General features: G+C 43.2%; 1 protein-coding gene across 2 annotated transcripts; it reads right to left on the minus strand.

The window, feature by feature from the left end:
• Positions 1 to 21,980: 21,980 nt before the first annotated feature.
• Positions 21,981 to 100,965, minus strand: LOC109907000 (multiple epidermal growth factor-like domains protein 6). 2 transcript variants are annotated; one of them, XM_031794135.1, is made up of 34 exons: positions 100,571 to 100,921; positions 74,893 to 75,015; positions 72,039 to 72,164; positions 68,729 to 68,851; positions 68,486 to 68,608; positions 67,873 to 68,010; positions 67,605 to 67,727; positions 66,785 to 66,907; positions 66,354 to 66,527; positions 65,234 to 65,365; positions 64,649 to 64,777; positions 64,328 to 64,456; positions 62,484 to 62,618; positions 61,973 to 62,107; positions 55,158 to 55,283; positions 53,701 to 53,832; positions 53,477 to 53,605; positions 52,815 to 52,946; positions 52,503 to 52,631; positions 52,141 to 52,269; positions 50,373 to 50,501; positions 49,131 to 49,259; positions 40,273 to 40,401; positions 30,583 to 30,711; positions 30,201 to 30,329; positions 28,020 to 28,151; positions 27,629 to 27,757; positions 27,254 to 27,382; positions 27,001 to 27,129; positions 26,518 to 26,646; positions 26,285 to 26,413; positions 25,972 to 26,100; positions 25,647 to 25,775; positions 21,981 to 23,224 (listed from the first exon to the last, which is right to left on the minus strand). In XM_031794135.1, the coding sequence occupies exons 1-34, from the start codon at positions 100,737 to 100,739 to the stop codon at positions 23,148 to 23,150; spliced, it is 4,416 nt and encodes a 1,471-aa protein (XP_031649995.1). In that variant the 5' UTR covers positions 100,740 to 100,921; the 3' UTR covers positions 21,981 to 23,147. The 2 variants fall into 2 exon arrangements, with proteins under 2 accessions (XP_031649995.1, XP_031649996.1); XM_031794136.1 differs by lacking the exons at positions 30,201 to 30,329; positions 30,583 to 30,711 and having other exon boundaries at positions 100,571 to 100,965.
• Positions 100,966 to 144,179: the final 43,214 nt, after the last annotated feature.

Raw genomic sequence — 144,179 nt, forward strand, 5'->3', positions numbered from 1 at the left:
ATGTTTCTGTAAGTGATAATGAACTGTCAAACTCAGTAAGTTGGAATGTCTGCAAACTGCAGCAATCATTCATGTCTCTATGATAGGATTGGCCTAGCCTACTCTATACATTCATTTAAAATCACTTACTACAAGGTGTACATTAAATGTTCATAGAGATTTTACATATTTGTGTACATTAATTTTACAAGGTGTACATTAATTGCTAGCTAGCTAAATAACCCTAACCCCTTTCTGTCAATTTAGTATTTTCTTCATATTTAGATCTATCCCAATTAAATTGGTGTGCAGTGATATTATCGGGAGCTTATTTTGATACCTATCACACACAGACCCAATTAGGACCATGCCTGAACCAGCACCTTTTCATCTACTGAGTCTCCTGCTCCTCCACTGATAGCCACTGTGTGCTTCAGCTGGTCTGCTGCTATTTGAATCTCACATTCTAACCTTTTCCCAATTAGAACCATCTTCCACTTGGGGTTTACCTACTCAAAAGACAGGGAGAAAACAGACCCCCTTTTAACAAGTGTGCTCCATTCTCTAGTTCGCTGGAAGTTTACCCACATCTGCCACAGCCCCTAACCCCTGGAAGAGAATGGGTCGCTGCAAAGGTCAGGGGTCAGTACTTGTACTATTGTGGCCTAGAGCCAACTCCAATCCAAGGCTACTGTCAGCATGGGAGAGCGCTCAGGTAGTTTCAGGTCCACTGGGATGAAAACTGAACAGGGATTGTTGCTTTGACATGGTCTGCTGCATGGAAGAGGTTAAAAGGGACTGTTCAGATTTTCTAATTAAGATAGGGACTGAGAATTTGCAGTTGCATAGATGCGTGTGAAGCAGCTTGGTGAGAAAGTGCTGGGGGGGGGGGGGTGCTGCTGTGTGAGAACGGCTCTTGTTAGGAGCGTCACAACAGGCAGGACAAAACCAGGCAGCCAAGTCAAGCTCCACTCTGTCTGTAAGGTGACCTGGTGCTATTCTAAAGGTTTATTATAAAACAGCAGACCCCCTCTCTTTCCCTCACTGTCTTTCTCTCTCTCAATTTCTTTCTCTTATCAGCAAGACATCGTCTATAATTGACCTGATTCCCAGATTCTAGCTCCCTCTGTGACCACCCTTGCTGTAGCATAAAAATGGGCAGCGTAGGTGACAGAGACTGCCTGACCAAAAAGAAAGGAACGTACAAGAATGTATTCTTCTAATGGCATTGAAAAGAAAACAGGAAAATCAGCATAATGACCAGCTCCTCTCCTCCCACACATCCACTCACTCCCTCTCTCTCTTAGACACACACACACACACACACACACACACACACACACACACACACACACACACACACACACACACACACACACACACACACACACACACACACACACACACACACACACACACACACACACACACACACATACACACTCCTTCACCTCCCCCTTCTCTCTTCCTCATCCAAATCTTGATTAACCTCCTCTCACACACCCCCTTTCCCTCCCACACACATTCACATACACACAATGTGCCTTGGGGGCCCCCTGACAGATGGGGAGAGAGGGGTTTCTTGGGGGTTTGCTTGGGACAAATGGCAGCCTGGTTTAGTGTGTTGTTGTCAGTATTTGAATTGATCCCTTTGGACCACAGAGGCTTCTCCCTGCCAGTGTGTCACAATGGCAACAAGTGTGTGGAGCTGGGAGCAAGCTTGTGGAGGCATGGGACCCTCACTCATGAATGATAGCTTAGCAAATGTCCCTCCTTTCATTGCGGGCCATCACTCGTTTTCTTTCACACTCTCAAAACGTAGCAAAGCTTTTTATAAAAAAAATTCTTTTTGGGGGGGGGGTTTGATTGGTTTGAGATTCTGAAATGTAACTTTTTGTCAGATTTTTGGGGTATTTTATGTATGGTAAATGTCTATGTGTTAAGTGGGTGAGCTCAGTCTCACGGTACTGTCTGAGGGATGATGTAAAGCTATCTGTCATCAGCTAAAGGGACTGAATGTGATTGGGTTCCATCTGAAAGGGCATTTCTGGGAGGTCTTGATGTTTTTCATCCCAGTTAGATAAACACCATGTGTTACATTCCATAAATTCAACTAGATAACCGCAATAACAGCCTCACAGAGAATAAATCACAGTTCTATTTATGTTGATTCATTTTATTCCTTGCCATTCTGTAGAAATATCTATGGATAAGATCATGAGGGAATTTCCTGAGCACATTGTCACAGAGAACCATAAACTCCACTATCAAATGTGTTTGGTTTGATGTGGCTGCTATGTTCATGAAAAAATATCAGACCTGGTTTCATAGCGTTTTTTTATTTTTATATTTAAGCTGCACTTACCTGGCGGAATCGAACCAATGGAACAGTCCCAAACCCCACCCATCTGGCACTGCAGGAAGGTTCAATCAAATGCTCAAAGTATATGGAAGAAAACCTCAATTATTTTATCCCAGATCTGGGCCTGTATTCACAGTGTCTCAGAGTAGGAGTGCTGATCTAGGTTCAGGTCCTCCCTGTCCATATAATTTTATTCATTATGACTGAAAGGACAAAACTCATCCTTGATCAGCTCTCCTATACTTTGAGACACTTTGTGGATACAGGCCCTTACGTGGTCCTATACATGTGAGTAATGAGATCCCCCCCACCCCCGGGATTAGAGCTCAGCTGAACGCCCACTCTGACCCCCTCAATCACCCGGTGGAGGAGGAGAGGCTTGGTTAAGGACGGAAAAAAAAGAAAATGGAAGGTGATCGATTGATTTGTAAACAAACAGGATGGACAGTGTGGCAGAGCAGAAGGGACTGGAGGGAAGAGTTGGGGTGTCAAATCAATTAACATCTCATTTTATTGGTCACATACACATGGTTAGCAGATGTTTATGCGAGTGTAGTGAAATGCTTATGCTTCTAGTTCCGACAATGCAGTAATAAATAACAAGTAATCTAACAAATTAACAACAACTACCTTATACACTCAAATGTAAAGGGATGAAAAATAATATGTACATACAAATATATGGATGAGTGATGGCCGTTAAAGTGTCGTTATTTAAAGTGAATATTGATACCTTTATTAAGTCCATTTATTTAAGTGGCCAGAGATTTGAGTCTGTATGTTGGCAGCAGCCTCTCTATGTTAGTGATGGCTGTTTAACAGTCTGATGGCCTTGAGATAGAAGCTGTTTTTCAATCTCTCGGTCCCAGCTTTGATGCACCTGTACTGACCTCGCCTTCTGGATGATAACGGGGTGAACAGACAGTGGCTCGGGTGGTTGTTATCCTTGATGATCTTTTTGGCCTTCCTGTGACATCGGGTGGTGTAGGTGACCTGGAGGAAAGGTAGTTTGCCCTCGGTGATGTGTTGTGCAGACCTCACTACCCTCTGGAGAGCCTTGAGGTTGAGGGCGGTGCAGTTGACGTACCAGGCGGTGATACAGCCCGACAGGATGCTCTTGATTGTGCATCTGTAAAAGTGTTTTAGGTGACAAGCCACATTTCTTCAGCCTCCTGAGGTTGAAGAGGGTGTACTCCTGCTCTGGTGCCTGTTACACCACAATTGATCAGAGCTCATTACGCTAATCGCACAGAACAGTTAACCCTCCTTTTAATAGATTTCACTCTAGCACCATATTCAAACCACAATATTGGTATAATGCAAATGCGACCAATGATGAAGCAGTGAGCAGGTTGTAATGGCAACAGGTTACAAGTGTACTGTACTCTATTACTTTTCATTCCCTGCTGAGGATGTTTTTGTAACACCATGTATGGCTTGTAAAGGGGTGATTGCATGCATTACAGTTTAGTGAATGGACAACATGTGGGCTAGATTCGTATTACTCTTTGCAATAACTTCATTAGTCATTATGATTGTGAAATTTGGTCCAAAATGATCTATACATATAATGATGTTCCTGAGATGTGCATCGTCTGAGGTCTACACTGGTTACAGGTCAAATAGCGAATGTACAGTACATACAATTCATACATACCTAGGTTTCATGTTACGTTCTCTCGCTCGCCTCATTCGGCCTGCCTAGCAATGGCAAGTACATTACCATGTGTTTGAGTTGGGTAGGTGCACGTATTGTTCAACAGGCAAGGTCCGCATATTAAGAAAACACAGGGCAGAGAACAGCAACCTGACAAGGAGCCTGAATGAGAATCAATTCATTTTCATTTACCGCCATTTTCACTGGGCTTCAGATTAGCATCTGTGTACCTCAGGCCAAACAGGCTGAGGCCTTTTAGTGGGGAGCGAGGGAGACACATTAAGATAATGACACAGGGAGAGAGGGAGACAAAAGAGAGGGAAAGGCCGTCCTCTGCTCTCATTAGCACCATAGTGCCCTCCCTTCGCTGACTATCGTCACACAGACCCCACTGACTGATGGTTAACCACCACTACCAGTGGTGTGCCAAAATCTGAGACAGGCCACTAATGGTTGCTAATGGGCAACTGGGTACCAGTGAGCTCAGACCCAATCAGGACTGTAGAGAGCACCTTTTTTTACACTACTGAGCCAAACTAAACCGAGCCGAGCTGATCTGTACTGGACTGGAGTGGTTGTGCATTCATCACAATAACTGGAACCATGCTGGAAAGGACAATGTGAAAATAAATTATCTGAGCCGGCAGATTACGGTTGGGTTCGGTGAAAAGAAATGATCTGAGCCGGCAGATTACGTTTGGGTTCGGTGAAAAGAAATGATCTGAGCCAGCAGATTACAGTTGTGGTTGGTGAAAAGAAATGACCTGAGCCAGCAGATTACGGTTGGGATCGGCACAATAGTGTGATGAATAGACGGTCATTCATAGCACATCACCGCCATCTACAGCCAGATCATATAGTATTTATAACTTGTTCTCTTGTGGGCTTTGGAGAATGGTGATCCACCTCCAACCTTTAAAAAAAATTGACAGTATGCATTGATAGACTGTAGGACAACTTTATACCATAATAATGCGTATTAGTTGTTCAAAGGAAGCATTGTGAGAATTATATACATGCAGTTGAAGTCTGAAGTTTTCATACACCTTAGCCAAATTCATTTCAACTCAGTTTTTCACAATTCCTGACATTTAATCAGAGTAAAAATTCCTCTGAAGTTTACAAAGTTTACATTGCCTTTAAAATATTTAACTTGGGTCAAACGTGTCGGGTAGCCTTTCACAAGCTTCCCATAATAAGTTGGGTGAATTTTGGCCAATTCCTCCTGACAGAGCTGGTGTAACTGAGTCAGGTTTGCAGGCCTTGCTCGCCAATGCTTTTTCAGTTCTGTCCACAAATTTTCTATAGGATTGAGGTCAGGGCTTTGTGATGGCCACTCGAATACCTTGACTTTGTTGTCCTCCATTTTGTCACAACTTTGGAAGTATGCTTGGCGTCATTGTCCATTTGGAAGACCCATTTGCGACCAAGCTTTAACTTCCCGACTGATGTCTTGAGATGCTTCAATATATCCACATAATTGTTCTTGAGGAGTGGTTGAAAAATGAGTTTTAATGACTCCAACCTAAGTGCATGTAACCTTCCGACTTCAACTGTATACATAATTTTTTGGGCACTAGTGAACAATGCTCTATAGATAGCAAGTAAGCAAACAACGAACACAACCATGTAACTAGTGTACTACTCATTGCTGTACGTTAGGGAACGATGTTTCCTCAGAGCTGATGTATCCTTGTGAAAAGCGGAAGACTACTGTATGATTTAAAAAAGATGGCAGCATCTTCAGAACAGTGTGGGACTCATCAAGATGCCTAAACCCTCCTTCTTTCTCTCTCTCTCTCTCTCTCTCTCTCTCTCTCTCTCTCTCTCTCTCTCTCTCTCTCTTTTGCTCTCTCTCTCTCTCTCTTTGACATCTCTCATGTTAGAAGTGGCAGATTGTGGAAAAGAAGCCAAATTAAAATGGGATTAGATGTGAGAAGGGGGGGGGGGGGGGTTGGAGCTAGGAGCAGGATGCTGTTACTAGGGTCCACGTGTAGGGCAGGATCCAGACAGTATGAAATGGGGCGGAAGGTATGGGCGAAGAAAAGAGGATGAAAGCCCAAATGAGGGAAGGTTGCAGACAGGGTCACAGCTGTGACATTACAGAGACAATAGGGGAGACTGGATAAAAGTGTGTAGACATCCCATCTTGGCCAAAGCTGTCTCTCAGCTGGTTTGATCGCTTGTCTATTAAATGGGAACATATTTCTCAGCACACACAAAAGGAGAGACCGCTGACAAGGGAGAGGGGCCTTTAAGTGGTTGGATTATAACACTGGGGGTAGTAAATCCCATTTCCTCTCGATTTGGGTTGACTGGACTGGACAAGCTTGTTAGACACGCATATGTGGATGGATATCTACAATATTGAGTGGAGGATTTTGTTCACGGGAGGCATACAGGTCAGGTGTTACATATACAGTATGACGTCTGCACACTATATAGGACAGACAGGTTCCATTCAAAAAGTGTTAGTAAGGGACTGGTGTTTCACTGTGTCAGGGCAGCAGGCCTCTAAGTAAACAAGTAATATCAATCAATTGACCTTCCCTAAAGGTTCCTGCATGCACATTGTGCACACACATTGACATACTTATACTCACCTACACATACAAAATGTAAGCAAGTCACTAAGACAGAGGATTCCAGCCGGCCTCTTTAAGCTGACCACAAGCTGTTCACCCCATGAGCTCTGCATGATTTAAGGCCCGTGTTGGGGGGGATTTTCATTGACACCCAGACAGATATTGGACTGACCTCAAGTCCTTTTCCACTCAAGAGACACCACCCTAAAACAAAAGCAGACACGACAGCGAAGAGGGGGAGAAAATAAGATGGCTTAATTGTTCTCTCACAATTAGCCCATCACTCAAGAGGAACATTAAGCAATCTAGCAAAAAAAGTAGCAAAGGGAGGTGGCAGGAGAAGAAAGGGATGAAAGAGGAGGGGGCACTAAAACACCTACTGAGCGAGAGTGAGTGAGAGGCCCTGCTATTGAAGGCGAAAAAGACAAGGAACAGTTGACAATACTGTACAATGCTGTTCTGCACCATTAAGTGGCACGGAGGGCAGGGACAATGAGGCTTATGTCCCCAGAGAGAAGGGGACAGCAGCTCCAGAAGATTTGTCCCTTTCAGCCCATATGCTTTCCGGCCGCCTCACAGGACGCTCCTGCCGCCACGGCCGCATGCTCGGCATCTGGACACACGAGGTCCTCGGTCACCTCGTGACCAGGGAGCGAGTAGGGGGAGGGAGGCAGGCAGGGGGGGGGGGGGGGGGGGGGGGGGGTCACTTTAGGAACACTAAAGGCTAATCTAGTTGAGTTTTTTTTGTAATTGTGGTTTCCCTGAAGAATGAGTAAAGTGGCTGCACAAGGTTATAATGTTTGCCCCCTTGTCAGTGTTAGAGAATATTCTGTTTTGGAGACAGTATTTTACATGCATTAAAGTCAAGTGATTATAGCATGACATGTCGCTTTCATGAAATCCTTGCAGTTTTGATCCATAACTCTGCCTAGAGTGCTGAAATAAATTCTACTTGGAACCTACCTCTAGCTTTTGTATGGAACATGCACCACATACATACAGGCTTTTCAGAGATGCTAGTGTCTGTTTTCTTGTAAGATAATGCATTTGAGTCTGCATGTGGGCAATATCTGTCCTGAAAGTATGTTGCTACAAACGTTCCCTTTACTTTTTGCTATATTGATATGTTTCTCCCAGAAGTTTCTCCCCTTTTTTTGTGCAGATGTGAATATCTGAATAATTTATACTATTCTGTGTTTGTTCCTGAGTAACACAGGGTTCTATCTTGTCCCTTCTGGACAAGTGACAAAGAACTGTCACAATGATTGACTGTGGAACTGCTGCCTGCATTTCAAACAAGAGACCTGTCCATCTTTAACACACAGCCCCTCAAAAACAAAAGGAGAAGAGAGAAAAGGAGGAGTCGGGGCGCAGCCCAGAGAAGAAGAATCACCTCTTAACAAGTGTTTACCCTCATTCTGTTGCAGAGCTGTGGTGCAATAACCTACCGTAACAAATGGCTGCCCCTGATCCAGAAAGAAAACTCAGAGGCTGGTGAGGTCAGGGGTCACTAACTCTGCCATTGTCCCTGACAGGGCAAGCACACTCCAGCTTTTCTCCAGCTTTCAAAGGCCTGTGCCGAGGGTGGAAAGATAGGCCTGAAAACACTGGGTTGGGACCAGGGGCTTTGTGGAGGCTGAGGTAGAAAGAATCAGTCCCAAAAGGTTAAATGAAGAGCGAAAGGGCCCTTCTGTCCAATTACTGAGGGAAAAATGCTCCTCGTGACCTGTCGAGGTCAGAGTTCAGTGCAGGCTTTGGCAGCGGCACACTCAGGACCTTTGTGGCCCACATGAGATGAACCTCCGCAGTGTTTATCTAAGTGACTCCCCGGCCAATAGTAAGGGTATAAATAATTTTGGGGCCTGAAGGCTGCCACTTAACAGAATTAATTTATAGACCTGGACCTTGGCGGGTCAAATTCTTTAGCAAACCTGTTTAGCGCGTGGATGCACATGAGGACGATCCATAGAGGGGATTTCTAAAGCATTTCTCTCATGTTTTCTTGTCCAAAAGAGAAGTGAACAAAACTATCCGTGGGGTTGTTCTCATCATGGTTTCTATACCAGTCCTAAACCATTAGCATCACATAGGACCCACTTAGAACAGAGACACATAAATACACTAGGGACTCTCTACATCAGATTCTGTCCCCAGCAAATGCAAGTCTTGTCAAGCCTCACCTTGAGTGCGACCTCCATCTCTCCCTGCCCCCTCCCCTCCCCTCCATCTCTCCCTGCCCCCTCCCTTCGCTCCCGCCTTTGAGTCCGGGACTTTCCCAATCTTCTGCCCACCGCTGTCTCGGGCTGCACTTGTGGTGCTAATACCTGCTCACACAAAGCCCATTGGAGTGGCATGGTGAGGCTTGGATTAGACTGCCGGAACTACTCCCCCCTGAGCCCAATGGCCACCAGGGATTAACTGACTGAATTAATCATCTAGTAGTTGTTAGGTTAACAAGCAAGGTGCAATCATATTACTGGTTCTGATCTGACGTCTCCCTCTATTTCCTACCTGTTAACACACCACAGTCAATTCTAAATCTATCCAGGAATCCCTGGACCATGATGCCGTGTGGTGTTGGCCATGGTGATTACGCCGGTGGGGTTGGGGATGGCACAGGTGGTGGTGGCTGAGCAGGCCAATGACAAATTCAAGGCTCAAAGCTATGGCTTTGCAGATACGCAGATATGTACAGATACGTGAGGGACTGAAAATGACTCAAAAGTAATCTCTATTAAACCATAAATAAAGCTTTGAAAAGTTATTTGATTCAGATTTCAGATAGGCGTTTGAACCTTCCAGTGAATCTTTGATTCCACAAGTCGATAACCCAGCTCGTTAGCCAGCATTAGCGGCCATCTTCACAAAAAGGATTTGCAGAAGCTTGTAGAGTATCCAGGTTAACAAGGTTTGCACTTGGGAGGACGTGCAAAAGGTCATGGAAGTTATTATTGGTGAGAGTTTGGAATAAAACAGCCTAGACAAGGTATTGTAGCGAAACGTTGACCACAATAAATGTGCAGAGGTAAACTCGTCTGAGCAGGAGCTTTTCTGCAAAGCAACATTTTCAACCATATTCAACCATTTCAAAGATTCATATAAGGATAATACATTCATTAGGCCCTAATCTATGGATTTCACATGACTGAGAATACAGATACGCATCTGTTCGGCACAGTTACCTTATAAAAATGTAGGGGTGTGGATCAGAAAACCTGTCAGTACCTCGTGGGACCACCATTTGCCTCATGCGGTGCGGCACATCTCCTTTGCAAAGAGTTGATCAGGCTGTTGATTGTGGCAAGTGGAATGTTGTCCCACTCCTCTTACATGGGTGTGCGAAGTTGCTGGATATTGGCAGGAACTGGAACACGCTGACATACACGTCGATCCAGAGCATCCCAAACAGCTCAATGGGTGACATGTCTGATGTGTATGCAGGCCCTGGAAGAACTGGGAAATGTTCTGCTTCCGGGAATTGTATACAGATCCTTGCGACATGGGGCCATGTATTATCATGCTGAAACATGAGGTGGTGGATGAATGGCACAACAATGAGCCTCAGGATCTCGTCACAGTATCTCTGTGCATTCAAATTGCCATTGATAAAATGCCATTTTGTTTGTTGTCCGTAGCTTATGCCTTCCCACACCATTACCCCACCGCCACTATGGGGCACTTTGTTCACAATGTTGACATCAGCAAACCTCTTGCCCACACGAGGCCATATACACTGTCTGCCATCTGTCTGATACAGTTGAAACCATGAATCATTTGTGAAGAGCACACTTCCCCAGCATGCCAGTGGCCATCGAAGGTAAGCATTTGCCCGCTGATGTCGTCTATGACGCCGAACTGCAGTCAGGTAAAGAACCTGGTGAGGAAGAGGAGCACGCAGATGAGCTTCCCTGAGATTGGTTCTGACAGTTTGTGCAGAAATTCTTTGCTTGTGCAAAACCCCAGCTGTCCGGGTGGCTGGTCTCAGACAATCCCGCAGGTGAAGAAGCCGGATATGGAGGTCCTGGGCTGGAGTCGTTACACCTGGTCTGCAGTTGTGAGGTGGTTTACGATAGAGAAATTAACATTCAGTTCTCAGGCAACAGCTCTGGTGGACATTCCTGCAGTCAGCATGCCAATTGCACACTCCTGCAAAGCTTGAGACATCTGTGGCATTGTGTTGTGTGACAAAACTGCACATTTTAGAGTGGCCTTTTATTGTCCCAAGCACAAGGTGCACCTGTGTAATGATCATGCTGTTAAATCAGCTTCTTGATATGCCACACCTGTCAGGTGGATGAATTATCTTGGCAAATGAGAAATTCTCACTAACAGGGATGTAAACACATTTGTGCACAACATTTTAGAGAAATACGTTTTTTTGTGAGTATTGAATATTTCTGGGATCTTTTATTTCAGCTCATGAAAGATGAGACCAACATGTTACGTTTATATTTTGTTCAGTATATTTGAAATGAAAGTCTTCAAAATAACTAGAGAGCAATCCATCAAAGCCTTGCTGCTCTTAAATGAAGCGGCCTGGAACAAAGTATGTGCTATGAAAGCTTTAAGTCGCTTCCGCTGTGGAATCCATTTTGTTTGTTGAGGATTTTCCTCTCCCTGGGATTCCTCTCGGCAGGCCCTCTCTCCATCCCTCAAGACTTGGACTAAGCCTGTTGGACACGCATCAGGCCTGGTGAAGGGGAGAGTCTAGGGCTCCCAGGGGCTTACAGGCCCTTAGAGGGAGCGGGGTGACCTTTAATCAAGGATCAGGAGCCAGGCCTGCAGCTGAAGGCCCCCAGGAGGCCTGATTATACCTCTGGCCTCACAGCCCACTGCCACCACATAGCATCAGCCGGGTTGAGATGAAGTGGTCAGCACAGGCACGAGGTACAGTATATGACAACACGGCTTAATCTCAATAGGTTAGCGTTATCCTCATACCCATACACTGGGCAACTCACTCCAGAAAACCCATAAGGCAGGGGTGCATGTACAGTATATACCCTACACTCCAGATCTTCACTGTCTGCAGGTTTGGTCTGCTGGTCACCACAAACACAAATGTCATTATGCCTCCCGAACACTGTAGTTGTCCCTGACTAATAGATATTCCCAAGTGAAGTTTGTGCATGGATTGAGATTCAGCTAATGTGCATGTTTCCTCTGTGTTTATCAGAGAGCCAGAGTCGTCCTCCAATGGATATACATGAAATACAAATGGTGTCAGAAGTGGAATTCTTAAAGCACATAGTGGTCCGTAAATTGTTACCGTTTAGTATAGCGGCGTGTTGACCGCTTTCCCAGTCTATCCTCAGATAAGCCAGAGTCGCAGGTCACCATATGGAGCAGCTCACATTTCTGTCTCTGGAGTTGAGATTGGGGTGGAAAAGGCAACATTAGGGCAACATTAAGGTTAACATTCTGACCACTTAACTACTGATGTTACAGAAATGAACTATTTCCAACTTTATTATGCATCTCATTCTGCTGGGTCAGACGGTGACCTGCGACTCTGGCTTATCTGAGGATAGACGGGGAAAGCGGTCAGCATGTCACAATTGGCGCCCACAATAGGAGACGTACTTACTTGTAAAAATCTGTCATCATTGTCTAGTCCAGAAAACGAAGAAAATGACTGGTAGGCTGGGGAAATGTTCTTGGTGATGTTGATTGGCAGATTCACTCGTACCGTAAGTGCTGTTCTATTTGTTTAGCAGTTTCATAACAGACAGAGGCTTAGGACAGCAGGGGTTGTGGAGTGTTGGCAATAGAACCGCTGAAAGCCTCACTGACAGGGAGGCAGCGTGACACCAGCCCTAGAATCATCACTGAACCTACCGCGCAGTTAGTCTCATGCTAGAACGCATGGATCTGCTCTTTCTTTACCCGAAGAATGAGCGGGCACTCAATTAAGGGCTGCCCATTGAGCCTGCAGAGTGAGCTTGAATGCGGGCCCCTCCAGAGGAATGAAGTCCCATGAATAGATGGCAGGCCCTCATGAAATATTAAAGAGCGGACAGATTTCCCACAATATTTGTACACCTCCCTTTGTGGGGATTTCTCCCTCCATTGAGCCCGAAACTGTTAACACATCCGCTCTGAAGCACGGCCCCGTGGTCCGGGGCATCAAACGACGGGGCCCCCTCTTCCCTCCCTTTTTCTTCTCTCTTCAGTCGCGTTCTTCATCTCTCGCGTTCTCTCTCTCTCTCTCTCTCTCTCTCTCTCTCTCTCTCTCTATGCCCATGACCATGGCTTACAGAGTGAGAGAAGTCCTGAGCTATTCATGGAAGGAATTACAGCAGTTTTAATGACCACCTGCCCTTTCTCCTGCACTGTATTGTGTAGTGTTGGGCCGAGCAGCTAGGATTTCTCTGTTTTTAAAGGGTCAGAGAGCAACTACAGACCCTTGTCTCCACCATCACAAACCTGACGGGCAGATAGGTGGTGTGGTCATAGTTAATGTTATTATTAACAGTCGTCCATCCATTTAGCCAACATGGTCTTTTCAGAGGCTACAGCTTCTCTTGTGTGACAAAAAATTATGTTCAAATGAAACCCACAGTTTGTCAATGTTTTAGTGTTTTAAAGTGGAGTGAGTAATACTGGGCTTAGCATGACTCATATTGCCTATAAGATAATGGCTGACATTTGTAGTGCTAAAGTCTTCTGCAAAGTGCCAGAAAATGACAATAAACCTCGGCATGATTTCATTCAAAATTCTTCTTCAACAACGTGAATTATGTGGAGGCAACTGTTTATGCACTGCTCAGTTTACTGAACTCCAGTTAAATAATTATGTATTGCTCAGTGTTCTGAACTCAAGTAAAATAATTACCTACTCATACCAGATATTGTTGAAGAATGTTTCAAATTAAATCGCACTGCAAGATTATAATGAGGTTTACGGTACTTTTTGCACATTGCTTTTGCACTACCAAAATGTTGCCCAATGTGTTATGTTAATAGAAATATAATATATAATATAATATGGTTATGTAACAGTTAATGGAAGTTATGATGGGCCCTTACTATTCTTTTATATCCTTCATGGGCTGCTCTTATCACAAACAGTTTTGTGCTGATGAATTTTAAGCATAAAACGTTTCATACATGTGTTCTGTATCTATAATTAGATGACATTTGCAGTTATTTGTGGATTTCACCGACCAAAAGACTGTCAAGAGTAGCTCAGCCATCAGAAGTAAACAAGTGGTTTTTGACATTCTCTTTTATATCATTGCTTTTCTCCCCTTGTCCATCTTTCCTCGCCCTCTACCCATCCCTTTCACACACACACACACACACACACACACACACACACACACACACACACACACACACACACACACACACACACACACACACACACACACACACACACACACACACACAGGGATCAGGCCTGAGTGCTGCTGCATGGAGAGCTCAGGCAGCTTGGTGAAGGAGTTGGTTCAAGCTGCCATTAGCATCAGAATGGCAACATATTCCTGCCGTGAGTCAACATTAGTTCATTTCAGAATCGAGGGGTTGAAAGGCAGGCCAAAAAACTTTAGCTTTCTCCTCTGGAAAAGTGTTCTGGGTCCTAACAGTGGCTGCACCGTGCTTGCGTGTGTGGTCCATCCTCATTGTGGAGTGAATGAACTACACCTGTTCTGTATCTCTTTGGTGGCTCACAAACAGGTCTCTTTTACAGCAAAAGTACACAGCAAATGTCACTCTCTCCTGTGTAAGATTTGCATTGTCTTCACATACAAATGGCTATCACATGTTGTGTCAATACTGTAAGGACACAATTACATCTGATGAAGATGATTAAACAGCAGACCATAAAATGGGGAGAATTGGCAACCAAGAGTAGTACGGTGTTCTTTGTACATACATGTATATTTTAATAGTCTGCTATTTAATAGTTTAACATTTTATGACAGGGTCATCACATTGGATCTGTGTGTGAGTGAGAGAGAGAGGGGTGTGTCTCTGCACTACACTGTCCAATCCACCAGACCTCCAGCTGGGCCACAGGGGAGAGGAGTCCCATGGTCTGGCCTCCATATGCTAGCGCTCTGGACCCAGTCTGTCAGTGTTAGCCCCAGCACATGGAGGGCAGTCGGGGGAAAGCGGGGGGCTGCCTCCCTACCAGTATTGTGCGGAGGGGACGGGAGCCGATCGGAGCCCAGCAGGAGAGGAGAGGCCTTTTCTAAAGAGTGAGCCAAATGAAGCTCTCTTTCTCACACCCTGCTTTCTCTCTCCCTCCACATCTCTCTCTCTCTCTTACACCCTGCTTTCTCTCTCCATCCACATTTCTCCCTCTCTCTTTCTTATTCACCCACACCACCTCCCCTCTTTCTTCTCTGGGCTGGCAGATTGATACACTCGCTAAAATGTGATTTTTGTTCCAGTGTTCTCTGTGAATTGACTTTTCTGAAACCGAACCGACCATTCCTCTTTCCCACTAACCTATTCTCGGCTAAATTCAATCGAGCCACACTGCGCTGTTTTTCAATCATTTTGCACACATTCAAGTCGCTCGCGAGAGGATGTAAGGAAGGGACCAGACAAATCTCTTTGGTCTTTCTATACACAATGCCTCTCATTTTGAATTCCCACATGTATTGCTGATCACCAGTCTGAATGGTCCTGATTAAGTGTTGTTTTTGTGGTCTCCGCACATGAATTCCAAAGCCCGAGGGAGACATTTTCCCTTTTGTCTTTGACATCAAAGTTATTTGGGATGGAGTGTTTCTCAGCGACTGAGGAATCATGAGGTCATCAAGTCTAATGTGTGTTTACCAACCGCCACCCAACCAATCTTGGACTATGAAGCTATGGAATCACCATGCGGCATAACATGCATTCTTCATGTGTTGGTACTGATTCCCATAGAGATCCGATATAATTCATAAGTCAATGGAGATTCCTGAATTTGTTTCTGTCAAAAACAGAGATATTCTCCCTTTTTTGGGTTTGGTTAAAGAGGAGGCCTTTTATCTTGATGATCACCTTAATATATTAGTCATGTCTGCTACTCAGTTCCATAACTGGTGTGGATTGGCCTGGGTTTTAAAGCTCCAATTGTCAATGGACACAGTCCAGTACAGGACAGACCACAAATAGCCTGTGGAGAGTCATTCCTTTAATGAAATAGTAGAGGGTACTGCTGAGTACAAATATACTGTGTGGATTAACAGAGCTATCACAGGGAGTTTGTTCTATGTAAGACTGCCCAGCAACTCACATGTCTTATTTCAAGTTTGTTGTACACATGGTATACACCATCGAACAAAATGCTTACTTGCAGGTCCCTTCTCGACAATGCAACAACAATAAGAAATAAGAAAATATTAGAATACAAACATAAAGTAAATGGCTCAGTAGAATAGAATAAACATTTTAGGAAGGCACAATTTATTGTACAATATTTACACAGAGACAGGGGGATTGGGAGGCAAGTGTTTAAATTGTGCAGTATTAGCAATAGTAAGTAAGAATCTGGTAGCAGCAATTGTGATGTGTGTGTGTGTGTGAGTGTGAGTGTGAGTGAGTGCATGTGTGCTAAGTTGCAGAGAATCAGAGCAGGTGGTCAGTCCAGTTCAAGTATTCAGCAGCCTGATGGCTTGTAGATAGAAACTGTCTCTGAGCCTGTTGGTATGAGACCTCATGCCCCGTCTTCCCGACGGTAAGGGAGTGAACAGCTTGTGGCTGGGGTGTGTGGTTCATGATGATGCTGCAGGTCTTCCTCAGGCACTGTACATATAACAGAGTGAATAGTTGATAAACAAAGAGAAGATTGATATATAGATTAAAAAGATGTACTACATTTACAGTATTTGTGTATTCTAATGGTAGGCAACCTAGTGTTACACATTTTTAGGTATACAATATCATATAGAATTGACTCCAGCAAGGTTATGGTGATTTTGTATATTATTATAAATTGCGTGTTAATGTTATGCTATTATTTTCTATTATAATATAGATTATTAAACTGCTAAAAATGTGACTATAAAAGTTGTCAGTATTATACAACGAGGTGTAGCTGTGCTGTACCTCAACTGTAGCTGCTAATATCATCATCGTCATAATGTAAATACAGTTTTAACAATAACTTACACTACCGTTCAAAAGTTTGGGGTCACTAAGAAATGTCCTTGTTTTAGAAAGGGATATTTTTTTGTCCATTAAAATAACTTCAATTTGATCAGAAATACATTGTAGACATTGTTAATTTTGTAAATGACTATTGTAGCTCGTACAACACGGTGTACTTCTCCCCTCACAGAACAGCACAAACGGGCTCTAACCAGAGTAGAAAAAGGAGTGGGAGGCCCCGGTGCACAACTGAGCAAGAGGGCAGTACATTAGATTGTCTATTTTGAGAAACAGACGCCTCACAAGTCTTCAACTGGCAGCTTCATTAAATAGTACCCGCGGGCCTCCCGGGTACTATTCCAGTGGCCCTAGACCACTGCGCCAGCTGTGCCACCAGAGACCCTGGGTTCGCTCCCAGGCTCTGTCGCAGCCGGCCGCGACCGGCAGGTCCTTGGGGCGACGCACAATTGGCCTAGCATCGTCGGGGCTAGGGAGGGTTTGGCCGGTAGGGATATGTCTCATCGCGCACCAGAGACTCCTGTGGCGTGACGGGTGCAGTGCATGCACCAAGGTCGACGGGTGCATGGTGTTTCCTCCGGCACATTGGTGCGGCTGGCTTCCGGGTTGGATGCGCGCAGTGTTAAGAAGCGGTGCGGCTTGGTTGGGTTGTGTTTCGGAGGACACATGGCTTTCGACCTTCGTCTCTCTCAAGCCCGTAGTAATTGATAGTAATTATAACAATTGGATACCACAAAATTAGGGAGAAAAGGGGGCAAAAATGTTTATAAAATAAAATAAAATAAAAATAACACCTGCAAAACACCAGTCTCAACGTCAACAGTGAAGAGGCAACTCTGGGATGCTGGCCTTCTAGGCAGAGTTCCTCTGTCCAGTGTGTTATTTTGCCCATCTTAATCTTTTATTTTCATTGGCCAGTCTGAGATATGGATTTTTCTTTGTAACTCTGCCTAGAAGGCCAGCATCCCGGAGTCGCCTCTTCACTGTTGACCTTGAGACTTGTGTTTTGCTCCAGATAATCAACTAGATTGACCTCAAACCTCATTGTTTGTAGACATGTTATTATTAATTGTGTGAGCCAAACTTGCACATTATGGAAATGAAACGAAGATCAAACTATGTAAAATGACTGAATGGCCAGGGGTGGAATTGGTGATGTAAAAAGTGCTGATTTAGTAGCTGAATTCCTGGTGATTTTCCAGACTGATGTTTTTCTAACTATATTGAGTACATGTTGGCTGAAATAACAACACTTTAAAATAGACATGTGTATCCGTAATTTATATTTGACTATGACAGAGATGGTATGGTACTATGGAATTATTGGTACAATTTTAAACAAGAATTTACAGTTTTTCATAAACCCAGCTGTTGAATGGAGAGTTATTATCTCAGAGGTTTTAATTGATTTTCAAGTCTGCTCTGACCATGTTCCTCTGCTGCCCTCTACTGGTGTTGTTCTGAACTACAAGTAGAGTGACACATAAAGGAATTTATCTCAATTCATTGATACCTTGCACCCTATCTCCTCTCGCCTCTTTTTCAACTGTATTGTAGGAGAGTGAAGACTACTTACCGACACAACTCAAATGCATTTTCAGCCTTTTTTTAGCACCATATCTTTTGCTTTATCCACTAGGTGGCGGAGGAGGGTCATGCATTTGTGCATTTGTCCCAGGGCATTCTTCTTTTGCGTCACAGCCGTTTAGAGGTATTTACATCCAGTGCTGGCTGGTGGGCGGAGATCTCGGCGGAAATGGACTTACTGTAATGACTGGAATAGAATAAATCAAACGGTGATGAGTTTCAATTACAATCAGCCCGCCTCCCCCCCACAAGAGTCCTCTGATTGAATCGTCATGTGTGCTGGGACTGGACGCCAAACCATCCCTTTTTTTCATTATTTTAGTCCAAATACTGCTAAATAACTCATATATAGCATGGTTTATCCAGGAGAGTATCATCCCAGTATCATACCCAAAACATTATTGCTTTCCTTTGTAAGAGCTGGTAAATTACAATCTACACAATGTGCCACTGGAGTAGTACAGGATTACGCTGTACAGAACAGAATCAGTTTAACTTCATTATTAAATCACTCGTGAATAAATACTACATAATGTCATCTGACATAGGCACAAGAGATATCAAACACAGAAAGGTTCACAGGTCCACAATTCAGATCTTTAGCCAGCTGGCAATCAACCAAATAGGGCTATCTTCTGTATACCAACCCTACCTTGTTACAACACAACTTATTGGTTCAAATGCATTAAGAAGGAAAGAAATTCCACAAATGACCTTTTAAGAAGGCACACCTGTTAATTAAAATGCATTCCAGGTGACTAACTTATGAAGCTGGTTGAGAGAATGTGCAAAGCTGTCATCAAGGCAAACGGTGGCTACTTTGAAGAATCTCACATTTTGATTTGTTTAACACTATTAAACAAATAGTGTTAAAGTTACTACATGATTCCATTTGTGTTATTTCATAGTTTTGATGTCTTCACTATTATTCTACAATGTAGAAAAGAAAAACTCTTAAATGTGTAGGTGTTCTAAAGCTTTTGGCGGGTATGGATATGTTATTTTGTATACTTCAAGGGGTCTTAAAATTCTAAATTAAATAGATAAATGATTCTTGGTAATACTTTCTTAAAACAATTCCATATAGCTTTGTAGAACCCCACCCCCTCCCCCATCTTAGACTATTAAGGATTAACACCCCCTCGCAGGACTGGACCTCTAAGTAGTGGACATGTTTAAAGCAAACTATTATATTAATATATTAAGTATTCACAATAATCATTATTATGCGCATGTAAACCATTGACAGTTGACACCATTGTTTTATGGCATCAATCTGTCTTAAAATAGATATTATTTTTGAAATGTCTTTCAAATAATTAGCATTCAAGGGAAAGATCAGGTAATCTGTCACACAGTAAAAGTATAAGAGACACATTTTAATACCATGTGTAGATGCAACAAACCATGTTAATGCAAGGTGTAAAATATGCTTAAATGGCTAACTGGGCTGCGTTTAGAAAGGCAGCCAAATCAGATCTTTTTAAATGTGTATTTTATGTAGCTCTGAAAAAGATCTGATGTGAAAAGTTATGTGTAAACACAGCCCTGGTGAGTCAAATCATCTTTCTATTCTGGTTAGGGCCAGTTTGCTCTGTTCTGTGAAGGAAGTAGTACACAGCGTTGTACGAGATCTTCAGTTTCTTGGCAATTTCTCGCATGGAAAAGCCTTCATTTCTAAGAATAAAAATAGACTGCCGAGTTTCAGAAGAAAGTACTTTGTTTCTGGCCATTTTGAGCCTGCAATCGAACCCACAAATTCTGATGCTCCAAATACTCAACCCATCTAAAGAAGGCCAGTTTTATTGCTTCTTTAATAGGAACAACAGTTTTCAGCTGTGCTAACATAATTGCAAAATGGTTTTCTAATGATCAATTAGCCTTTTAAAATTATAAACTTGGATTAGCTAACACAACTTGTCATTGGAACACAGGAGTGATAGTTGCTGTTAAAATGGGCCTCTGTACGCCTATGTAGATATTCCATTAGAAATCTTCCATTTCCAGTTACAATAGTCATTTACAACGTTAACAATGTCTACATTGTATTACTGAATAATTTGAAGTTATTTTAAAGGACAAAAAAACGTTGAACGGAAGTGTGTATGTATGTGTGTGTGTGTGTGTGTGTGTGTGTGTGTGTATGTATGTGTGTGTGTGTGTGTGTGTGTGTATGTATATATATATATATATAAAGCTAGGAATGTAGGGTAAAATATATTTTGCCCTTTCCAGTGTAGGCTGGCAATCAATTCTAAGAATTCATGTTGACTTGTTGTCACAATATGTAGTGTGGAGAGCCACCAGAAGATGGTGACAGAGGCTTCTGCAGGGATGTAGAACACCTTGACTTCATATTGCACTCGACGATACAGTTTGATCACACTGGCTGGCAACTTTTTATCCTTGTCCCATACCTGTATGTGCTTTAGCAAACTTTTGTGATTATTGCTCCCATACATACAGTCAGAGGGGTTTGCTAATGTACATACAGATCTGGGATCAGGCTAAGTAAATGTATAGCATCTGTAGAGTAGTTGTACATGACTTCCCTCTGCTATCCCTGGCTCTATATAGGGCAGATGCAGCCTAAGGGCATTTGCTCTTAGACTGCATGAGATGATGAATATGAGCTTGAAAAGCAGTGGGATTCCAATTTAAATGCAGTCTAATGCTTTACTTCTGGTTTGAGTTATATTTTGCAGCATACATACTACAATCCGAAAATTGCTTTATTGAAAACCGCTGCACTTTTCCCTCCATTTCGCAGAGGGTGTCACGCCCTGACCTTAGTATTCTTTGTTTATTTGTCTTTATTGTTTTGGTTAGGTCAGGGTGTGACATGGGTGATGTATGTGTTTTTGTACTATCTAGGGGTTTTGTAGGTTTATGGGGTCGTTTACTATCTAGGTGTTTATGTATGTCTATGGTTGTCTAGATTGGTTCTCAATTGGAGGCAGCTGTTTATCGTTGTCTCTAATTGGGAACCATATTTAGGCAGCAGTCTTCGTTGGGTATTTCGTGGGTTATTGTCTATGTCTAGTTGCATGTGTATGCACAGTTATAGTATAGTGTCACGGTTGTTAAGTGGTGTTCATTAAAGTATGTATTCATCTTACTCTGCGCCTTGGTCTCCTCTGTACAATGACCGTGACAGAGGAGCTGTAGCTTACTTGGGGTGGCAGGTAGCCTAGTGGTTAGAGTGTTGGACTAGTAACCGAAAGGTTGCAAGATTGAATCCCCTAGCTGACAAAGTAAATCTGTCTTCTAACCCCGAACAAGGCAGTTAACCCACTATATCTAGGCTGTCATTGAAAATAAGAATTTGTTCTTAACTGACTTGCCTGGTAAAATAGAGTATAAGGGGTATGGACTAAAGCCTATTGACCAGTGTGTATGACTGTGCACATCATCAATACTGGGTGCAGACATTCTAAACACTGGAGAACATTTCATTCAGATTAACTTGATCCTGAATTGTTTCTTATGGTTAAATCAACTGTGTCATAGGAGTCTGTATAGTGCAACGGTGGCAGCAAAGAGAACAAATGGATCATGTGTGTAAACTATTGTTTTTGGAGAAGCCAATGAGCAGGACTACAACTTCAATGATATTACTCCGAAGTACAACATATTTTATAAACAAAAAGCTAATCTCAATGTGAAAACCTCCTTCCATAGAGGTACTATCATATCGTGAGAGTTTAAGTACAACATTATTTTATTGTAGACGTGAACACATTTACATACATGCAATGTACAGACAAATACACACAACAGTTAAGCATGGTACATGATTTTCAACAACTGAATTTTACAGTAAATAATGCTGCAAATAAACCCCCAAACCTTTTTGGAATTTGACCCAGAAATGTCCTCTTATACAGGGCAAACTAGAAAATGTGTACCAGTGTCTGGTAACTCTTGAGTACCTTTTGAGAGTCAACCACATAACATGAAGTATAGAAGAGTCAACCCAGTCACATAAAGTGTAGCAGTGTCAACCCCGTAGCGTGAAGTGTAGCAGCGTCAACCCCGTAGCGTGAAGTGTAGCAGCGTCAACCCCGTAGCGTGAAGTGTAGCAGAGTCAACCCCGTAGCGTGAAGTGTAGCAGAGTCAACCCCGTAGTGTGAAGTGTAGCAGAGTCAACCCCGTAGTGTGAAGTGTAGCAGAGTCAACCCCGTAGTGTGAAATGTAGCAGCGTGAACCCCGTAGCGTGAAGTGTAGCAGAGTCAACCCCGTAGCGTGAAGTGTAGCAGAGTCAACCCCGTAGCGTGAAGTGTAGCAGAGTCAACCCCGTAGCGTGAAGTCTAGCAGCGTGAAGTGTAGCAGAGTCAACCCCATAGCGTGAAGTGTAGCAGCGTGAAGTGTAGCAGATTCAACCCCGTAGCGTGAAGTGTAGCAGCGTGAAGTGTAGCAGAGTCAACCCCGTAGCATGAAGTGTAGCAGAGTCAACCCCGTAGCGTGAAGTGTAGCAGAGTCAACCCTGTAACGTGAAGAGTAGGATAGTCAACCCCGTCAAGCAAAATGTAGCAGAGTCAACCCCGTAGTGTGAAATGTAGAATAATCAATCCTATGACGTCAAGTGTAGTGTGTTATGTGAACTCCATTGTTTCATCAACGTCTGCGATTAGACAACTCCATAAATGGCATCTACCAGTTCATAGGTCCCGGCGCTGACACCAATAGAATGTCTCGGTACAAATGATCTGTTGACACCTACTGGTATTTAGTTCATCAAGTCCATGCCATTGCACTCCCATCTCTGTATAAACAGTCTATTGTTTTGAGTGTGTCAGTTCAGTTTCGAACTCTTTGGCCTCTAGAGGTGACCAGTAAGCCCCAGCTGGGGGTGAGTCAGTAGGGGGTGCTATACTGGAACAGGAGTGTGTGAGTGCTTATTTTCTTGGTTTCTGTTGGGACTGCTGTGGAGACGTGAGGACCCTCCTGCAGACGAGAAGACAGAAAGAGAAGAAAGAGCGTTCTTTTCTTTAGACTGAATTCTTATGAAACAGCTTTCACTATCATTTAAAAAATGTCATCTTTTATGTTATTTTATTCATTTATAGTAGTGGAAAAAGTACCCAATTGTCATACTTGAGTAAAAGTAAAGATACCTAAGGATCATACCTTTTTTTCAAATTTTCGCCTAAAATGACATACCCAAATCTAACTCCCTGTAGCTCAGGACCTGAAGCAAGGATATTCAAATTATTGATACCATTTGAAAGGAAACACTTTAAAGTTAGTTGAAATGTGAAATTAATGTAGGAGAATATAACACATTACATCTGATAAAAGATAATACAATTAAATAAACATGCATTTTTTCATAATCTTTGATATGCAAGAGAAAGGCCATAATGTATTATTGCAGTTTAGGCACAATTTAGATTTTGGCCAATAGATGGCAGCAGTGGGTGTGCAAAGTTTTAGATTGATCCAGTGAAGCATGGCAATACTGGACAATATTTTGTATCAAGTCTGCCCAAATGTGCTGAATTGGTCAATTGATACATTTTCAAGTACATAACTATAGAGAACATACAAAAATGATATGGTAATACAACATTTAAGTTTACACACTCTCAGGAATGTCATACACATCAAATCAAATTTTATTGGTTACATACACATGGTTGCAGATGTTATTGCGAGTGTAGCGAAATGCTTGTGCTTCTAGATCTGATAGTGCAGCAAAATCTAACAATAAATAATACATCAGAAAACTAAATACTGCATAGTTTCCTAAGGACTAGAAGCGAGGTGACCCTCTCTTGCTTAGACTCCATGTTGGATCATTAGCTTATACACTAACTGTCACACATCTAGATGACCGGGCAGGGTGGAGTGTGTGTAGAGCCAGAGACAGCAGGGACTCAAACTGTAGAACCCAGTTCCTACATTTGAATACAAAAATGTATTTTATCAATCAAAGCTATGCTACATTTTATCTCTGGGACCCTCAGTGTCACGGCCATCGTTGAAGGAAGACCAAAGTGCAGCGTGGTAAGCGTACATTTTCCTTTTATTTAAAATGTCGCCAAGAAAACAACAAACGAAGAAACAACCGTGAAGGTTCCAGGGCTATAGTGCCACTAACAAAAGTCAACTACCCACACTGAAAGGAGGGAAACAAGGGCTACGTAAGTATGATTCCCAATCAGAGACAACGATAGACAGCTGTCCCTGATTGAGAACCATACCCGGCCAAAACATAGAAATAAGGACACATAGAAAACAAAACATAGAATGCCCACCCCACATAACACCCTGACCTAACCAAATAGAGAAATAAAACGGCTCTCTAAGGTCAGGGCGTGAAACTCAGGATGACAAATCAGAGCAAGATTACTGAATGCAAGTACATTATTTACCTTCAGAGGTGAATGTATCAAACCAGTTGCCGTGATAAATGTTTTTTGTTGTTGTGCACTATCCTCAAACAATAGCATGGTATTTTTTGCACAGTAATAGCTACTGTAAATTGGACAGTGCAGTTAGATTAACAAGAATTAAAAGTCTAAAACTAAACCAAAACCAAAACTATTTGGTTTTAAATAGACTTAAGTATCGAAAGTAAATGAATTTGCTAAAATATACTTAAGTATCAAAAGTAAAAGTATAAATTATTTAAAATGTCTTATATTGAGCAAACCAATTTTTTTTTGCGGATGGCCAAGGGCTCAGACATAATCTACAAACAAAGCATGTGTTTAGTGAGTCTACCAGATCAGAGGCAGTAGGGATGACCACGGATATTCTCTTGATAAGTGTGTGAATTAGACAATTTTCCTGTACTGCTAAGCATTCAAAATGTAATGAGTACTTTTGGGTGTCAGGGAAAATGTGTGGAGTAAAAAGTATATAATTTTCTTTAGGAATGTAGTGAAGTAAAAGTTGTCAAAAATACAGATACCCCCAAGAAGTACTTTCAAATATTTTTACTTAAGTACTTTACACTATCAAAATAAAGAAAGTCGCACACTCCATGTGTAATCTCCCAGCAATTTAATGGGTATTTACCAATTACATTGCTGGGAGATTACACATGGAGTGTGCAACTTTATTTTGATAGTTTATAGTTTATTTAGTGATAGTCAGCACCTCCACACAAACTATTATACTGGGTGTTCGCCAGCTCATGTTTTTTTATCTACTTAAAAGTACTTTACACCACTGTTCATATATTGTATTGACATCTGCTTGATTTTTATCTGAAATATCTCTGTGTGTTTTTGTATAGCGCCTTAATCAGTGGGATATTTATCCTAGTCATGCAGTTCTTAGTGTAGCATGTACTACAGTACCCATAATGCTCTGCCACATCCGTGCCTGCTCTGTCCTGTCACCTTATTAATACACGTACCTTCCTGACAGGTGGGTCCAATCCAGCCCTGTAGACAGGTGCAGCGGCCGTTCTGTGGATCACACCGTGCCCCGTTCCTACACTCACAGCTCTCAGAACAGTCCGGGCCGTAGTGGTTCACTGGACAATCTGGACACAACCCAGACAGGGAAACAAGAAGTGCGACAACACTTTTAGATTGTAGTGTTGTTTGGCATGTTTGAATCCTTACATTGACTTTAAGTCAGGCTGCATTGATGTTAAATGGGAGACTCCCCATAGTCATTTGAAAAATGTTGATAAATCACACTACTTCAATATTAGATCAAAAGAAACAAACAACTACTTGTGTCACAGCGTGTTCCCATCTTTCCTGTGGGGCACAGACAGTGGCCGGTCATGGGGTCACATGGGGTGTCCCCCTCGCAGTCACATGACTGGTTGCAGCCCACCCCGAAACGACGCTGCTCACACTCTGTAACCGGGAATGAGAGGGAGCATTCATGGCACACATGGATATGAGAATGAAAAGTAATCCCCATCTCAGCATTGCAGGTAAAAGACTATGACTGGGGCATGTAACAGTCCCATTTTATCAGCAATTGTATCTACTAAATCTCAGCCTAATCCTTATTTCTGACTGTTAAACTGCTTTTCACCTTTCTCACAGTGGTATCCATGGTAACCAGTAGGGCAGAGACAGTGCCCTGTGCTTGGGTCACAGGGGGCGAGGCCTCGGCACTTACACTGGCGTTGACAGCGGTGGCCATGGAAACCAGCAGGGCAGGCTAGACAGAACATTAGAACATCAGACAGAATATTAGAACTTCAGAACATCAAACAGGACACAGGAACAACAGAACATAAGACGGACTGAATGGCCCTGCCTCACCATGTTCACACAGGTGACCATAGTATCCCGGGTCACACTGGCACTCTCCCGTCACTCTGTCACACGTCCCGTTGTTATGACAATCACACTGCAGTTTGCAGTTTGCTCCGTAACTCCCTGATGGGCACTCTGAATGACCAAGCAACAGAAAACACATACAACACCTTGTCATGGGTAAACAATGGAATGGTGTCACGGGCTCATGATATCAGGGGCACTCAAATGGAGTCTTCACATCAAATTCACAAAACAACACAATGAGGAAAATGTGAAATGTGAGCTGTTGGCATGGTTGTCACGACAGGGGTTTAAATACTATTTGAAATAAATGAAACACTGTGTATGTGCTTGATTGAGCTTGTCTGATGCAATTGAAACAATATAAGTGTCTCTGCAAACATCACCTACCTGGCACTCCAGGTTGGATTAAGCAAATAAGCAAAGACATTGAAAGATTAAAAATAGTATGTATAGTCAGGTCACCTGTATCACAACTGGGTCCGGTCCAGCCTAGTCCGCAGGTACAGCCTCCAGAGACCAGTTCACACACACCACCGTTACTGCAGTTACAGTGCTGGCCACAGTCTTCCCCATACCAGCCCTGGGCACAATCTGACACACACACACACACACACACGCATACTATAGAATGTCAATAAAACTTGACGGGGTGGTTTATTACATTGATAACACTCATTGTGGAGCAAGAATAAACATAAATATGTGTGCGTGTTACCCTGTCTGCAGTCTTCTCCCCGCTGGCCCGCCTTGCACACACACCTGCCCGTCTCTGGGTCACTTCGTGCCCCCTCGCCACACAGGGCCACCCTGGCACAGTCCTGCCCATAGCGCCCTGATGGGCATGCTGGTAGAACCATAGGAAAAGATAGGGGAAAGAGAGGAGACCATACCAAATGTTATATGGTACTGCTTGTGTTATAGGATCAAAAATACATGCAATTGCCATTTTATGCAATTACCATTTTACTTTCTAATGTTGAACTAAATACTATGTAAATATCATTGTATTATATGTGAATGTCCACTCCTCCCCTCCTTCTGTCAATACCCTATGGATATGCCCATACCCCTGGCACACGTTGGCACTCACTGGTGTTGCAGTCTGCTCCGATGTACCCCGATGGGCACTGACAGGTGCCCGTGGTGGTCTGGCACACACCGGCATTCAGACACTGGCACAGGCGTTCACAGTTTGGGCCATACCGTCCCATGTCACACTCTGTCAAGGCAAACACACACAGGACCTAGTTGTGGTAGTTATTATGGTTAACACATTTCCTACTGGTAAGAGCAACGTTTTGTTCTGATCAGCTGATGTCATAACTAGGGCCAAGAGTTTTTCCTGATCAGGTCACATTGTGGAAAAACCCCTGAACCTGACTATGACTATTGTAAGCTAACAAACTTTCAACAGTGGAATTCCTTCGTGACATTGGTTAAGGAAGTGTGTGGCGGTCGGTGCATGTGTGTGGGGTGGTTGCCTTGATCACAGTTGTTGCCATGGTAACCCGGGGCGCAGAAGCAGAAGCCGGTGACAGGGTGGCACAGCTGGTTGGTGCCAGAGCACTGGCACACCTGGTTACAGTTCAGGCCATATGTGCCAGGTTGGCATGCTGGCAGAGAAACCCACAACACACACATCAAGTCCCATACAACAAAGGTACAGTGCATTCGGAAAGTATTCAGATCCCTAGACGTTTTCCACATTTTGTTACGTTACAGCCTTATTCTAAATGGATTCAATTGTTTTTTCTTCTCATCAATCTACCCCACAATGACAATACAAAATCATGATTTTAGAAATGTTAGTGATTGTATTAAAAATGAAGCACCTTCGGGAGTGATTACGACATTGAGTCTTCTTGAGTTTGACGCTACAAGTTTGGCACATCTGTATTTTGGGAGTTTCTGCAATTCTTCTCTGAAGATCCTCTCAAGCGCTGTCAGGTTGGACGGGGAGCGTTGTTCCACAGCTATTTTCAGGTCTCTCCAGAGATGTTCGATAGGGTTCAAGTCCGGGCTCTGGTGGGCCACTCAAGGACATTCAGAGACTTGTCCCCAAGCCACTCCTGCGTTGTCTTAGCTGTGTGCTTAGGGTCGTTGACCTGTTGGAAGGTGAACCTTCGCCCTAGTCTGAGGTCCTGAGCGCTCTGGAGCAGGTTATCAAGGATCTCTCTGTACTTTGCTCTATTCATGTTTGCCTCAATCCTGACTAGTCTCCCAGTCCCTGCTGCTGAAAAACATCCCCACAGCATGATGCTGCCAACACAGTGCTTTACCGTAGAGATGGTGCCAGGTTTCCTCCAGATGTGACTCTTGGCATTCAGGCCAAAGAGTTCCGTCTTGGTTTCATCAGACCAGAGAATCTTGTTTCTCATGGTCTGAGAGTCCTTTAGGTGCATTTTGGCAAATTCCAAGTGGGCTGTGCCTTTTACTGAGGAGTGGCTTCTGTATGGCCAGTCTACCATAAAGAACTGATTGTTGGAGTACTGCAGAGATGGTTGTCCTTCTGGAAGGTTCTCCCCTCTCCACAGAGGGACTCTGGAGCTCTGTCAGAGTGACCATCGGGTTCTTGGTCACCTCCCTGACCAAGGCCCTCTCCCCCGATTGCTCAGTTTGTCCGGGCGGCCAGTACTAGGAAGAGTCTTCGTGGTTCCAAACTTCTTCCATTTAAGAATGGGGACCTTCAATGCTTCAGAAATGTGTTACCCTTCCCCAGATATTTGCCTCGACACAATCCTTTCTCGGATCTCTACGGACAAGTCCTTCGATCTCATGGCTAGGTTTTTGCTCTCACATGAACTGTCAACTGTGAGACCTTATATAGACAGGTGTGTGCCTTTCCAAATCATGTCAAGTCAATTGAATTTACCACAGGTAGACTCCAATCAAGTTGTAATAACATCTCAAGGATGATCCATGGAAACAGGTTGCACCTGAGCTCAATTTCATGGCAAAAGGTCTGAATACTTATGTAAATAACGTATTTCTATTTTTCTAATTTTTAATAAATGTGCAAACGTTTCTAAAAACCTGTTTTCGCTTTGTCATTTTGGGGTATTGTGTGTAGACTGATTAAGAAAAAATTCTATTGAGTTAATTTTAGAATAATGCTGTAACGTGACAAAGTGTGGAAAAGGTCAAGGGGTCTGAGTACTTTCCAAATGTTCTTTATGCCTACTGTAGCGGTAATAAGAAAACATGTATATTTACTGTCATTTCATGCAGAACCACCATTACATACAATGCATTTCTACCTCATGGGCCCTGTTCGAATACTTCAGAAATGCGTCCTTCCTTCCTAATTTCCTTGAGGTTATCATGGATCTGCAATGGTTGGATTGTTGATAGTGAAAGCATACTAGATCTGTGCTTACCTCAAGGAACCAAGGATACATTTCTGAACTATTCAAACATGGCCATAGCATTCTGTTCTCGATTACTCTATTCTCCTATCCCTCTGGCTCTAGCTTCTGGGCTAGACCAGAGCTCCCTCTACAGGCACTTACACTATGACACACCACAATCTATCACCGAACGAATGCTAACTTGTTAGGTTGCATGTGTCATTGCAGAGTCTGTTATTTTGCTCAATGCAACACAAAACAAGTGAAACAGTACAATACATCTTCACTCTCCTTCAGCTTCCCCAAGTCACTCACTTTGCTCACAGCCATTGCCAGTGAATCCAGGGGGACAGCCACATTTGCCAGACACATGATTACAGGAAGTACCGTGGGGACAGTTACAGTCGCTCAGACAGTCATTCCCATAGGAGCCAGGTAAACAGGCTGTGGTGAACGAGGAAATCACACATGTTCAATGAAGTCAATGCATATAGTCTGTTGTGATTTACAGTATATACAGGTCCTTGTAATAAATAGTTACTATGCATTCATATTTGACTATATGTCAGGACCTGTATTCATAAAGCGCCTCTGAGTAGGTTTGCTGATGTATGATCAGGTGTCCCCTTGTCCATGTAATCTTATTCATTATGATCTAAAAGGCAAGACTGATCCTAGATCAGCACTCTGGCCTTACCTCTGTCACACTTGGGTCCCCTCCAGCCAGGAGGACACACACACACACCGCTGACCTGGTCACACATATCCCCATGGTTACATTGACACCGCTCCTCACACCCTGGGCCAAACAGGCCAGCCTCACACGCTGTTCAGGACACAAGTGCACATAAAACAAAAACACGTTGAACTGCTGTCAAAATGCTTATGCTCCTCTGCACTGCTGCTTCTCTTATTGAACTGCTGGACGTAGCTCTTACCCTTGGCTTGGAGACAAAAGCTTTCTATAGGCTACTACCACCATCACCATTATCAAAGACGATTTATTACGCTGTTGGGATTAAGCATACACAAACACATTCACTGTTTAGAAATGTGAATTGTATTGATTGAAAAAATTAAAAAGCACCAGAAAGCAATGTACAGATAGCACACATCGATCTGCACAACATAGGCACGATGTATACAGGATACTTCGGGAAGATGCAGTTTAGGCATATTGTCAAGACTATTCTGTCTATCTGATGTCTCGGCGACGTCTTCCCAATGTGCAAACGCTCTCTGAACGACATATTACCTAAAGATTTTGATACGTCGGCCAAAAGTGTGCATGTTTACTGGGGTGATAAGAAGACATTAGCATTGCAACAAAAAGTACCTTAGGCGTTAGTATAGGCTAACACTTCAAAATAATAATAGAAAATATATTTTAAAGAGCAAGGGAGTGCAAATAATTATAGCCCTAAACATTTAAAAAAATGTAGTATATTTTTTTCTACTTTGTTCTTAGAAACAAATTGTTGAATTGAAAGAGCAAAAAGAGGGCTATGGTAGGCTACTGCACTCAAAGTTTAAACTATAAAAAGGCACTAGGGCCTATTATCTCTCATAAACAAATTGTAAATAGAAAGATGTGCCATGCACTCACAAAGCTATTGTCTATTGTTAGGCTACAGTCAGTTGTAGAAGGCCTATGGCACACACTAAAGTTAGGCTAGGAGAAGTCTTCCTCCTCCTTGAGGTTCCGAGCAAGAAACTCCAGCATGTTTACTTTATCGGGGTTCAGTGAAGACTGGACAGAGATGTTCCCTGCTGTGCTGAACACTTTCTCTGGCGCGGTGCTATTTTAAAAAACATTTTTTTATTGAACCTTTATTTAACTAGGGAAGTCAGTTAAGAACAAATTCTTACTTACAATGATGATGGCCTACCCTGGCCAAACCCGTACGACGCTGGGCCAATTGTGTGCCACCATATGGAACTCCCAATCACGTCCGGATTTGGTTGCGCAAATGTACATGGACTTCTTGGGCAAACTACCTGCCCTCCAGGACACCTTCATCACCCGATGTCACAGGAAGGCCATAAAGATCATCAAGGACAACGACCACCCGAGCCACTGCCTGTTCACCTGGTCAGTACAGGTGCATCAAAGCTGGGACCGAGAGACTGAAAAACAGCTTCTATCTCAAGGCCATCAGACTGTTAAACAGCCACCACTAACATTGAGTGGCTGTTGCCAACACACTGACTCAACTCCAGCCACTTTAATAATGGGAATTGATGGAAATTGATGTAAAATATATCACTAGCCACTTTAAACAATGCTACTTAATATAATGTTTACATACCCTACATTATTCATCTCATATGTATATGTATATACTGTATCATACATCTTTATGTAATACATGTATCACTAGCCACTTTAAACTATGCCACTTTGTTTACATACCCTACATTACTCATCTCATATGTATATACTGTACTCGATACCATCTACTGCATCTTGCCTATGCCGTTCTGTACCATCACTCATTCATATATCTTTATGTACATATTCTTTATCCCTTTACACTTGTGTGTATAAGGTAGTAGTTTTGGAATTGTTAGGTTAGATTACTCGTTGGTTATTACTGCATTGTCGGAACTAGAAGCACAAGCATTTCGCTACACTCGCATTAACATCTGCTAACCATGTGTATGTGACAAATACATTTGATTTGATTTGAAGTTGAGCCAAGAAAGGAAAGCTAGAGTGGTTATCCCACCACCATGACAGAGGGTCATCTGATGCGTCCAGTACCTCCTCTTTCAAATAGCGCATTATCTCATCATTGGGGTGGCAGGGTAGCCTAGTGGTTAGAGTGTTGGACTAGTTACCGGAAGGTTGCAAGTTCAAATCCCTGAGCTGACAAGGTACAAATCTGTCGTTCTTCCCCTGAACAGGCAGTTAACCCACTGGTCCTAGGCCGTCATTGAAAATAAGAATTTGTTCTTAACTGACTTGCCTAGTTAAATAAATATATATTTTTAAATCTCGGTGTCACACCGCACTGTCAAGGGTGGCGGAGTTAAACTTAGAGGGCCCATTTCCTTCTTAAGAAAATCCTCTAGATTCCTCATTTTAGCTGGGGGAGGTGCACAGCCATCCCCATCCATCATGGCAGCGGCACTACTAGCACCGACTCTAAGTGCTGCCCCCAGTTCGAAGTAGGCCTACGGTTTCTTTCGTGTCCCCCAAGCAATCTCTCCTGCAGCTTTTGTACCGGGGATCGAGAAGGGAGGCCTTTGACAAAAGCCCCTGTAGTTCCAGTGCTCTGTACTTGTCCTGCAATACACTGCCCATCTTCATTTTTATATTTCTTGTGAGCTTGGAGTCGTGGGGGTTTGGAGAGAGAATTTTTCCCATTTAAAGTTGTAGAATGGGCTTAACTGACGATGCTGTCACATAAGTCTTCCCAGGGGGACTTGAGAAGCCAATCACTGGCGATGTAATGAGCAGTCAGGCTCATGTACGGGTTCGTGGTTGCACCAGACCACATATCTGTTGTGAGAGAGAAATTGGGTATGTCCTTGAGTGCTTGGAGAATTTCTTCCATCACTTTCTCATACAAATTGGGAACAGCTGTTTGTGAAAAGTATCTACTCGACGGTAACTGTTTGTCATGTTCCTGCAGCATTTCTTTAAATGCTGGCTTTTCAACTGTACCAAAAAGAACCATCTCCATGACCAGTGTCGCTTTTAGCATGTCAATCTTGGTGGGGAAAGCTCAACATTATTTGTGGGGATGCATGCCAGCAAAGGCACTAGTCAACACAACTCATTTACTGCCTTTATAAGAAACATAACTGATATGGCTGACTTGCTTAAACAAATGTGGTTTATACTGCCAATTGAGACGTACAAACTATGGCATAAGGGAACGATGATCGGATATGAGCCAATCTGTAATTTTGATTAAGACATTAATGAGCGAGCTAAGACGGACGTAGTCAATTTAAGTATTTGTCTGGCACTTTTTAAATATACTGCGACAGAATTCAGAACGTGGGCCGTTCTTACAGTATTTTCCCTGTTCACCAACTCAGAACCGAATAATAAATAAAGGGGGGCATATAAGCAGACAATAAAAGTTCTAACAATATTAAATTATGACATTTCTCTAAACAGGCTACAGGCTAGATTTGCACCACCAAGTCAGAACAGAAGGCTAAGTTCTGAGAAGGAAAGAGACCAAATTATTAGGGTGAGGCACATGGGCTACTAATATCTTACTACACAACATACACTTAGTATTACTTTCTTAGCTACAGTATACGTATCCCCTTGGCATCTTGCATCACTTATGCAGCAGCATACAAGACAGTTGTGGCTCGGCGGTCCTTCATGTGGGCATGTTTTGTCATCCTTGTCATCAAAGTCTGTAACTCTTTAGATTGATGGTGCTTTCAAGACAACTGGGAACTCAGAAAAAAACAAGGTTGAACTATGACATCAGTGAACTTCAGGTTGGAGCTCTAGAAAGAGGCCAGAGTTCCCGACATGGAATTCCGAGTTGGAAGACCGTTCAAAACGTATTTTCCCAGTCCGAGCTTGTTTTTTTCCATGTTCCCTGTTGTTTTGAACTCACGGAAGTCTGAGATTTCCCAGTTCCGAGTTTTCAGTTGTTTTGAACGTGACAGAAGTAATTCTGGCTTGACAGCATGGCCAATGTATTCAACCTTGTCTGACCCATGGTGTTGCATGTGAATGTTTATATTTTTAAGCTTGGAAAAGATACCATTAAACCCAGACTTGGAACACACACACTCTCCACCGAATAGCAGGCAGGGGAAGCCAAATAGGGATTGCTTTGCAACGGAGGTTCCGGACCATGGACCGTCGCTGGAGGTTCCGGACCGTGGACCGTCGCTGAAGGTTCCTGACCGTAGACCGTCGCTGGAGGTTCCGGACCGTGGACCGTCGCAGGAGGTTCCGGACCGTGGACCGTCGCTGGAGGTTCCGGACCGTGGACCGTCGCAGGAGGTTCCGGACCGTGGACCTTCGCAGGAGGTTCCGGACCGTGGACCGTCGCAGGAGATCCTGGACCGTGGACCGTCGCAGGAGGTTCCGGACCATGAACCGTCGCCGGTAGCTCTGGACTGGGGACCATCGCCGGAAGCTCTGAACTGTGATTGCACACTGGAGGCTGAGTGGGGTGGAGCCGGTACAGGTGGCAGTGGACTGGTGACACGCACTTCAGGCCTGGTGCGGGGAGCAGGCACAGGACGCACCGGACTGGTGACACGCACTTCAGGGTGAGTGCGAGGAGGAGACACAGGACGTACCAGACTGGGAAGGCGCACTGGAGGCCTGATGCGTGGGGCCGGTCCAGTTGCACCTAGAAAGGCAGGAACAAGGAAGAAACCTAGAGAGGAACCAGGCTCTGGGGGGTGGCCAATCCTCTTCTGGCTGTGCCGGGTAGAGATTATAATAGTACATGGCCAAGATGTTCAAACGTTCATAGATGACCAGCAGGGTCAAGCTCTCCCTGTAGATTTTGAGGTGACGTAGTGTCTCCATGAGTGACAGAATACTAAGCAAATCACGGGGCAACTAGAGAAGATTGCCAACCCCTACGCTCTGTATTTTCTGCTGGCTGCCCCTCCACCAAAGAAAGCACTGAGCTAGGCTGAAACACCTGCATTTTGGAGCTGCCTTTCTCAAGAAAGCAGAAAACAAAAAGAGAGACCATGTTTGTTTTTACATTGTTTGCAAACTGATATGTGACATGTATTAATTCCCCCAAAAACTTGCGAAACAGACAACCATTTTTTTTACCCCCTTTTTCTCCCAAATTTCGTGATTCCGACCTTGTCTCATCGCTGTAACACCCCAAAGGGCTCGGGAGAGGTGAAGGTCGGTTCATGTGTCCTCCGAAACATGACCCACCTGAACAAAACGCAGCGCAAACTAGCCCTAACCAGAGGCGACTCCGGGATGCTGGCCTTCTAGGCAGAGCTGCAAAGTTCTAGGCAGAGTTTCAAAGAAAAAGCCATATCTCAGACTGGCCAATAAAAATAAAAAATTAAGATGGGGAAAAGAACACAGACAATGAACAGAGGACCTCTGCCTAGAAGGCCAGCATCCCGGAGTCGCCTCTTCACTGTTGACATTGAGACCGGTGATTTGCGGGTACTATTTCATGAAACTACCAGTTGAGGACTTGTGAGTCTTCTGTTTATCAAACTAGACAGTCTAATGTACTTGTCCTCTTGCTCAGTTGTGCACCGTGGCCTCCCACTCCTCTGTCTATTCTGGTTAGAGGCAGTTTGCGCTGTTCTGTGAAGGGAATAGTACACAGCGCTGTACGAGATCTTCAGTTTCTTGGCAATTTCTCGCATGGAACAGCCTTCATCTCTCTGAACAAGAATAGACTGATAAGTTTCAAAAGAAAGTACTTTGTTTCTGGCCATTTTGAGCCTGTAATCTCAAGTTTGCTAGAGAGCATTTGGATGATCCAGAAGATTGGGAGTATGTCATATGGTCAGATGAAACCAAAATATAACTTTTTGGTAAAAACTCAACTCGTCATGTTTGGAGGACAAAGAATGCTGAGTTGCATCCAAAGAACCCCATACCTACTGTGAATCATGGGGGTGGAAACATCATGCTTTGGGGCTGTTTTTCTGCAAAGGGACCAGGATGACTGATCCGTGTAAAGGAAAGAATGAATTAGGCCATGTATCGTGAGATTTTGAGTGAAAACCTCCTTCCATCAGCAAGGGCATTGAAGATGAAACGTGGCTGGGTCTTTCAGCATGACAATGATCCCAAACACACCGCCCGGGCAACGAAGGAGTGGCTTCGTAAGAAGCATTTCAAGGTCCTGGAGTGGCCTAGCCAGTCTCCAGATCTCAACCTCATAGAAAATCTTTGGAGGGAGTTGAAAGTCCGTGTTGCCCAGCAACAGCCCCAAAACATCACTGCTCTAGAGGAGATCTGCATGGAGGAATGGGCCAAAATACCAGCAACAGTGTGTGAAAACCTTGTGACGACTTACAGAAAACGTTTGAGCTCTGTCATTGCCAACAAAGGGTATATAACAAAGTATTGAGATAAACTTTTGTTATTGACCAAATACTTATTTTCCACCATAATTTGCAAATAAATTCATTAAAAATCCTACAATGTAATTTTCTGGATTTTTTTTCTCATTTTGTCTGTCATAGTTAAATTACAGGCCTCTCTCATCTTTTTAAGTGGGAGAACCTGCACAATTGCTGGCTGACTATATACTTTTTTTGTGTTTGTCTCCAACTTCAGTGACCCAACACACCTCCAGGCTGTGTAAGAGCTATTTGACTAAGAAGGAGAATGATGGAGTCCTGCATCAGATGACCTGGCCTCCACAATCACCCGACCTCAACCCAATTGAGATGGTTTGGGATGAGTTGGAATGCAGAGTGAAGGAAAAGCACCCAACAAGTGCTCAGCATATGTGGGAACTACATCAAGACCGTCAGAAAAGCATTCCTCATGAAGCTGATTGAGAGAATGTCAAGAGTGTGCAAAGCTGTAATCAAGGCAAAGGGTGGCTCCTTTGAAGAATATAAAATATATTTTGAGTTGGTAAACACTTTTTTGGTTACTACATGATTCCATAAGTCTCCAAATTTCAGTGATTTTTGCAATTCGTTCCAGTCATTGGCAGCAGAGGGGATGACCAGTGAAATATACCTGCTGGAGCGTGTGCTACGGGTGGGTGTGGCTATGTTGACCAGTGAGCGGAGATAAGGCAGAGCTTCACCTAGCAAATACTTAGATGACCTGAGCCAGTGGGTTTGGCGATGAATATGTAGCGTGGACAAGCCAATGAGAGCATACAGGTCACAATGGTGGGTAGTATATGGGTCTTTGGTGACAAAACGGATGGCACTGTGATAGACTGCATACAATTGGCTGAGTACAGTGTTGGAGGCTACTTTGTAAATGACATCGCCAAAGTCAAGGATCGTCAGGATAGTCAGTTTTACGAGGGTATGTTTGGCAGAATGAGTGAAGGAGGCTTTGTTGCGAAACAGGAAGCCGATTAGAGATTTAATTTTGGATTGGAGATGCTTAATATGAGTCTGGAAGGAGAGTTTCCAGTCTAGCCAGACACCTAGGTATTTGTAGTTGTCCAAATATAATACGTTAGAACCGTCCAGAGTAGTGATGCTAGGCGGGCGGGTGCGGGCAGTGATCGGTTGAAGAGCATGCATTTAGTTTTTAAGATCAGTTGGAGGCCACGGAAGAAGTGTTGTATGGCATTGAAGCTCGTCTGGAGGTTTGTTAACACAGTGTCCAAAGAAGGGCCAGATGTATACAGAATGGTGTCGTCTGCGTAGAGGTGGATCAAAGAATCCTCCGCAGCAAGAGCGACGTCATTGATATATTCAGAGAAAAGAGTCAGACCGAGAACTGAACCCTGTGACACCCCCATAGAGACAGCCAGAGGTCCGGACAACAAGCCCTCCGATTTGACACACTGAACTCTATCTGAGAAGTAATTAGTGAATCAAGCGAGGCAGTCATTAGAGAAACCGAGGCTGTTAATTCTGCCGATAAGAATATGGTGAGGGCACGTTGGTCTGGATGATATCTATGAGGGTGCCCATGTTTACGGATTTGGGGTTGTACCTGGTAGATTCCTTGATAATTTGTGTGAGATTGAGGGCACCTAGCTTAGATTGTAGGACGGCTGGGGTGTTAAGTATTTCCCAGTTTAGGTTACCTTACAGTACAAACTCTGACGATAGATGGGCGTCAATCAATTTGCATATGGTGTCCAGGGCACAGCTGGGAGCTGAGTGGGGTCTGTAACAAGCTGATTATTTCTGGAGAGATGGATTTTTAAAAGTAGTAGCTTGAACTATTTGGGCATAGACCTGGATAGTAGGACATAACTCTGCAGGTTATCTCTAAAGCAGATTGCAACTCCGCCCCCTTTAGCAGTTCTATCTTGACGGAAAATGTTGTAATTGGGGATGGAAATTTCAGAATTCTTGATGGCCTTCCTAAGCCAGGATTTTGACACAGCTAGGCCATCAGGGTTGATGGAGTGTGCTAAAGCAGTGAATAAAGCAAACTTAGGGAGGAGGCTTCTGATGTTAACATGCATGAACCCAAGGCTTTTCCGGTTACAGAAGTCAACAAAAGAGAGCGCCTGGGGACACACAGGGCCTGGGTTAACCTCTACATCACCAGAGGAACAGAGGATGAGTATGATAAGGGTACGGCTAGTGCGTTCGGAACAGAGAGTAAAAGGAGCATACTTCTGGGCATAGTAGGATAAATTCAGGGCATAATGCTCAGACAAGGGCATGGTAGGATGCGAGTACAGTGGAGGTAAACCTAGGCATTGAGTGACGATGAGAGAGGCTGCATCTCTGGAGGCATCAGTTATGCTAGGTGCGGTCTCTGCATGTGTGGGGGGTGGGGCAAGGGAGCTGACCGAGTCATGTAGAGCGGGACTAGGGGTTCTGCAGTAAAACAAAACAATGAGAGCTACCCTAAACAACAGTATACAAGGCATATTGACATTAGAGGGAGGCATAAAGCAATTACAGGTGTTCATTGGGAGGGCTAAGACAACAACAACGGGTAAATAGCGATGAATGGGCAGAGAAGGTCAGTTAACTACACACAGGGCCTGAGTTCGAGGCTGGGGCCGCAGATAAACAACATGAACAGTCCAGTAGGCATCAACTGTGTAGCCGAGTGATCACAGTGTCCAATAAGCAGCAATGGACAAAACAGCGGGAGACACGACGCTCAGAGAGTTAGCAGGCCAGGGCTAGTAGCTGGGTCCTCACCGACATCAACGACGCAGAGGCCGGTTGAGAGCACATCGGCCGAAATACGTCAGCACACCAGTTGTGATGGATCGGCGGGGCTCCGTGTCGAAAAAGCATCCAGGGCAATTGGAAAGAGAGGTATTGTAGTTGGTGTACTTTGTTTGCTAGCCGGGAGAATGGGCCTAGCTCCAGGCTAACTGGTGCTTGCTTCTGGACAAGTGTGTTAGCCACGATAGCCACTCGGTAGCAGCTGGCTAGCTGCGATGATCCGGTGTAATGGTCCAGAGATTGCGGCAGGAATCCGGTGATGTAGTGGGGGGAAAAAAGCAGTCCGATATGCTCAGGGCAGATATTATCCGGGTTATCCGGGCTAAAGGGGCTGGTGTCTGTGCTAAAGGTAAAGACTGCTAGCAGTGGCTAACAATGACTAAATAGCTAGTAGCTAATTAGCTAGGTAGATTCTGAAGGCTAGCTTCTGATGGAGGTTCCAGTTAGGTCTAAAAAAAATAGATGAATATTTACACGGGACAAAAACAAACATCTTGCTGCTACGCCGCCTTGGAGAATGTCATTTTACAGTAACATGGTTAGGATTCTTATTCCTTACCTGTCTGACAGTGCTGTCCTACCCAGCCTGGGCCACAACTGCATTCTCCAATGCGACGGTCACACACACCACCATTCAAACACTCACAGGGCTGAGCACAGTCCGCCCCAAACCAGCCATGGGTACACTCTGGGGACAGAGAGAGAGACAGGAAGAGAGACAGGAATAATTTCTCATTAATAACGTTTTGTCACGAGAATGTTAATTTAGTTACCATGGAAACTTATTTCATCCCCATACTGTTTTTATTTATTTACTTTTCTGCTCTTTTGCACACCAATATCTCTACCTGTACATGACCATCTGATCATTTATCACTCCAGTGTTAATCTGCAAAATTTTAATTATTCGCCTACCTCCTCATGCCTTTTGCACACAATGTATATAGACTCTCTTTTTTTTCTACTGTGTTATTGACTTGTTAATTGTTTACTCCATGTGTAACTCTGTGTTGTCTGTTCACACTGCTATGCTTTATCTTGGCCAGGTCGCAGTTGCAAATGAGAACTTGTTCTCAACTAGCCTACCTGGTTAAATAAAGGTGAAATAAAAAAATAAAAAATTTGTGACATTGAAGCACATGGCTGCAGGAGACAGTTGTTCCAGAAGTGAAGAAAATAAAAATCTAGGTAAATATTACTTGTGTAGAGAATATTTTTATTGTCAGTCATTTCCAAACAGGCTATACATTTATTTAATTTGTGGTAGAATTTCGATTTTTTTTAAATATATTTTATGTATTTAGTGTAAACTACCTGCATATGCTAACTGTAATACTTGCCAAAGCATGCTAAGCAGTCTGTCATTTTTCTCCAAAAACAGTAGAAGCATTATTTCCATCACAAACTTAACTGTGGTGGAAATGACAAAAATCGATTATGTTATTACTTTAAAAAATTTTTTTTTAAATTCCTTTAATCTAGAAAATGCTCCAAGGTGTGGACAATTGGAAAACTTAAGTATTTTTCTTTGTTTTTAGAAGATTCCACATAAAACAGCAGAGGTTACAGACATAGAAACAAAATAAAAACCGATCCTTTACGAACATCCTGAGAAAGTATGGCCTGGTCAAAGACACAAACAGAGAATTTGGATTTTCAGCAAAAGAAATGAAGGCAAATGGAAACAGGCCAACAAGTCTTCAAAACTACAGGAAAGAGCCGTGTAACATGATTAGCACAGCCACAGAAGAGAAAATCACTAGATTCTGTGAAAGTGATGTCAACAGTAGAGCAACAACAGGGAAAAAGAACACACAAGAAAGAAAAGCCGAAGCGCTTCTTGAATGGCACAATTCAGAACCTTTTTCAGAATTTTATCTTCTTGGATATAGGGGGCGCTCTTTTAATTTATGGATTAAAAACGTGCCTGTTTTAAGCGCAATATTTTGTCACGAAAAGATGCTCGACTATGCATATAATTGACAGCTTTGGAAAGAAAACACTCTGACGTTTCCAAAACTGCAAAGATATTATCTGTGAGTGCCACAGAACTCATGCTACAGGCGAAACCAAGATTAAACTTCAAACAGGAAATGAGCAGAATTTTTGAGGCTCTGTTTTCCATTGTCTCCTTATATGGCTGTGAATGTGCCATGAACTAGCCTAAGCTTTCTGCCGTTTGCCCAAGGTGTCTGCAGCATTGTGACGTATTTGTAGGCATATCATTGGAAGATTGGCCATAAGAGACTACATTTACCAGGGGTCCGCCCGGTGTCCTTTGTCTAAATTGGTGCGTAATCTTCAGCTGCAGGAATTTTCCCATGGGATTCAGAGGAGAAAGCACACTTCCACGAACGATATATCATCAAAGAGATATGTGAAAAACACCTTGAGGATTGATTCTAAACAACGTTTACCATGTTTCAGTCGATATTATGGAGTAAATTTGGAAAAAAGTTCGGCGTTTTGATGACTGAATTTTCTGGGTTTTTTGGTAGCCGAAGGTGATGTACAAAACGGAGCATTTTCTCCTACACAAAGAATCTTTTTGGACAAACTGAACATTTGCTATCTAACTGAGAGTCTCCTCATTGAAAACGTCCGAAGTTCTTCAAAGGTAAATTATTTTATTTGAATGCTTTTCTTGTTTTTGTGAAAATGTTGCCCGCTCAATGCTAACGGTAAATGCTACGCTAGCTATCAATACTGTTACACAAATGCTTGTTTTGCTATGGTTGAAAAGCATATTTTGAAAATCTGAGATGACAGTGTTGTTAACAAAAGGCTAAGCTTGAGAGCTAGCATATTTATTTCATTTCATTTGCGATTTTCATGAATAGTTAACGTTGTGTTATGCTAATGAGCTGCGGGGATAATTACACTCCTGGATACAGGTTTTTTTCGTAGCTAAACGTGATGAACAAAACGGAGCGATTTGTCCTAAACAAATAATATTTTTGGAAAAACGGAACATTTGCTATCAAACTGAGAGTCTCCTCATTGAAAACATCTGAAGTTCTTCAAAGGTAAATGATTTTATTTGAATGCTTTTCTTGTTTTTGTGAAAATGTTGCATGCTGAATGCTACGCTAAATGCTACGCTAGCTATCAATAATCTTACACAAATGCTTGTTTTGCTATGGTTGAAAAGCATATTTTGAAAATCTGAGATGACAGTGTTGTTAACAAAAGGCTAAGCTTGAGAGCTAGCATATTTATTTCATTTCATTTGCGATTTTCATGAATAGTTAACGTTGCGTTATGGTAATGAGCTTGAGGCTGTATTCACGATCCCGGATCCGGGATGGCTACAATCAAGAGGTTAAGAGGGAATATTCAGATTAAAATGTCCTTCTATGAATTCCGCAAAAGACGTCCTCTTTTGGTTGTCAAGCCAACAGTCCGGAATAGGGACACATGCCTCTGCATCAATGTGCATATTGACTTTGCAGATAACTCAGGGGAGCAACTTTTACTGGAGACGGGGGATGGGGGACGGGGGGGACATGCCCCCCACATTCTGAAATTCCTACAGAGGGACAGAGGGAGAGGAGACCCTACAAAGGGACAGAGAGGGAGAGGAGACCCTACAGAGGGACAGAGGGAGAGGACAACCTACAGAGGGACAGAGCATTATACAATGCAGATACTGTGATGGAACCATGAGAGAAAAAAAGGAAAAAATGCCCTGCACATGGAGAAAAATGTCAATCCAAAATAACAATCACTTCTCTACAGTTAGCAAAAGTGCAGAGATCAGCAAGAGAAACAGAGTCCCGGCAATGGAAAATGCATCAGCTGACTCAGAGAGCGGCGAGGATGTTCTCTGCGTCACACTAGGGCCAACCACAGACCCCAATGCAGCTCTCTTTGCAACCATGCTGGTCAACAAAAAGTTGGTTAGATTTCAGCTAGATTGTGGTGCTAGTTGTAACATCATCCCTGCAAACCTCACAAAAGCCAGTCACCTAGAGCCCTGCAGTCAGGTATCGGTGATGTTTAACAAGAGAACACTGACACCACTGGGGAAATCTACACTTAAAGTGATCAATCCACGCAATAAGAAATCCTACCGAGTTGAGTTCATCATAGTCAACCAGAATGTGCACAGGCCCATTCTAGGCAGTAAGGCTATCCAGGCAATGGAGGCAATGGAGTTTATTACTGTGCAGCATCACAACATCCTGCCCATCGAGAAAACAACAGGATCCTGGACTAAAGAGCAAATTTAACAGGAGTACTCTGATGTATTCCAGGGAGATGGATGCTTACCCGGCAAACTGAAGCGGGAAGTGAGATATTTGTCTAAACTCTCATCTGGGCCCGTCCAGCTGCCAAAGAGAAGAGTGCCAGTAGCACTATATAAACCACTCAAAGAGGAGCTCGGTGGTCTAGAGAAAAGAAGGATGATAAAAGCAGCTGAAAAAAAGCACAGATTGGATTAGCAGCCTGATCGTAGTGAAGAAACCGTCTGGAAAACTAAGAGTGTATTGATCCAAAACCTCTCAACAAGGTGCTCAAGAGAAGCAATTACTCACTTCCCACTGTTGAAGACGTGCTGCCAGATCTGAACAGAGCACACGTGTTCTCTGTTTGCGATGTAAAACGGATTTTGGCATGTGGAACTGGAGTAGGAATCCAGCTCTCTCACCACGTTCTCTACTGCCATGGGATGCTACAGATGGCTGCGCATGCCAATGGGAATCAGTCCAGGCCCCAGAGATCTTTCAGAGGAAGTTGAACCAGGCAATGGAAGGTCTTCCAGTAGTCAAAATCATTGCAGACGACATCCTGATTGTGGGAGAAGGAGACAACGATGAAGCGGAGACTCTGGACCATGACGAAAACCTGAGAATGCTCCTGGACAGATGCAGGAGGCTCAATATCAAACTGAATCCAGAGAAGCTGCAGCTCAGGCTGAAGGACGTGCCTTACGTTGGCCACCTGCTAACATCAGAGGAGTTGAAAGTGGACCCAGGAAAAGAGACAGCCATCAGACAGATGCCTAGGCCTACAGATGTGCAGGGGGTGCAGCGCTTCCTGCGCAGGGTAAACTACCTAGCCAAGTTCTGCAGCCACGCCACGGGGCTCTGCGAGCCACTGCGCCAGCTAACACACAAGGACTCACTGTGGGAGTGGTCAGAGAGACATGAACAAGCTTTCAATAAAATCAGGGATACCAGTGCACAGACCCCTGTGCTGAAATACTACAACCCAACAGAGCAGTTTGTACTACAATGTGATGCTTCAGAGAGTGGGTTAGGAGCAGCCTTGATGCAGGGAGGACAACCAATAGCATACGCCAGCAGAGCCCTGACAGAGACAGATAAGGGGTATGCACAGATAGAGAAGGAGCTGCTAGCAGAACCCTGACAGAGATTGTTAAAGGGTATGCACAGATAGAGAAGGAGCTGCTTGCAGAGCCCTGACAGAGACTGAAAAAGGGTATGCACAGATAGAGATGGAGCTGCTTGCAGAGCCCTGACAGAGACTGAAAAAGGGTATGCACAGATAGAGAAGGAGCTGCTTGCAGAGCCCTGACAGAGACTGAAAAAGGGTATGCACAGATAGAGATGGAGCTGCTAGCAGAACCCTGACAGAGATTGATAAAGGGTATGCACAGATAGAGAAGGAGCTGCTTGCAGAGCCCTGACAGAGACTGAAAAAGGGTATGCACAGATAGAGATGGAGCTGCTTGCAGAGCCCTGACAGAGACTGAAAAAGGGTATGCACAGATAGAGATGGAGCTGCTTGCAGTGGTGTTTGGCATGGAGAGGTTTCACACATGGATAAACTGTGGAAGTGCAGTCAGATCACAAGCCTCTAGAGAGCATCATGACAAAGCCTATCCTCAGCGCACCAAAAAGACTACAATGCATGCTCATGAGACTCCAAAACTATGAGGTCAGTCTCCGATACGTTCTGGGAAAACATGTGATGCTGGCCGACTCCCTGAGCAGGGCGTACCTCACAGAACAAGACAACAGAGACCATGTGGAGGTCGAAGTGGAATCAATCAATATGATACACTACCTCCCTGTGCCAAGCGAGAGACTAAAGCACATCCAGAGAGCCACTGAGCTGGACCGGGAGATCCAGACACTGAAAAATGCGATCCTGCAGGGGTGGCCTGAAGTGAAAGAACATGTACCCTTGGAAGAAGTCATGTATTTTCACAACAGAGATGAGCTGAGTGTGCAAAGTGGAGTTATCTTCAGAGGTAAGCGAGTAGTTGTGCCTACTGCCCTCAGGTCAGAGATAATGCAGAGAATCCATTCCTCACACATAGAAATCGAGGGATGTCTGAGAAGGGCTCGCGAGCATGTCTACTGGCCGGGCATGAAGATATGCTGAGCAGCTGAGAAGATATATGGCACGATGTAGCACCTGCACTGCATGGGGTGTGAAGCAGCAGAAAGAGACGCTGAGGCCACACAAAGCACCAAAGCGTCCCTGGGAAAAAATAGGGACTCACCTGTTCCAGTTCAACGACAGAGACTACATGGTCACAGTTGATTATCTCTCCAACTTCTGGGAAGCAGACCATTTGGAGAACACATAGTCAAAAACAGTAAATCAAAAACTGAAGACACACTTTGCACGCTACAGGATACCTGACATCCTTTACTCAGACAATAGTCCCCAGTACTCTTCAGACGAGTTCCGAAGTTTCAGCAAGGCTTGGGAATTTACACACAAAACATTGTCTCCAGGGTACCCACACAGAAATAGAAAAGTGGAATTGGCAGTTAAAACCAGCCAAAAGAGTGATGGCAAAAGCAAAGAGAGCAGGTGCTGACCCGTTCCTGGCCCTGCTGGATCACAGAAATACCCTTCACAAGGAACAGACAGCAGCCTTGCAATGGTGCTCATGGGAAGACGTAAAAAGACACTACTTATAATGAGCGAACATCTTCTGGGACCTGTGATGGCAAACTGTCAACTGGAGAAGTTCAAAGAAAAACAGCAGAGACAGGCAAAGTACTACGACACCTCTGCTAAGGACCTCACAGAGCTGCAACGAGATGACAGGGTGGGAGTTCAGCCACTCACAGGACAGAAATAGTGGTTGTAGAGGGCCACAGTAGTCAGACCTGTTGAGCGAGAGTCCTACGAGGTGAAGACAGAACAGGGACAAGTCTTCAGGAGGAACAGGAGACACCTGAGGAATAGCAGAGAAATAGAGGAGGATTTCCCCACTGTTGAGGAGCCTGGCACAGAGCCAGTAAACAGAGCAGTAGTTGACGCCCAACGCAACCTAGAGGTGAACTCTGCACCTCAACAAGAAGATTCAAACATCTCAGGTCAAGCACCTCCTGATGTAATCAACACTCCCCACACAAAGCTTGGTAGGGCCATCCGAAGACCTATACACCTGAAAGACTTGCAGCAATATTGATGTTACTCATATTGATGTTACACAGGAAATGGAAACCAATTGTTACTTACCTTATTCATGTACTGGATGTGCTGGTTGACAACATGCCTAGTAAAGTTTGCTTAACTATATATCTTTGCTTGTCGTGACTACAACACAAATCGTATTGAAACGGGTGTGCTTTAGGACCATGCAGACGCCTCTGAGCAGTCGGGTAGGCTGTTTGGAGTGTTCATCCGACTGGATAAAACAAATTATAATAATTATCCCCCCCCCACACTTCTAAAACCAAAGTTGCGCCCCTGAGAGAACTACCTGTGTAAATACGCCAGTGAAATCCAGGCAGTTCAATTTGGTGATTCTCACAAGCAGGTGACCCTCCACACCTGTGTTGGGTATACCACAAATTATACAGTTTCACTTTGCTCCTTGAGCTCTTCTATGTGGATGACCCCTCTGCAATCTGGGCTCATGAAGAAGTGAACAAGTCCCCATGTAACAACAGAACTCCAGGAGGACAAGGTTGTTGATTCAGCTGCCTTGAGGAGGATGTATGTTGTTCGATGTATTACATTTTTTTATTCTGTATAACTGCATAATCTGATCTTTGTGACCAATCTGGCCATAATGTAGCTTCTCTCTCGAAAACATTGAGTTTTGAAAGAAGACGTCACACACAAGAGGCCATGATGAGAGAGCTATACTGGTACACATCCGAGCAACAGACTGTAAGCAACATCTATGGTCAAACACTGGGGTTGAATGCCAACATTAAAGACGAAGAGGAGAATGAGAGGATTAGACCCTGGTAAGAGCATGTTTTATCTGGAGCAGTTAGCTCCAGTTGTCACCCTTCAGTGTGTGAGGTGTTAGACTATTTCATGTCACAGACCTGCATGGTTTGGCATCAACATTCTCAATGCCAATACTTGTTTTATTCTGTTTAAGGCAGTCGGTAGTTGACATTTTTTTCCCCCACAGCCCGTTGGTAAGAAATGACACAACAAATGATATGGTTTCTCTCTTTTGCTTCCACCATAACCCACTTCCCTTGTCATGTAAAGCCTACTTACAGTAAATGTATTTGTATAACACACCAACTGACTTGGATGCCATTCAATACATCATAAAAAAGGTTGACATGCGGAATGCACCGAGGTGTCTGTTGTATACTACTAGCACACAGCTCGGACACCTATGCATACCATTTTTCAAATGTATTAAACATTTAAAAAAAGGAAATATCACGTAACAAATTGTGGAAAAAGGGAAGGAGTCTGAATACTTTCCGAATGCACTGTAAGTGCTCAGGTAAGAACTGTGAATTCACCTTTGATGGCTCACATCTACACCACCACAACCGTTTGTGATTGGAAGAAGCACTTATTGCAGCCATTGTTCGAAAATGTGCTGAGATACAGTACAATGGGAGGGGCACATACAGGAGGTTGAAGTCAGACTTCTATTAAGGACTTATTATATGGTGTCTGTATGGCATACATAGCTGTAACTCAGTCTAGCCAGCACATATAGTGGACAGATCAGCGAATCACCAGGAAAATAAATGATGTAAATCTTAACAACAGTGATTTTGGAATATCACATGATCCGTTTGAAGTGAATTATTCATCCAAAAAGTTGTTAATAACGTAATTTACCACAGGATAACACACCAACTTACAACAGTGGAAAAACAGATCACATTATCTGTTCGACATGTTTATTAGCCTACATTACCTGACAACTTATTACATTACCCTGTTAAAAGGTTATTGCATTATGACAAGTTATAACGTTATCTGCTACTGCATTATAGGGATACTGCGAGATTCTGGCATTTACCGTCCCTGTAGACTTTCAGTCATTGCGCAAACGCAAACCGCTAACTTCCTTCATACAGAAGGCTGAGACAATCAAATGGTATCCACGAGTTCATCTGACTTTAGGTAAGTAGAACAAAGGACTTAAATGCCAGAATCTCGCAATATCCCAGACCCCATTCTTCCCTATTTGGTCCTGGAAGTTGATCCACCACTTACCCAGTTCGCAGGCTGCCCCAGTCCACCCGTTGGAGCACGAGCAGCGCCCAGAGAACTGATCACACACCCCTCCGTTGTGACACAGGCAGTGATGATGGCAGTCTTGTCCATAAAAGCCTTCGACACATTCTGAAAGAAAGATACACATCGCTGTAAACACAAGCTAGATTCCCACCATATTTCAAACGTACACAAGTCCATTCCATTTTGATCCAGGAAGTGGAGTGAAAAAGTTAAGTGCACACATTAGGGAGAAGGGTAGAGAATCAGGGTGCAGCCACTGTATTCCATGTATAGTCTACCATTACTTAGCATCAACGACGTTCATTACTTCTTCAAGGAAATGTACAGATGTGGAGGCTTGAATAGCAGCTAAATATAGCCTGCTTTTCAAATGTACTTTCCAATTTTGTAGGCAAAATAATACATTCTCTGTTACGCAGGCACACATGCATTGATATTTTAAGTAGAAATTGTCCACCAAAATGGAATTTTAAAAGCCTGTTATATTAAATGAAGTGCCTTTTTAACAAACACCACATGGAAAATCCAATATATCAGATTTTGAATATGAATCAAGACTTGCCAAAGTGCCATAATTCTTTATTTTCACAACTTCGAGGAAGACTAACTCACTTAACCCCAAACTTTTGCCAAGTTTTCCCCATCATTGTAAAGCCATAGTTATTTTTGTTGCTTTGAAAAAGTCATTTCTGAAGAATATAATTTATTTTCATGTGATAAGTGATTCATTTCCATCTCATTTTAAGACCAACCCTTTTATAAAAACTGAACTCTCGTTTTAATATGGTGAAACTATTCCTATGTTTTTCATTTTTTTTCAAAAGAAACATTGAAAACATAACAGTAAAATCATAGTGTAAAAGCAGGTGAGCTAGTTCTGCTTTTTTGGCAATTTTCTGGGGTTTTATGGTGGAAAACAGCACATCAAGTATAACACGTCAAGCATAACACATCAACCCTGTTGCCCATAGATAGACACAGGATAGAACATACAATATAATAAAAATGTTAAGCTTGCATGTCCCTTCCTGTAGCACACAACATGTTTCCATCCCCCCTGTCACAAGGGGATTTATGGCTGATTTAAGATGCAAGGTCAACTCTGTTACTTGAATTGGGATTAACTGGCAGTTAATATTATTTTATTTTTATACCACACACACACACACACACACGCACACGCACACACACGCACACACGCACACACACTGACAGTACCTTTCTCACAGCTGGGGCCGATCCACCCTGGCGTACACTGGCACTGCCCACTCACAGGGTCACAGGTGGCATTATTACGGCATCCACAGGTGTGTTCACACCCACGGCCAAACCACCCTGCCTGGCATGCTACCACAGGAACAGGGCACAGAAAGTTAGGGGGAACGAAAACAGCCATAACATACTGTAACTGTATACAGATACAAAGGGTGTTGTGACAGTTGTGTGCCATGCTCGGCTCTCCACACAACACAACACAGGCACATGCACAAACACAGTCACACGCACACACAGGAACACAAACAGGCGCACACACAGGCGCACACACAGAGGCGCAGGCCCTCCTCTTACCATTAGACAACCAAATCTTACTAAGGGTCTCCAAAAGGCTAGAGGAGGCTCTAGGCAGGGGCCTCAGACTGGCCTATACCTGGGGCCTCCAATTCACTAAGTATGGCCCTCCTGGTGGCACCCCATTACCAGTCAGAACTGAAAAATGACTATGTTGATCCAGTGGATTATGCAATGCCACATTTATGTATTTTTATTCAACCTTTATTTAACTAGGCAAAGTCAGTTAAGAACAAATTCTTATTTTACAACGATAGCCTACCCCGGCAAAACTCTTCCCTAACCCAGATGACGCTGGGCTAATTGTGCGCCGCCCTATGGGACCCCCGATCCCAGCCGGTTGTGATAAGACCTGGGATCAAACCAGGGTCTGTAGTGTCACCTCTATCACTGAGATGCAGTGCCTTAGACCGCTGCGCTACTCGGGAGCCCACACACATGCAAGCGGGGAACATGAGGGGTATTCACCAGACACGTCATTACCACTTCCTTAAATCTACTGCCACCAGTTTTTCTGTTTCTCTTTTCTTTTATCTAGTGGCTAAAGAAATCCCACGGATATTGGTTTGATGCATGTTTGGTTCTATTCAAGTTGTTAAAGACCTGCTCTGCAACTTTGGCGACTACTAAGTATTTTTTAAACCTCCCGCTTGGGGCTGGATGTGTCAATGTGTTGTTCATACATGCATAATCTATGAAATTATTGTTTTACCTCAATTAGCCACAACATCCCTAGTCTGAAAGCGACTGTTTTTCTATAAGCTGTGCTGCGTCATTCACCCCCACGTGGGCCAGCCCCCTAGAAATTTGAGTCCTAGCCAATGAGCTTCAGCCACTTGCCATTTGAGTGACAGATATCAAGATCCACACACAGCAGAGCGAAAGAGGAGCAATGACAGTGAACATATCTGCACATATGTGACGTAGTAATACATTTTTGGGGACCACTTTTGTCTCATGAGCATTACTTTCAGAACTACTGGCTAAAAAGTATACAAAAGTACCAGAGAATCTCTTTTAAAGGGGTGTTCCATAACATTTTCTCACACAAACAACTCTTAATGTGATGTTAGTGGAACATTTCATTATTGGAGAAATGAAAACAATCTGATTACGGTGCTGAGTTGAACTGTTCATTCAGTGCTTTTGTCTAGTGTGTTAAACATTTACATTTGAGTCATTTAGCAGAAGCTCTCCTCAAGAGCAACTTACAGGAGCAATTCAGGTGAAGTGCCTTGCTCAAGGGCACCTTGTCAGCTCAGGGATTTGAACCAGTGACCTTTTGGTTACAGGCTCAACGCTCTTAACTGCTAGGCTACATGACGTGTGTTCTGTATGTGTATGGATGGATGGGTGGGTGGGTGGATGGGTAGGCAGGATGGAATTTGCATAGAGGACCAAGGCCAATGGGACTCACTGATTTTGCATTGTGGTCCGACCCAGCCATCTGGACAGTGGCAGGCACCCGTCAGGTGGTCACATCGGCCCCCGTTAGAACACTGACACTGCTGCTGACACTCCAGCCCATGGAAGCCGTCAGGACATGCTTCACACACACACACACACACACACACACACACACACACACACACACACACACACACACACACACACACACACACACACACACACACACACACACACACACATTTTTTTAAATGTCACCTTTATTTATACAGGTAAGTCAATTAATTACGACCTTACACAGCTCAACATATCATGTGAGCATGCTCAAATACTTAAATTAGTTATCCAACACACACACAAACATACACTTACATTTTTCACAGTATGTGCCGGTCCAACCACTGAGGCAGGTGCAGGCTCCACTAACATGCTCACAGGCCGCCTCATTGGCACATTGGCACATGTGTCTGCAGCCTATGCCAAACGAGCCTTCTGGGCACTCTGTGGCAGTGCCAGGGCAGAGAGAGAGAGAGCTCAGAGAGAAACTAAAACACTTTACCCTGCTAGTGACTTTGTTAAGGCATTGTCTCCAATCCAGCTAGTGTATGTACAGTTACACACAAATTGACACACACACATGAACGTGCACAAGCATACACAAGGATATATACTGTAAGTGTTTACTCTGTTGGCAGCGGGGTCCCGTGTAACCCGCCTCACAGTGACATTGCCCCGTGATGAGGTCACAGCTGCCATCGCTGCCCGGGCACTCACACATGTTAGCACAGTCCGCCCCCCAGCGCCCGGCATCACATGCTGCCATGGAGACAAAGGTCAGCGGTCAACACAAGGCAGCGTAGCCTAGTGGTTAGAGTGTTGGACTAGTAACTGGAAGGTTGCAAGTTCAAACCCTGAGCTGACAAGGTACAAATCTGTCGTTCTGCCCCTGAACAGGTAGTTAACCCACTGTTCCTAGGCTGTCATTGAAAATAAGAATTTGTTCTTAACTGATTTGCCTAGTAAAATAAGTCATATATATCATATTTTTTCCCCACCTTTTCACCTAAACAGTCATGATCAAAGAAGGAACCAACTAATGAACTACAATGTTATTATAACTATTATTACAAGCTGTGGTGAGAGCAGACCTGGGTTCAACTACTTCAGCCTGCCTGGAGCACAAGATGGGCAAGGTTTTGCAATTTTGCGACTCATCTATTGGTTCCGTTGAGCCAAGGAATTAAGCCAAGATTTCAAATAGTATTGTATTTGAACCCAGGTCTAGTACGGACCATAAGGTACTCCAGTGAGGATTGTGGGTCACACAATCAATCATCCTTACTTACCTCTGCTGCAGCTGGGTCCAGTCCATCCTACAGGACAGGCACAGTTGCCCGTCCTCGGGTGGCAGAGCCCACCGTTATCACACAAACAACGTAGCCGACAACCCAGGCCAAATCTACCCACCGGGCAGGCTACGAAAGAGAGAATGTGTGGTCAATTATACTTAGTCTGAGGAGTGGTGACTAGTGTGTGTGTGTGTGTGTGTGTGCGCGGGTGTCTCTCTCACCGCTCTGACACAAGGTGCCCATGTATCCAGGTTGACAGAAACACACTCCATTGTGTTTGTCACACACTCCCCTGTTCTGACAGTGGGGACATGAGCCTGAGCAGCCCACTCCCCAATGACCCTCCTCACACTCTAACAGACATGAGGGGAGAGAGGGACAGAGAGAAAGAAAGTTAGAGAAAAAAAGCCTCCAAAGCTGTCCTTGTGAATGAAATGTTCTATTCATCAAATGGGGCTAGTACTACTCAGCATTATTTTTCTAACCAGTGTTCCATGAATAAAGAATGAACAGAGTACTGATTCTCATATGGCTTATTTGAAAATCTAATTTCATAAAGTGTTGTGTCCCAAATAGGAAAAAACAATTTTTCAATCAAGAATTTTGCTAGGACTGTCTAGGAGTGGTTTGATTGGGGAGAAAAAAACAGTAAATTAGCTGTAATTGGCAGAGAGGTTTGGAACTCTTTCTTATTGGCCTATCAACACATTTGCCGCAGGGTGATGTCACCATGGAAAGCCAAAACTCCCTCCCACCAAAACGAGTTGAAATTGAAAGCAGTCTTTTCAAACAGCTCTTACACTAAAAGGGTATTATCATTTTCAAGATGTCACAGTGTTATTCCAACTTCATAGCGTGGAAATATATATAAAACACAGGAAAATCATGTTTCTGACTACACTGGGCCTTTAAGTACTCTCTCTTCTCTAAAACTGCCAGGCTCAATTCCATCACCTCTTCCAAGGAGCTCGTATTCCCAACAATGTCCAGGAGAATTTCAAACGGACCAGAATGGAAAAACATTAAAGATGCAATCACAACATGTTTTCTTGGTTGTTTTACTATGGTTAGCAGTTGGAGAGAGATATGTGCCATCACAATGTTGAATAGAACACACGTCCTGCTCTTTCGTGCCCAGCCCATGTTGAATTGAAAAGAGCTTTTAAAGAGGACAGACTGTGGCCGATACTGCGGCACAGGGGTTTTTCCATGCCAGTATGCCAGGAGGATATTCCTATGGGATTTGTCATTATGCCTGGCCAGCCAGAAGAGGATGGGAGGACTGGTTCTAGGAGGACTGGTTCCTCTACCTACAGTTTTCCTTGTTTTTCAAATGCCTTGGGAGGTTGAGTTTTTTATTCAGTGACAGCTTTATTTTTTGTACAGTTAATATTCTACCTACCTAGTGCCAGACAAATGTCTTTGGATAGCGTCTGTTGAAGGCCACGGCATTGACGGACGAAACGTCATGATTTGAATTTGAAGTAGATAATACTATCTTGTTTTTATGATAGAGTCCCGCCTTTTCCTTCCTGATGTTTGTGCAGTACACGTAAAGAAAAAAGAGAAAATTATTTTTGATTTATTGATTGGAACCCCTTGCGCCCTCTGCCCAAGTTCCTCTTCCCCCATGGCCCTACACGACACGCCCTATTAGCATATCGCCTCCCATCCTTACCAGTTTCACAGTGCTGTCCCTTCATCCCGGCAAGACAGTGACACTGTCCTGTCATGTTGTCACATGGGGAGCCAGAACAGTGGCACGATTGGTTACATCCAGCCCCGTAGTAACCCTCTGGACAGTCTGTGAAAGAAGACACACACATTTATGATTTATTGACAGATAGCAGGATGATATACAGACGGAAAACACACTATACTATTTTATGTTTACACAACTGTTTGGCTACCCTCAATTGAACTGAATTTGGATGAATATGTTTGATTAGATTAATATGTAGGAAATATATGTGGATGGGTGTTGGATAGCATATGCGTTTCCTTTGTCAAGTTTGTCTAATATCCCCCTTGGCATGTGAATGGTGGATCTCGAGTGGCTTGCGAAAGTATTCACCCTAGTTGGCATTTTTCCTATTTTGTTGCCTTACAACCTGAAATTAAAATAGATTTTTGGGGGGGTTGTATCATTTGATTTACACAACATGCCGACCACTTTGAAGATGCAAAATATGTTTTATTGTGAAACAAACAAGAAATATGACAAAAAACAGAAAACCTAAGCGTTCATAACTATTCACCCCCCAAAGTCAATACTTTGTAGAGCCACCTTTTGCAGCAATTACAGCTGCAAGTCACTTGGGGTATGTCTCTATACACTTGGCACATCTAGCCACTGGGATTTTTGCCCATTCTTCAAGGCAAAACTGCTCCAGCTCCTTCAAGAAGGATGGGTTCCGCTGGTGTACAGCAATCTTTAAGCCATACCACAGATTCTCAATTGGATTGAGGTCTGGGCTTTGACTAGGCCATTCCAAGACATTTAAAAGTTTCCCCTTAAACCATTTGAGCGTTGCTTTAGCAGTATGCTTACGGTCATTGCCCTGCTGGAAGACGAATCTCCGTCCCTGTCTCAAATCTCTGGAAGACTGAAACAGGTTTCCCTCAAGAATTTCCCTGTATTTAGCACCATCCATCATTTCTTCAATTCTGACCTGTTTCCCAGTCCCTACCGATGAAAAACATCCCCACAGCATGATGCTGCCACCACCATGCTTCACTGGGGATGTTGTTCTCGGGGAGATGAGGGGAGATGAGAGGTGTTGCGTTTGCGCCAGACATAACGTTTTCCTTGATGACCAAAAAGCTCAATTTGCGTCTCATCTGACCAGAGTACCTTCTTCTACATGTTTGGGCAGTCTCCCACATGCCTTGGGGCGAACACCAAACACGTTTGCTTATTTTTTTCTGGCCACTCTTCTGTAAAGCCCAGCTCTGTGGAGTGTACGGCTTAAAGTGGTCCTATGGACAGAAACTTCAATCTCCGCTGTGGAGCTTTGCAGCTCCTTCAGGGTTATCTTTGGTCTCTTTGTTGCCTCTCTGATTAATGCCCTCCTTGTCTGGTCTGTGAGTTTTGGTGGGCGGACCTCTCTTGGTAGGTTTGTTGTGGTGCCATTCTTTCCATTTTTTAATAATGGATTTAATGGTGCTCCGTGCGATGTTCAAAGATTCTGATATTTTTTTATAACCTTAAATATAACCTATAACCTAAAACTTTGTCCCTGACCTGATTGGAGAGCTCCTTGGTCTTCATAGTGTCGCTTGCTTGGTGGTGCCCCTTGCTTAGTGGTTTTGCAGATTCAGGTGTTATATACTGAGATCATGTGACAGATCATGTGACACTTAGATCCACATGTGGACTTTATTCAACTAATTATATGACTTCTGAAGGTAATTGGTTGCACTAGATCTTATTTAGTGGCTTCATAGCAAAGGGGGTGAATACACATGCAAGCACCACTTTTCCGTTTTTTTTTTTTTTACATTTATGAACGTAATTTTTTTCATTTCACTTCACCAATTTGTGTATGTCCATTACATGAAATTAAATTACAGGTTGTAATGCAACAAAATAGGAAAAACACTAAGGGGGTTGAATACTTTTGCAAGGCACTGTATCTAGCACAGAATGTGCTTATGGTTGGATGAAGAGCAGTTGCCATCCCAAGTGGTGATACATCCAATCAGGATGCTCTGGATGGTGCAGCTGTAGAACTTTTTAAGGATCTGAGTGCCCATGCCACATCTTTTCAGTCTCCTGTTGGGCAATAGGCGTTGATGTGCCCTCTTCACAACTATCTTGGTGTGTTTGGAGCATGATAGTTTGTTAGTGATGTGGTCAGCAAGGAACTTGTATCTCTCAACCTGCTCCACTACAGCTCAGTCGATTTGAATGGGGGTGTGCTCGGCCCTCCTTTTCCTGTAGTCCACGATCAGCTCCTTTGTCTTGCTCACGTTGAGGAATATGTTGTTGTCCTGGCACCACACTGCCAGGTCTCTGACCTCCTCCCTATTGGCTGTCTCATCGTTGTCAGTGATCAGTCCTACCGCCATTGTGTCACCTGCAAACTTAATGATGGTGTTGGTGTCGTGCATGGCCACGCAGTCGTGGGTGAACAGGGAGTACAGGAGGGGACAAAGCACGTACCCCTGAAAGGCCCCCGTGTTGATAATCAGCATGGCAGATGTGCTGTTACCTACCCTTACCACCTGGGGGCAGCCCGTCAGGAAGACCAAGATCAAGTTGCAGAGGGAGGTGTATAGTCTCAGGTTCCTTAGCTTAGTGATGAGCTTTAGGACACTATGGTGTTGAACGCTGAGCTGTAGTCAACGAACAGTATTCTCAAGTTGGTGTTCCTTTTGTCTAGGTGTGAAAATGCAGTGTGGAGTGCAATAAAGATTGCGTCATCTGTGGCTCTTTTGGGGCGGTATGTAATTTGATGTGGATCTAGGGTTTCTGGGATGATGGTGTAGATGTGAGCCATGACCAGCCTTTTAAAGCACTTCATGGCTACAGACATGTCGATAGAGGTCGATAGTCGATAGTCATTTTGGGAGGTTACCTTGGTGTTCTTGGGCACAGGGACTATAGTGGCCTGCTTTACACATGTAGGTATTACAGACTCAGGCAGAGGTTGAAAAGGTCAGTGAAGACAGTTGTATGCTCTGAGGACACATCCTGATAATTTGTCTGGCCTTGTGAATGTTGACCTGTTTAAAGGTCTTACATCGGCTACGGAGAGACGTGATCACAAAGTCGTACAGAACAGCTGGTGATCGCATGCATGGTTTAGTGTTGCTCGAAGCGAGCATAGAAGTCATTTAGCTCGTCTGGTAGGCTTGCGTCACTGGGCAGCTCGAGGCTGGGTTTACCTTTATAATCCCTAATAGTTTGCAAGCCCTGCCATTTCCGACAATCGTAGACACATTCAATCTTAGTCCCGTATTGACACTTTGCCTGTCTGATGGTTTGACGAAGGGCATAGCGGGATTTCTTATAACAGTGTCCCACTCTTTGAAAGCGGCAGCTGTAGACTTTAGCTCAGTGCGGATGTTGCCTGTAATCTACAGCATCTGGTTGGGATATGTACGTAGGGTCACTGTGGGGATGACGTCATCAATGCACTTATTGATTAAGCCAGTGACTGAAGTGGTATACAGTACTCCTCAATGCCATCGGATGAATCCCGGAAGATATTACAGTTTTGAATGTCCCTTTGGTAGGACAGTCTCGAACGGAGCTCATCCAGTTTATTCTCCAGTGATTGCATGTTTGCCAGTAGGACGGATGGTAAAGGTAGATTATCCACTCGCCGACAAATTCTCATCAAGCACCCGGATCTGCGAATCCTGTATCGGTGTCTCCTCTTCATGGGAATGACGGGGAATTGGGCCTGGTCCGGGAGGAGCCGTAAATCTTTCGCCTCCGAGTCATTGAATAAAAAATATTTGTCCAGCCTGAGGTGAGTAATCGCTGTTCTGATGTCCAGAAGCTCTTTTTGGTTATAAGAGACAATGGCCAAAAAAATACACAGAATAGCACAATTGGTTAGGAGCCCGTAAAACAGTAGCCATCCCCTCTGGCAACTTTCTCTGAGACCCTGTACTAATTTACAGATTGAGGGTATCCTTCCCCTCCAGAGTGCCCAGAGTATCCAAATTAAATTGGAGGGGAAAGGTTGAAAAACATACCATTAAGAGCGATGCAGAAAAACAGAGGGAAATTAGAGGAGGTAGGCCAGCACGATTCCCCTCGATCCCCGATATTTCTAATTGATTGGAGATGCAAGGGTCTGATCGCTTAATGGCTTCCAGATGACAAGAAACTCACCGCCAGCTTGGTGTTTCAATTAAACTATTCTGGTTGTTTCTGTCTGTTATTGACCCACACACATAAACGGACACACATAGACACGCAGACACAAAACACCAATATAGGAATTCACTTATGCAGTAAGTGTATCTCCACAAACACACACTTTCATGGATGCAAGCATGCATGTATGTAAACACACACACACACACACACACTCACACACACACACACACACACCATGTCACCTTATTCTCCCACAGAGTTTGAGTACATTTATTACACAATGACCATCCTATTAGCCAGACACCATTGTGGGAAAGACAGAGGGATAAGTTAAAAGATGGAAGGATGGATGGAGGAAGCAGACTCAACGGACAGCCCCGGTTCCCAGACCATTCCCCTTGGAGGTATCCGAGGTCATGTACCATAGCCCCACACATTCACACAGCTGCTTGTCAGTGCAGCCACCCACCCACAACCCAGTAGGGGAGACCGGGGTTGAGGCTCACAGGTTGGATCATAACTAGGGTGCTGTACGTCAGTTGGTGTGGGGGTGATGTGAGCTCTGCTTTTTTCCATTGTCAAAATGTCACCCCATAATGAGCACATCTGCTCAGACCTAATGACTCCAATACAGGGGTCTCCAACTCCTGTCCTTGGGGAGCTACAGGGTGTATAGGCTTTTGTTCCACTCCAGCACTAACACATGTTTCAAATAATCAAGGTTCTGACGTGCAGCTAGTACAGGTAATTCTTCAGTCTGGACCTTGATTAGGTGAATAGTACCCTATACATTTAAAGAAAAATGTTTGCCTGATTCCGTTTTGTGTTTATTCCAATTCTTTCAGGTATTCACTCTCAAAATCACACTTTAATTTATAGAAAACAAAAAAATGATGTCCACAAAAGTCCACAAAAATGTTTAACGGCCGAGTGCAGTCAAAAATGTGATATACCTGCGTTTTATATTTTATTTTATAGAGCTGTTTGAAAAGACTGCCTGAAATTTCAGCTTGTTTTAGTGGGATGGAGTTTTGGCCTTCCATGGTGACATCACCATGCAGTAAATGAGTTAAATAGACCAATAAGAAAGAGTTCCAAAACTCTACTAATAACAGCATATTTTCAGATCACTCCCAGGCAGTCTTAGCAAAAGTCTTACTTGAGAAATTGCCCTTCGCTATGAAGCTATTTGTGTTTCTTTTTGACAATGTTAATTGAAAACAATTCACAACAAGGTACTTAACTGTTACCCAAAAATGATTTGATATGGAGATAAAAACAGCTGCATTGGAGCTTTAAACCACATCAGGAGACCACTTTTGAGGTCTTAGAAAAATAGAATATATGCAAGTAAGCACCAGCAAGATACCTTTGTTTGGTTAGCAATGTCTCTGTAGAGCTCATGTGATCGCAGAGTTTGCAAAACAAATGGCCACTGGATTGATACAAATGATTATGATATACCAGGTAGGCATAGGTTACTTTGTAGTTTACATATAATGGAGAAGGTTTTTGGGAGAGCCTTTCCATCTCTACCAGAAGAAGGTTGTCATTAGCGTCATCGCTAACGGTTACACATATGCGCACCACACACACACACAAGTGCCGTTTCAGGAAGTTGCAGGATAATACAAATCACTGATGCATTTTGTTGTTCTCTTATGAATAACTTGGGCAAATCCATGCATTTTGTTGTTCTCTTATGAATAACTTGGGCAAATCCATGCATTTTGTTGTTCTCTTATGAATAACTTGGGCAAATCCATGCATTTTGTTGTTCTCTTATGAATAACTTGGGCAAATCCATGCATTTTGTTGTTCTCTTATGAATAACTTGGGCAAATCCATGCATTTTGTTGTTCTCTTATGAATAACTTGGGCAAATCCATGCATTTTGTTGTTCTCTTATGAATAACTTGGGCAAATCCATGCATTTTGTTGTTCTCTTATGAATAACTTGGGCAAATCCATGCATTTTGTTGTTCTCTTATGAATAACTTGGGCAAATCCATGCATTTTCTAATAAGTTCAATACATTTAGTTGATTTTCTACTAGTTGTTTTGAATACATTTTTTAATATTGTTGAATTTAGTTTTCTTTTCTGGATTCCGTGATTCTGTCCGGAACACAGATTTTATAGGGCCCTAGGTGAAGCAGGTCTGTTGGAATTGGGTTAGAACCAAACCCTGCACACCCAGGCCAGTAGCTCTCCAGGACCAGAGTTGGAGACACCCCATCCATCTCTTGTTGATTATTGTGTAACTGCTCAACACAAACCTCAAGAGAGGGGAAAACAGAAGACCAGTGTTGAGTACCACATCTAAAAGAAGACAAACTCATAAACAGCTTCAACTACTGGTGTATGAAAGACTGAGTCCATGAGAAACACCATGAGAAAACTAGCAAAAACAAACATGAAACCAGTCGCTTTGGAATCTAGCCATGACAGAGAATGAGTGCAATAGACTTAGATGCCATACTGTGCATGTGTGCAAGTGCGAGTGTGTGTGTCTGTGTGCATGTCTGCAAGCTTTTTATGTTGTCTCGCCTGAGGGAGTTAGAAGAAACAAGAAATACACATTTCTGTTCCCAATACATGGACAAGAAAGTACTATTCTGCATTGGTCTGCGTTGGCATGCCATGCACTGTACCCACCTAGGTCACAGTTGTCCCCATGGAAGCCAGGTGGGCACTGGCTCAGACACTCCCCTGTCACATGATCACAGGGTACCCCAGATGGACACTGACATGTCCTCTTGCAGGCCAGGCCATAGTATCCTCTATTACACTCTAGAGGAGAGGAGCAAAAGTGGGTTAAAGGTACTGGTTACACATTTAGGGCCTGTTTCCTGGACCGAGATCAAGCCAGATAGAACCATTCCATTGACGTATGCGTGTTGTGTTTGTGTGTCTGTGTGTGTGTGCGTGCATGTACATAGGTATATGTATATGTGAATGCGTGTGTGTGTTTATGTGTGCATGTGCACATACGTGTGCATGTGCATGTGTGTGTATGCTTGTGTCTGGGTACGCTCATGTGGGTGTATGCTTGTGTCTGGGTACGCTCATGTCTGTGTATGCTTGTGTCTGGGTACGCTCATGCGGGTGTATGCTTGTGTCTGGGTACGCTCATGCGTGTGTGCAGAACATCTTCTGGACCACTGACCCTCCTGGCAGTTCTTTCCCTGGTAGCCTGGTTTGCAGACACAGAGGCCATGGTTGCGGTGGCACTCTAGGGTGTTCTGTTGGACACACTGGCACTCCTCCGAGCAGCCAGGGCCGAACGCCCACTTAGGACACGCTGGGGAGAGACGGCACACCAAGCCTTAAACAGGACTGCAGGCCTGATAAGGTACACACTGCCCAACTATTTACATGGTAGTGCAGGGGAAGAGAGGTCCGAGGCCCTTATTCATAAATATGGGTTTTATCTTATCTTGATTATTGTCCAGTCATATGGACAATATGAGCACGTCTTGCTCTTCATTGTAATCAGAACGCTAATATTAATACTATGCATGCCAGTCTCTCTTGGCTAAGAGTTGAGGAAAGACTGACAAACACTTCTTGTATTCATAAGAAACATTCATGTTTGTCCAAATTGCTTGCATAGTCAACTTACACACAGCATTAACACACACACGTACCCCACCAGACATGCCACATGTCTTTTTACTGACTCCAGGTCCAGAACAAATTCAAGGAAACTAACAGTATTATACAGGTTCATGAGTGCACGGAACTCCATCTAATATAGCGCAAGTGGACAGCAAACCTGGTTTAAAAAAACAAATAAAGCAACACCTCACGGCACAACGCCTCTCCCCCATGTGACCTACTTGTTGTGTGTATGTACTGACATGTATGTGTAACTGATAGATGCACACACACACACACACACACACACACACACACACACACACACACACACACACACACACACACACACACACACACACACACGTTAAAGTTTTTACAATTATGTAAATTGTAAAGTATTTTGTCTGTAATGTATTTTCCGTTGTGTGTTGGACCCCAGTAAGATGAGCTCTCACCATTGACGTCGGATGACGGGGATCCTAATAACTCAAATCAAATAAAGCATCTTAGAGTTGGTGTTCTGATTTAGGATCAGTTTAGCCTTTTAGATCATATTGATCACAACAGAGGGGACCTGATCCAAGATCAGCAATTCTAGTGGCCGAACAGCCCCAGTTCACAGTAAGATCCAGATGTATCAGGAATGAGTCCTTCCTTGAGGTAATCACTGGTCCTGTCAATCAGAGAAATGGCTACAGGGAGTGAAAGGATTACATAAAGCAGTGGTTCCCAAACTGTGGAGCATGCTGGGTTTTTAAGGAACTCAGTCTGACTTTCAATTTACTCTTGAAAGTTGTAATAGTAGATTGCACAAGGTGCGATTTCTAAATTGGGTAGCGCATCATCAGTTGTCCTTTTGTCACGTCAGTCATTGCAGACCTTAGAGAGCTATTTATAACTTGTCAGAAATGTCCAGATCAACTAGCCGAGGTCAGATAATGTTTTTTAACTAAGGTTTTTTTGCCCATTGGTTTTGACATTCAGGGAGAAAATGTTCTAATGTTTGAGCCACTCAGATACAGTGTCACATGAACACATATAAGACATGGCAAAATGCAGAGAAATGTAGGAAATTAGCTTTAAAACCACAAAATGTTCTCTCCACCCCATATCAAAATGCATATAATTGCAGGACATTTTCTTTAAAATGGCAACAAACAAAAACTATCCACACCATGGCAAAACATATAGAATTGCAGGAAATAAGATATAAACCTGCAAAATGTTCTCTCCTCCAACAAGAGGGGTGAGAACAGTCATGGACAGTGCTTGTGCCCATAGAAATAGTGTGGGATGTTCCCCTATGACAGAAGGGGGCGAAACGTTTTGGGGAACCACTGACATAAAGGAAATAGAGCGAAATAAACTACAGGTAGAGGTGGAGAGGCAACGAGACATCATTCCACTCACTTAGATGACAGAAGCGCCCGTAGAGCCCGGGATCACACAGGCAAGCTCCATAGGTACGATGGCAGCGCCCGTTATTGGCACAGTTACACTTCTTATTGCAAAGTCTCCCATACAGGCCCTTAGGACAGCCTACAGAGCACAGAGACACAGAGGCAAGAGTAGAAAGTACAACATATTATAATGTGCACCAATATTAAGAGTTGCACTTTTAGGACAATTCCATTGGTTCAATTGTAAGCTAAATAAATTGTAAATTTTTGAGAGAAAGCAATGCCATTTTGATCCAGTGCTGTATGATAACATGAATCTGTGCCAACTCACCATCCTGGCACATGTCCCCGCTGATGCCAGGCGGGCAGCGGCAGTGCCCGTTTACAGGGTCACAGGTGGCACCATTCTTACACTTACAGCTGAAGGAGCAGTTCCTGCCAAAGGTGCCCTCTGGACAAGCTGGGCAAAGGGGAGGAGAGCGAGAGCGAGAGAGGGTGTGAGAAGCAGAGACAGAGGTAGGGCGTTATTTCTCTCAACAAAGCTATACACGGTAGATACATCATCAAAATACGGAATTTTCTGTAGGATGATCATGTCTGACAGAATGTGAATTCCATTTAAACATAAGGTAGGCCACTTTTATAGCTTCACCCAGCAATAGATAGAGAAACATTTGGTTCGAACTTAGATGACTAGTAACACAACAGGGGTGTATTCATGAGTGTACACTATAGCAAACTGTTGCAAAACTTTTTGCAAAGGAAATGTTTTGCAGTCCCCTCCATATTTACATTGGTTTCCTTTGTTTAGTTCCTAGTAAATACATTCTCAGGTGATCAGCATCACCTGTGACTTTGAGGGTTTAAACCCTGTTGATGTTTTGATGTTTTGTTTTCTCTGCATGGCTTCACTCACTCTGGTTGCAGACAACGCCTGTCCACCCATCAGGACAGTCACAGTGGCCCTCCTCCATGTCACAAACGCCACCGTTGGAACAGTCGTCACATGTCAGGCTGCAGTCGTAACCAAACGTGTTGTTTAGACACACTGGGGAGGTGGAAGAAGAGGAGAAGAAGGAAGAGGAATAAGAAGTAAAAAAATATACAGTAGCAGTCAAAAGTTTGGACACACCTACTCATTCCATGACTTTTCTTTAGATTTACATACCCAAATCTAACTGGCTGTAGCTCAGGCCCTGAAGCAAGGATATGCATATTCTTGATACCATTTGAAAGGAAACACTTTGAAGTTTGTGGAAATTGAATGTAGGAGAATATACCACAATAGATCTGGTAGAAGAAAATACTCTTGAAGCTGGCTGAAAGGCTGAAAGAGTGTGCAAAGCTGTCATAGGCAATGTCACAACTTCCGCCGAAGTTGGTTCCTCTCCTTGTTCAGGCGGCGTTCGGCGTCGCCGGTCTTCTAGCCATCATTGATCCATTTTTCATTTTCCATTTGCTTTGTCTTGTCTTCCCACACACCTGGTTTCAATTCCATCATTACATATTGTCTATTTAACCCTCTTCCCCCCCCACATTATTTCTGGTGTTGGACAGGTTTTATACACATTGTATTGATTGTTCTATTTACGGTGAATTTATTATTAAACTGCGCCGTTGTAACACAGTTTTTGCTCTCCTGCGCCTGACTTCTCTGCCGCCAGTATGCACCCCTTACAGGCAAAGCCTGGCTACTTTGAAGAATCTATAATCCAAAATATATTTTGATTTGTTTAACACTTTTTTGGTTACTACATGATTCCATATGTGTCATTTCATAGTTTTGATGTCTTCACTATTATTCTACAATGTAGGAAATAGTAAAAATAAAGAAGAACCCTTGAATGAGTAGGTGTGTCCAAACCTTTGACTGGTACTGTATACGTAGATAAATATTGGGAAAAGGACTTGGAGTAATCTTAAAAAAGAACCAAATTCTACATCGGTGCAAACAAGCTGTTAAGGAACTGCTTATAAGCTGCTTGTATAGGTGTTACGACAGCCTTATGTAGATGTTACTACAGGTGTATGTATACCAAAGGTCTGGGTGAGGGTGCTCTGGGCCCGCAGCTCTCCCAGGCTGTCCTCCTCGTAGTCGTCATAACGCTCTAGCGGCTGGAAGTAATCCCCCAGCAGGGTTATCTGGGGCAGAGGGCGCTCTACTGCGATGCGACTGCTCCTCTCCAACGCCTCTACTGCCCCCTCCAGGGCTGGAGGGAGAAAGTACAACAGTCATTGTCATTCTCCTTGCACACTTTCTCTCCAAACTAATATCCAGTTGAGCATGCCACTTATTAACATAAAGCAATTTGTTGCTTGTAAACTCTGGGCCCTAGCTATAGCCTTTAACTTGTACTGCCAGTTATAGCCTACCACTAAGGCCCAGAGTTTTTCATAGTCAGGTTACAATCAGGTCAGAAAAACTCCTGGCTACCACCAAGACAGGATTCATATCTATTCCACTTACGAATACAAGAGACACGGTTCTCATCTAGCCGGTGTCCTAGGTGACAGTAGCACTGAAAGGAGCCGGCTGTGTTCTGGCAGGTATGGTCACAGCCTCCGTTGTCTACCAGACACTCATCGACATCTGCAACATCAACAACCAGAAAATGCAGATTTCCTGAAGAAAATGTATGTGCTTGCTTCAGCAGTCTAAAATATATTTAATGGGGCGGCAGGGTAGCCTAGTGGTTAGAGCGTTGGACTAGTAACCGGAAGGTTGCAAGTTCAAACCCCCGAGCTGACAAGGTACAAATCTGTCGTTCTGCCCCTGAACAGGCAGTTAACCCACTGTTCCTAGGCCGTCATTGAAAATAAGAAAAAATAAGAATTTGTTCTTAACTGACTTGCCTGGTTAAATAAAGGTAAAATTTAAAAATTTTAAATTAAATGGTAGTGTCAGTGGTTTAAATTGTTACAGTTGAAGCAAGCACCCTTATTAAAACAGCACAGAAAATGGCATTAAAGAGCACCATAGGTTCAGCATCATCATGACATGACATCATCGTACACAGCGGGGTGTCTTCCTGCTTAGAAACATCAACAACGGAACTCAAATCTGCCAAGACTGCGATTATTGGCACCATCCAATTTGCCCCTTTGTGGTATACATACTGTGTACAGTATATTGGGAAGAGCCAACTATTACAATCTTGACAGATTTAGATTCTGTTGATGTCTTTAAGTAAGCAGTAAGTCATAACACTGTGTAGATATATAAAAAATTAAAAAACATATTTGATCCAATTTTGATCAAGGAAGTTATGTTGCTTAATAGAACGTACCATCACAGCCACACCCATCCGAATTGAGACGGTAGCCAGCCCCGCAGTAGCATTCGTAACCCCCGGGATAGTTGGTACAGTCCTGCTCGCAGCACGAGCTTCCTACCTCACACTCGTCCAAGTCTGAAACATACACAGTCGTTGTTGACAAGTCTGTCTATGGAGAGATTTTAGTGGCAATTTTTTCAATAACTTTGAATTCATGTAAAATTCTAAATTATTTGCAGATAAAAATCACTCCATATCGATCAAACTGCTCTTTGCTCACCCACACATGTCCTGAGGTCATCGTCCAGGTGGTAACCATGGTGACAGCTGCAGACAGGTCCGAGGGTGGAGTGTTGGCACTTTTGGGAACAGCCTCCGTTGGCAGTCTCACAACCATTCACGATCTCCATCTCGATTCCTTACGAGAAAGAAATATGGCCACATGCCCAGAATATAGGATTATCGTTGCATTGTGAAGTTCTGCTGATCTGCGCTTTGGAGTTGAGTGAGAGTGAATGAGAGTTGACAGAGGGAATGGGAGCTGACTGAGGGTGAATAGGAGTTGACTAAGGGAATGATAGTTGACTGAGAGAGAATGGGAGTTGACAAAGTGAATAACAGGACTGAGAGTGAATGTGAGTTGACAAAATGAATGTGAGTTGACTGAAAGAGAATAACAGTTGAATGAGAGTGAACGTGAGAAGACTGAGAAAGAATGTGAGTTGACTGAGGGTGAATGGGAGTTGACTGAGGGTGAATGGGAGTTGACTGAGGGTGAATGGGAGTTGACTGAGGGTGAATGGGAGTTGACTGAGTGAATGAGAGTTGACAGAGAGAATGGAAGTTGACTGAGTGAAAATGATAGTTGACAGAGTGAATGGGAGTTGACTTACGATAGCATTTCCTGCCATCGGCACCCAACTCGTATGCTGGGTTACAGACACAGGTGAAGGAGCCCTGGGTGTTATGGCAACCGTGGGCACAAGCAGCTTTGTCGGTCTCACACTCATCAATGTCTGGGACAAACACACACAACTTTGAACTACTTGCTTTTTAGCATTATCATCATAATCCTCATCACCACCATAACCAATAAAATCATCACCAGACTCATTTAGCAAATGATGGATATTTACCTTCACAGTTTTTGCTATCCTGTGCCAGTATGTATCCAGGAAGACAGTTGCACTGAGCTCTTCCTCCGTCATTCTTGCAGGTGTGCATACAGCCCCCATTTCTGTCTGCACAGGGGATTCTTACTGAAATACAGTTACATGGGATGAGTACACACACATGAACATTGAAAGAAACATTCACACACACACACACACACACACATTTCATAATATTCACTTGTCAGCCTTTCTCTCTCTCTGACTAATAGAGACATATGCATAATACACATAAGCAACATACACAGACACATTGTGACGCCCCTGAACGTCTCAGTGCTTCTCCTTCCAATAGGGCGCTTCCCTTTTAATTCCCAATGAAATAGCTAGCATCAGCTGCTCAAAGTGGGGTGGTGATGGAGAAGCGAATGAGGATGTGTTCAACCCTCAGTTCCGAAGCTTCTTTACTCCGTTTGTTTTGTTGTATTTAAAAGTGTGCTTTGTAGCCTAGTCGCAAGTTTAACCAGGATCGGATCCACTCATTGCTTCCTTTGGACTACACATCTGTTGTTCTCTGTTGGTTCTTCATGGCCTTTCACCTCTGGAGATCTGTTGGCGGATTGGATTGTCTGACTGACCGACTGACTAGAACTATTTTGCATACAGTATTTCATTTGTTTTAGAGTGATGTATACCGTGATGATTTAAGACTTATTGAGATGTGATATTTTTCATGGTTGTGTGGTAAAATAGTTTATATTTTGATTGTATGATTGAGACTGGGTTTACGCTACACTTTATGAGGTCACTTGAGTTCACTGAACTCATTTACCAGGCTGGACTCTTTTAGGCCCGAAGTATGGGACTTTTCTGGAGGAACCAGAGCTCATTATTTGTTATATTATTATGTGTGTGATCATTTATGTTGGTAATACAACCCACGCGAAAGAACACAGTTGTTTTGAAGTTATTTCCAATGTTTTAAGGGTTTATGAAAAGTGTATGTCCATCCTGACTTTTACATGAGTTCTTTGTATTGGTGTTGACTTGACAAACCAGACGGGACTCATTCCCTCCCAAACCAAAAGGAAAAATCCATATTTTCTCTGGTGGGCACAACCTACCTGGCACCCCTACAAACAATAACCTCAAGTCAAAACCGTTACAACATACACAGACTGACAGATACACACACACACACACACACACACACACACACACACACACACACACACACACACACACACACACACACACACACACACACACACACACACACACACACACACACACACACACACACACTTCATTTCCTCTTGCTAGCCCTTCTCCCCTGTGGATTTAAGAGAGTAAATGGGTAATGTGGTTAAATGGTGGTGTGGTTACTTTCTCTGTGCAGAACAGGCCATAATTACTTTCATGTCTGCACCCCCGAGGAGTGAATTTCCAAGGAGCTCCACTTACTAGAAATTATGCACTTTTTAAAGCTTTTTAGATTTTTTTCTTGGTAGTTAGTTGTTGATGTATGGTAGACGATGTTAGACAGTGCACATCTAGCTAAGCAAGAAATGGAGATGGCTTCATATATTGTAAAGGGACAGAAAATCAGAAAAGGTAGAAGAAGTCCACATCTGCCCATAGATAGAATTGATACAGCAGTAACAATGTTACTTTTTCACAATGCAGGTTTGTTTGAAATCCACCCTAGGTGGATAACTATTTAATGCGTTTCTATATGTCGCTTTTGGATCGGGTTCGGTAACCATAACAACAGCGGAACTCTGGTAAGCCTCCTGATGATTGCATTAACCAGTCATTCTGCTGGCACGACAGACCATTGGTCAGAGGTCGCCAAGGCGATGACGGCCTAGTTGGACTGGTCTCTCTCTCAGACCTTGGAGTCTGATAAAAGACAGGAGGAATTTCAAAGCCTGCCAAAGTGCACAGTAATTTAACATATAGGGTTATTACAGTGTTCACTCCCAAATAGCTGCATTCTCTATATTACATCCTAATATATTTATATAAAAGTATCCCCCGCTTTAGTGCTAAAATTGGGCTAATGCATGTCTGGTATCAAAACCATTTAAATATAACTTCAATCCTATTGGATCTACAATAGCATTGACATCTCTCAAAGTGCTTTTTTTTTTTTTGAAAATGTGAAATTCCAAGAATATTAAATACGTCCATATGTCTTGATATATAAAATACGACATGATATATCTGAGATCTACTTGTCGACCACAATAAGAACCGTCTGAAGTTAAAGGATCTGAGCTGCCAATGGGCTTTGGGTAAGGACTGAGGACTGCCAGGCACGATATCTGAAGCCAACCACTCCAGCACAGCTGTATCCTCTATCTACTGTATCTTTAGCAGGAGGAAATCTGGGTGCTATAGTTTGGCCTAGTAGTCATTAACACAAGCTAGTAAGTACAGTATCGATGAACATAATCAGTGCCGTCTCCAGCCTTTAAGTACGTTTCAGGAGGAAATCTGGGTGCTATAGTTTGGCCTAGTAGTCATTAACACAAGCTAGTAAGTACAGTATCGATGAACATAATCAGTGCCGTCTCCAGCCTTTAAGTACGTTTCAAAGTCATTGCAAGCCATGAAACGCCTTTATGCGGTCAAACGCCTTTATGCGGTCATACCAAATGGGCATGGGGAACAACGATGGCCACATGTGCATTTGAGTTTGTTTAAATGCGGTGTTTGTCCACGGTTTTCATGAGCCTTGTCTGAGAAAATAATGTGGAGTTGGTAAGGAAAACACCAGGCTGGAGTTAAAGTCATGGACTTGCATCAGGTTTATTCGGATCCACGACAGGACCGGACCAGACCAGACAGACAGACAGACAGGAAGTGAGCTGTTGAAGCACAGACCACAAAGCCAACACAGTCAACACAGTCCGCACAGTCAACACAGCCAACGAAGTCAACACAGCTAGCACAGCCAGCACAGTCAGCATTTTGTCATTTCACCTCATCTCTGACATGGCAAACAAAGACAAAAAAGTTTGTGCTGCATGGAGATTCAAGGACAAGATGGACTTAGAAATTGCATGCACACCCACATCCACTATAAAGTTTAGGCACAACAGTGCAGTAACATTGATTTCATTGTTTTTGACAAAACTAGCGTAATGCGACACCTCATGGTGGATCATTGCTATCAGTCAACCACAGAACACACATGTGTGAGCCATGCAACACTTGATAAACGACCACCAACCTGATCCGTGTCTGGACATGACTTTATGATTCATATTGAACATATGGAATATTACACGGACAGACATTTTTTTTATGGCAGTCTAGCGGCACTTACGTATGCAGTGTTTGCCGTCCTCTGCGAGCTGATAGTTGGGTCTGCAGCGACACTGGTAGTGAGCCGGGGACAGTTGCACACAGTTCTGCTCACAGCTTCCATTGCTGACGGCACAGGATCGGACGGCTGGAGACAAACACACAGAGAGAGCGACAACAGATCAACAATTAAAGGTGATGTATAGTACACAAATAACGTTGATTTATTATCATATGAAGAAAAAAATACATGTTTCGATGCTCTCAAAGTCTAATGCAGACAGACACTATTGTTTTTTGTTTCCGATGACCTACATTGACACAGGCCCAGAGTTTTTCATGAGAGCAGGATAAACTCCTGGCCCTAACAATGACTAGTAATTGTTATGAACATTACAAGCACAGTAGGTCTGCTTTCTCTGACAGCAGGAGCAAGTGTTCGTCTATATGTTTTCTCAGAAAGAGCGAAAGACCACGAGATCGTTTCAAACATTGGATGTATCATAACCCAAGGTGAACTGTATCTCTTTATGAGAAGTAGCTCCTCCATTTTCATTTGGATGAACTAAGAAAAGGGAGTCCCAGTTTCAAAACAAAAACTATAATGTACCCCATCTCCACTCCACCCTTGGAATGTGATGATCGCACACTCTGCTCCAATCTGTTTTCCCTTCAATTGCTACCTCGGAAGAAAAGCCCAATTATTATGGAGAGAAATGCCGGAGATAATTCATTTTTTGCTGCTCCATTAGCGAGCCATCGTGTTGTGCCAATAAGCGTACGGACAGCAGGGGGTAGTTACGTGGCTCATTGCAGTGGACCTTGTACAGAAACAACCCCTGCCGCTAACCTCTAGGCCATTGGAACCTTATGTACAGTATATCTGACAGGAATGGATAGATATAAGCAATATGGTAGTGGCTTAACCAATATTGCTTACACCTAGTCCTGTCAGATCTACTAAAGTACCTAGAGTGGTATAGGGGAAATGGGTTGTTTCTGGACAGGGCCTATGTTTATGGAGGAAAGCCATGAGATTATCAGTGGAAAGTATCAGGTCTTCCCCTGACTGGCAACGTGCCCAGGGGAAGCCAACATGAGTCAGCGGACAGTGTTGCTTGGGAAGATTGATTTACAAACAATGGAGAGCAAATGGGCAATCTATCAACACTCCACATAGCCAATATGTGAGCCAGGTAGCGATATAGCGTTGGTCCAAGTTTCACTGATTCTCAAAGAACAATGATCATTTTCCTAATGATGGATGAGTTGGCTCTTTTGACTGTGCTAAGATCCAATGAGACTGACTGTCTGCAGTTAGCTTCTATAGTACTTGCTCCTGGTTTCAGGAGGAATCACAGGAACAGAGCTCTTAGTGGAGGGAGGCTCCAGAGCACTCTAGTGTGAAGAGGGAGAGAGACTTGCTTTCCTGGCCGGTTTGGTTCATCTGGGAATGCTAAGGGGACAGTTGAGACTACTTAGGGCTCATAATCTAAAAGGCCAGACGTACATGGTTCGACACAATGTTCAGGGAAAGGGAGGACTTCATTGAAAGGAAATGAAGCATTATCAAGAGTGAGTCTTTCATTTAAACTTTTGCGAAGTCGGATCACACTACTCATGTTATTTTTCAGTAAGCCATATCACACACAGTTTGTTAAGGATGTCTTATGTTTTTCTACTGTTTGGAGCATCCTTGAGTTCATCAGCTGCCTTTCATTTAAAGGAGGAAAATGAGGCCTGGTGAAAAACAACGTGAGAATGACGAGGCGGTTTGTTTGACACATCACTCCATCAGAGGTTTCTGTGCCTTCAAAGCAGCCTGATTAAAATCTAAATAAATAACTCTATTGATTCTGCGCTTCTGGACTGCACACAGATGATGTGCATAAAGACTACAGGGAATCTAAAATTAGAGTGTGTGTCAAAGCACATGGTCTGCCTCTTCAATGGTGAAAAGGAAAAGCAATGTGATTGAAAGTCTTTGTAGTTGAGCTGAGAGGACAGCATTTGGGGTGGCCAACCCTGGAGAGCTCTAAGTGGTGCACATTTTGTTCCAGCTCAGCTTTAACAGTAACACACCTGTTTCTACTAAATAGCTGTAAGACCTTGATTAGCTGAACCAGGTATGTTAGTGCCATGCTGGAACAAAAGCCTGCACACCCAGTAGCTCTCCAGGAAAAGGGGTTGGCCACCTGCACTCTAAGTCATCACTCTGCAGAATTCTATTCACAAACTGAGGTAGTGTAATTTAGGGCCCATTTGGAGTATCTCTGTGGAAATTATAAATAACAGGCACACTAACATTTCATCCAGACCAGCTCTGGTCAAAGCCAACTGTGTTTCAACAGGCCTCGGGGCTTCCCACCCACTGGGCACATACTGGTTGAATAAACATTGTTTCCACATAATTTCAATGAAATTACGTTAAACCAATGTGGAAAAGACGTTGAATTGACGTCTGGCCCGCTGTGCGGTAACAGATGACATCTAAGCGAGAGAGTGTGTTTGCATGTACACATATGCGAGAGAGAGAGAGAGAGAGAAAGAAGAGAGGGAGACACTGCACTACTATATATGCCCAGACACAAACCTGCTCTGACAGGGCTGCTGGGGAACAGTGGGAAAGCTTGTCTTCTGCCAGCACAACAGACTCTTTGATTCCCCCTTTTGACACAAGCAGAAGGTGGAGACCCCTCTTTCACTGCTTTGATGTGAGTCCCAGCTTCTCCCGTGGCCTAGCTTCCAGACGGTGAGGGCAACAACAGAATACATCCACGTTGGCCCACATCCACCTGATTCATCCCAAACCTCCCTCACCCCCCTGCACCCCTTTGACCTCAGGTGACCCCTCCACACCCTCCCCTGGATCTTACCGATGCAAGTCCGGCCATCTGTGTGCAGACGGGTGCCCGGGTTGCACTCGCAGTAGTACGAGCCCCTGGTGTTGACACATCGGTGCTGGCAGCCCCCATTATAGACCTGACACTCATCAATATCTGTGGGAGAGAAATGACAAATCAGTGTAATCACTCGTTAATTAATAGTAAAGAACAGTAAATTGTGGTGGACCAGCTCTGCCTAAGCCCAAGGCCGGCATTATGAGCGGGGCTTAGGGGGCATGGCCTGCCCTATCGTACCTTGTAATATTGATAATTTATTTGACCGAGATGCGCACCAACAGAAAGACCTATCAATCTCAGATAAATCATCCAAACGAGCAAAACAGCGCCCCTCTGTCTCAGTATGTGTAGCCCATGTACAGTCGTGGCCAAAAGTTTTGAGAATGACACAAATATAAATTTCCACGAAGTTTGCTGCTTCAGTGTCTTTAGATATTTTTGTCAGATGTTACTATGGAATTCTGAAGTATAATTACAAGCATTTCATAAGTGTCAAAGGCTTTTATTGACAATTACATGAAGTTGATGCAAAGAGTCTTTGCAGTGTTGACCCTTCTTTTTCAAGACCTCTGCAATTCGCCCTGGCATGATGTCAATTAACTTCTGGGCCACATCCTGACTGATGGCAGCCCATTCTTACATAATCAATGCTTGGAGTTTGTCAGAATTTGTGGGGTTTTGTTTGTCCACACGCTTCTTGAGGATTGACCACAAGTTCTCAATGGGATTAATGTCTGGGGAGTTTCCTGGCCATGGACCCAAAATATTGATGTTTTGTTCCCCGAGCCACTTAGTTTTCACTTTTGCCTTATGGCAAGATACTCTATCATGCTGGAAAATGCATTGTTCGTCACCAAACTGTTCCTGGATTGTTGGGAGAATTTGCTCTCGAAGGATGTGTTGGTACCATTCTTTATTCATGGCTGTGTTCTTAGGCAAAATTGTCAGTGAGCCCACTCCCTTGGCTGAGAAGCAACCCCACACATGAATGGTCTCAGGATGCTTTACTGTTGGCATGACACAGGACTGATGGTAGCGCTCACCTTGTCTTCTCCGGACAAGCTTTTTCCGGATGCCTCAAACAATGGGAAAGGGGATTCATCAGAGAAAATGACTTTACCCCAGTCCTCAGCAGTCCAATCCCTGTACCTTTTGCAGAATATCAGTCTGTCCCTGATGTTTTTCCTGGAGAGAAGTGGCTTCTTTGCTGCCCTTCTTAACTCCAGGCCATCCTCCAAAACTCTTTGCCTCACTGTGTGTGCAGATGCACTCACACCTGCCTGCTGCCATTCCTGAGCAAGCTCTGTACTGGTGGTGCCCCGATCCCGCAGCTGAATCAACTTTAGGAGACAGTCCTGGCACTTGCTGGAGTTTCTTGGGTGCCCTGAAACCTTCTTCACAACAATTGAACCGCTCTCCTTGAAGTTCTTGATGATCTGATAAATGGTTGATTTATGTGCAATCTTACTGGCAGCAATGTCCTTGCCTGTGAAGTCCTTTTTGTACAAAGCAATGATGACGGCACGTGTTTCCTTGCAGTTAACCATTGTTGACAGAGGAAGAACAATGATTCCAAGCACTGCCCTCCTTTTGAAGCTTCCAGTCTGTTATTCGAACTCAATCAGCATGACAGAGTGATCTCCAGCCTTGTCCTCGTCAACACTCACACCTGTGTTAACGAGAGAATCACTGACATGATGTCAGCTGGTCCTTTTGTGGCAGGGCTGAAATACAGTGGAAATGTTTTTTGGGGTCATTTGCATGGCAAAGAGGGACTTGCAATTAATTGCAATTCATCTGATCACTCTTCATAACATTCTGGAGTATATGCAAATTGCCAACATACAAACTGAGGCAGCAGACTTTGAAAATTTGTATTTGTGTCATTCTCAAAACGACTGTACTCTATCTGATGCTGTCTGGACAAAATGAGTATGGCATTAGCTTGAAGGGGGGTCCCTTGAGACCCAGCAGTTCTATTTGAAAAAACAAATGTGTGCAGCACTTGCAGACATCGGAGGTCCCATGAAAAAAAAGCGCCCCCTATTTAAATCAAATATCCTTCCAACTGATTTGTTCTGGCACCAGTCCTGCCTAAGCACCAGAAGTCCTGCAGGCCACTTACAGAGAAGCGATTAGACACACACAGAGCAATCAGCAATGAATACAGGCGCATGCCAATCTCACAGGGCCAGGAGGTAACTGGAGACAGATGGACGAAGGCCAGGACAGTTAGCAAAAAAAGTACTGGAGGGCTGGTAAACACACACACACACACAACCAGCCCTCTAACCACAGAAGTCCTACGGCATCTTGACAACGCTTGTACTTCAAGCAACCTGTCTTGTAGGACGTAGAACTCATATTCAAATTGTAATATTCCAGACCATCAGCAATTTAACAATGAAAACATACTTCCTATTCTTTTATATGACTCTCCAAGAATAAGGCAGAATAATTAGCTAGCTACACTGAACAAAAATATAAACGCAACATGTAAAGTGGTGGTCCCATGTTTCATGAGCTGAAATAACAGATCATAGAAATGTTCCATATGCACAAAAAGCGTATTTCTCTCAAATGTTGTGCACGAATTTGTTAACTTCTTATGGCTGGGGAGCAGTATTGAGTAGCTTGGATGAATAAGGTGCCCAAAGTAAATGGCCAGCTCCTCAGTCTCAGTTGCTAATATATGCATATTAGTATTAGTATTAGATAGAAAACACTCTGAAGTTTCTAAAACTGTTTGAATGATGTCTGTGAGTATAACAGAACTCACATGGCAGGCAAAAACCTGAGGAGAAATCAAAGCAGGAAGTGAGAAATCTGAGGCTGGAATGTACTCAACACAGTTCCCATTGAAATCCGCTTGAGATATGATGTTGCACTTCCTAGGGCTTCCACTAGATGCCGTCTATAGAAATGTGAATGAGGCTTCTACTGTGTTGTGGGACTGAATGACAACAGAATGAATCAGGTGTCTGGCAGTCAGCCATTTTCTGGCTGCGCGCATTGCACATGATAACGACCTGCGTTCCATGGCTCCTGAAAACACAAAGGAATACTCCGGTTGGAACTTTATTGAAGATTAATATTAAAAACATCCTAATGATTGATTCTGTACTTAGTTTGAAATGTTTCTTCGACCTGTAATGTAACTTTTTTAAGATTTTGTCCGACGTAACGCTGACCAGAACGAGCGTTTGGATATGTATACAAAACGCGCTAACAAAAGTAGCTAATTGGACATAAATAACGGACATTATCGAACAAATCAAGCATTTATTGTGGACCTGGGATTCCTTGGAGTGCATTCTGATGAAGATCCTCAAAAGGTAAGGGAATATTTAGCATGCCATTTATGGTTTATGTTGACTACAACATGGCGGCTATTTTGACTTGATTGTTCTGAGCGCCGTCTCAGATTATTGCATGGTTTGCTTTTTCAGTAAACTTTTTTTGAAATCTGACAGAGCGGTTACATTAAGGAGAGGTATATCTATAATTCCATGTGTATAACTTGTATTATCATCTACATTTATGATGAGTATTTCTGTTGAATTGATGTGGCTATGCAAAATCACTGGCTGTTTTTGGAAATAGTGAAAATAATGTGCCAATGTGAACTCAGATTTTGTTTTATAAATATGAACTTTATCAAACAAAACATACATGTATTGTGTAACATGAAGTCCTATGAGTGTCATCTGATGAAGATCATCAAAGGTTAGTGATTCATTTTCTGACCTAACATAATCGTAACATAACATAATCGACTCGGTGCTGACCTAACATAATCGTTTGTGGTGCTTTCGCCGTAAATCCTATTTGAAATCGGTCACTGTGGTGGGATTAACAACAAGAATACCTTTAAAACGGTATAAGATACTTGTATGTTTGAGGAATTTTTATTATGAGATTTCTGTTATTTTGAATTTGGCGCCCTGCACTTTCAGTGGCTGTTGTCATATCATCCCGGTAACGGGATTGCAGCCCAATTAACATCCCTGTTGGTGAGCATTTCTCCATTGCCAAAATAATCCATCCACCTGACAGGTGTGGCATATCAAGAAGCTGATTAAACATCATGATCATTACACAGGTGCACCTTGTGTTGGGGACAATAGAAGGCCACTTTAAAATGTGCAGTTTTGTCACACGACACAATGCCACAGATGTATCAAGTTTTGAGGGAGCAATTGACATGCTGACGGCAGGAATTCTCACCAGCAGTTGTTGCCAGAGAATTGAATGTTAATTTCTCTACCATAAGCTGCTTCCAACATAATTTTAAAGAATTTTGTAGTATGTCCAACCGGCCTCAGAACCGTAGACCATGTGTATGGCGTCATGTGGGCGAGCGGTATGCTCAACGTTGTAAACAGAGTGCCCCATGGTGGCGCTGGGATTATTGTATAGGCAGGCAACAAACACAATTGCATTTTATCAATGGCAATTTGAATGCACAGAGATACCGTGACGAGATCCTGAGGCCCATTGTCATGCCATTCATACACACCGCCATCACCTCATGTTTCTGCATGATAATGCACAGCCCCATGTCGCATGGATCTGTACACAATTCCTGGAAGCTGAAAATATCCCAGTTCTTCCATGGCCTGCATACTCACCAGACATGTCACCGATTAAGTTTGGGATGCTCTGGCTCGATGTGTAAAACAGCTTGTTCCCGCCAATATCAAGCAACTTCACACAGTCATTGAAGAGGAGTGGGACAACATTCCACAGACCACAATCAACAGCCTAATCAACTCTATGCGAAGAAGATGTGTAGCACTGCATGAGGCAAATTGGTGGTCACGCCCCTACTTTTTTTAAGGTATCTGTGACCAACAGATGCATAACTGTATCCCCAGTCATGTGAAATCCATAGATTAGGGCCTAATGAATTGATTTAAATTGGCTGATTTCCTTATATGACCTGTAACTCAGTAAAATCTTTGAAATTGTTGCATGTTGCGTTTATACTGAATGATTAAACACATTATGACAGTGATTTAATAGTTTGCAAATTTGAGAAAAAAATGATCAAAGTGGTGGCTATCTCCTGCACAAATTCTGTGCAAGGAAGTCGGTCTCCAGTGCTGTGACTTGATCAGCTGCTTAGCTAACTTCTGAGCTAGCTTACTGACATAGCTAGTTAGCTTTCTAGCTCTATCTTTATTGACATAAAAGGCTTGCTTAAATTACATTGAAGTTGTCGACATACAGTCCCAGCATGTTTTATGGTAGCTCCATGATTAATTCAAACAGCTTTGAGGCAGAAATGGGGTTCAGCAGACGATGTCACCTAGGTAATATTATCTAGTGTTAGACACCACGTTGTAGCCAAACTACGTTTGATCCATCCCATTAGTCTTTGCGAGATACGAGACAGATCAGTGCAAGCAATGCTAAAATGGAGTATATCTACCCCATTTATTAGAACAAAAATGAACCTTACACCTGGATTAGGAATGGCACTAGAAAATTCACATATGGCCCCATGCAAGCTTCCTCAAAGGCAGTAAACATCATCCAGTTCCTCTCCATAACAACCAGTTTTATATGTCCTTCACAGGCCAGAGGTCAATGATTCCCTTAGAAAAATATATTGTGGTTTTGAAACTACAGTTAAAGTGCAGTAACTGCTGTCGATTGTGGTATTTTGGACGCAGTAATTGCAGAATATCTGCAGTGTACTGCAGTTGAACTGCAGTTATACTGCACTTTAACTACAGTTACACTGCTAAATTACTGCAGGAAGAATTTTTTTATTTTGGATGCAGTATTTGTAGCATACTGTGGTTATAATTCACTCACTAACTGCCGTTGTATTCCAGTGTACTGCAGTTATACTGCACTCTGACTGCAATCTTTTTTCATAAGGGTTCTCTGTGCCTCTATTAAAACTTGATCCAGAGGCTCCTATGACATTAAGTGTCCTTCAGGGGCCCGTTTGAAGACATTCTCTTCTGGATATCACCCTTTAAAGAGCGCTACCATAGGGAAAATAAATACTCAGCACAAACCTGCAGCTATCAAAAACGTAATAGTTTCCTGCAGAGTAGATTTAGCTCTATAAGCTACACATTTGTTCTTCTAAGGAGCCACATCCATACAATGCACAAGATACATATTGCAGAAAAAAGCAGTCATAACAAATACAGTATGTCACTATGAAGAGAGTTGCTGACTCCATCAAAGCAATGAAGTGACATTTTCTTAATAAGACGAGAGCTTATTCTCCATTCAAGATTTATGGAGAACAAACATGGTTTCCTTAGTTTCTTTGAAATAGAGCCATCGTTCCACAATGTCAAGTCCAGTAGCATTCCACGACACGCTTTACTGTTATCATTTCAAGGCACTGTGGTCACACGGCTCGCCTTTCAAGCCTATGAGAAACCATCTGTGACGCAGACATCCCCTACTTCCAACTTCAACAAAACCAGAGACCACCAAAACAAGACGAATGTCAGAATGAGAGATAGGCTATGAGGAGGTATTTGGCTTTTGAAACAAAGACCTTTGGATGTCCTCTGATGTCCTCTGTCTTCTGTTCTGGAGCTATATTAGGGTCCACTTGGGGGCAAGGCCTGAAAGAGACTTCGGAGGACGTTACTAAAGCCGGAAGGAAAGGTCTGGCTTCGGGCCTCAAGAGGCCCAGGAGTGGAGAGTGGCCCAGTTGCCATTAAAACTGGGCAGTGTGATAAGCAGTAAATGCCTGAAGTGATCAGCCAAATTATGTTTACTGGATTTATCTTGGTACCATAAGGAATTTGGAGTTACAGCAAAGTTCAATCTATGTATCAATCTATACGGAGCAAAAATAAACGCAACATGGAACAATTTCAATGATTTTACTGAGTTACAGTTCATATACGGAAATCAATCAATTGAAATACATTCATTAAGCACTAATCTCTGGATTTCAGATAACTGGGCAGGGACGCAGCCATGGGTGGGCTGGTTAGGGCGTAAGTCTACCCACTTGGGAGCCAGGTCCACCCACTGGGGAGCCAGGCCCAGCCAATCAGAATGTGTTTTTCCCAAGAAAAGGGCTTTATTACAGAAATAAATATTCCTCAGTTTCATCAACTGTCCATGTGGTTGGTCTCAGACGATCCCACAGGTGAAGAATCTGGATGTGAAGGTCCTGGGCTGGTGTGGTTACACGTGGTCTGCGGATGTGAGGACGGTTGGATGTACTGCTAAATTATCTGGAGTTGGGGGTGGCTTATGGTAGAGAAATTAACATTCAATTCTTTGCAGTCAGCATGCCAATTGCACGCTCTCTCAGAACTTGAGACATCTGATGCATTGTGCACATTTTAGAGGTGGCATTTTATTGTCACCAGCACATGGTGCACTTGTGTAAGGATCATGCTGTTTTATCAGCTTCTTGATATGCCACACCTGTCAGGTGGATGGATTATCTTGGCAAAGGAGAAATGCTAACAGGGAAGTAAACTAATTTGTGCACAACATTTGAGAGAAATTCGCTTTTTGTGCGTGTGGAACATTTCTGTGATCTTTTATTTCAGCTCATGAAACATGGTACCAACACTTTACATGTTACGTTTATATATTTGCTCAGTATATATTTGAACATTTGGACAAATATCAAATCCAACAAAAACCTTGCTGCCAGCCAATGCAAACAAATGTACATATGAGAGAAAATTTGCTTTACATGTAGAATTTGGCCAAGTAATCCACGTGATGTGTCTGGGTGAAGTCAAGGCTGTCAGTTGAAATTACTTGAAAGTCCATTAACAGACAAAGGAAACTTTCTAAAATAAATGTATTTATTCACGAAGCTGTCTCTTTCATCCTCAGATTGTATTTACAGCCATTTGTTTCCCCATACAGAACACCAGCTGGAGGGGGTGGGGGTGGGGGTGGGGTCTTTGCTACGGCATTTAATCACTTTCCCCCAAGAAAGCCTTGCAGCCAAGAGACTCTTAGTGCCAGACGTTATCTGTTTCACATGGCCAGGAGCGTGTAATAGTTCTGCCCAAAATGTGGAGCTCAGAGACCCATTTACAGCATGTTAATGTATAAGGATTTGAACATCTTGCTACTTTTCACAGCCAAGGGACAATTTACTGCTGAAGGGCCTTGAGACCAATTGGATCGAGAGAGAATCCAAATAAAAACAAAGATATGTCTGGATTAATTAGTGGAACGGCAAGAGATGAAAGCCGAAAAATAACACAAAGAGGGTGAGAAATGAATGGTCAGGGACCTTAGTTTCATTGCTTTAACCTTCAGGTTCCAAACAAGGAGTTACTCAAAGTGAAACACTCATATTTCAAGTTGACTGACAAATATCACCAACTGTTATACATATAGAATCCAATTACGGATAATAAGAAAAAACACAACGTCATGATTCTTCCATGCTCTACCATATGGCGATTTTAATACAGTATATGTAGACACTGGTATGGTGCTGGAGATAATGAATATAAGGTTGAAAAATTGTGGAATATTGCCATTTGACAGTGATGGAACGAGTGGCCTGTCTTGAAAAACACAAAGCAGTGCCAGACAACCCCATTTGGGCGATGTAAGGTAGAGGAGGGTAATGTAGGGTATAAGAGTACAGTCAATAGGGGCACTAGACTGCAGCTTTGATTAAACGTCAGTCTCCCTCTGACGGACAAAGACAAGCGTGTCCAGACAGCTCAACAGACAGTCTGGCACACTCTCTGAGGCAGCCCATGATGATAAAAGGGCTCATCAGAAGTCTTACTTGCATTCAGGACTATTGTGATGATGATTAAAGTCCTGCCTATTCTACTCCAGGAGATAAATAACTATGTCTGACCCCTGAGGTCCACCGTACTCTGATGGCGAGCAGCCTTGTGCTGATGGGGCGTCTGAGTTTATATACAGTAGGCACTACTAATTTATCTCACATTGCGCTGGCAACCCCATTTACATTCTTCAGGCAAGATATCTGAGTTGTTAATCATTGTCTTAAGGAGGTAGGCACTATGACATTATATATTGTTTTCTCCCCCAAATCGACAAAGGCTTGAGTTCCTTTTTACCAAACAAAACAATTGAGAGACTAAAAAATAAGGGAGGGGAGGGCAACAGCATGAACTTTTCTTCACATTACAACTGAACTAAATCTGCTCTAAGCGTCAGTTCCATAACCTTATATCCTCTAGATAATTACAGGGTGAAACATGAAGATGAATCTCAAAAGAAACGTTGGCAGACAAAATGGCTGTTCACGGGTCATGAATGTTAAGCCTCCACAACAAAGTGGTCAGTACACATTTCAATTTGAGAGATGATAGCTGTTTCCACATGTTATCAATCTTATGGCTTAGAGTCATTTTATTAAGCTGCTAGCATATACAAGACGTGACAGGTTTTTATAAGACGCAGCCAACAGGAAGATCAAACCCAAAGCCACATCAACACTGATGGAAAATGGGGATTCATGAAACATGCCACGCAGACTTTACACACTGGCGTGCGCACACACACGCGCTCAACACAAGTTCACTCGCAGGCACACACGCTCAGACATCACCATTTTTAATAATAAATCCCTTTTAACTTCCGTCGCCGACAGAGATGGCCGCCTCGCTTCGCGTTCCTAGGAAACTATGCAGTATTTATTTTTTTACGTGTTATTTCTTACACTGGTACCCCAGGTAATCTTAGGTTTCATTACATACAGTCGGGAGGAACTACTGAATATAAGAGCAACGCCAACTCACCATCAATATGACCAGGAATATGACTGTCCCGAAGCGGATCCTGTGTTTTGCCTTCCACCCAGGACAATGGATCGGATCCCAGCTGGCGACCCAAAACAACGACGCCGTAAAAGGGGCAAACGAAGCGGTCTTCTGGTCAGGCTCCGTAGACGGGCACATCGTGCACCACTCCCTAGCATACTACTCGCCAATGTCCAGTCTCTTGACAACAAGGTTGATGAAATCCGAGCAAGGGTAGCATTCCAGAGAGACAGAGACTGTAACGTTCTTTGCTTCACGGAAACATGGCTCACTCGAGAGACGCTAACGGAGTCGGTACAGCCAGCTGATTTCTTCACGCATCACGCCGACAGAAACATTCATCTTTCTGGTAAGAAGAGTGGCGGGGGGGGGGGGTATGCCTTATGATTAACGAGACGTGGTGTGATCATAACAACATACAGGAACTGAAGTCCTTCTGTTCACCTGACGTAGAATTCCTCACAATCAAATGTCGACCGCATTATCTACCAAGGGAATTCTCTTCGATTATAATCACAGCCGTATATATTCCCCAACAAGCAGACACATCGTTGGCCCTGAACGAACTTTAATTGACTCTATGTAAACTGGAAACCACATATCCTGAGGCTGCATTCATTGTAGCTGGGGATTTTAACAAGGCTAATCTGAAAACAAGACTCCCTAAATTCTATCAGCATATCGATTGTGCTACCAGGGCTGGTAAAACCCTGGATCATTGTTATTCTAACTTCCGCGACGCATATAAGGCCCTCCCCCGCCCTCCTTTCGGAAAAACTGACCACGACTCCATTCTGTTGCTTCCAGCCTACTGTCACGTTCTGACCTTTATTTCCTTTGTTTTGTCATTATTTAGTATGGTCAGGGCGTGAGTTGGGGTGGGCAGTCTATGTTTGTTTTTCTATGATTTGGGGATTCCTATGTTTCGGCCTAGTATGGTTCTCAATCAGAGGCAGGTGTCATTAGTTGTCTCTGATTGAGAATCATACTTAGGTAGCCTGGGTTTCACTGTGTGTTTGTGGGTGTTTGTTTCCGTGTCTGTGTTTTTCACCACACGGTACTGTTTTGGGTTTCGTTCATTCCACGTTTATTGTTTTTGTATTCAGTTGTTCATGTGTACTATTTCTTATTAAAAGAACCATGGACACTTATCACGCCGCATATTGGTCCTCCGATCCTTTTCGCCTCTTCTCTTCGGAAGAAGAGGAAATCCCTTACACCTACAGACAGAGACTAAAACAAGGAGCTCCCGCGCTCAGGTCTGTTCAACGCTGGTCGGACCAAACTGATTCCACCATGGATTGATGGCAGCATTCGTGTGAAACTGAAAGCGCGAACCACTGCTTTTAACCAGGGCAAGGTGACCGGAAACATGACCAAATACAAACAGTGTAGCTATTCCCTCCGCAAGGCAATCAAACAAGCTAAGTGTCAGTATAGAGACAATGTAGAGTCAACAGCTCAGACACAAGAGGTATGTGGCAGGGTCTACAGTCAATCACGGATTACAAAAAGAAAACCAGCGGACCAGGATGTCTTGCTCTCAGACAGACTAAGTAACCTTTTTGCTCGCTTTGAGGACAATACAGTGCCACTGACATGGCCCGCTACCAAAACCTGCGGGCTCTCCTTCACTGCAGCCGACGTGAGTAAAACATTTAAACGTGTTAACGCTCGCAAGGCTGCAGGCCCAGACGGCATTCCCGTTTCGTCCTCAGAGCATGCGCAGACCAGCTGGCTGGTGTGTTTACGGACATATCCAATCATTCCTTATCCCAGTCTGTTGTTCCAACATGCTTCAAGAGGGCCACCATTGTTCCTGTTCCCAAGAAAGCTAAGGTAACTGAGCTAAACAACTACCGCCCCGTAGCACTCACTTCCGTCATCATGAAGTGCTTTGAGAGACTAGTCAAGGACCATATCACCTCCACCCTACCTGACACCCTAGACCCTACTCCAATTTGCTTACTGCCCCAATAGCTCCACAGACGACGCAATCGCAACCACACTGCACACTGCTGAACCCATCTGGACAAGAGGAATACCTATGTGAGAATGCCGTTCATCGACTACAGCTCAGCATTTAACACCATAGTACCCTCCAAACTCGTCTTCAAGCTCGAGACCCTGGGTCTCGACCCCGCCCTGTGCAACTGGGTACTGGACTTCCTGACGGGCCGCCCCCAGGTGGTGAGGGTAGGTAACAACAACTCCACCCCGCTGATCCTCAACACTGGGGCCCCACAAGGGTGCGTTCTGAGCCCTCTCCTGTACTCCCGGTTCACCCACGACTGTGTGGCCATGCACGCCTCCAACTCAATCATCAAGTTTGTGGATGATACTACAGTGGTAGGCTTGATTACCAACAATGACGAGACGGCCTACAGGGAGGAGGTGAGGTGTCAGGAAAATAACCTCACACTCAACGTCAACAAAATAAAGGAGATGATTGTGGACTTCAGGAAACAGCAGAGGGAGCACCCCCCTATCCACACGACAGGACAGTAGTGGAGAGGGTAGTAAGTTTCAAGTTCCTTGGCGTACACATCACGGACAAACTGGTCCACCCACACAGACAGCGTCGTGAAGATGGCGCAGCAGCTTGTCACCAAAATTCAGCTTGTCACCAAAAGCACACAAACTTCTATAGATGCACAATCGAGAGCATCCTGTCAGGTTGTATCACCGCCTGGTATGGCAACTGCTCCGCCCACAACCGCAAGGCTCTCCAGAGGGTAGTGAGGTCTGCACAACGCATCACCGAGGGCAAACTACCTGCCCTCCAGGACACCTACACCACCCGATGTTCACAGGAAGGCCATAAAGATCATCAAGGACAACAGCCACCCGAGCCACTGCCTGTTCACCCCGCTATCATCCAGAAGGCAAGGTCAGTACAGGTGCATCAAAGCAGGGACCGAGAGACTGAAAAACAGCTTCTATCTCAAGGCCATCAGACTGTTAAACAGCCATCACTAACATTGAGTGGCTGCTGCCAACATACTGACTCAACTCCAGCCACTTTAATAATGGAAATTGATGTAAAAAATGTATCACTAGCCACTTTAAACAATGCCACTTAATTTCATGTTTACATACCCTACATTACTCATCTCATATGTATATGTATGTACTGTACTCTATATAATCTACTGCATCTTGCCATCTTATGTAATACATGTATCACTAGCCACTTTAAACTATGCCACTTTATGTTTATATACCCTACATTACTGATCTCATATGTATATACTGTACTCTATACCATCTACTGCATCTTGCCTATGCCATTCTGTACCATCACTCTTTCATATATCTTTATGTACATATTATTTATCCCTTTACACTTGTGTGTATAAGGTAGTAGTTGTGAAATTGTTAGGTTAGAATACTCATTGGTTATTACTGCATTATCGGAACTAGAAGCACAAGCATTTCGCTACACTCGCATTAACATCTGCTAACCATGTGTATGTGACAAATAACATTTGATTTGATTTGATTTAAAGCAGGCTAAACAAGGAACAACAGCCAACAGGCATAAAAGTATGTTTATCTGTGACTGTGCAGAACATACACTGAGTACATAAACATTAATTTGTCTCCTCACCTTCATCAACACTGACTGAAGTGGATTTAACAGATGACATCAATAAGGGATCATAGCTTTCACCTGGATTCACCTCAACAGTTTTTGTCGTGTTTGCCGTTGTCTTTCCACGACAAACACTGTTGAGGTGAATCCAGGTGAAAGCTATGATCCCTCATTGATGTCATCTGTTAAATCCACTTCAGTCAGTGTTGATGAAGGTGAGGAGACATGTTAATAATGAAGGATTTTAAGCCTTGAGACACTTGAGACATGCATTGTGTATGTGTGTCATTCAGAGTTTTGAGTGTCAAGACCTGCAACATTGCTGGGTTTTTCAGGCTCAACAGTTTCCCGTGTGTGTCAAGAATGGTACACCACCCAAAGGACATCCAGCCAACTTGACACAACTGTGGGAAGCATTCGACACCTTGTGGAGTCCATGCTCCGACGAATTGAGGCTGTTCTGAGGGCAAAAGGGGGTGCGAATCAATATTAGGAATGTATTCCTGAAGTTTTCTACATTCAGTGTATACTAGCCTCCTATTTCAGTGAATTAAAGGACATACTACACTGCATACAGTACAAACTGTTCATTCGGAAAGTATTCAGACCCCTTGACTTTTTCCACATTCTGTTACATTACAGCCTTATTCTAAAGTGGATTAAATAGTTTTTTCCCCTTATCAATCTACACACAATACCCCATATTGACAGAGAAATAAATGTTTTTTCAAGATTTTATTTTAGAAACAAAAATATCACATTTACAAAAGTATTCAGACCCTTTAATTTGTTGAAGCGCCTTTGGCAGTGATTACAGCCTCGAGTCATCTTGGGTATGATGCTACAAGCTTGGCACCCCTGTATTTGGGGAGTTTCTCCCATTCTTCTCTGCAGATCCTCTCAAGCTCTGTTGGTTGGATGGGGAGAGTCGCTGCACAGCTATTTTCAGGTCTCTCCAGAGATGTTCGATTGGGTTCAAGTCCGGGCTCTGGCTGGGCCACTCAAGGACATTCAGAGACTTGCCCCGAAGCCACTCCTGCATTGTCTTGGCTGTCTACTTAGGGTTGTTGTCCTGTTGGAAGGTGAACCTTCACCCAAGTCTGAGGTCCTGAGCACTCTGGAGCAGGTTTTCATCAAGGATATCTCTGTACTTTACTCCGTTCATCTTTCCCTCAGTCCTGACTAGTCTCCCAGTCCCTGCCACTGAAAAACAACCCCCATAGCATGATGCTGCCACCACCATGCTTCACTGTAGGGATGGCGCCAGGTTTCCTCCAGACGTGACACTTGGCATTCAGGCCAAAGAGTTCAATCATGGTTTCATCAGACCAGAGAATCTTGTTTCTCATGGTCTGAGAGTCTTTAGGTGTCTTTTGGCAAACTCCAAGTGGACTGTCATGTGCATTTTACTGAGGTGTGTCTTCCATCTGGCCACTGTAACATAAAGGTCAGATTGGTGTATAACTGCAGAGATGGTTGTTCTTCTGGAAGGTTCTCCCATCTCCACAGGGGAACTCTGGAGCTCTGTCCATGTGACCATCGGTTCTTGTCACCTCCCTGACCAAGGCCCTTCTCACTAGATTGCTCAGTTTGGCCGGGCGGCCAGCTCTAGGAAGCGTCTTGGTGGTTCCAAACTTTTCCATTTAAGAATGAAGGAGGCCACTGTGTTCTTGGTGACCTTCAATGCTGCATAAATGTTTGGGTACCCTTCCCCAGATCTGTGCCTCGACACAATCCTGTCTATGAACTCTACGGACAATTCCTTTGACCTCATGGCTTTGTTTTTGCTCTGACATGCACTGTCAACTGTGAGACCTTCTATAGACAGATGTGTGCCTTTCCAAATAATGTCCAATCAATTGAATTTACCACAGGTAGACTCTATTCAAGTTGTAAAAACATCAAGGATGATCAATGGAAACAGGATGCACCTGAGCTCAATTTCGAGTCTCATAGCAAAGGGTCTGAATACTTATGTAAAGTTATTTCAGTTTTTTTTCATTTTTAATACATTTGCAAACATTTTTAAAACCTGTTTTTGCTTTTTCATTATGGGGTGTTGTGTGTAGATTGATGAGGAAAAGTTTTTTAAAATCCATTTTAGAATAAGGCTGTAAAGTAACAAAATATGGAAAAAGTCAAGGGGTCTGAATACTTTCCGAACGCACTGTAGTCTAGGGGAGACTGGGGTTCATTGTCACAGCGGTAAATACTCCCAATCTAAATCGTGTAATATTTTTAAGGTTCAAATGTTTGAATTCTTTGAAAAAACATCCACCTGGTCAATTTGTGTTAGCATGACTAAACACTAAGGTGAGGGGAATTTATGTGTTTATCATAGAAAGAAAATAAATGCATTATTGGTATTTTCTTTGTAAATGTTTGAATTATGGGAGTATCTATGAACAATTATGTTTCTTGAAAAGAGGGAATAAAGAGCTACCCTTCCGGTCAAAAGTTTAGAATGTAGAAAATAGTCAAAATAAAGAAAAACCCTCGAATGAGTAGGGGTTCTAAAACTTTTGACCGGTAGTATATATTTGGTAGTATATATTTTGTGTGTGTGTTATAAAGAGCCCCCTTAATTTCTGTCACACACACCCACAAGTGTGCAAACATACGTATACACCCTACAAATGTTATTCTCACAGCATAAAATTCTGACTTTTGTTAGGAATATCAACAGACCAAAGAAAGGAGTGGCTATTTCTAAGACTCTGTATGCTATAAACTACTAGCAAACATTGTGACAGCCAACCCCATACTGTGTGACAACCAACCACGCGAGGGCGCTGGTTGTTACAAGTGGACAGAGTGTGTTTGATGGCTTATAACTTCATGCTGGAATAAGATATGAGGATAAAAATCATCATCTTGTTCTTTATCCTAATATTGAAAAGTCAGATACACACGAGAGCAAAATGAGCGTCAACCAACCTCCGTCTCCCCTAAATATTTACAGTGAATACAAAAGTGTGCCTCCCAAACAGTGTACCAATCGAGCACATGCAAACTCTACAGGCTAACGAAGACCACCTCCCCGAGAGATCGGCAAAGAATTTTAATAGCTGTGGCCCGGAGCGCTGACAGGAGGCTAAATTAATGCCCCTTGTGTGTGTGTGTGTGTGTGTGTGTGTGTGTGTGTGTGTGTGTGTGTGTGTGTGTGTGTGTGTGTGTGTGTGTGTGTGTGTGTGTGTGTGCATTTGTGTCACTCACACACACGGTCAGCGAGGACATAAACAGCAGCACTGTTTCACACAGAATCATTAGAGCATGATTACACCACTGTGAGTAAAAGTGGGACATGATCTGGTATGACAATACATTACATTCCCAGTCAGCAACCAATTGTTATTGGTAAAGCCAAATGTATGCAACAGTTTAGCATGGAGTTGGGGTTAAAGCATTTGCTCTGGTGCTGCAGCATTCTGGTTATAGCCGAGTTAGGAAATGTATCTTGTGCACATACCTGGGGGTCAGTTGTGCATAGAGAGGTAGAGAGAGAGGTATAGAGTAGAGGTCGACAGAATAATCGGAATGGCGGATTAATTAGGGCTGATTTCAAGTTTTCATAACAATAGGAAATCGGTAATTTTGGACACCAATTTTTTTTTACGCCTTTATTTAATCTTTATTTAACTAGGCAAGTCCGTTAATTAAGAACACATTCTTATTTTCAATGACGACCTAGGAACAGGGGGTTAACTGCCTCGTTCAGGGGAAGAACGACAGATTTTCACCTTGTCAGCTCGGGGGATCTAATCTTGCAACCTTGGTTCCCAATTGGGGACCAGCCCCCCCACCGTCAGCTGGAACGGTGGCGCACGGAATGCAAAAATATTCTTAGAAATATTTAACCTCCACACATTAACAAGTCCAATAGCTCAAATGAAAGATAAACAACTTGTTTATCTAGCGAGCAAGTCAGATTTCTAAAATGTTTTACGGCGAAAACATATTTATGTCAAACCACCACCGAAGACACACCGAAGACACAGCTAATTTCCATAGCCAAATTGAACAAAATATGCAATCACCAAACGCAGGATTAAAAGAAAAATAATTTCACTAACCTTTTGAAATCTTCATCAGATGACAGTAATATAACATGTTACACAGTACATTTATGTTTTTTTTCAATAATATGCTATAAATATCCATAAATCTCTGTTTACAATGATGCCATGTTAAAAAAATGCTACTCAAATGTCCGGAGAAATGACGATGGCTTCGGCACACGCCGTCAGCTAACATGGAATACACAACATAAACTTTGACTAAATATGCATGTTCTACATATATATATAGAAAGATACACTTCTTCTAAATGCAATCGCTGTGTTACATTTATTTTTAACTTTACAGATTTCGTTCACTAGGCTATAATGTGAGTCGGTGCTCAGGAATTAGCATTTTGGCTCCTCTATCTCGGAGTCCACAGAAACCCAAATTTAACACATAAATGTTCCCTTACCTTTGCTGTTCTTCCATCAGAAGACCTGGAAGGGTTTATACTTACCAAAAACAGCTTTAGTTTGGAAGTCTGTGTCTTTCGGTTATCAAACACGACATATTTCGGTTGAAATGCAGCCAAAAAGTAAAGTTGGTGCGCACCAAAACGTCGAAATTACATATTATATGTCGACTAAACTTGTCAAACTTGGTTCAGAACACAGCGTTAGCATGCTGTATAGCTTCACAGCAATTCTCAGGACGAAGAGAAACACAGGCATCGTTTAATCAATCTTGGAAGAAAGACACCACCGGAGCAGAACGCTCATGAGAGTAACCTGTTTTCTCGCGTGACCGAAAGGATTCGGCCAGTCATTACTCTCGTGAGCCAGCGATTCACACAATGAGAAGCCCCATTGAAAGCGGACACCGCGCTGAAGGCATAGGAACTGTTCCCAGGACTGTAGGTGCTTGGGAAGGTGGGGGCGATGACATCAAAGTTGGGCCAACTTTTTTGATGACAAGAGAGAGTTTGGGAGAATGAGTGCCCTGAGAGTTCTGCTTTACTTACAGACATAATTTAAACGGTTTTAGAAGCTTTAGAGTGTTTTCTATTCAATAATAATTTTTAATTGCATATATTAGCAATTTTTGACAGATTTCTTTTCTGTTTACCATGGGCACGCAATCACCCCAAAGGGGGCAGCAATCAGCCCTATCCTTAACAGTAACTAGTTCAACACTATAACCACCTGCCTCTCGTTGCACTCCACAAGGAGACTGCCTGTTACGCGAATGCAGTAAGCCAAGGTAAGTTGCTAGCTAGAATTAAACGTATCTTACAAAAAACAATCAATCAATCATAATCACTAGTTAACTACACATGGTTGATGATATTACTAGTTTATCTAGCGTGTCCTGCGTTGCATATAATCTGACTGAGCATACAAGCATACAAGTATCTGACTGAGCGTTGGTAGGCAGCAGCAGGCTCATAAGCATTCATTCAAACAGCACTTTCGTGCGTTTTGCCAGCAGCTCTTCGTTGTGTATCAAGCATTGCACTGTTTATGACTTCAAGCCTATCAACTCCCGAGATGAGGCTGGTGTAACCAATGTGAAATGGCTAGCTGTTAGCGGGGTGCAAGCTAATAGCGTTTCAAACGCCACTCGCTCTGAGACTTGGAGTGGTTGTTCCCCTTGCTCTGCATGGGTAATTCTGCTTCGAGGGTGGCTGTTGTCGTTGTGTTCCATGGTTCGAGCCCAGGGAGGAGCGAGGTGCGGGATGGAAGCTATACTGTTACACTGGCAAGTCTAAAGTGGAAAAATCATAATCGGTCGACCTCTAGTAGAGAGAGAGGTAGAGAGAGAGGTAGGTAGAGAGAGAGGTAGAGGGAGAGAGGCCACGATACCAGGACTTTGATACCGATACCAGGTTTAGTATCACAATACCATCACGATACTTGATACCAAAATGATACCACGTCAACAAAAGAAGACGTTTTAGCCAAAGTAACAGAATGGCACTTGATCCAGACATATCCTTTGAGTTCAATATCCTTATATTGGACATTTTGTATTTTTGATTGTATGCATTAAATAAACTTGTTTTTATACAAGATAACTGCATAATGGTAATCATTCATTTGAATGGTAAATCTCTATTGATAAACTGGGTAAATCAAGGTGTAGCCTAGGCCTATTCACAATACAGGTGAATACATATTCAATAAGAGCGTGTGCATGCGTTATTGAGCTTGTTTTGGCTGATTTCAGTTAACCTTCCATTTGGGACTTATCAACATTTGCATAGAAGAAGCAATCTCTTATTTTTTTTAAGTGTGCGCTGTCTCTTTAAGACCCATTAGGTCATTCACACACAAAGCCAATTCGAGGCCCCAGCAAAGATGATCTCGACTGGAAGAGATGAATAATGTTTTTTGCTGACCAATCAGCATATTTGCATTATGGTTGACATATTATCACAAACAGTACTGGGGAAGTGAATTGATGTTGGCTTCAGCTAGCAAGGAAAGTTAGCCTACAAAGATGGAAGCTACCGGTATCTTCTTGCCTTGTAGTGTTCTAGCCTGTACTGGACATTGTTTTGAGAACAGCAATTAACAGTTTCAACATTTCTACATACTGTGTTGCATTATTCAAGTGTGTTAACTTCTGTGCAGCATAAGTGGTGATACAGCCCAGACTCCCAATGAGTGCAGTGGTTCCTCATGTCAGGCTATAGCTAGCAATGAGTAAGTGGAGCAGTCAGACAAGAGGCATGAACAGAGGCATCGACTGCACTGATAGACTTGCTCCTCTCTCAATCAGTAGATGACGTGAGGCACATTTGACAGAAGAAAAGACAGAGAGGAAGAGCAACTGCAGCAAGAGAATCAAACCACCCACTTGTGCTAGCCTAGCTGTTTACCATACAACAATCTCTGAATGTTGTTCTCGACATGTGAGGATTATTGATATGGATTGGAGCCACTGGCCTCTGCTGCTGTGGCCAACATCCCTCCCTGACCTCACAGTCATTCAGTGTATATCTGGCCTCAAGTCACTGACCTCTCACCAACAGCCATGAAATTCACACTGACTAGCACAACACAACTCCGTTGTAATGTCCTAAACAGCTGCCCTGGGGTCTTTCCCACACTCACAGCCAGCATCAACATGTTTGGAACTGGAACCACGACCAGAGATGGAACACACATGGCTCAGATCAAGTACGCAGTTTGGCAACCTGTGGGGGTTACAAGACTGTGGTCCGCTGCGGTCCAATATCACAACATTTTTCAGGATTAGAGGTATGGAGTGCAGCCGAACCTTGGTTTTGGGAAGTAGCATTGGCGTGTGCGTGATTGCGGGCGTGTGTGTGCACACATGAATGTGTGTGCATGTGTGAGTGAGTTCTTGTGTGTGTCCATGCATGGGTGTGTGTGGTGCCAGGATCTCCTTGTGCTTGCCATACTCTTACTGGACAATGATAAGACGCATTCAAAAAGCAACTAGACTCCAACTGTCATAAATCAGGAGGATCACAGGAATCCACCAAGTCAAAGAAACAAACAAAGAAACTACTGCATCTGCAGATTGAATATGCCAGGTAGTCTATAACTCTGATATCTAGTCGAAGGGTGTTTTCACACTTAGTCCCTTTCAGCCAATTTGGTTTGCTTAATTTTTGGGGGCAGTGTGAACACTCCAAAGGAACTTAGACCCCTCAAAGAGCCCCCAAAGAGAACCGAACTGAACTGAGATCATTTCGAGAGGAGGTCAAGTTCCTTTTTTTAGGGCAATGTGAAAACAAAGCTCCCCAGGTTCGCTTGTCATCATTCCTACACAACACACCTGTCTACTGCAACACCTGTTCCCCTGCCATAAACGCTCACATTGGTGCCACAAAAGAGAGAAGATGATGTGCATCAAGGATGCATATTTTTTTAGTTCAAGATTACTTGTTTGCGATAATGTGATCTATAGGCTAAGAGAGCTTCATAAGCTGTGAGAAAAAAGATCATCAAGGACAACAACCACCCAAGCCACTGCCTGTTCACCCTGCTATCATCCAGAAGGCGAGGTCAGTACAGGTGCATCAAAGCTGGGACCGAGAGACTGAAAAACAGCTTCTATCTCAAGGCCATCAGACTGTTAAACAGCCATCACTAACATTGAGTGGCTGCTGCCAACATACTGACTTAATCTCTAGACACTTTAATAATAAAAAATTGGATGTAATAAATGTATCACTAGTCACTTTAAACTATGCCACTTTATATAATATTTACATACCCTACATTACTCATCTCATGTATATACTGTACTCTGTACCATCTACTGCTTCTTGCCTATGCCGTTCGGCCATCGCTCATCCATATATATGTTTATGTACATGTTCTTATTCATTCCTTTGCACTTGTGTGTGTATAATGTAGTTGTTGTGAAATTGTTAGATTACTTGTTAGATATTACTGCATGGTCAGTACTACAAAGACAAGCATTTTGCTACACTCGCATTAACATCTGTTAACCATGTGTATGTGACAAATAAATTTTGACTTGATTTGATTTGAATACGTCATTTTTTTAAGCCATTTTGCCGCAACTTTGGAATGCTTGGGGTCCATGTCCATTTGGAAGACCCATTTGCGACCAAGCTTTAACTTCCTGACTGATGTCTTGAGATTTTGCTTCAATATAACCACATAATTTTCCCTCCTCATGAAGCCATCTATTTTGTGAAGTGCACCAGTCCCTCCTGCAGCAAAGCACCCCACAACATGATGCTGCCAACCGTGCTTCACGGATGGTGTTCTTCGGCTTGCAAGCCTCCCCCTTTTTCCTAAAAACATAACGATGGTCATTATGGCCAAACAGTTCTATTTTTGTTTCATCAGACCAGAGGACATTTCTCCAAAAAGTAAGATCTTTGTCCCCATGTGTAGTTGCAAACCGTACTTTGGCTTTTTTATGGAGGTTTTGGAGCAGTGGCTTCTTCCTTGCTGAGTGGCCTTTCAGGTTATGATGATATACAGTGGGGCAAAAAAGTATTTATTCAGCCATCAATTGTGCAAGTTCTCCCACTTAAAAAGAGGAGAGTTTAAGCCCAGAATGCATTGAGTGAATGTTGAAAAAATATATTGGTTTCTTTATAAGCATAGCAATCTGAATGCGAAGAGGATTCAGACCACAAAATAGTTGAAGTGAACTGGCAAAAGAGTTCAAATGCAAATTCCAGGGCAGAGTGAATACAAAGAGAACTGAGTTCGTTTGCCTTTTTTATCCCAGAGTTCACTTTAAAGAGGACTGAGATGGGTTCTTTTAAAGAGGACTATATGTGAAAACACCCTAAGACATACAGAGTGTACAAAACATTGCACCCCCTTTTGCCCTCAGAACAGCCTGAATTCGTCGGGGCATGGGCTACAAGGTGTCAAAAGCGTTCCAAAGGGATGCTGGCCCATGTTGACTCCAATGCTTCCCACAGTTTTGTCAAGTTGGCTGGATGTCATTTGGGTGGTGGACCATTCTTGATACACACGGAAAACTGTTGAGTGTGAAAAACCCAGCAGCATTGCAGTTCTTGACACATTCAAACCGGTGTGCCTGCTACCATTCCCCGTTCAAAGGCACTTCAAACTTTTGTCTTGCCCATTCACCCTCTGAATGACACACACACAATCCATGTCTCAAGGCTTAAAAATCCTTCTTTAACCTGTCTCCTTCCCTTCATCTAAACTGATTGATGTGGATTTAACATATTAGATCAATACGGAATCATAGCTTCCAACTGGATTCCCTTGGTCAGTCTACGTCATTGAAAGTGCAGGTGTTCCTAATGTTTTGTATAGACATCTCACCCTCTCCTGATGCTGACACAGGATACACCATCTACAGTTGGGTTAGGGCACCGACACACTGGAATTTGGAAAATGTTTGTAAAAAAAATAAGAAATTAAAAAAAGACAAATCACCAGGAATTCACCAAAACATGCATTTAATTTAGGAAATCTGTTCACCAACTATTCCCCCAAATAAAATAAAGAGACATATGTGATCATGTCTCAATGTTATCAAGGTATGAAAACTATTGTTATTTTCAAATACAATTTCTTTTTTGGGCTCAGTTATGGTCAATTTGCAGTGTACATGTAACGTTCGTCTTAAGAAGTAGACCAAGGTGCAGAACACCAAACAAAAACACCAATAGGAATAACGAACGTCACGTTCTGCCGGCTTCACAGAGCTAACAAAAAACAAGATCCTACAACATAGGTGGGAAAACAGGCTGCCTAAGTATGATTCCCAATCAGAGACAACGATAGACAGCTGCCTCTGATTGGGAACCACACTCGGGCCAAAACCAAAAAAATACAAAACATAGAATGCCCACCCCACATCACACCCTGACCTCACCAAATAGAGAAATAAAACGGCTCTCTAAGGTCAGGGCGTGACAGTGCAAATTATTATATCTACTGTATGTTCCAGCTCCCGACCATCCACTCCGACAAAAATCGCCTACCGCTGTCATATGATTTAAGTTATTAATCAATCTCTATCTCTCTCTCTCAAGGGTCGGACTACCGCATTTGGGGCCCCGGGCACCTAGCTCCAGGGGGAGCCCCCCCCCACACACACACACAAAAAAAAGGGAAGCAGATTATTTTAGGAAAACAACTAACTTCCTGCATTTTAACATGTTTTGCCATGGGGCAGAGATAGTTGTTTCATTCAGTTGTATGATGTTATTCTACTCATTTTGGTTTGAGGCTGCAAGAATTTAGCGGTTTTAAAGCTAATTTGCTGCAATTGTGTACATTTTGCCATGGGGCAGAGAGAAACGTGCTGTTTTATTCTTAATCTCATGCTATTCTTCACATTTTGTGATGAGGCTGAGAGAAGAATTTAGCTAACTTCCTGCATTTTAACACATTTTGCCATGGGAAGAGAGAATTATTTAGCAGTTTTATGATGCTATTTTACACATTTTGTTATGAGGCTGAGAGAATTTTGCCATTTTAAAGCTTAATTCCTGCTCTTTTACACATTTTGCCAAGTGGCTGAGAGAAAAATGTGATGTTTTAAAGCCAATTTCCTGTAATTCTACACATTTTGCCATTGCTTATGACGTGTTCAAATGCTCTCTCTCTCCACATATAGATCCTCCCTGTATCTCTGACAAGTGAGAGGCTATTAAACATCTTCCAGGGTATACCCCTTAACTGCAGGAGCAGTATTGTCTCCTGATCCTTACCTGCTTTCAATGAATTTTACACAAGTTCACTCACACCATTACAATTTTACCATTATAGGTAATGTAGGTTAAGCCACTAATGTAGGTTCATAGCCTCATGTGGGACAATAAAGTTGCATTGTATTTCTAACTCTCACACAGACAAGTGTAACCGATGTGAAATGGCTAGCTAGTTAGCGGGGTGCGCTCTAACAGTGTTTCAATCGGGAACGTCACTCGCTCGGAGACCTTAAAGTAGTTGTTCCCCTTGCTCTGCAAGGGCCGTGGCTTTTGTGGGGTGATGGGTAATGATGCTTCGAGGGTGGCTGTTGTCGATGTGTGCAGAGGGTCCCTGGTTCGGGGCGAAGAGAGGGACGGAAGCTATACTGTTACATTGATGCTGTTGACCCGGATCACTGGTAGCTGCAGAAAAGGAGGAGGTCAAAAGGGGGGTGAGTGTAACCGATGTGAAATGGCTAGCTAGTTAGAGGTGTGCGAGCTAACAGCGTTTCAATTGGTGACGTCACTCGCTCTGAGACCTTGAAGTAGCTGTTCCCCTTGCTCTGTTGTTGATGTGTGCAGAGGGTCCCTGGTTCGAGCCCAGGTAGGCGCGAGGAGAGGGACGGAAGCTAAAGCCCACACTGATAATTTAGTGACATGTCAGATGTCAACACACAGACGCCATGATTCAGAATTATAATCTCTCAGACTAGGGGTTCTCTTGCATTCCAGAAGATGCAAGTGACATTGCCTATCATCATACAGTACTGCCAGGACTGATATACTATATCAGGGAAGGGCAACTTTGTAGGCTTAAGCCACAATTATTCTATACATTTTTTCCAGTCTTACGGTTGAGAGTTCAAATAGCAGTTTTTCCCCCTCCCCATGGCAAAATGAGTAGAATGTATTCGCTTAGGGTTCCCAAAAGGCTAGGGCCGGCTCTGACTGCATCTGTGGGTATGTATGTGGGTACGCAGACCCTCAAGCCACTGCTGCCCCTCATGATGACTTCAAATTGTTTATGGCCCCCACCCCCGTCAAAGTCGCTACTATGGTAGAGCACTGTGCACACAGCACATACTTCTCACTCACCTGCACCATGCATGTTTCCCGTGTTGTAGCCACTGTATCCATAATAACAGGTGAAGCAGTTCCTGCGCTGGTAGCGGTATCTGCCAAGCCTGTTATTAGCTCCCCAACTAGGGCTTAACTGACTCCAAAAGCCCACTAGAACCACCATAAACCATCCTGTGGAAGCCATGGTCTAAACAGCACTGAAAGTAAGAGATAAGTGTCTACAAAGAACTAAGAGAACTACGACGTGTAGAGAGATAGAGCCTGGACCATGCTGTCGATAGCATCGCTTCCGAAGGAGGTATGATCACCGCACCAGTTGAGTCATTTTCTTTGGTATTTCAGGCAGCATTCCCCCTTTTCTCTTTCTCTCTCCCTCTAACTCTCTCAGCTTTGACAAACATGTTGTATGTGATTCTCTTTTGCTTGGGAGCTCCTCCCTCTCTCCCTCTCTCCCTCTCTCCCTCTCTCCCTCTCTCCCTCTCTCCCTCTCCCCAAAGACAGGTCCACTCTCCTTGCTCCTTTGTTCCTCCCTCCTTCTTCCCTCCTCCCTGCCCCCTCAGGTACAGTGACAGAGACACAGTTGTACAGAGGAACTCTAACAACTGGACCGCACAGGAACATTCACCGAGGTGACATCACACCAGAGAAGCCAAGCACTGTCACACCTTTCCCTCTATCCTGTAACTCCTAATGCCATAGAGAAACGTATTGTAAATCACACTGATTTCATGGCAATGGGAGAGCTTGAGTAGGCCTGTACATGTAACTGGGATTTTGACAGCTAGCTGGCTCGTCACAGGTAAGATGAAAATGCAATAAAAGGAAAATATGGAAGTATTACAGCAGAGGTCAACATATTATCTTCATGAAAAGGGATCAGCATGGAGGTATTAAACTGCCAATAAAGGATAGAGGGGGGGGGGTAGGAGGGAGATAGAAAGAGACTGCTATTTTGGTTTTACAGCTTGTCCAGCAAGCAGAAATGAGGACATGTGAATGGAAGTGATTACTGAAGAGAACGCAGAAAGGAAGTCAACAGTAACAACATGCCCACCTCATCTCACTACCCAATGGGGATGAGACAGAAAACCATTATCACACTGTTACTTTTAGATTCTCAAACATTGGGCCTGGGGCTCTGTTCATCCCCGTTCACAACCATCCCCACACAAATAACAAAATAAGGTAATAATCTTCCCAGGGTGATGAACGACACAGTCCAAAAGAGTTCCCAGATGTTGAATTAAACCACAATAAAAGTCTCTCTCCCTATCCTTGGCCACCTGCCGCCTTATATGTCACAACTTTATCCAAAGTATTACACAGAGCGCACCAGACAGAGGTCAACCCCCCTAGAGTGAATTGAAGTGACACAACAAAAAAATCCCCATAAATATCCTCAGTTTAAGCTAGAGATATCAGGTTTGCATTGGATTTGTCTCAATCCACCACATCTGCCAGTGTTATGGAAAGGGGAGACTCTCACGGACACCATGGTGTTCTCTGTTTAGCTCTACGACCATCTGAAGTCGGTACCGTCGACATAACAACATCTGTCTGTAGCGTCTGAACCGTTTGGGTTAAAGCTAATGTCACCCCACTGTGGAAAGGGGAGATTCAATCAAACTGGGAACTTGACAAAACCTCCAGGCGACCATTTCGTGACGTCCCAGGATGTCCGAACGACTCATTATTGTTTGCAGGTAACGATTGCAGATTATATGTTTAAAATGATGGCCTACAGACTCATTCAAGTCTTTTTTTTATGTGTGTGTGTGTGTGTGTGTGTGTGTGTGTGTGTGTGTGTGTGTGTGTGTGTGTGTGTGTGTGTGTGTGTGTGTGTGTGTGTGTGTGTGCGTGACTGTGCATGTGTACATTTCAATGTGTGCTGGTGAGTGTCTCTATGTATGAGTATTCCTGTATGATGTGCATGAGTTTGTTTGTGTCATAATTGGCAGTGGGTGGTGGTATGTGCATCAAATTGAGGGAAGTAGCACATAAAAACATTGATTATTAAGCTTACAGTTCAACATTTACTGGCAAGTTATTACATTTACCAGGTTTATTACATAAAAACATGTGTACATTTTCCGGTGTTATTACATTTACCGTTGTTGCAGGCCTTGAAAGGAGAACGAGAGAAAGAGAGCAGAACAGAGGATCTGGAGGGAGTAATATGCGAAGAGACAGAGCTAAGGGAATCAACTCCTCGCTTCTGTCACCAGGACTGTCAGGAATACAAGGAGAGAAAGGTGACCTGTTGGATATAGTCTAGCGTCCATCCATGCTACTAGCGTACTGATGGACTGTGCATCAATGGCACTGATACAAGTACTCCAGGCTAGAAAAGGCATGATTACTTACTGCTAATGGAACCTGTAATGCCTTCCCAGTGTATTAAAGTCTCCAGAGTAACCCTTACATTGGACTCTGTGAGAGAGCAACGACTCTGTTCATTAATGGACCATCTGAAGAGCCCATATTGCGACTGTCGGTCGCTTAGTTTCAGTCTCCCATGTAGAAAAAGTAGCAACAGGGGGAACCAAGAGCCAGAGAAGGGAGCTTCCAAAGCACTAACCACTGGAACATTCTCATAGGAACACACACAAAGAACACATCTATTACAAGACACTCATCTGACCAAAAAACTATAGTAGCTACCCCTGAAGGACATTACGTTTGTTGAGGACAAGACACTACACTACCTACACTACACTAACTCAACACGGACACTTCCTGACATAAATCAAGACGTCAATGCCATTTTGGACATGAAAGGAATTGTGGGAATTGCGAGGGCTATTTTTTTATGTAATCAATCATCGACTGCTGTGCTTGGATGGGAGCAGCGAGAGAAGGGCCAACTTCAGCTGAGTGAGGGAAATTATAGGTAATAGCGTGCTCAAGTGATGTGCCAGGCAAGCCATATATGAGCTCGTCTATAGAATAACAAATCCTTAAGTACACGGCTGCATGTACAGTAGAAGACTTATAGAAGAACATTGGAACTAAAATACTATTTTACAGGCTGTTCATTACCTGGAAATCACTAGCTTTTAGGATGTGGACTATGTCCCAGATAGCAGTCAAATCTGGGCCAGTTAAGGCAATTAACAGAAAGTTAATTGTGGTCCGAGTGCGGCCAAGTGGGATTGAAAAGTTCACACATTTGTTGAAGATGGCAGTTTTCAGGAGTGTGTTTGATTTGAAAAGCAGTGTGTCCTGGATGAAGGAAGTTGACATCTTCAACCTCATAAGGATCTGCCCTTTACTTTAAATTTTCACCTAAAATGACATACCCAAATCTAACTGCCTGTAGCTCAGGCATTGAAGCAAAGATGTGCAAATTGTCGATACCATTTGAAAGGAAACACTTTGAAGTTTGTGGAAATGTGAAATGAATGTAGGAGAATATAACCCATTCGATCTGGTCAAAGAAAATACAAAGAAAAAAATAATAATAATAGTGTTTTTTTGTACCATCGTCTTTGAAATGCAAGAGAAAGGCCATAATGTATTATGCAGCCCGTTGCAATTTAGATTTTGGCCACTAGATGGCAGCAGTGGACGTGCAAAGTTTTTAGACTGATCCATTGAACTATTGCATTTCTGTTCAAAATGTTGTGTCAAGACTGCCCGAATATGCCTAATTGGTTTATTAATAACTTTTCAAGTTCATAACTGTGCACTCTCCTCAAACAATAACATGGCATTCTTTCACTGTAATAGCTACTGTAAATTGGACAGTGCAGTTCGATGAACAACAATTTAAGCTTTCTGCCAATATCAGATATGTATATGTCCTGGGAAATGTTCTTCTTACTTACAACCTCATCGCATTAGCCTACATTAGCTCAACTGTCCCGTGGGGGACCCACTGATCCCAAAGAAGAAAATCAACAGTCCATGAGCCACTTCCCTGAATGCATACGCTTCCTTTGACGCACGTCTCTTAATAGGACATACACTCGAACACATGCCTCAAGCCTCAAGCGTTGCTGTGCTGATGATGCTGCGGATATAGCAGGCAGGCAGTATTCCCCACAATGGTGTCACACATCCTGAGGCTGTTCTTATATGGATACCGTAATGCAAATGCTTGGCTGGTGTACCATAAGTCTATGATACAAACCAGGTACTCTGCGACATTTTAGACAGAGATCAGCAGCCAGTCGGACCTGATTATTAAGAGATTTGGGCTGTTCACTTCATACTGGTTCGTACCTTCCGCATTGATTAGGCTAAAGGCCTGATTTGAAGTGAGAGCATTGAGATTTTGATAATGGCTTTGACTCAAGGATCCTCTGTCATTTCCATGGTATCTTTTATAGGTGCTGTCCTCAAGCCAACAGGTCTGGACTTAACCCGTGTGTCGTCTTAACATTCTGTATACTCCCCTTGTCCTAAGGGTAAAAAATGACCCGCCTTCACTGAACCCTTAAAATAAAGCATCTTCACTGAATTTTAAACTCCAAGTCTATTTTGCATGGAGATTCAACCTGTCATTCATCACACATTTTGTGAATATGTGTGTTTTCCCTCTTCACAATGCAGAAAGACTGCATTTAATCAGTGGACACCACTCGTTTTTATTACAACACACCTGTCATAATTGTTTTCTTTAGTAAAGTAGAGGTTTACTTTTATTATTATTATTGCTAAAGGTACTGCATAGGTGTAAACATAATTTTTATTTTAGCAAGAGAGCACTTGTATAGCCTAAGAAAGTAGCAGAAATGTGCAGAAAGTAGTTTTGAATGCATTGTATTGAAGGGAAACAATAACAGTCTTGAACTTTTTTGGCAACATAGAGATATACACTTATATACCATACAATGAGGACTTCAACTACAAAATACTAGTCTCATTTTTGAACCATTGCCCCCACCCACAAAGTGTATAAACAACATCAATAAATACGAATGAAATAAGATAATAGATCCAAAACAAAAACGTGAAGAACATAAAATCAATCAACTCTAATTGGCTCGTGTGATGAACATGTAGAATGTTGAGGCGATGTCCTGGGCAACTGCATGTCTTGTGGGCCCTGGGGTCATCCTTATGACATGTTGTGCTGCCATCCTGCCCTGGTCGTCATATGGTGACAAGGACCATGTTATTCTGCTGTTCTTTGACAAAAATGTGGGGGATTTCTTCTTCATCTGAAGATGATGCATCGTGCTCTGGTTTGTATTCTTCTTCATCTGAAGATGATGCATCGTGCTCTGGTTTGTATTCTTCTTCATCTGAAGATGATGCATCGTGCTCTGGGTTGTATTCTTCCCCATCTCCTTCTTCAGATACCTCCTCCTCTCCTGAATCATTGTTCTCTTGTTCCTCCTGAACATCTGAAAAGATCAGATCTACGACCTGTTGGGCACTGAAAAGTGCACTCATGGCTTCAGCAAAGAGAGAATTCAGGGGACTGTCATCTGCATCCCCTTTAGTGCCCCTGACTGCATTCCCCATTAGGTAACAATGCTTTCAAGACGTTTTTATTTTGTAGGAAATGTTGTTTATCTTGTCTGAAATGTTGTTTATTTTGTCTGTGAACTTGAGTCATGTGTGTGGTTGTGGAGGGGAGATGCTGCACATGCACAAGAAAGTTTCAGTTTTGTCTGAGTTCAATCAGTAGCACACAATCTCAATTTCTCATTATGTGTGTGTGTGTGTCTTTGTGGTTTAAATTATTTTATAACTGCCGGGTCAAAAATGACCCTAAAATAATCTTTGTACCCTGCTGGTGTACAGCTTTCATGGAAATATTAACAAATGTGATGTTTCACATTTTCTAATGTTGGGGTCACTCTTTGAAAAGTCATCCAATTTCAAGTTGAAAAAATATCATTTAGGAGTTTTTCTCTGCTGTTAAACATAGTGGTGGGTCATTTTTGACCCTTAAGACAACACAAGAGTTAAATAGGACACACACAAACACACACACGTGCAAACACACACACACATGATCATTGTAGCACCAGTACATCTCTACTATGGCTATAGTCTCAGTATAGATTGTTCCCCACAGTGATCCCCCACAAATGATTAATTCCTTGCCGTGTGTGTGCTTGCTTGCGCATGTGTGTGTGTGTGTATACATGAGTACATGTGTGCATTACTCTCTCACACACACCTACATACACACCCAAACACAAACACTCCTGCTTCCTGTAATAGAGTATGGCACATGGACACAGCTCCTGAAGGCTTCTTTTGATTAATGAGGCCAAGGAAAGAAAACTTTGCAGTTCTTTCAACCCCAAAAAGCCAAGAGTTAATGTAAACCAGACAGGACATTCTTAATTTTAATAGCTTACAGCTTTTCAAACCTTTGCCTTTTTTAGATGGGTGTTGGGATTCCTACTGTTGGAATTCCTATTTTTCCTACTGTAATAGAGCAATATTTTTGGGGTCCTAGTACCCTTGGTTTGGAACCGCTGGTCTATATGTTTATTGTCTACATGTACATAACTCCTATAAGATCCTATAATCCGTGAGCCGTACATGGTAAATAGCACATCTTGTTTTCATTATACCCCTTATAGTGCACTCTAAAATATGGAGTATGTCTACATTCATTTATTAAACATGAACCGCATCTTGATTTAGCTTACTTTTAGACATTGTTTGGAACAATTTACTCTTAGTTTAAAACACAAAACATTTCAAGAGTGGGCTCTCTAGTACTTTTAAAGAAATTATCCATTTGATATCAGGGAAATGACATTATAGGTAATTAACCGATCACATCCCTATTGTAGGATTGCATATTCAGCAAAACACCAGCAGAGGGAGTTCCCTTTGAATCCATTTTCACATTCACAGTATTGGTTGTGCTTATAAAATGTATCATAACTTTAAAAGCAGCAGAGAGCCCACTCTGGAAAGTGGATGTACTTGTAGAGTATATTGCTTAAAATAATATGTCACAAAATTAACAAAATCAAACATTTGTACTTTTTAGACATTAACATTAATAATTTTAATGTTTAATAAATTCATATATAAAATTGTATTACGGAATCTATAAATACTTGTCGCGTTCTTCGTATAGAGGAGACCAAGGTGCAGAGTGATTATACATTCTTCTTTTATTAACGAAGAACACTTAAACAAACTAACCAAAAACAACAAAACAAACGTGACGCTATAAACAACGAGTGCTGAAACAGGCAACGACACATAGACATAACAACCCACAAAATAACCAAGGAATATGGCTACCTAAATATGGTTCCCAATCAGAGACAACGATAAACAGCTGCCTCTGATTGAGAACCAATCTAGGCAACCATAGACATATAAACACCTAGACTAGAGAAACCCCTAGACATACAAAACCCCCTAGACGATGCAAAACTAAACAAACAACCCTTGTCACACCCTGACCTAACCAAATAATAAAGAAAACAAAGATAACTAAGGTCAGGGCGTGACAATACTCCATATTTTAGAGCACATTATTGGGATTATAATGACACCAAGGTGTTGTCTGTATCATGTACGGTTCACAGATCATAGGGTCTTAAAGGAGGCATGTACAGTACCAGTCAAAAGTTTGGATTTTTCTATCTTTTTACTATTTTCTACATTGTGGAATAATAGTGAAGACAACAAAACTATGAAATAACACATATGGAATCATTGTCATGCCCTGACCATAGAGAGCCTTTTAATTCTCCATTTTGGTTAGGTCGGGGTGTGACTAGGGTGGGTGATCTAGTTAATTTATTTCTATGTTGGCCTGGTATGGTTCCCAATCAGAGGCAGCTGTTTATCGTTGTCTCTGATTGGGGATCATATTTAGGCAGCCATTTCCCCACTGTGTTTTGTGGGATCTTGTTTTCGTGTTGATGCCTGTGAGCTCTACAGAACGTCACGTTGCGCTGTATTGTTTTTGTGAGTTTCTGTTAATAAACATGTGGAAATCTACATATGCTGCACCTTGTTCCGAGTATGATTATCACGACGATCGTGACAGAAGATCCCACCACACCAGGACCAAGCAGAGTGCACAGAGGGAGAGGGTATCCTGGGCCTGGGAGGATATCCAGGAGGTAAGGACATCCTGGACTTGATAAGAGATAATGGCAGGAGACGAAAGCCTTCCATGGAAGTAGACGCAAGCGGTGAAGGAAGGACACCATCTGTGCCAGCTCTACGCACCAGGTCTCCAGTACGCCTCCAGTGCGCCTCCACAGCCCAGTACGTCCAATGCATCCTCCTCACACTCTCAGGTGTGCTTTGCTTAAAATCCATTTGTGGAATTTCTTTCCTTCTTAATTAATGTGTTTGAGCCAATCAGTTGTGTTGTGACAAGGTAGGGGTGGTATACAGAAGATAGCACTATTTTGTAAAACACCAAGTCCATTAATGAGGGGATCATGTCGCTGGAGCCAGGAGAAACCCAATAGCACGGGAAGCTGAGGGGACATGATAAGCAGGAACTGGATAGCCTCGCTGTGGTTCCCTGACACACGTAGGTTGATGGGAGTAGTGTTGTGGGTGACTCGGCCTATAAAGCGCCCGTCCAGCCCTCTAACGTCCATGGGAATGGAGAGGGGCTGAGTGGGGATGTTAAGCTCGAACCCCAGGGTAGCGTCCAAAAAGCTCTCATTGGCCCCAGAGTCATTGAGAACTGCAAAAGATTTGGACTGGTCTCCCCACAGCAGAATGGCTGAAAAGGGGTGCGAGCAGGGGAAGCAGGAATGTTCTCCATATGGCCCACCAGAGTACTCGCTCCTACCGGTGAGCCTGTTTTTTTTAAAGGACAATAGGACACGAAATGACCAAGAGTCCCTCAATGCAGATAACTCTTCGTGTCGATCCTGTATTGCCTTTCTGCTGGCGATAACCCAGCTCTGCCTAGTGGCATTGGCTCAGGAAGCGGTGACTCTGCCGTCTTCAGCAGCCCACGGGGGAGGTTGGGAAGCATCGGGTTCTTTGGGCATCGAGACTGTCGGGAGCTTCCGGGATGACTCAGAGGCAAGGTGGGATCCCTGGACGTGCGAGCGAAATCCAATTTCCTCTCCCTCCTTCATTCCCATAATCGCCCATCGATACGGATGGTCAAAGCAATGAGGGAATCGAGCTCCGTAGGTAACTCCCAGGGTGCAAGCTGTCCTTGACCTTCTCCGAGAAGTGGTGCAGGAACATATCGAACAGTGCATTTTGATTCCAAGCACTCTCCGCTGAAAACATGAGGAAATCCACCGCATTATCAGCTACACTGCGGGGGTCTTGCAGACCTGGATTAGCTGCCGGGCAGCCTCTCACCCAGAGAACGAGGCATCAAAAACCTTTCTCACTTCACCCACGAAACCCCTCCAGACTAGCGCAAATGACTGGCTGTTGTTCCCACACGGCAGTAGCCCAGGTGAGAGCCCTCCCAGACATCAGCGTGATGAGGTAGGCTATCTTGGAGCGATCCGAGGTGAAGAAGCAGGGCTGAAGCTCGAAGACAGGAGCACACTGAGCTAGGAACACCCGACAGGTGCTCGGCTCTCCATTGAAGCATTCCGGAGGAGGTAAGTGGGGCTCCTGAGAAGGTGGAGTGACCGATGAGACCGCGCTGCTAGCAGCTGAGTCGCTGAGGAGCTGTGGGGGTTACCTCCATGGTAGGCGGCCTCCCAGACAACCCGTGGAATTGCTCCAGAAAACTGTCCAACGCCCGTCATGGCATTCAGCCAACGTTTGGACCTCCTCCATAAGACCACAAAGCAATTCCTCGTGCCTACCGATGGTGGTTCCCTGGGTGGAGATGGCGTTGTGCTGCTGGCCCGAGTCTGTTGGATAAGTCATGGCCAGTTCGTATTATCAGGAATCAAGGTAAGACCCAGATGCAGACACGTCAAATTGACAATGGTTTAATATTCCAACAGGGGCAGGCAATATACAGGTCAAGGCAAGCAGGAGTCAGTAACCAGAGGTGGGGCAATGGTACCGGACGGCAGGCAGGCTCAGGGTCAGGGTAGGCAGAGTGGTCAGGCCGGTGGGCTCAGAGTCTGGACAGGCAAGGGTCAAAACCAGGAGGGTGAGGAAAAGAGAGCCTGGGAAAAGCAGGAGCTGAGAACAAAAACGCTGGTTGACTTGACAAACAAGACGAACTGGCAACGGACAAACAGAGAACACGTATATAAATACACAGCGGATATTGGGGAAGATGGGTGACACCTGGGGGGGGGGGGGGGGGGGGGGTTGGAGACAATCACAATAACAGGTGAAACAGATCAGGGTGTGACAGTGGGGATGTTTTTCAGTGCCAGAGACAGGGAGACTAGCCAGGATCGAGGGAAAGATTAACGGGGCAAAGTATAGAGAGATCCTTGATGAAAACCTGCTCCAGAGCACTCAGGATCTCAGACTGGGGCAAAGGTTCACCTTCCAACAGGACAACAAACCTAAGCACACTACCAAGACAACACAGGAGTGGCTTTGGGACAAGTCTCTGAATATCCTTAAGTGGCCCTGCCAGAGCCCGGACTTGAACCCAATTGAACATCTCTGGAGAGACCTGGAAATAGGTGTCCAGTAACGCTCCGCATCCAACCTGACAGAGCTTGAGAGGATCTGCAGAGAAGAATGGGAGAAACCCCCCAAATACAGATGTGCCAAGCTTGTAGGGTCATACTCAAGAAAATCGAGGCTGTAATCACTGCCATAGGTGTTTCAACAAAATACTGAGTAAAAGAGTCTGAATACTTATGTAAATGTGAATATAAAAAAATATATATTGTACATTTGCAAACATGTATAAAAACTTGTTTTTGCTTTGTATCAATAGTGTATTGTATGTAGATTGATGAGGGGAAAAAACGATTTGATCAATTTTCGAATAAGGCTGTAACGTAACAAAATGTGTAAAAAGTCAAGGGATCTGAATACTTTCCGAATGCCCTGTATACAGGGGGTACCGGTACCATAACCACCAATACCTTTCTGATGCATTTTAGTCACTTCAAACTACACTGTCTTCAAATTGAAATACTGTCAAAATGCTGTCAGACTGATAGATTTCCATGGCCCAAATAAAAAAAGTAAACATTACCTAACTTTTTTTACATGATGGGTTCACAAGAAAATGTTGATATGAAACTGGGGTCGCGGACCATAAAGGTTTGGGAATCCCCGGTTTTGGGAGTTTGTGAGTAGGGCCCAGAGCTTTGCTGACCATGTGACCTGACCAGGAAAAACTCTGGGCCTTCAATATAGGTCATAAGACTTCTGACTAAACGTTATTTATTTTATGCTGAGTCGTGGTCAAAGTCAACTCCTCGGTCCTCAGCCTTGATCACACAGATTATTACAATACTGCTTTTCCTACCGTAGATTTCACAGGGAAATTTGCTATTGTACATCCTTGGAGGTCATTTTGAAAATGGATTTAGTTCAAACAGAAACATCTTGTACAGTAACGAGGACAATCCAATACCAGATAATAATAGACTAAACTCAATGGCAAATAGCTTCCATAAACAACTTTGAATCCTGGCAAATGACTTAAACCGTTTAATTCTATTTCAAGAATTGCACCACTGGCGATGGAAACCACAGACAGCGATCTGAAAAACCACAACCTCCAGTTAGCTGGCTCCAATTCCTGACCTTTTCAAAGTAGATGACAGAGAAATGGCTGCACGGTGCACATTCAATTTTCCAACATTAGGAGCAAATATTTTCCAGCTCGTTTTATCGAACCATTAGGAAAAAAACATATCTGACTGTTTAATATGTGCATGACTGTAGAAGAAATGAGCACAACTGTTTGCTTCAATCTGTGCATTCTGCCACTTGTCTAAGCTGCATAATCAGAAGGGAACACATCCATAGCTCTGTTATTGAATATTGATGTCTGTAGGATTCAATGGTCAGGGAAGTTTGGTAATTCAACAGAGAAAATCCAGTGAGAATGAAATACTGTATAATTTACTTTATTTCAACTTTATTTAACCAGGTAGGCCAGTTGAGAACAAGTTCTCATTTACAACTGCGAACTGACCAAGATAAAGCAAAGCAGTGTGACAAAAACAAGAACACAGAGCTACACATGGGATAAACAAACGCACAATCAATAACACAAGAGAAAAAGTCTATGTACAGTGTGTTCAAATGTAGTAAGATTAGGGAGGTAAGGCAATACATAGGCCATAGAGGCGAAATAACTACAATTTAGCATTGTGCAGATGAGGATTTGCAAGCATGGATACTAGGGTGCAAAAGAGCAAAATAAATAAATAACAATATGGGGATGAGGTAGTTGGGTGTGCTATTTACAGATGGGCTGTGCACAGGTACACTGATTGGTAAGCTGCTCTGACAGCTGATGCTTAAAGTTAGAGAGGGAGATATTCAATTTGTTCCAGTCATTGGCAGCAGAGAACTGTAAGGAAAGGCGGCCAAAGTAGGTGTTGGCTTTGGAGATGACCAGTGAGATATACCTGCTGGAGCGTGTGCTACGGGTGGGTGTTGTTATCGTGACCAGTGAGCTGAGATAAGGCGAGACTTTACCTAGCAAAGACTTATAGATGACTTGGAGCCAGTGGGTTTGGCGACGAATATGTAGCGAGGGACAGCCAACGAGAGCATACAGGTCGCAGTGGTGGGTAGTATATGGGGCTTTGGTGAAAAAACGGATGGCACTGTGATAGACTACATCCAATTTGCTGAGTAGAGTGTTGGAGGCTATTTTGTAAATGACATCGCCGAAGTTAAGGATCAGTAGGATAGTCAGTTTTACGAGGGTATGTTTGGCAGCATGAGCGAAGGAGGTATTGTTGAGAAATATGAAGACGATTCTATATTTAATTTTGGATTGGAGATGCTTAATGTGAGTCTGGAAGGAGAGTTTACAATCTAAACAGACACCTAGGTAGTTGTCCACATATTCTAAGTCAGAACCGTCCAGAGTAGTGATGCTGGACGGGCGGGCGGGTGCAGGCAGCAATATGTTGAAGAGCATGCATTTAGTTTTACTAGCATTTAAATGCAGTTGGAGGCCACAGAACGAGTGTTGTATGGCATTGAAGCTCGTTTGGAGGTTTGTTAACACAGTGTCCAAAGAAGGGCCGGATGTATACAGAATGGTGTCGTCTGCATAGAGGTGGATCAGATAATCACCAGCAGCAAGAGCGACATCGTTGATATATACAGAGAAAAGTGTAGGCCCAAAATTGAACCCTGTGGCATCCCCATAGAGACTGCCAGAGGTCCGGACAACGGGCCCCCCAATTTGACACACTGAACTCTATCTGAGAAGTGGTTGGTGAACCAGGCGAGGCATTCATTTGAGAAAGCCTTGGTCACGTCGATGAAGAAGCTTGAGGGAGCAAAAGTGTCTTTTAGTTTCATACAGTCCAACAAACTCTGATGTACAATATCATAGTTTTCCAGGTGGCTCAATTGACTGAAATATGGTGCTGGCAACATCAAGGTCAAGGGTTCAATCCGAAGATTTGCGACATATCACTGTTCAGCGTGTTAGCTAACGAGGACAAGTGTATACAGGAACTGTACGTTGTTAATTAATGTAAAGCTTTCTAAGCATAAGGGTTGAAGCATGTGTATCTCTCATACTGCTCCTAGCTAAGGTCCCTCTGGTATCACTAATGATAGATTCTGTAAGCAACCAGATCCATCAACATTCACTTGATTAAAGCGTAAATTGTTCACTGATGACTCAGGCCAAAGAACTTGAATGGTCAAAATTAAATTGCTGTTGTTCAAGAACATCCCAGCCATGAAAGATTCCACAATGCCATAGTAGAAGGGAACAAGGGAATCTTACAGCCAGGATCCAAACCTATACTGGTGGACACATGTAATAAGACAGGTCTGTGTTCCTGGCACGCCATAGGAGGTTGGTGGCACATTCATTGGGGAGGACGGGCTCGTGGTAATGTCTGGAGCGGAGTTCCTGGATGTCATACTCATTTAGGCTTTTCATCTAGTAGAATTCGATGCACAGAGAATTGTCTTTTCACACTCAAGTGTGTTCGACAACAGCTGCTAATCAGAATAGCACTCTACAAAAAATGAATGAATGGCGGGGAACAAGCGCAATTGCTCATTCGATGACGCCTTCTATGTGACCAATACAATTTGATTTGATGACGCCTTCTCAGTGTGGATGAGTAGCCTGTTGATATTTGTTGTACTAAACTGTCCCTTCTAAATAGCATGTAGTACGATTAGTACTACATACTACATATACATTTTAAGTGATGTAAGCAGTAGACAAGCCAGATTTGGGACACGGCCACAAACACAGAAATCAAATGGAACAGAATGTACCTCACATGCCGGCCCAAAATATATTCCTCCAGTCCAGTGGGGAAAGCAGTATGTTCTTCATCTCCCAAACAGGCCACACTATCAGGTCAGTGCAAGGTAACGCAGAGACATGCCAAAGCACACACCAAAATGATCTATTTCTCACTGAAATGCATACACACACACACACACAGAGACAGAGACAGAGACACACACACAGCAGGTTAACAGTCTTGCCGTGCACAGACAAGTGAACCCAACTTCAAACCCAGTCGGTCACATTTATCAAGATTGATGTATCGCTATAAAATCATTTTAAAGGGGTTCTCACAGTGGCTGATATTACAACAAAAGTTGATACTACCCGGTTTAACAAAGAATATAACATAAAAAGAATACATGTACATCACAGGAGGTTGGTGGCACCTTAATTGGGGAGGACGGGCTCGAGGTAATGACTGGAGCAGAATACGTGGAATGGTATCAAATACATCAAACACATGGTTTCCAGGTGTTAGATGCCATTCCATTAGCTTCGTCCCGGCTATTATTATGAGCCGTCCGCCCATCAGCAGCCTCCACTGATACACAGCACTAAAGTCAATGACACCTAGACGGAGGGAGGAAAATATGGACTCTTTATCAATGCAACCGTTTATTTTGGTCTCTCTATGCAATAACTCTTACTTTGTGCCATGACTCTTTACTCTTTGAAATAACTTCCACCTCGGCATAACATTTCTCTACAACATTCAGTTAGCACTGCGGGGAACAGAAAGCAATCAATTCACATTTTAAGTAAACACAGTCCGAGCAGGTCTGCATTCATCACAGCAAAGATGTCCTGGCACTGGTTCGGGCCTGGCGTCATAAAAATACAGTAGGGCTTTGTCTAGGAAACATAATATAGCTTCATTGCTTTCCTGGCACCCAAAAGCTCAACAAATCCACTAGTTACTTTGATTTATCGGGGGAACATGCATGAGCTACCTAGACCTCCTGGGCTATGTACATGTGATATCGCTTTCATAAGCTACGCTAGGAGGAGTGTGGAGAGTGAGTTATGGATGTGTATGGATATGTAGAAGTCAATTCCAGTGCACAGGTTTGATGTTATCCTCTGCTCAATAAAGGATTTGTGTGAAGGGCCCAAATTAAGTGTGAGGCCCATATAAAACATAAAACGTTTTACATGGTAAAACACTTCCACACTGAATTGTCTTATGGGGTTATAGTATAGAAGCCAGTTTATAAGAGTGTTTAATTCAGTTCCATGGGATGTGGTGATCAATGTTCTGTACCATCTTACGTTTAAAGGCCCAATGCAGTCAAAATTCTGTTTTCCTGAATTTTGTATCATATTGTACAACGGCTGATGAAACTAACACTGTAAAAATTTGAAAAAGCAATCAGTGTTATTTCCTGATAGTTGCTGGTTGAAAATACAATTTACACCAGACCTTCTAATCAGCAGGTTTTGCATGGGCCGAGGTTTTGCTTGCCTGGTGACATCACCAGGCGGTAAAAGTGAACAGACCAATAACAAATATTGTTCCAATCCTCTCTGCCAATAACAGCTAGTTGTCAGGTTACATATCCCTCCCATTAGGCCCCTCCAAAAAGGTCCCTCACTCAGACCACTCCTAGACAGTCCTAGCCGAATTCTTGTTTGAAAAATTGTCTTTTGTTGAAAGCAATTTATTTTAGCTTTTTGACCATTTTAAATGGAAAGCTATTACAGTAAGGTATTTCATTGTTATATTTTCTTGATAGACCAAACATCATTAAATAATTCAGATGCATGAAGGTTCTTGAAAGAGATTAACAGAAAAAGGGCAGGCCTCCTGAAGGAAGGGGGTTGCATCTTTAGGGCATGGCCAGACATGCATTAACACAAAATAACAACTCATCCTTCTACTTTTCGGACGAGTTGCATACGTAACACACACTTACTCCATCTGTAATTCTCGCACACAAAATACCAATGTGGCCACGGACTTAGTACAAAACCATCACACTTGTCAAGGGGTGGGCATGAGTTCACTCATTAGCCACCACTAAAAAAAAGTGGAAGAAATCAACATAAGTCCACTGGGGAAATAAGATCAAACTACTGAAGATTAGGGTAATTTAGAGTGTTCTACTAAAACCTTAACATCAATGAACAAAACTTTATAAGTTTGTGCCAGAATCTACCCAAGGCTGATTAGTCTGGAATTTGCACAGCACTGATGTGAGCTTGATCATACGGAGTGTGACTTTCAGTTCACTAATACTGTATCACAATACTGTTCTTGCAACTGGAATAGTTTCCAACAAGTATTTTAAGAAGTTTGTATTTGTGACTGAGAGGTATGTGACTATTCCTTTTGTTGTTTGTATATGGTATGGCATTTGTTAATAAAGTTTATTTGAAAACTGGACTGAGCCATCTCCACATTGTCCTGTCCCAGGCCAAGCCAAAACCAGTCTTTCCTCTCTCCCTGTGCCTAAAATCAACCCTGATGCACACTTCCTGTTGGAATAAATGTCCCATTAATGGGACTGTGGGCACTGCCAGTGGGCTTAGTCAGTGGAAGCCCTATAATAGAACCAATTGGGATCTGCCTTTTTTCATTTGTGAGTCAGAGTCTGGCCTAGAGGAGTTGCTCTAGCTCAGAGTCATTCATAGTGTCAAGGATTGGATTGCTGAGAGAGAGAGAGGACAGTTGGTTTGAATTTCAACGGCCATTACATGAGTCAATTTAGAATGTATACTTTCTAGATGAGCATGCGACCTATAAGAACATATTCTCTGTTCTGTTCAGTATATTTAAAATCTTTAACTGTTTGAACCTACATTCATTTGGAATGTACTGAAAGGGTGCCTTGTCGTGCGGTGCAGGAACAATTGAATCTTTCTGCAAATTGTGGGGGAAAAATTTGTATTAGCACTACTTTAAATGATTGGTATGTACAATCCTGTTATTCTGTTTGTGTAAGTTGCTGTTTTCACCTAACTCTGTACCTAATCCACCACAGCTGTGCACATCTCGTGTTCTTACCCCCACCCTCTGTATTCTGAAACTTGCATGTTCGGAGCGAGGTATCTCTGTTCCGAATGAAGTCTACTTATGTCTATTCTAAGAACAAACCATTTTTAGTACTCACAGGAGAACACAGAGGACTCAAAATATGGCCAGCTGATCCAGTAGATATCGGTTGGTTCGACACATTGAGACGGTTGTGGTGGATTAAGGAAATGTAACAGGGTTGGGCTATACAAGGCAAGCCCAGACTCTGAATCGCTGAGCTCTCAGTCTATTCACTTGTGTGTGTGGTGTGACCTGCTCCCTTAATACGTTTTGAATGAAGAAATAACTTAATTGCTGACTGCCCCTTGTCTCGCCTCATTAATGAATTCGAATTTCCACGACAAAAGAGGCTTTAACAATTGAACCGGTCCCTATGGCTCTGTCACAGTAGAGTGTGAGTGAAGTGGAGTAACATGAGTCAAGTTTAAACTAAACCTCAACGGGTGCTTTTCCTATTAATGAGTTATAATAATAACCAAATCCCCTTTTTTGCCAACTAATGTAGCTAATTTGGAAACTGATGTAACTCTGGAATATAAAACCAATGGAAGGTATGGGTACATTTGCAGAACACTCATTTCAAGTATAAATATAATAAATCACATGCTGCCCAAAACAAACTACCCACAAATGCTGGGTAGCCAAAATTACAGCCAGTAACAAGGGCATGACAGGAACTTGACAAATGCAACAATCATATTTAGTTCTGTGGTTGTCTGTTTTCCAAATTACTGTAAGCTGTCAGCCATATTGTCTCATAACCTACTTTACGATCAATTGGTGAGATTACAAAGTTTCAACATGATCACTAAGGAGAGCTTTTTTTTCAGCAGTGTACTGCAAAATATTGTGTCACCTACAGTGTATGACCTACAGTGTATGACTTGCCTTCAGAAAGTATTCACACCCCTTGACTTATTCCACATTTTGTTGTTACAGTCTGAATTCAAAATGCATTCAATATGTTTTTCTCACCCATCTACACACAATACCTCATATTGAAAATATAAAAACATGCTTTTAGAAATTTGAGCAAATTCATTGTAAATGAAATAGAGAAATATCTCATTGACATAAGTATTCATACCCCTGAGTCATTACTTTGTAGAAGCAACTTTGGCTGTGATTACAGCTATGGGTCTTTCTGGGTAAGTCTGTAAGAGCTTTAAACACCTGGATTGTAAAATATTTGCACCTTGTTTTAAACATTCTTCACGCTCTGTCAAGGTGGTTGTTGATTATTCCTAGACAGCCATTGTCAAGTCTTCCCATAGATTTTTATTCCAATTTACAGTACCAGTCAAAAGTTTGAAGACACCTAATCATTCAAGGTTTTTTCTTTATTTTTGCTATTTTCTACATTGTAGAATAATAGTGAAGACATCAAACGTATGAAATAACACATTAAATAATATAGTAACCAAAAAGTGTTAAACAAATCCAAATAGATATTAGATTTTAGATTCTTCAAAGTAGCCACCCTTTGCCTTGATGACCGCTTTGCATACTCTTGGTATTCTCTTAACCAGCTTCATGAGGTAGTCATTTGGAATGCATTTCAACTAACATGTGTGCCCTGTTAAAAGTTAATTTGTGGAATTTATTTTCTTCTTAATGTGCTTGAGCCAATCAGTTGTGTTGTCCAAACCTTTGACTGTACTGTATATTTTGACTTGTGTATTATGTTATTATCCTGCTGATGACAAGCGTACCCATAACATGATGCAGACACCACCATGCTTGAAAATATGAAGAGTGGTACTCAGTAATATATTGTGTTGGATTTGCCTCAAACATAACGCTTTGTATTCAGGACATAAAGTTAATTTCCTTTCCATTTTTTTTTGCAGTTTTACTTTAATGTCTTATTGCAAACAAGATGCATGTTTTGGAATATTTTTATTCTCTGTAATTTAGGTTAATATTGTGGATGAACTACAATGGTAATATTGTGGATTAACTACAGTACATCCTCAGTTATCTCCTATCACAGCCATTAAACTTTGTAACTCTTTCAAATAGCCTCACGGTGAAACACCTGAGCAACACCTCTCCGGCAACTGAGTTAGGAAGGACGCCTGTATCTTTGTAGTGACTGGGTGTATTGATACACCATCCAAAGTGTAATTAATAAATTCACCATGCTCAAAGAGATATTCAACGTCTGTTTTTGTTTTTTTACCCCTCTATCAAAAGGTGTCCTTATTTGTGAGGCATTAGACAACCTCCCTGGTGTTTGAAACTCACTGCATGACTGAGATCTTATCACTCCCCTATCTTAGACACATAGGCTGTGAGAACTGGTTAGAACCTTTTTTAATGTTTTAATGCTTTAAGGGTGTAGAGCTAAGTACCCCTGATCTCTCATGTACTGTAACCTTTCCACCCTCTTTGAGGGGTAAGCAGCTATTTGTGCAGATTAAGTATAAAAAGATCCTCTCCAGTATGTCCTGAGAGTTCCTATCCGGTATATCCTGAGAATTCCTTTCCGGTATGTCCTGAAAGTTAATATCCTGGTTCAGGATATTTCCTTAGTATCTCCAAGGAAAGCATCCACAAACACTCTGACTGTGTTGGCAAACGGACCTACATTTGTGTCTTTCTTCCATCACCATGGCCACCGACAAAAATGTTATCACTAGAACTGCTGATGAGGTAATTTGGACTGCTCATACCATTATTTATTTTTATAAGTCATGCCCCCCACTCCATCCATGACTTGTCCTAAATAAGTCTATATAAACACACTGTCGTTGTTAGAATCTTAATATCACAAACAAAACTGGAGTTGTAACCAGTTTCCCCCCCATTGCCCCTCCTTCTCCCGACAGAAAGGCCTTCTGAAGGTGCCATGCCAAGTTGATAATAACCCCGATAAATGCCTGGAAACTGAACACAAACTACACAGAAACTAATTTCACACATATAAACAACATATGAAATAAATGAAGCAAACTATGATGGGAAGAAAGGGGGAGAATGGGTGAGTTGATGAGCGAGGGGATGTAATCACCAATAGCGACTGAAGAACACGCCAGCCAGTCTATTCTAGTGATTTATTCTAATTATAATCTAAAAATGGTATGTACCCTATATCAGTCCACCAAATTCAAGCATTCATGTCAGTCTACGCTGGCCTACGTGGAGTACACATTGGGAGAGTGGGTAATTTACAATGGCAAGAAGACCAAGGTGAATGGATGCACATGCTGTGTTCGTGACGCTACAAAATCTGAATGAAAACGACTCAGATGTTGTAGAAGAAATGACTAAGCGCAAAAAATCCAGAATGTTGCGCACTAAGGTGCCTGCGCCACCACCAAATAGTGAGACAGAAGATAGGTAAGGGACGGCACCGTTTGGCTAGAACACGCTGGTGACAATGCTACGGCCGATTAACAGCGCAAAATGTCATCACAGAAAGGAGGCCCTACATCTCAAGCAAGAAAACAACATCAGCAACGCACTCACCAGCTTTTTTTGTCGTTGTCATTTATCAGACGCTCTTATCCAGAGTGACTTACATGAACAATTAGGTTAAGTGCCTTCTCAAGGGCCTTGCTGTCATATCAACACTTATATTCATTATAATGCAATTATTGCTTTTGTGCAGATTTTCACTCTTTATCAAGCACACTTGGCGCTTATAATTATGTTTAGGCTACTGATATTATGTTTAGGCTACTGATGTTTTCATCATTTGACCGCGAGTCTTGGTGGTTGGGGTATTTCATTTTTTTCTAATTACAAAAATAAGCTGTTACCGCGTTCCAACGCATGCTTTCGGTTCCATAGGTATTGTTTACACTGCTAGAATGCTTCTGACTGCTCATTAGCTTGAAGGGGGGGGTCACTCGAGGCCCAGCGGTTCTTGTTTTAATGACAAAAGACAGCAATTTCCATTGCGAAAGTAATACTTAGTTCGTTGATCAAATTTTCATCCATGAGACGGCACAAAATAACACGCTACACTTCAGCGTCAGTGCTTCATCGCCCTCCTCCTCAATCAGCCATACTAGTGAGAGCATGTGAGTGGATCATAGCTGTGATACAGGTGCAGTTGGATTGAAGCGAGGGGTGGAGTGTGCATAATTTGTCTGGAGCGTGAAGCGGATTTTAAAAAAAAAGTTAGATCATCGGCCTTCTCTCTCATTCCAATTTCGCTCTAGTACCGGTCAGTCATAAGGTATGGGCATGCTTTGCCCAGCATTTTTTGTTCCCTTAATCACTATAACATTAATAAGGCCTATTTCTGTTGTATTGATTTAGCCTACCCCGCACCATTAGCAATGCGCAGAGATATGAGTCGACCAAAGAAATATGTTACTGACAGCCTGTGTAATTGATGATGGCAGGACAATGAATGAGTGAATGCTGCAGCACCGGCAACGTTTTAAATTCTACAGAGGATATTGTTAATAATGTGGATAGTCTAAAGTTGTCTGTAAAAATGTAGCACAGCAGAGCCAGTTACAACTGAAGTGTCTGATCATCGATGGATTAGAGAAAAGGGGATTTGTTTTTTAACACAGTGGCCGCATATCATCATGCATGCATTTGCAGCATTTTCATATAGGAAAATGTCATTTTTAAATGTATTATATTTTAATCCATTATATTGTTAATCAAGAATATTTATGTTGATTGTAATTAGGGTATGGGAATATAAGAACGTCTACTAGGCTAAATTAACTAAAGAAACTAGGCTATGCTGGACGACATTGCGCAGTTATGGTGTTTCTAAAAGTGAACTCAAAGGCACTGTAGACTGTAATAATAAGGCATTTTTCTTTATAAATTGTTCTTAAATTCAAAGTATATTTTTGCATTTAATTTTATACAGCTTAAAGGCCCGGTTTAAAAGCTTTGTTGATTAAATAAATGCTGAGTGATAGTGCTGCATATAGCGTGTCGCAAATGCTTAAAAATGTATCTTTCTTAAAATGGTAGACTATAAAAGATGAATGGAGCGAATTTCGAGCGGCAGTTTTTTGTTCCTGTGAGCAGAGAGGGATTTTTAGTGGAAAGGATGCTCGGTGAGCGATGAGTGGGATTTCCAATCAAGCGGAAATGGAGTGAATGCAGGACAGTGGAAAGAGAGTGTTGAATGCGTGGGTCCATCACTGCATCTACTACATATGCTATGCTCAATGTCATGACAAATCGCTGAAGTATTTCCATAGGCGTCATCTCTCTCAGTTCTTCAAATAAAAAAAAATCTCCAAAACTTCCTCAAGACGGCCTAGCCAACGGCCAAGAGCTGCAGGACCCGAGAGTCCACAAGGGAGTCTGGTATTGATTCGCTGTACTGTACATATATAAGTATCATAGCTAGCGTTTCCAGACAAGATGAGTCAAGCCAACATTAGACAGACTCACTGTAGCTGTAATTGAATAAGAGTCCTCCACAGATTGGTCTATTTTGTGTAAGTCTATGATCATATGATATGGATAATGTGGAAGCTGGATAACGCAATAAAACCTTGCCAATCCTACAGTAATTTCAACATCATAAAGCAAATGTTAAATGACATAAAGAACATTCTTCAACACTGATACATTGTCACCCATTCCTATACCTTTGGCATAGATTCTACAAGTGTCTGGAACTATTGGAGAGATGTGACTATTGGAGAGATGTGACTATTGGAGAGATGTGACAACATTCTTTCATGATAAATTCAATAATTTGGTGTTTTGTTGATGGTGGTGGAAAATGCTGTCTCAGCTACGGCTCCAGAGTCTCCCATAAGTTTTCAATTGGGTTGAGATTTGGTGACTGAGACACACACAAACACCCTTGAAACCCCCTATGCTCCTTTGAGACCCCTTTTTATGGGCATTTTCACACATTTTTCTAAACTATATTTCACAATGCCACAAACTAAACTGACTAACTAAAATGACTTAACAAAACCAAGTGTCCATGCAAGTCACTTGTTTATCACATTAAATCCATCTACGATTATTAACCTGTATCCCAAACATAATATTACAATTTTCAACAACATAAGGGAGCTAACAATAGCTGCTTGAACTGCAATGTTAATAGCCTATATTCAGTAGCCTACAGTACATTCGGAGAGAGTATTCTGACCCCTTGACTTATTCCACATTTTGCTACATTACAGCTTTATTCTAAAATGGATTCAATTACTTATTTTCCTGATCAATCTATAAACCATGTCCCATAATGACAAAGTGAAAAAAGGTTTTTAGAAATGTTTATTTACATAAATATTCAGACCCTTTGCTTTGGGACTCAAAATGGAGCTCAGGTGCATCCTGTTTCCATTGATCATCCTTGAGATGTTTCTACAACTTGATTGGAGTCCACCTGTGGTACAGTACATTCAATTGATTGTACATTATTTGGAAAGGCACACACACCTGTCTATATAAGGGCTCACGGTTGACAGTAAATGTCAGAGCAAAAACCAAGCCATGGGGTCAAAGGAATTATCCGTAGAGCTCCGAGACAGGATTGTGTCGAGGCTCAGATCTGGGGAAGAGTACCAAAACAATGCTGCAGCATTGAAGGTCCCCAAGAACACAGTGGGCTCCAACATTCTTAAATGGAAGAAGTTTGGAACCACCCAGACTCTTCCTAGAGCTGACCGCTCAGCCAAACTGAGCAATTGGGGTAGAAGGGCCTTGGTCAGGGAGGTGAGTAAGAACCCGATGGTCACTCTGACAGAGCTCCAGAGTTCCTCTGTGGAGGTAGGATAACCTTCCAGAAGGACAACCATCCCTGCAGCACTCTAGGCCTTTATGGTAAGATTCCCTTGTCTGTTGAAACCAAGCGTCACATCTGGAATAAACCTGGCACCATCCCTACGGTGAAGCATGTTGGTGGCAGCATCATGCTGTGGGGATGTTTTTCAGCGGCAGGGACTAGTCAGGCTCCGACTTGGGGGCGCGGCACTGCTGCCAGACCCTGAGCTCACCTGCGTGAATTATTTGTTTGTTTATAGTTATATCGCTCAATTTAGTTTTGTTTTGTCTAAATCCAAGTGTGTCGCAAGTTTGAACGTACGTGGCATGTGTGACCTTCTTCATCCTAATCGCTGCAATATGCGGAAAACTTTACAATCACTACCGGAGGTTGTAGGGATTTTGTGAGTAAATCAACCACCATCACCTACTCCGGTGAGTTTCTACTCTCTTTCCGAGATAAAGCTCACACTCTCCAAAACAGCATTGCCTTGCCTGATGGTTGTTCTACAAAGTCAAAAAAGGAAACTAAGAAGAAGCGAGGCTCAAGATGTGGTCGAGACTACGGAGGCGGAGAAGCCGTCACTCGCTCCTGGTGATCACCCTGTCAAATGTGAGGTCACTAAATAATAAACTGGATGAGATAGCGTCAAGGGCTAAATTTAAAGAGGACTTTAGGAGAAGTAATTTAACAGAAACGTGGCTCAAGCAGGACAGGACAATATTGATGTGAACATTGATGGATACACTGTCATTACAACATCACATAAATCAATAGGCGGGGGGCTATGTATCTTTGTAGTTAATACTTGGTCCATGTAGTGTAATGTGATTGAACAAGTGTGCACCAGAGACTATGAGATTCTCGTTGAGCTCAAGGATTGCTTTGACATCACAGACTGGGAGGTGTTCTTTGACCTTCTTTGCAGGGATCCCCACGAGTTGACAGACAGCATCACATAAATGCATCCAGTTCTGTGAGGATACTATCATTAACACAAAAACTGTCAGAGTATTTCCCAACAACAAGCCCTGGGTGTCCAAGGACTTGAAAATGTGCCTCAATGAAAGGAAGTTTACGTTCCTGAAAGGAGATACTGAATTCAGGTCAAAAATGTGGAAAGCTAAAAAGGAATTCAAGGATAAAGTGGAGCAGAGGTTCTGTACAGGCAATCCAAGACAACAATCGGAAAGGGCTTAATGCAATGATGGGAAGAGAAAGGAAAAGAGAGAACAATAAAATTGCAGACAATTGCAGTGTGTTCATCCTTTGTAACCAACCTTAACTGTGGAGATATTTTTCAGCGGCAGGGACTGGGAGTCTAGTCAGGATCGAGGCAAAGATGAATGGAGCAAAGTACAAAGATATCCTTGATAAATACCTGCTCCAGACCCTTAGACTGGGGCGAAGGTTCACCTTCCAACAGGACAACGACCCTAAGCACACAGCCAAGACAATGCAGGAGTGGCTTCGGGTTAAGTTTCTTCATGTCCTTGAAGTCCTTGAGTGGCCCAGCCAGAGCCTGGACTTGAACCTGATCAAACATCTCTGGAGAGACCTGAAAATAGCTAGGCAAAAACGCTCCCCATCCAACCTGACAGAGCTTGAGAGGATCTGCAGAGAAGAATGGGAGAAACTCCCCAAATACAGGTGTGCCAAGCTTGTAGCGTCATACCCAAGAAGACTCGGGGCTGTAATCGCTGCTGAAGGTGCTTCAACAAAATACTGAGTAAAGGGTCGAAATACTTATGTAAATGTGATATTTCAGTTTTTTATTTTTAATACATTTGCAGACATTTCTAACAACCAGTTTTTGCTTCGTCATTATGTGGTATTGTGTGTAGATTGATGAGGCGGGAAAAAAACAATTTAATAACATTTTGAATAAAGCTGTGACGTAACAAAATGTGGAAAAAGTCAAGGGGTCTGAATACTTTCCGAATGCACTGTGTATCCCCGTCTCCCCTAATCTGCATCGGATGCACTCATAACATAAATGTGCTGCTATGCTACTCACATAATGTTTCAGAGATATCAAGTTATGGTAGCCTAACTGTGTGCATTTCATTAAATGCTTAGTCATGGTTCTTTTTCTGTGTTTGGTCCGGACTGCGTTCTCACCTGCAGCAAACCGCACCACAGTACAAATGTAATCGGACCTAGACCACCCTTTGTGAGCGAACCACGGTGCGTTGTTTAGTAAGCTTCCAAGTGTGGTTAGAGTGTTCACACCAGTCCAAACAAACCGAACAAGTGGGTAATTTGAAAAACCACTCCAAACCAATTTGGTGTGAAAGCCCTCAACGTCACAGAGATCTTTTTTTCTAGCCATGGTAGCCAAAATAATAGGCAACTGGGCATTTTTATACATGACCCTAAGCATGATGGGATGTTAATTGCTTAATTAACTCAGGAACCACACCTGTGTGGAAGGACCTGCTTTCAATATACTTTGTAATCCTTATTTCTCACATGTTTCCTTCATTTTGACAGTTACCTGAACAACCAAACATTGTCTTTAAGCTCAGTGGACCAATGGCAAACAGTCCTGTATGTGTGAAAAAACGTGATGCTTGTTTGATCTATCCTATGAGAACTGCATCAACATGGACTTCCCTTTGAGCACTGTGATTGTGTACACACACACTGTGTGTGTGTGCGTACAAGTGTGTGTTGTTGGGGGCATAGAAACCCAGGATGCACCATGTTCCTGCAGGATCCAACCAATAGGCATCTAATCAGATACAGATGTGCATTATAGCCCAAGTCAACAGTAATTTTGACTAGTATGATGTTGTGCAGAGAAGGCCAAACAACTGTCTGTCTATCTGCACTAAATTATATTACAGAAGCAAACATGTTCCTGAGACAGTTGGCTTTAACCTTCTGGGCAGTGTTTGTATGTTCTGAGTCTACCTCTGGCATTTGGAAGGTTTCACAGAGCCCTGAGGCAAGGTTAGGAGACAGACAGGAATGTCAGAATTCACAAATTACTGCTATGGCTTCTTTCTACAGGACCTGCTCCAAAACAACTTCATTTATCAGCTACTTTTGTGTACATTGAAAAGCATGTTTCCACATACACACTGGTTTGTGCCTAACGTGATAGTAGACGGCTTGTGGAAGTATGTGACAAGTTTGTGTGAGTGAGTGTGTGTGGGCATGTGTTCTACAGGGTTTTGAGGACCTGATGTACCCCCCCCCCCCCCCCCAATTTCCAAGAACAAATCAACTGTGAAATCTCCTCCAAAAAAAAGCACACAAGCTTAACCTTCCTTCCTGACCCCCATAGTGATCAACAAGTTCAAGGAGAACACATCCAAACAGAGTGCCTGACGGGTGGCATTGTGTGGTTAGTAGGAGTAAGTCACCCTTTAATCCCCATCCTACAGTACATACAGACAGGATAGTCTCCTTGGACCAGGTGTAGCAAGCCAGGGTTGTGTTCAGTAGGACCTATATCACCCAGATGTCCTCTAATCCCATCCAGCACATAACATTTTGGGAACCATACAGTGAGTTCAGAAAGTTGACTTAATCCACATTTTGTTGTGCTACAGTTTGAATTCATATATATTCCCCCCCTCACCCATCTACACACAATACCCTATAATGACAACGTGGAAAACAAATTTTTACAAATGTATTGAAAATGAAATACAGAAATCTAATTTATATAAGTATTCACACTAGAGGTCTTCACGGGTCATGACCACCTCCGATCATCCGAGGAGGAGGAGGACGAGGAGGAGGGGGCAACAGAGGACTGATGAGAACCGGCTTGAGGCAGGAGACATGAAAAGTGGGGTGTACTCGAAGCGTTGCCGGCAATTTGAGTCGGACCACAACAGGGTTAATGATTCTCTCCACCACAAACGGACCAATGAACTTCGGTGACAGTTTCCTCGACTCAGTCCGTAGAGGAAGATCCCATGTAGCCAACCAAACCTTATCTCCGATGGTGTAAGCGGGAGCAGGAATACGGCGACGATTCGCCTGGATCTGATACCGGTCAGAAACTCTAAGGAGAACCTTCCTGGCCCGATGCCAGGTCCGGTGGCAACGACGAATGTGGACCTGGACAGAAGGAACCGAAAGATCCCTCTCCTGAGAAGGAAACAAGGGAGGTTGGTATCCGTACAGGCATTGGAAGGAGGACATCCCAGTGGCAGATGAAGGAAGGGTATTATGGGCATACTCGACCCAGGGTAATTGAGATGACCAAGAGGTGGGATCAGAGGAGACAAGACAACGCAGCGTGGACTCCATCTTCTGGTTGGCTCTCTCCGCCTGACCATTAGATTGTGGGTGAAATCCAGAAGTGAGACTGACTGTAGCTCCAATGGCCAAACAGAAGGATTTCCAGACAGCAGAGGTAAATTGAGGACCACGGTCAGAAACAATGTCACTGGGCAATCCGTGGACCCTGAAAACCTCCCTAACAAGGATCTCGGACGTCTCCGTGGCAGATGGAAGCTTGGAGAGAGGGACAAAATGAGAAAACTTGCTGAATCTGTCCACAATGGTCAGAATGACCGTGTTCCCAACAGAAGGGGGCAATCCCGTGACAAAATCCAGGGCCAGATGCGACCAAGGTCGCCGAGGAATAGGTAGGGGGTGAAGAAGCCCAGAGCTGGGCCGATTGGTACTCTTGTTCTGAGCACAAACAGGACATGCGGCAACAAACCTCCGGGTATCTTCTCCCATGGCAGGCCACCAAAATCGTCTGCAGGGTGACAAGCTATCTTGCTGGCGTGGGACCACTGAAGAACAGCAGAATGGACCGACTCAGGCACGAACAACCGACCGGGTGGACCGTTACCGGGGCCGGGCTGCGTCCGAAGGGCCATCACATCCTCCTCAATCTTCCATGTAACGGCTCCCACGACAAGGTTCTGGGGAAGAATCGTCTCAGTCTTGGCCCCACTCTCATCCGTCTTGGAGAACATCCGGGACAAGGCGTCCGCTTTGCCGTTCTTCGACCCAGGTCGGAACGTCAGGGATAAATTGAAGCGTCCAAAAAACAAAGCCCACCTGGCCTGACGGGAGTTGAGACGTTTAGCCGATTGCACGTAAGCCAGATTCTTGTGGTCAGTCCAGACCACAAACGGTTGCTCCGCTCCCTCCAACCAGTGACGCCACTCCTCCAAGGCAAGCTTCACAGCGAGAAGCTCCCGGTTACCCACATCGTAGTTTCTCTCAGCTGGTGAAAGACGACAAGAGTAGAAGGCGCAGGGATGGAGTTTACCGTCAGTGGAGCTACGCTGGGACAGGATGGCGCCCACCCCCACATCAGACGCGTCCACCTCAACAACAAACTGACGGGAAGTGTCAGGTTGAGATAGAATCGGCGCGTTGGTGAATCGGCTCTTCAAGTTCAGAAATGCTCGGTCTGCCTCAGGAGTCGAACAGAATATTCTGTTGCAAGACGTCAGAGCAGTTAAAGGGGCGGCCACCCGGCTGTAATCACGGATAAACCTCCGATAGAAGTTCGCAAATCCCAGGAATCTCTGGAGCTGCAATCTCGTACCGGGCCGGGCCCAATCCCGAACCGCCCGAACCTTCTCTTGGTCCATCTTGATCTCACCCCTGGAGATGATGTACCCGAGGAAGGATGTAGTGTGGGCGTGAAAATCACACTTCTCTGCCTTCACAAACAGACGGTTCTCCAATAACCGCTGCAGAACCTGTTTAACATGCTGGATGTGGCTGGAAAGCTCCTTGGAGAAAATCAGGATGTCATCCAGGTAAACGAACACAAACAGACCGATCATATCCCTCAGTACGTCATTCACCAAACCTTGGAACACTGCTGGAGCGTTGGAAAGTCCAAACGGCATCACCTGGTACTCGAAATGTCCCATAGGTGTATTGAATCCAGTCAACCACTCGTCCCCCTCTTTGATCCGAACCAGATGATACGCATTGCGTAGATCAAGCTTCGTAAACACAGTAGCACCCTGTAAAGAATCGAAAGCGGAGCTCATCAAGGGCAAGGGGTACTTGTTTTTGACCGTAATATCATTCAACCCCCGATAATCAATACACGGTCGAAGAGAGCCATCCTTCTTACTCACAAAAAAAATCCAGCTCCCAGGGGTGAAGATGAGGGACGAATGAGACCTGCAGCAAGAGACTCCTTTATGTAGGTCTCCAGGGCTTCCCGCTCAGGTCGAGAAATACTGTATAACCGTCCCTTGGGAAAGGCAGCTCCAGGGAACAGCTTAATTGTACAATCATAAGGTCGGTGGGGAGGAAGTGACTGAGCTTTCTGCTTACTGAACACCTCACCCAACTCATGATATGTTTCAGGAACCAGGGACAAATCAGGAGGAGCAGACTCACTGACCCGACTGGGGACAGCATGAGAACAGGCAGTCCTGAGGCAGTTAGCATGGCACTCAATGCTCCAACTAGTCACCTTACCAGTCACCCAATCGAACGAAGGATTGTGTTCTCTTAGCCAGGGGTATCCAAGAACCAGAGGAACATGGGGGGAAGGCAAAATGAAAAAAGAAATAACCTCTGAATGATTCCCCGACAACAACATCTTAACCGGTTCGGTCCTCATAGTGATCCGTGCCAGACTACTGCCGTTCAGAGTGGTTGCTTCAATGGCTTCCTTGGAAAGCCCCAGCTGTTCCACTAAGTCGGCATCAATGAAGCTGTCATCGGCACCTGAATCGATGAAAGCGTTAATCGCTAAACTCTGATTCTTATTTATGAGGGTAGCAGGAAAACGAGGTCTGACAGGGCTCTTGAGAGGTTGAAACTGGCTCGCTAACAAACCTCCCAAACTTAACGAGCCGAGCAGTTTAACGGGCGCTGAGGACAAACGGAGATGTAATGTCCCGAGCTACCACTTCCTGACCCGAATGGTAACCGAGTCTCAGATTGATTAGATGGACCCCACTGCTTCTCCCTCCTTCTCTCTCGGACTCTATTATCTACCCGAATAGCTAAGGTAACCAAACTATCTAGGTCACTAGGCTCTGGATAGGAGATCAGCTCGTCCTTGAGTTGCTCCGACAACCCCTGGTAAAAAACCGCTTGTAGTGATTCCTCATTCCAACCACTCTCCACAGCCAATGTCCTGAATTCTATCACAAAGTCTGCCACACTGCAAGCTCCTTGGCGAAGAGTGAACAAACGTTTAGCTGCGTCCTTACCTCGGACTGGATGGTCAAAAAGCCTTCTCATCTCTCCCGTGAATTCCTGGTATGAAGCCATGCAGGTCTCCTGTCGTTCCCAAACGGCTGAAGCCCATTCCAGAGCTCTTCCACGCAGCAGTTCAATGACAAAGGCTATCCTAGCCTTGTCAGTGGCGTAAGAATGGGGCTGCAGATCAAACACTAACCCACACTGCATAAGAAACGAACGGCATCTTCCCAAATCCCCTTCATATTTATCAGGCGTCGGTACCTTGGGTTCACGGAAGGAAACCGCATCAGACACGGCAGGTGAGATGGTTGAAACAGGTGGTGAATGAATCGCCGGCAAACTGAGCTGATCCTGGATTTGTGTCAAGCTAGCAGATCAATTCTGGATTGCACCCGCTATCTCCTGTAGCGCCGTCTTGTGTTGTCCCAGTGTCTTCCCCTGCTGGGTAATGGCATGGCAAACGGAATCCAGGTCCGCTGGGTTCATCCTTGGCCGGATCGTTCTGTCACGTTTCTTCAAAATCGAACCCAGAAGCAGACCAGGACAAGTGAATGTGAGTGGGTAGATACATCCAGGTGGCGTAGCGGGCAGCGGTGGTGAGTTGATGGGAGTAAATAGGTGGATCCAATGGGGAAGCGGAATCCTCCGATGACCAGGCGGGAATGGGGTAAATGATCCGGGTGAGTAACTGAAGACAGAACAAACGGAGGTAAGTTGAAGGCAAGCAAGACGTACAAAACAACAAAACAAATTCTATCCAACTTGAGGCTGATACTATGGCACAACATACTGTTCATGGCTAACGATCCGGCAGGGAATGGATGTCAGGTCAGAGCTTTTGAAGGGGAGAGGTGATGATCAGGACAGGTGTGCAGATTACTGATGGGATACAGGTGCGGGTGAACATCGATCTCCCAACAAGCTAATCTGCCCGGCAACCAGACAGACGGTTCCAGGACACCGGAAACACACTCCAGGACAGAAACACAGGCAAACACAGACTCAGGAAGTGGGGTTCGTGACCCCATGAGGGTGGTATGAAGGCCCGACTTCCACCGGTGGGGGTTGTGCTTACAGCCCAACACCGTGCAGGACGTTTGGCATTTGCCAGAGAACACCAAGATTGGCAAATTCGCCACTGGCACCCTGTGCTCTTCACAGATGAATGCAGGTTCACACTGAGCACATGTGACAGACGTGACAGAGTCTGGAGACGCTGTGGAGAACGTTCTGCTGCTTGCAACATCCTCCAGCATGACCGGTTTGGCGGTGGGTCAGTCATGGCCTCCATGTGCTCGCCAGAGTTAGCCTGACTGCCATTAGGTATCGAGATGAGATCCTCAGACCCCTTGTGAGACCATATGCTGGTGCGGTTGGCCCTGGGTTCCTCCTAATGCAAGACAATGCTAGACCTCATGTGGCTGGAGTGTGTCAGCACTTTCCCAGACCTGAATCCAATTGAGCACATCTGGGACATCATGTCTCGCTCCATCCACCATTGCACCACAGACTGTCCAGGAGTTGGTGGATGTTTTAGTCCAGGTCTGGGAGGAGATCCCTCAGGAGACCATCTGCCACCTCATCAGGAGCATGCACAGGCGTTGTAGGGAGGTCATACAGGCACGTGGAGGCCACACACACTACTGAGCCTCATTTAGACTTGTTTTAAGGACATTACAAGTTGGATCAGCCTGTAGTGTGGTTTTCCACTTTCATTTTGAGTGTGACTCCAAATCCAGAACTCCATGTGTTGATAAATTTGATTTCCATTGATAATGTTTGTGTGATTTTGTTGTCAGCACATTCAACTATGTAAAGAAAAAAGTATTTAATAAGAATATTTCATTCAGATCCAGGATGTGTTATTTTAGTGTTCCCTTTATTTTTTTGAGCAGTGTGTATAATATATATATATATATATATATATATATATATATATATATATATATATATATATATAAAATTATATAAAGAACCATTCTGAACCTGCTCAGATCCAGACCCAGTCCGATCCGAGTGAGGGAAGCAGCAGAAAATATATATTTTTAAAGTTACTTTATTAAATAGGAGCTGTTAAAAGTGTGAGAGGAGGGAGAGAGGGGTGCCACTCTAGCAGGCAGCGGAGGGCCCGTTCCGTGAGTGAGAGACACAGGAGCAGGGAGGGAGAGACAGCAACCAACCAAGCAAACTTGCGCTATAGTAGACAAATAGCTACCATAGCTAGGTTATATATGATCAAATATGACTGCATCAAATGTTAGCTAGCTAGTCTAATTGAGGCTGCAGTGCGTGTGCTTTCTCAGTGCATGCGCTTTCTCAGTGCATGCGCTTAAATCAGTTAACAATGAACAAATAAAAAATATTAAGTAGCAGCCTACCTGTTGGCTCTTGGTGGTTGTAGCCTATCCTCCTTTAACTTTAATTCCAGCATTTTAATTCCATCTTCCATTGATTAGATATGTCCTAACTTTTGCCATACACAGGGTTTTATGACTGTAGCCTATTACCGCTTTGATGACTTATTGGCCAACAACAACAAGCTACATGCGCCATGCTCCACTCTCGTGAAAAGCAAGAGCAGTAGCATAGATTATATTTAGCTCTCTCCCTCTCTCTCTCGCTCTCTACTGCAGCAGTTGAGTTTGGATCTGTACTGGCACTTCCAGACATGTCAGTTAAAATGACCCATACCGGAGACCTGTGACTATCATATCAGATCCAACCTAGACCTGTGATATTATTTAGGGTCCCGGATCTGGTCTCAGATACTCAGGTACAGGTGGATCTGTTAAGACCAGAGTCAAAACTTTGTAGAAGCACCTTTGGTGCCTGTTACAGCTTTAAGTCATTTTGGGTATGTCTGTATCAGCTTTGCACAGCTGGATTTGGGGATCTTCAAGTTTTTACAAAGATTTTCAATGAGATTCACGTCTGGGCTTTGGCTGGGCCACTGAAGGACTTTCACATTCTTGTTCTGAAGCCATTCCAGAATTTCTTTGGACGCACGCTTTGGGTCATTGTCTTGTTGGAATGTAAATATTCGCCCCCAGTCTAAAGTTGTTTGCACTCTGAAGCAGATTCTCATCAAGGATTTGCATGTATTTGTCTCCATTCATTGTACCCTCTATCTTTACCCGTCTCCCAGTCCCACCGCTGAAAAGCTTCCCCATAGCATGATGCTGCCACCACCATACTTCGTGGTAGGGATGGTGTTAGACAGGTGATGAGCTGTGCCTGGTTTTATTCAAACATAGCGCTTTGCATTCAGGACAAAGAGTTCGATTTTTTGTCTCAGAATATTTTGCCTTATGCTTTGAGTCTTTCACATGCCAGATGTGCTGTCATTTGCCTTTTTCACAGGAGTGTCTCCCATAAAGCCCAGATTGGTGAAGTGCTGTAGAGACGGTTGTCCTTCTGGCAGGTTCTCCCCTCTCAGCCAAGGAACTCTGTAGTTCTGTCAGAGTGGTCATTGGGTTCTTGGTCACATCCCTGACCAAGGTCCCTCTTGCTCGGTTGTTGAGTTTGTTCAGACAGCCAGCTCTAGGCAGAGTCTGGGTAGTTCCATATTTGTTCAAATTCCCAATGATGGAGAGCACTGTGCTCTTGGAAACTCTCAACACTAGAAATGGTTTTATACCCTTCTCTGAGATCTACGGACAGTTTCTTGGAATTCAAGGTAAAGTTTCTGCTCTGACACACATTGTCAACTGTGGGAGCTTCTATAGAAACTTGTGTTTCTTTCTAAATCATGTCCAAACAATTGAATTGGGTACAGGTGGACGCCAATCAAGTTGCAGCAACATCTCAAGGACAATCAAAGGAAATTGGATGCACCTGAGCTCAATTTGGAGTGTCATAGCAAAGTGTTGTGAATACTTAAGTCAATGAGATTTTTCTGTATTGTTTTATCTTTGTCATCATGAGGTATTGTGTGTAGATGGGTGTGAAAAATCTATTTAATCCATTTTGAATTCAGGCTGTAACAACAAAAAAAAGTGGAATAAGTGAATGGGTATGAATACTTTCTGAATGCAGTGTTTCTTAGAGCTTGGTGAGAGTGTGGTTGTCCTGTGATTATTTTACACACAACCTTCATATAACAGGTTTGCTCATGGTGCTAAAGTAATGTTCTCAATTTGTTCCTGAAAATGTTAAGAAACAACGTTATTCTGTGGGAATTTCAGTTATTCAGCATAACATTTTCTGCAGGTTCTGCATGGTTCTATTTAAAGGCATGTTCCCAGAACATTAAGAAAACTCTCCATAAAAAACATTCATCCTCCCTCCTATCCTCTATAACTATTCCCCAGTTCGTTGCTGTAAATGAGAACATGTTTTCAGTCAATTTACCTGGTAAAATAAGGATAAAAATAAAATACAACATTAGTAATGTTCAACAAACGTTATTTAAAAACATATACATTCCGTTCTCAGCGTCAACAAAACTCTATAGCCACTATCTACTTCTTTTGGCCGGGGGCAGTATTGAGTAGCTTGGATGAATAAGGTGCCCAGAGGTGCCCAGAGTAAAACTGCTTGCTACTCAGTCCCAGTTGCTAATATATGCATATTATATTATATATATGCATATAGTATATTTGGATAGACAACACTCTGAAGTTTCTAAAACTGTTTCAATGATGTCTGTGAGTATAACAGAACTCATATGGCTGGCAAAAACCTGAGAAAAAATCCAACCAGGAAGTGAGAAATCTGAGGTTGGTCGATTTTCAACTCATTCCCTATTGAAGATACAGTGGGATATTGGTCATATTGCACTTCCTAAGGCTTCCACTAGATGTCAACCGTCTTTAGAAACTTGTTTGAAGCTTCTACTGTAAAGGAGGGGCTCATAAGGGCTCTTTGAGTCAGTGGTCTGCCAGAGTGCCACAAACTCGTGATGCTCGTTCACGTGAGAGGTAGCTCCCGTTCCATTGCATATCTGAAGACAAAGGAATGATCCGTTTGGAACATTATTGAAGATTTATGTTAAAAACATCCTAAAGATTGATTCTATACATCGTTTGACATGTTTCTACGGACTGTAACGGAACTTTTTGACATTACATCTGCTCCTAGACGTTGTGACTTTGGATTTGTTTACAAAACGCGCTAACAAAAGTAGCTATTTGGACATAAATGATGGACATTATCGAACAAAACAAACATTTATTGTGGAACTGGGATTCCTGGGAGTGCAGTCTGATGAAGATCATCAAAGGTAAGTGAATATTTATAATGTTATTTCTGACTTCTGTTGACTGCACAATATGGCGGATATCTTTTTGGCTTGTTGGGTCTCAGCGCCGTACTCAGATTATTGCATGGTTTGCTTTTTCCGTAAACCTTTTTTGAAATCTTCACAGCTGTTGCATTAAGGAGAAGTTTATCTAAAGTTCCATGTATAACACTTGTATTTTCATCAATATTTATAATGAATATTTCTGTAAATTGATGTGGCTCTCTGCAAAATCACTGGATGTTTTTGGAACTACTGAACAAAACGCGCCAATGTATACTGAGGTTTTTTGATATAACTATGAACTTTATCGAACAAAACATACATGTATTGTGTAACATGAAGTCCTATGAGTGTCATCTGATGAAGATCATCAAAGGTTAGGGATTAATTCTATCTCTATTTCTGATTTTTGTGACTCCACTCTTTGGCTGGAAAAATGGCTGTGTTTTTCTGTGACTTGGCTCTGACCTAACAAAATCATTGGTGGTGCTTTCATTGTAAAGCCTATTTGAAATCAGACACTGTGGTGGGATTAACAACAAGATTACCTTTAAAATTGTATAAGATACTTGTATGTGTGAGGAGTCTTAATTGTGAGATTTCTGTTGTTTGAATTTGGTGCCATGCACTTTCACTGGCTGTTGTCATATCAATCCCGTTAACGGAATCTCAGCCCTAAGAAAGTGTGTTGAGGTGTGTTGGCCATCCCCACTAATTTGCCACACCTGATCTTAATGAGTGCTTTTTTCCTTTGAAACAGGTTCTGTTTGAATAGACTAAAATGAACTGCTTTGTATGAGTTAAAAAATACATGGCATGCTAGCTCCATCCTGTTGGCACAGTGGACTAATTCCATGGATAAAGAGCAGAAGATCATAGGTTTGCATCTCACTGGTGCAATGCCACAACAATAAAGAAATGTGTTTGAATGATTAATGCCTAAGGAAATTAAGTTCCATCTGTGCTTGGTGTTCAAAACAATTAACCTACGCTAAATAGTTAACATTCCCAAAACAAAAAAAAAAGTAATTAATATTCCCAGAAAAGGTGACATTTTCACTTCCATTCTCAGAATGTTTAGAAAACGGTTAGGAAACTTATGGCTTTGTTCCCAGAACCAATTGGAAACAAAAAAACATACATTCCCACAACTTCCAAGGAACCAAGTGTGCTACCTGGGATGTTATTTTGTCATTTTGGTCAAAGTGCTGGATGAGTTACTTTGGTGGCTAGGTTGAGGAACTTGGAAATGCTAATGAATACAAAGGCTTTATTGGAAGGCATCGGACCATGAGGGAACTCTGACACATAGTTTGGTCATCAATGACATGTTTTACTTTATAAGTATTGAGACAGTCTTCAAAGGCATCTTTGAATGATATATTTGGAAATTACTGTGGTAACTCTTCACAATGAATACTTTGACCTGGTAACTAGGGTTATCGTTATCCAGATTTTCAATTCGTCATACCGTCCTTCCCTCATTGTGGGCATTTATGGTTTTACCAGCTTAGTACACAAGGGGACGCTGAAAACACAAACAAAGGCCATTGGGAGTATATTACCAGAATGTTAACAAATTTAAAGTAATGGCACATTTCCCTAGAGGCTGCTAGCTAAATATGCCAATGAGCGCAAATGAAAAAATAACTAAATTGCAAAGACAGGAAATCCAGCTTATAAAGTTATACATATAAAAATAAACAAAAATAAAAATAAACAAAAATAAAAATAAACAAAAATATAAACGCAACTTGCAAGAATTTCACCGATTTTACTGACTTTAAATAAAGTCAATTTAAACAATCTATGGATTTCACATGACTGGGCAGGGGCGCAGTCTCTGAGGGCATGGGCCCACCCACTTGGGAGGTCCGGCCAATAGAATGAGTTTTCCCCACAAAAGTGCTTCATTACAGACAGAAATACTCCTCAGCTTCATCAGTTGTCCGGGTGGCTGGTCTCAGATGATCCCACAGGTGAAGAGGCCAGATGTGGAGGTCCTGCGCTTGCATGGTTACATGCGGTCTGCGGTTGGGAGGCTGGTTGGACATACTGCCAAATTCTCAAGAAATTACTTGGAGGCAGCTTATTGTAGAGCAATTAACACTAAATTCTCTGGCAACAGCTCTAGTGGACATTCCTGTAGTCGGCTTGCCAATTGCACGCTCCCTCAAAACTTGAGACATCTGTGGCATTGTGTAACAAAACTACATTTTGGAGTGGCCTTTTATTGGCCACAGGTGCACCTGTGTAATGATCATGCTGTTTAATCAGCTTCTTAATGTGCCACACCTGTCAAGTGAATAGATTATCTTGGCAAAGGAGAAATGCTTACTAAAAGGGAAGTAAACAAATATGTGCACAAAATTTTTGAGAAATAAGCTTTTGTACATATGGGACATTTCTGGGATATTTTATTTCAGCTCATGAAACAAACATGTGACCAACTCTTAACATGTTGCATGTCATTTGTATGTTTTACTTTTTACCTCTTTTTCTCCCCAATTGGTAGTTACAGTCTTGTCCCATTGCTACAACTCCCGTACGGACTTGGGAGAGGCGAAGGTCGAGAGCCATGCATCCTCTGAAACACAACCCTGCCAAGCCGCTGGTTCTTGACACACTGCTCGTTTAACCCGGAAGCCAGGTGAGTACTCTTAACCAAGAGTACTCACTGGAATTTGAGATAGTGATCAGCATGAAGTTTGTGTATTGTTTCCATAAAATATCATTTTCAAGCATAAACTAAGCAGTTACAGGACAGAATGGAGTGAGTTGCATGCTAAACATGTTTTGAGCAGACAATACTTTCAAGTCTAAACCTGAAGTGTAAAACTGTGTGATTCCTATCGTATGCACACTGGTTCTACCACATATTAGGAGGGATTCAAATTCCAGATGAGATTACAGGACAAATCACTGTCCACGATACCTCATCCCTGTGCAGTACCTGCCCTAAGCAGGGAAGTCCTGGCGCAAGGAGGGAAATTATTTCCATAATATGTGGGCTAAAACATGGGTGGTTATTTTTTCTTAACCACCTATATTGTACATCTGCTGTACACTGTATGTATCTCTGAAATCATCAATATACTGTATCACAATCTACAGTGTATTTGATGTATGACATAGCCTAATGTGGTTATGGTTATGACATGAAGGTTATGACATCCTCCTTTCAGGGGTTTCTAATGGAAGCAGATTAGATGCTAGCAGAAGCAACCCACAATGAAGTGCATGCTAACCACCAGATGTACAAAAACAATAACTGAGTAAAATGATGCCTTCTCCAGTGTGGCCAAGGAGTTTGTAACTGTGAGATATTGTATTCTTTGGCTCTCCCAAACCATCCATTAGCAAAAGCATGGAAGATACGTGGGAGATGCCTCCAAGGTCAAGAACATGAATCAATATAAAACAGTCAAGAAGGAGATTTGTTATTTCCATGGTGCTTCTGGTTCTAATTTGGGCAGACTTTGCGCCTTTCCTACACACTTCTGAGTAGTTAGTATTGAGACTATTTATTCCTTGTGTTATTCTTTTTCATTCTTTTACAATTTATTTTCGTTTTTTTCTCTCTGCATTGTTGGGAAGGCTCGTAAGCAAGCATTTCACTGTTAGTCTACACCTGTTGTTTACGAAGCATGTGACAAATATCATTCTATTTGATTTACCTTATGCAGGCGCGTAACGGGCTTTGAAGGAGTGGTTCCCTTGCGCTCGCTGAATAAATGTAATTCAACAGCTGAAAGGTGTCCCACTTCCTGGCCAACAGATTTTATTGTGGTGATTTCATTCAATAGGTTTTTCAGTACATTTATCTAACGCCATCCTTTTAAAATTTGTTGTACCTTTAAATTCCAATTTTCTTGACAGACTCACTAGAATATATTGAGAGAACAGTTCAGAATATTAGGGATCAATGAAAGAAAGCCATGTAAATACAGACATATTCATCTTCTTTTCAGCACCAATTGGTTAATAAAAAAATACTCTGATCTTGTATATTATTTAGGGTTAAAGTATTTATGAATATTTTTTTTTTAATGGTTTGGAGAGCCATGAGGCACTAAATACAGTGGGGCAAAAAAGTATTTAGTCAGCCACCAATTGTGCAAGTTCTCCCACTTAAAAAGATGAGAGGCCTGTAATTTTCATCATAGGTACACTTCAACTATGACAGACAAAATGAGAAAAAAATCCAGAAAATCTCAATGTAGGATTTTTAATGAATTTATTAGCAAATAATGGTGGAAAATAAGTATTGGTAAAAACTCAACTCGTCGTGTTTGGAGGACAAAGAATTCTGAGTTGCATCCAAAGAACACCATACCTACTGTGAAGCATGGGGGTGGAAACATCATGCTTTGAGGCTGTTTTTCTGCAAAGGGACCAGGATCACTGATCCGTGTAAAGGAAAGAATGAATGGAGCCATGTATCGTGAGATTTTGAGTGAAAACCTCCTTCCATCAGCAAGGGCATTGAAGATGAAACGTGGCTGGGTCTTTCAGCATGACAATGATCCCAAACACACCGCCCGGGCAACGAAGGAGTGGCTTCGTAAGAAGCATTTCAAGGTCCTGGAGTGGCCTAGCCAGTCTCCAGATCTCAACCCCATAGAAAATCTTTGGAGGGAGTTGAAAGTCCGTGTTGCCCAGCAACAGCCCCAAAACATCACTGCTCTAGAGGAGATCTGCATGGAGGAATGGGCCAAAATACCAGCAACAGTGTGTGAAAACCTTGTGAAGACTTACAGAAAATGTTTGACCTCTGTCATTGCCAACAAAGGGTATATAACAAAGTATTGAGATAAACTTTTGTTATTGACCAAATACTTATTTTCCACCATAATTTGCAAATAAATAAATAAAAAATCCTACAATGTGATTTTCTGGATTTTTTTTCTCTCATTTTGTCTGTCATAGTTGAAGTGTACCTATGATGAAAATTACAGGCTTTTTAAGTGGGAGAACTTGCACAATTGGTGGCTGACTAAATACTTTTTCCTCCACTGTATCTCTCTGATTTGGTCCTGCCGTACATACCTACACGTACGCTACGGTCAAAAGACCCAGGCCTCCTAATTGTCCCTAGATTTTCTAAGCAAACAGCTCCATTTTCACCCATGTGAGAGACGCAGACTCGCTCTCAACCTTTAAGGCTTTACTGAAGACTCATCTCTTCAGTGGGTCATATGATTGAGTGTAGTCTGGCCCAGGAGTGTGAAGGTGAACGGAAAGGCTCTGGAGCAACGAACCACCCTTGCTGTCTCTGTCTGGCCGGTTCCCCTCTTTCCACTGGGATTCTCTGCCTCTAACCCTATTACAGGGGCTGAGTCACTGGCTTACTGGTGCTCTTTCATGCCGTCCCTAAGAGGGGTGCATCACTTGAGTGGGTTGAGTCACTGATGTGATCTTCCTGTCTGGGTTGGCGCTCCCCCCCTTGGGTTGTGCCGTGGCTGAGATCTTTGAGGGCTATACTCGGCCTTGTCTCAGGATGGTAAGTTGGTGGTTGAAGATATCCCTCTAGTGGTGTGGGGGCTGTGCTTCGGCAAAGTGGGTGGGGTTATATCATTCCTGTTTGGCAATGTCTGTGGGTATCATCAGATACACAGTGTGGGGTTTTAGGCTGGGTTTCTGTACAGCACTTTGAGATATCAGCTGGGCTATATCAATAAATTTGATTTGATTTGATTACTCTGAAGTAACCTTCCCAGCTCCTGGTTGGTCCTCTCCATCTGCCCTTTGAGCTGAGGCCGGCATCCAGATGTGAGGCTGGCCATGGCCCCCAGCTTCTCCAAGAAGGCTCTGCATACTCGAGACGTGAATTGGGGGCCACGGTCGAGACGATGTCTTTCGGAAGGCCATAGTGCCAGAAGTCCTGCTGGAGCAGTGCCTCAGTAACCTGGAGAGCAGTAGGGAGACCAGAGAGAGGGATAAAATGGCAGAATTTGTAGAATATGTCCACAACAACCATAACAGTGGTGAAACCATCAGACGGGGGAAGATCCGTGATGAAATCTATAGACAGATGGGACCAAGGCCGCTGAGGCATGGAAAGCGGAAGGTTTCCCTGCTGGAGTGTGGCGGGGAGATTTGGTTTGGGGCACATACGGAGCAGGAGTTGATGCAGCGAACAAAGTCCTGTGCAAAGGTGCCCACCAGTACTTTGCGGAGATGGAATGGAAGGTCAACAGCCGATCCCTTGCCTCCGTGGGGACGTAGGTGCGTGCCGGAGGGCAGGTAGCAGGCTCCGGTTCCCTCTCTAGAGCCTGGAAGATGTCCACGTCTACGTCCCAACGCACGGGGCAATGATTTGGGCGGAATGATGGGTGCACTCAGGACAGGAACCTTTCCTGAATCGTGGAGACGGGACAGGGCATTAGCTTTGATGTACTTTGAACCTGGGTGATATGACAGGGTGAAGTTGAATCGAGTGAAGAAAAGGGCCCACCTTGCTTGGGGCAGGTTCAGCCATCTCACAGTCCATATGCACTCCAGGTTACGATGGTCAGTAAGGATGAGAAATGGGTCCTTGGCGCCCTCCAGCCAGTGTCTCCACTCCTCTAATGCCAACTTCACCGCCAGGAGCACCAGGTCGCCGACATCATAGTTCCTCTCTGCAGGAGAGAGTTTCTTAGAGTAGTATGCACATGGATACAATTTCTGTTGGTTACCTTGGTGTTGGGTCAGGACGGAACCCATGCCCCCTTTTGAGGCATCCACCTCCACCACAAAGGGCAGCGTAGGATCTGGGTGTTTCAGCAACGGGGCTGATGTAAAATACCCCTTCAGTAGGCGGAAGGTCTCATCTGGTGCAGGACTCCACACCAATTTATGGCACAGGACTTGAAGAGAGAGGTAAGAGGAAAGGCAATGGAGCTGAAGTTTCTAATAAAGTGGCAGTAGAGGTTGGCAAACCCCTAAAACCATTGTAGTCCATTTATGGTGGTTAGGACTGGCCATGACCTGACTTTCCTCTCATCCATCACCTCCCTGATTACTTGCGCTGCTCACTCTTAGTATTGCGGTTCATTTCCGCCCACAGTCCCGTTAGGAGTGCTCTCATTGGTCATGGTCTTACTGGCCTGGAGGTGATGGCAGATAACTGACACCACTGACTGTCTGTCTGATAGCTTGCATGCCTGTCAATCACAA

This window comes from Oncorhynchus kisutch, linkage group LG17 (genome assembly GCF_002021735.2).
Source record: "Oncorhynchus kisutch isolate 150728-3 linkage group LG17, Okis_V2, whole genome shotgun sequence".
In the NCBI taxonomy this organism is placed as follows: Eukaryota; Metazoa; Chordata; class Actinopteri; order Salmoniformes; family Salmonidae; genus Oncorhynchus; species Oncorhynchus kisutch.

Bases quoted from the DNA above. Each gene is read 5' to 3' on its own strand.
- LOC109907000 (XM_031794135.1), bottom strand. From the start codon at position 100,739: ATGGCTTCCACAGGATGGTTTATGGTGGTTCTAGTGGGCTTTTGGAGT. The intron at 65,366-66,353 runs GTATACATACAC...CCACCTCCCCAG, and splicing joins CACCCTCACCCAGACCTTTG to TGTGTCTAAACAACACGTTT. The intron at 26,647-27,000 runs GTGACCTGACTA...TTGGTCATTCAG, and splicing joins CGGACCCAGTTGTGATACAG to AGTGCCCATCAGGGAGTTAC.